The 144,179-nt window shown below is 37.2% G+C and overlaps 1 protein-coding gene across 3 annotated transcripts; it reads left to right on the forward strand.

Moving 5' to 3' along the window:
• Positions 1-5,103: 5,103 nt before the first annotated feature.
• LRRC4C (leucine rich repeat containing 4C) lies at positions 5,104-104,631 on the forward strand. 3 transcript variants are annotated; one of them, XM_062577039.1, is made up of 3 exons: positions 5,104-6,095; positions 47,828-47,959; positions 102,673-104,631. In XM_062577039.1, the coding sequence occupies exon 3, from the start codon at positions 102,715-102,717 to the stop codon at positions 104,629-104,631; it is 1,917 nt and encodes a 638-aa protein (XP_062433023.1). In that variant the 5' UTR covers positions 5,104-6,095; positions 47,828-47,959; positions 102,673-102,714. The 3 variants fall into 3 exon arrangements, with proteins under 3 accessions (XP_062433023.1, XP_062433024.1, XP_062433025.1); XM_062577040.1 differs by lacking the exon at positions 47,828-47,959 and having other exon boundaries at positions 6,076-6,095; XM_062577041.1 differs by lacking the exons at positions 5,104-6,095; positions 47,828-47,959 and adding an exon at positions 88,887-88,931.
• The last annotated feature ends 39,548 nt before the right edge of the window (positions 104,632-144,179 follow it).

Below are 144,179 nucleotides of genomic sequence, written 5' to 3' on the forward strand. Positions count from 1 at the left end.
ATACAAAAATGCTGAGCATATACTTTCTTCCAAATGGAATCAAATTAACAAAAGACAATGTTCAGTTCCATCTTTACCAGAAGAAATAGATTTCTCATATTATAGGTTGGATTATGATGGGTTCATTAAATAGTCACTTGAACTTCCTGAATGTCAAAAGCACATATGCTTTATATTATTCAGATCTTCCTGAAAGGAGGATAATCTCTGGGGAAGGTGGACTCTGAAAGTCCCTTCCAACTTCAATCATTCTGTAATTCTGTAATCTTTTCTTTTACTTCTTTCAAGCCTCTGTGACCAAACTGAAAGTACCTCAAAACAAAGCTTCACACTAGAATTGTAAACATCAGAAGAAAAATATGTAAAACGAATAAATGAAGGAGCATTATAGCTCCTAATTTCAAAGGTTGTGCGTCTGATTTTAGGTTTATTCATACTAAAAGAAATGTTCAATAATCAGCAAAATCAGACACACATAAAACTGCGTGTACCATGAGCTTTGATTACATTATGAAAATTGGTCTCCCTGTGAGAATATATATAATATAATATTTTATACACTCTGAGATTTTTAGCATCTCTCTTGAATCCCTAAATTAATTAGAGAGCTTGATCTTAGATCCATGTAGACAAAAGTAAGTTTGTCAGCATTTTTTGTTCCTTTTTGAAAGTAGCAAGCCGTAAGAGGATTCAAGTACTGTTTCCATATGCAAACAACTTCTTGTCAGCAATGTTTAATAAAATAGGAAGAATAATGTGTTCCACAGCTTCCTTCACAATTTCTTCATGTTTATTTTAAAAGGCAGGCAGGACTGTCATTGGTTCAGAATAAATAACTTTGAAACTACTTTTACTTTGTATTATCAAAATGATCTGCTTTCACTTTTTTCCTTAAACTTTGTTAGTGTTTATTCAATTTTAAGGTTTCTCTGTGCAGTGGACCTCTACTCTTTCTTTATCTGCAAGTCAGAATTTGCTTCTCTTACAGTTTAATCATATTTCTCTTCTACCAAATGACTGACAACTCCAACGCTCTAGCCTTTTACATTAGGCTTTCTCAGTGCTTATCACATGTACGAGTTCAGTTCTTTAGCTGGCATCATCTGTCAGTTAGGAAAAGGTGCATTAGGCCACTGTCTTGTCATCTGCGTTTGCCGCGTAAACGTTTGCCGGCGCGTACACTTGAGTTTTGTTATCGCCCCCGTCCTCGAGATGAGGCAAAGTTGTCCCATTAGGTGAAAAACAAAGTTAGTTCCCTCGAGAGACTGCAGTGTCGTCTCCATCGCTCACCCTTTGGACTGCAGGTGTTCCCAGTCCGTAAGCGGAAGGAGCCCCAGGGACCTGTGCCGCGTGGTCGGGCTCTTGTCCCGGGAACTCCCCAGGTCAGGACCCGGACGGGAGGCCCCAGGGTAGTTCCTGCCCCTCACCTTGTTGGTGCTTGTACAACGCTGCACGAAGATGGGCTCATGTTGTAAAGCATACGCTGCTTTTATGTTTAATATCCGCATGTCCCGGATTGGATTGGCTTTGCGAACGAATGTGCTAGGAGCTGTATTTCTTGCCCCTAAAACCTGCAGAAAAAATTCAAAGGCTGTTAAACAGCACACAGTGCACTGCAGGATAAAGTCACCCAAACAGTTCTGTCCAGTCATAATCACACTCTTTTAGCATTGGACAAGCGGATGATTTATTGTGATAATACTTGAATCTTTGTTTTAAATAGGCTTGACACATAGCTGAGACTCATGCTTGAAAATCAGATAATACAATTTTAGTTTGCATTTGGTTTAATAAAAGGACAATTGCCTTTTCATATAGCATGTAGTATCCTCTCATAAATATCACAAATTAGATGCCTTTAAAGTTATGCTCTGAGTAGCTGATCATTCTATTTTCTGTGCTTATTAGACATACACAAACCGTAATTGTTATATTAAAAATAACAAACATTAGAAGAAAAATTATGTTGTAGCCTACAGCACATCACAATCTTGATTATACTAATTTTGTGTTTAGTCATATTGATGTCAGCAAGTGCATTATCTTCATATATATATATATGTGTGTGTATATATATATATATGCACACACAAACACCATTTATTTAGCTATTGACATCCATTAGAAATTTGTATTTTGATGCCATTAGAAAGGCATTAAAAACCATAAAATAAGCAAATTTCTTGCAAAAGTGTAAATGAATATTAATTTGTATCCACAGTGTGTATTCTGTTAACTATTGCAGGTGCTTGTGTCTTAATCTGATTAGATCTGCAAAAGCTGAAAATCTTCTGTTTATAATGCCTTATAATGCCCATTTTTTTAATTCAGTTGTACAAACCTTCACATTTCCTCACAGGCTCCTTAATACTAGTGGGAAAATGTTCAGGCACATTTTTAAAGAAACAGTGGAGCAGACATTTATTAGGCTGTGATATTTTTAATACTTCTGGGAAAAGACTTTTTTTTTTTTTTTCTAATTTTAAGTAGTAGAAAGAAAAGACTCAAAATATGTGTAGCCCCAAAATATATCAGTGGCATCAATGAATCAGGTGCAAAATAAGCTTGCCAACTGAGAAAGCAATTGCTACTTGTCAGCAGCTTCATCCTTTTTTTCTTTTCTTTTTTTTTTTTTTTTTTTTTTTTCTTTTTTTTTCCAGCATTCTTGAAAGACCTTTCCATTTGGGTTCTTTGTTATTACTGCACGTTGGGTCTTTCATCCCCCCGAGGTAACCTGTGCTTGCCATTGTGTTCAGGGAAAGTACGATCAGATGCTGACTGATATAACCATGATTAAGGACCCTGTTCCAACTCTGTAACTTGTATCCGGTAGAACATTTCTCACCAGAAAGCCTGCTGAGTCAGTAGGATAAATCTGAAAGTCAATGTTCATGATTCAGTAACTGTTGTTTGACTGAATTCAGCTAGCTTATGTATGTTATAATTTTAGAAAACACTTATGTTATGACATGTAACTTAAGATTTCCTTTTCAAGTATGTCAGTTTCACACCAAAGATGCAGGCTGCGGATGGCAAACGTTTTGGCTATTTTGGAGAGGACAGAGCAAAGAACAAGCTATATAGCGTTGCATGCAAAGAATAGCTTGAAGTTACTGCTTAATATATGAAGTGTGCTACAATTACCATGAAAGCGCCTGACTAATTCTTTTTTGGGGTTTGTGTGGAGGAGTTAGCTCTATAAATAATCTTTCTGATTTTGAGAGAGACAAATGCCGGCGTACATCATCCATATTCTGTTTCCCTTGATCCTGCAGAGGGTAGCATATCTAACTTTATATGTGGCAAAGTTTTCTGTAAAAAATTCTATTGAAATTCCCCAAAAATGAAAAGACGCTCAGAATCAGGTTTGTGCTTAACTAACTTGCATCTAAGCAAGTACATCTAATGTGTTTAGGTAAGCAGCTAGCAAGCCTGTCAGTATCTCACTAGTGAAATCAGAGACTGAGTTTAGAAGCCGAAGATCACTGTACTTCACTGCATCCCCAATCCTGAAAAATCTTGGCTGGAGGGCATCCTAATCAAGGGGTGGCCATAACACGTGAGCCTGGACGTTATATTGTTGTGTGCACGTCGCTTAATGACTCACTGCAAGTGTCACTTAAACCCACTGAAACCTTGCGGCAGTTCATCGAGTTTTTGTCCTGGAACATCTGCAAAACTGGAGTTTTAGGTAACTTTTATTTTAATACAAATTTTAAACAAGTATTTCAATAATTGGAAAAGTGATTATCCCTCTGTACAAATCACTTGTGCTTTTTTTCCTTTTTTTTTTTTTCTTTTTTCTTTGTTTTTGGTTTTTTGGTTTTTTTTTGGTTTGTTTTTTGTTTGTTTTTTTAAGTCCGTTTCACTTCGCTGCCAGTCCCTCCAAGCAGGTACCCGTGCATACGAGCTCACGTGTACCTTTTTGTGCAAACATAACGCTGCACCGTACGTGATTTCACTGCCCTTCCCTCCGCTTCGGTGGCTGGCCGCTACCCGCGATGCTCCGCCGGCGCCAGGCGGGCTTTGCGGCGCGCGAGCTTGGCGGTGGCTGCGCGGGCGCTGAGCCCTGCGGCGGCCGCGGAGGGGCCCCGGGGCGGCGCGGCGCGGCGCGGCCGGCAGGGGGCAGCAGCGCCACGCCGAGCGGCCGCCGCGGCCCGGGCGCCGGGCGCGGACGCCGAGGGCCGGTCGGGGCCGGGAGGTAACGGGGTGATCGCGCTTTAGTGCTCGGCAGCGGGGGAGGGAGCGAGGTGGGGCGGAAGGGGAGCCGCGAGGCTGGCCCTGGGACGCCGGCAGTGCTCGGGTGCCGCTGGGGAGCGGGGGAAGGCAGAGCGGCGGGGGAGCGGGGCTGCTCCCGGCGGCGGCGGCAGCAGCTGGTTGTGTGTGTGTGTGTGTGTATACATATATATATATATGTGTGTGTATACACACACACACATACAGGCGTGTGAACACGCGCGCACGGGCGGGTTCGAGCTGGAGCTGATGGCGGGGAGAAGGGGTTTCGGCTGTGCGTTGCAGGGTGAAACTCAAAACTGAAAGAAGCGGCAGCGCTCCTGGGAATGTGTCATCTCGGAAGGGAGGGAGGCAGGAAGAAAGGGGGGGAGATAGCTGGCATGTGGAAGAAGATGGGAGCCTAACTCACTGCTGTGCAGAAGGGAAATCCAACTTGTAGATCTGAAATACACGAGGCTGAGCTTGGAAATGCGATCGGACCTGCTCTTGAAATAGAGCGAGAGAGGAAAAGGGAGGCAGAGACTGGAGAGCTCTCATCCTTCTCCCCCTCTCTCTTTCCTGCTCTCCCCAACGAAGAAACAGAAGTTTATGCGCCTCAGTGCTGCTGGATCTTTATAGCTGCTGGACAAAAGATGGAGAGGAAGCTGGAATGAAGAGCGAAGGGAGCCCGGTGCTTGTGCAATTCACAGCTGAGAGGACAAATCACGCCTCCCCAGGGCTCTTCTGTGCCCCATCGGGGGAGTTTTAACATCAGAAAGATTTTCAGAAGTGGGGAGGGGGAGCAAAGGGGAGAGTGGGCGTCGAAAACACGCATCCCAAGTGTTTAAAAAATAACGAGGGGATGGATTTATTCTTGACAGCTGGTGGGATCCTTGATTTTTTTTTCTCCTCTCCCTCCCTCCTTCATTCCATTTAATGTGAGATTATGAAAACGCAGAGGAGTTGAAGGAAGGCAAAAGGATATAACGTGGAGTTTGAAGCGAGGAGAGGGTGCTGATGCTGTGGATTGCTGGCTTCTTGCTGAAATCAAAAATCCAATTGCGCACTGGGTTGTGATTGGAAATCTAATCAGGTCTTTGGAGAGGGGGGAGAGAGACTAAAAGTTTATTGTTTTGATACACGCAAATAAAAATTTAAATGCAAAAGGAAGTTCTCTGCTAACGGAGCTTGGGGGATAGGGAAAATCGAAGAATGGGAACCTCCGTTCTAACGTGGAGACGCACGGATTGGATAATTGATAGTGCAGCAAAGAAGGGGGAAGAAGAAAACTGCCTGGCAAGACCTGGATCTTAACAGTCACAACAAAATTACATTAAAAGAATACAGATGGAAGGTTCCTTAGAAAGAAATTCAGCCCTTTCTGCTCTCCAGAGAAAAACTAAATAGTGAGCAATGGAGAGCAGAGGAGCCAGAGAGGCAGAAAACCTCAGAAAAAAGAAACTAGGCAAAGGATCCACAGTGGAATGAAAAGTTTTGGAAAGGAGAAGGACCATTCGTTCTCTGCAAGGGTTTTGTTTTTTTCCTGTTGTTTTAAACCCCTCTTCTCCAGCAAAGGCAAAGATCAATGCTACTGCTACAGAAATTTTAAACCAGAAAAGTTGAAAACAACAGAGGAAAAAAGGGACAGAGAAGAAGGAAAAATTGCCAAAGGGGGAGAATTCAGCAGTGCTGGGTTGGATTGGCACCTGTATGGACTGAAAGTGATTGGAAATTGCCATTGGATATATTATATTTTTATTTTCCTTTCTTATTTTTAATTTTGGTTTGGTTGCTGAAATGAAATAGTTTTCCTAGCCCCTCCCCCACCCGGGTTTTTCATAACCACTCGGATTTCCAGCTGGATAGTCTTTGAGGATACAGTAAGTGCACTTTCCATTTTATTATTTGTTAGAAAAGAAAATATGCCCCATTGCCTCTCCTCTTTCTTCCTTCTCCCTTGTCACTTGGTTTGATCCCCCTACCTGACCCCCACTTAAAAAAAAAAAAAAATCTGATGCATTCTTAAGAACTGAATTTTGCTAATGTCTCGGGGAGGGGGAGGGGGGTCAGGAAGGGAGAGGGGAAGGAATAAGGACAGAAACAAAATCTCACAGCAGCTGAAATGTTCCTGTTAGTGAAACTCCAACCTTGGTAGGATGTTGCAGATGCCTGCCTTGTCTGCCTGTGGCTCTGTAGGGTTTGTAAATGTTCACTAGCAAAGAAATGTTTCTGAGAAAGCCCCTGCAGTGAGTGGTAGCGTGCTGTCTGATTGCCCAGTCTGTAGAGACTACTGCAACTTGCATAGAATTAGATGCGTGGAAGAGATTTATTTATTTATTTTGTAAGTGTTTAAAACAGAAGGGCTCCAATTTAAATCCTGGCAGCTAGTCTGACATTGCAGATCAATATGTTGTATTACCAGGAAAATTTTATAATCAGGCAGAGAGACAAAGCCGCTTTTGGTGCAAGCCGGGGGTAGGACAAGAGGTGGTAATGGATTTTGAGGAGGCAGTGCTTGGAGAAATGGTGTATTTTACACTGCATTGCTAAAAGCAAGTAGTAGCAGGCAGAGAGAGGGCATTCTGCTGTTGAAGGGGAGTTTTGAAAACTGCTGTACAAGCCACCCGTGCCCTCCAGATCTCCTAGAAATTCTCTGTGATTTTGTGGTGAATCCTGGATCCCCTAGGACTTCCCTAGCAGTTGAAGGAGATTGACTTGATTGACAAGCAGTGAGGATACTATGGTATTGGGGGGGGTTGTTATTATGATATTAAAAATAATAAAAAACAGCTTGTAGCTCATGGGGTTTACAGATTAGCAATTAGTAACAAATCAGTAAATGTCTGTCTGTCTTTCTGGAGAAATGTGATGTGGGGGTGTGGAATGAAGGCAAGATAACATGGTGTTTAAAATAGAGGTCCTTGTGTTCCTGTGGAGAAGAGTGCCACTTCCGTCCCCTCTCCTGGCATGACTGCTTACCTTGTAGATAGGGATTTTCTTCCTCTTTTTCCCCCTTCTGTCCTCTCTCACCTCCACCCTTCTCAACCTTGGCCTTCACATGTAGAGGCTCCAATTGAATGTCTTTATTAGGCCAAATTTCGTGGAGGAGGAGGGAAGGAAACACATAATTAAATGAACTGTTGGACAAATATGGATATTTTTTGGCAGGCAGGGTGCAGAAGTTGCTTTGCCATTCATTTTTACTTTACTCTAGCAGCAGTATTCTGGAGGAGGGGAAGGAAGCAGAGATGGAAAAGGTGTTGGTAGAGCTGGATCTTGATTTTAACATATTTTTCTGGCAGCATTTCCCTCATCTCAAGCCTTCTGCGTGAAGCAACACAAACCAGAGCGCTAACTTCTATAATACATAAATATTAGCTTCTTCCTTTTTCGCATCTTTGAATTCTTTCACATCACCACTGTTATTTTGGGTAAGCCGCTTGTATTTCTTGGTGTAAAGCAAACGAGACCTTCTGTCTTTCAGCTATGTCCCATGTGCTTCTGTTTGGACGTCATGCCTCTTAGGTGTTGGTTGCTTGTAAAGGATTATGATTTAGGGTCCAATTCTGCTCCCAGGGAAATCCCTGGAAGTTTTTGTTTTGCCACACAAATGAATCAGACCCTTTGCGCTGTTGTGTTTAGATAAAGAAGGAAGGAGGCACAACAAAAATTGTTCCTTCCAACTCCAATTACTCTCATCCTTCTCAGTATTCCATAGCTAAATAAGTTTAGTATGAAATGGTTTTGCCTCATTTATTTCTCTGGGCACATGTTTCCTGGTGGGACACTAAGTGGGTAATAAGTCTGGCAGCATCTGGAAACATGCACAAAATTATACTCTCCATTCCTTCTTGTATTATTATAAGTCTGTGCCCTATTGTGGGCTACACTTACATCAGCAGTTGCAGTAATAGAGCAGCTAAATTTATGTTAAGCTGCTGCTCAGTAATTACTGAAGGAAAAAGAAGCTGGCTAAGGAAAAGGCATCTCTGAGCTTTTGCCTGGATTGCTGTCAAGTGAGCACATAAACAGAAAAATCTGATAGAGCAAGTCTACTTTTTGACAATAGAAAGCTGCCATAGGTGCCTCATTCATTTTGTACAGTAACTAGCAGGAGGATTTTTCTTGATGTGATAAGGAAGCACTGGGAAAATTTAGCCACCAGTTTGGGCTGAAATAGGCAAACCTTGTCAACATTAAAAATCTGGGAATGTATGTCTGTGTCTGAAGAGGCAACAGTTTCACACTTCAGTGAATCATTCACTTAATACAGTAGCCAAAGACACACGGAACAGCTCAGAGTTTAACTCGTTTGGTCTCGTACTAGGGCTGAGTTTAGAATTTCTCAGTACTTGCTCGGGGACTTATCCAAAGCCCAAAGAGCTGATCTTAAAAGAAATATCAAAAACATCAAACCAAACTTGTACCTAAATGAGGAGCAACAAATCTTCTTGAGCAGAGGCGAGAGCTAGCTGTTTCTGCTGCTTCCCTTGTGCTTATGCTTGAGCACAGGTGTATCATTCAGCAACATATGCTGATCCTGCAGGCTGTCTCCTCTTCCAAAATGTGGGCAATCCATTCAGTAATCACCTCGGGCAGCTAGGAATTTGGCTCTGTACAGTGACCCATTCTGTATGTATTTAGGTGCCAAGTGCTAGTACAGAGGGAAGGAGAAAGCTATGTTTGAAGAGTCCTGCTCTATTTGCTGTAGTGGTTTTCTAGAAGGTCAGAGATCATGTATCTCAAACTTCAAGTTTCATTGGCAAACTGTTGTTGAGTAATGCAAGGGGGTAGCTAGTGCATGTCTTTCACACATCAGGAATGATTTGCACTGGTCTAGAATAGGAGCAGGTTCAGGTTGCCGGAGAAGCAAATTCTGTGTCACAGTATCTCCCACTCTGATAGTATTAGCAAGTGAAAAACAAATTTTTGAAATGAGTGAGACCCAGGAAAGAATGTTTGAGATGTAAATGGATAGAAGCAATCATGTGAAACTAGAGAACGAGAGGGGTTCCCAAGATACTGTCATGGCTCCCATCCTCTAGGCTTTAAAACCTGTGACCTAAAAAGCTGCATCACATTCACATGAAAATGCTTATTGTTGCAGTATGAAACAGGAATATTTTCCACAGGGTTCGGGCCAGGTTTTTAGTGAGTGCTGAGAGAGATTGGTGCTGGTGAAAAGCATAAGCTCAAACGAGTGAAGTCCCAGTGTGTTTGCTGAAGGAAGGCACTGTGGCAGCGTGCCGAAGCTGCCGTTTCAGTCCTGATGCTGGCCTTTGCTTTGACCCTTTGCTCCTTACTTGCCAGTAAGGGAAGGAGAAGAGAAAAAAGGATGATGGAATTAGTGCTGTTTTCAGTGCGGGAGGGAAATGACTCCAAAGAAATGCAATTAGCATCCGCCAAGTTATTGGTGGCTTGACTAGAGTAGTCAAGCTGGCTAGACTTTGGGCTAGGAGAGAGCCTCATTCTGCATCCCCATCCATTCACCTGCCAACAGGTCCATGAAAACCATAACAAAAAACATACCTCCTTCAGTTTCAAAGGATGAGAAAGACTATAGTAATAGCAGTAGCCACGGTGGTCTTGAAGCCAGTTTTGTAACCTTCTCCAATTCTGGCAGCTTTGGCAAGGGGTTATCCTGGTGAGCGGCCGTTGGAAAGAGTTCTGCCTCAGCTCCCCTTAATCGCTGTTATGGCAAAAGACAGTAGGGCTTGACGTGTGGCATTTTTTGGAGAGATTTATTTAATCACAGTATATAGAAAAGAAGGGTCCCTGTTATTTACTATCGCATAGTAATTTCTTCCCCTGAAGGAAAAGCGAGATGAGCATGCTAGTGGTGCGTTTTAATTGCAAATACAGGAGCTATAATACCGGGAAATGAATTAACACAGAGTTCCTGGTAGGGAGCCTGGATATTTTGCTGTCGGTTGGAGGGAAAGGCAAAAATCAGACGCTTGTGCACGCACACAATAAAGGAGAATGAGGATTTACATTTGGTATCCAAGGAAGCGGGAGCAGAATCCAGCAGGGCTTTCTGTTCTTTGTTTAAATGTTGCCATAGCAATATCTCAGGGCACAAGTTACATGTTTTCCACTTCTTGAGTTGATCTTTTCTTCTCTCTCCCTCTCTGTTTCTCTGCTCACCAACCAAGGGATCTCACCACAGAACTTTGCACAACGATAGGCAGAGCAGCTCGATGGCTGCGTTATCTGTCCGCTTATGTCTGTTTGTCTCTTATTCCCTGTCATTTGCTAAAATGTTGGAAACCGAATTAGGAGAAAATTTTGGATGGAAATGGAGTGTGAGGCTCCTGTTAGGACATTGAGCGTATTAAAATATTTTGTATAGTGGCGATATGTTAATTGGATAGCTGCAGGCAAGTGAGATGTAGCAGTCGCTGATAATTAGAAACAACGATGAACTTGCCAGGACCGAATCTATTCCTTGGGCAGATTAAAATGCATTTCAGGTATATACCAAAGCTTTTCTAAACTTAAATACTCACCCCACTCCACTGTAAGATCTCTTGAAATTCGATTTTCATAAAGCAGAAACGATATTTGCTATTGCTGCCTGTGAAAGGCAGAGAGGCAGTATTGGATCACCGAATAAAGTCTCTCATAGTAGTTGCTGCAGAGCTTGTACTTGCTATGTCAGGACCGAGGAGATGTAGTGTAGCAGGAAAACCAGGAGAATTAGAAAGCAAACAACCCAACCCCAAAATAAAGCAAAAAACTCTAGCAACGATGCCCTCACATGCAACTAGGTAAACCTTGCTCAGGACCATCACAGCAAAATAAGTAAAATGAATGAGTTTTTGTCTGAAACCTAGTGGTAATTCAGAGCATTTAGAAATGCTGTTTGTATATGAAGGATCTTCTTTCAGTTATTTTACAGCTGAGGGGTCCCTGCAGTCCTGTGCATCAAAATAATCCTCAGAAATATGGATGTGGTTTCCTTTCATATTCATACGGACAATGTAACATGAACTGGCTTCCTGAAAGCCCCAGTAGATACTGCTTCTCTATCATTGTACATATAAGAATGATTACTTTGAGGGTCAGCCCGAATGCTGATAACCAGTGGGTAATATTTTTTTTTAAGTATTGAAGTAGTTCAGATCTCCAGCACATTTTATTTTTACTTACAAACCTCTTTGCTTTCATGTCAATAACCTGTGCACTCACATGCCATGTTACATGGCAAATAAAGTCAAGCATATTAAGGACTGTAGAACCTTTTGTTTGTCCATGAGTGAGTACAACATGGGTAACAGCAATTCAAATTGCCTCATGGTTTGTCAGTGTACCTGAAGGCATCACCGCCTCAGGCACACGACCACCTTAGAGCTCAGGCAGAAGTTCACGTACCTTGAACTTAAGGATTCTTTTGATTTTTATTCAGTAATACCCATTTTTCTATTCTAATGCAACACAATAATACATCAGAGCCAGTCTGTTGTACAGTAACTTTTCCATGCAACCAAACGACCAAATAATCTTTTTATTATTACTTAAAAAAAAAATAATTTCTTTCCTCTTCTATCACTGTGCATTGATGAAACGCAGTTTGTAGCTTTGTTGATGACTTCAGTTAGGGGTTGTTCCTCCTCTGTGGTTTTACTTTTTATTTTTTCTCCTGTAAGAAGCACCAAACCTGTTTCAGCTGTAGAAATTAACAGTAGGACAAATGCTTGTGTGTACAGACATAAAAAGGTGATCTGAATGTCATTTTGAATCAATACGCCACAAAGTCCACTTTTCTGTCTCTCTAAATTTCTAAATGCCCCACGTTTCTTTTGCAGCCTTTAATGACATTCCAGGTAGTAATTATTCTTTTTCATCGGTATATAATGTAATAACCCATGAGTTATTGAAATAATCTGGTCTTTTTTGCTCCTATAGCACAAACTCAGTTTACATTAAAAAAAATATTTTGTGAAATGTCATATGTTTCAGCTGAATTCTCAGTCATACCTAAGAGAGTTTGGTGCTGGTGTAAATTTGTGTGTTGCCTGTTCACATAAATAATAATTATTATGACATTTTGTAATTTTTGTAACAGAAAGTTTTAGAGTTCACCTTTTAAAGGCTACAGAAGAGAACTGCAAGAAGAAAAAAGGGCTAACCTAAGGAACCGCAGTTTTTCCTCCCTCAATGCATACAACTTTCAAATGAAGTGCGCAAAAATATATTAGATTCCATGAGCTTCATTGCCAAAGGGCATACATGTTGCGCTAAGGGTTTTTTACTTAGCTGTTTGGTTTTACAAGAATTTTCTCTGCCAGTACACTATTTGTGAGGCCTTGTCTGAGAGGCAAGATCTTTGACAAGTGGTTATATATTATTTTTCCAGAGGCAAACTTTTATATTTGTTGCATCATTTAAAGAACTGAGGTACATTTCTCTAAGGGCTGTTGATGGCACAGCTACTAAAGGGAAAGGATGGTGACCCCATTAGCATTTCAGGTTGCTCAGATGTAGTGCACAGTCTCCTACTTCAATAAGATTTTTATTGCATTTAACGCTCGTGTGAATCTTGACTGTATATGGTGCAGGAAATTAAAACCATAATGGATTTCTCTTTTGGACTGGAAAGAGGTCGAAAAACCTCACCTTCAGCAGTTGTTTGTGTTGATATTCCTCTTTTTGTAATGCACATTTCACTGAGTAGGCTAGCCCTGAAGATTGAGCTATAAACGGTAAGAGATGGACTGTGCAGGTATCTGTTGCAGATTACTGAATCAAACCAGAGTTCAGGATGAGTTACTCCTTAAGTACCTTTCTGTAATGTGTGGGAAAAAAATAATTGTCTTTTTATGGGAGATTTCAGTTTTGAAGATATATATGAAAATCTCATGCAGTGATAATAAAATATCATTAAGAGTTGCAGAGAACTCTGATAATAATTTCCTGTCACCAAAGGTATTGTATCAGATATCAAGTATCATCTATATCAGATTTTACTGTGGCAAAGAAAGATGAAGATGATGGTTGCCTATAGCAAATGAAAGATAAAATGCAGCCAATAATGCTGCTTCAAAAGGACCTATCTTCTAAAGCTGAGGAAAATCATGAGAAAAACTGATTGGAGAGAAAATATAGATGGAAGATTATGAAGAAAAATTGGGAAGTTTCTAAGGAGAATATATTATTTTGCCAGAGAAAAGCTAGAATCATAAAAGAATTCATGTTTGATTATGAGGCTATCTTTGATGCAAGGGAAGATGAAGTAAAAAAAATAAAAAATTAAATCAAAATCAAAACAAAGTAGCACATAGTAGGGGGAAAATGAGGAAGACAAATAACAATAAATATAAATCATAAGCTTTACAGTGAATACAATTGATAAGAGAAACATAATTTCCCAAAGACTTCCAAAAATATCTTGATAGGAGAGGATGGGTAGGATGAGGGGGTCAAAGTTAGAATGTGCCATAAATGAGGGTCTCTTATTGCTCTTGTAGATATCCCACAAATAGTTTTTAGCAGTAGTGATGCAGAAATGGCAGAAGTATTTGGTAAGTACTTCCATAGCTGGAAAAATCAGGATTTAGGATACCTACCGTGAAAAGATAAAGGAAGTAAAGGATATTGAACAACATCGGTTAGGGATAAATATTTTTAAATCAATAATTTGTTTTCTTTTCCCTAAGAGTACTACAAAGCACCTCTCTGGAAAATACTCAAGCAATGCAAGTGCAATGACCTTGTTAATCATTGACCAGTTTGTCTAACATAAGATTTAAACAAAATAACAATGGATGAAGCACACAATCCAGTTGATAGAGAATTAAGGCCAGGAAGATGGTTAACGGCAATCAGTATAGCTTTATGGAAAGTGTTTTTTATTAAACAAATGATTTACTATAATGATATTGCAAGCTTGGTAGATAAAAGTTGCCATGGATATACAGAGTGCTTGAACTTTGAACTGCATAGGGTACTTATTTAATAGCTTGGAAAAACTGACCAGATATTCATAAAAATAATTGAGTGGAAATATTTTTGAATGGGATTTTTCCAGTGGAATTATATAGGTACAAAGTACAATAACTCTTTTTGCCATGTTTCTGTATCAATGATCTAGCGATATCTAAATGATCGCTGACAAAAAACTGCACTTAACCTAAGTGTAAGGCCCACCCTTGGCCTAGTAGCCTGCATCTCAACAGCTGTTGGGATAGGAGTGTGAGTATAAACCGTGTATTTGTGAATGACTTACCCAAAATTGATAATGCTAAATAGGAGAGGAAAAATAGGAAATCTTTTGAGACGAAGAAGGAGTCAACTAGAAGAGAAGTTAAAAGAAGCATGAACATTTGTAATGAGAGAGAGATTGGGCAGGAGAGAGAATATCAGAGGAAGAAACTGCTTTGACGTTGCCAGGGGTTGGCCCATTTCATTGCAGCCATTGCCTTGGCCTGATCAGGCTGCTGTTGGATGTTTAGAGGACCCTGCATCTGGCTCGTGGAGTGACAGCAGGGGATGCAACAAGCAAGGTCCCACACTATGGATGTGCATAAGTAAACTGAGGGGTGCTTTCTCCCTGGCATGTCCATTTGCAGGTAGCAGGGAATGGCAAGAGATCACACACAGCTAGAGCACCCATGTCTCCAAGAGGAGAGGTAAGCAAGAAGGGGAGCCTGCACTCCTGGCCGAGGTGGAGGAGGATGCTTTTAGCCCATATGGCCTACGAAGATGTGTGTGTGATGTTACTTTTGAGGATTTATTGTGTAGGGGTGTTCAGAAATTTTTAGGTGTTTATTTTCACTTTGTAAGTGTCCACAGTTGTGCTTTCTCTCTTGTGTGGTTGATCCTGATCCTGCATGTATAGTTCACTGATTACTGGTTAATTACATGTTGTTGATAAATCAATACACTACTTTGATCTTGATTTGAATTAAATTATGTGAATTGAGCAGTTTTTCCTGCAACAGTAACTAGTGGCAGCATGATAAATAAGGCAGATATGCAGAGTGGTATTGAGTGTAAAATGGTCTGTTTAAGAATGACAAATATAGGTTATACGTTCAGAACGAGGGACAGCCTTCTGTAAACTTGAGATTTCTATCTAGTTGGTTGGAAAAAACATCTTTTGAAATTGATTTTTCAAATCTAAAATATTTTATAGAGGTTCATTTTGAAGATTGTGCTGAGGGTGAATAGATAGTTTCCATGTGTATTTACCTCTATTCAGTGGCCCATGCATTAGCTTGTTCTACCTCCTTCATAGTTCATGACAAATTGAATAAGACTGCAAGCTTTGGCTACTGTATCTCTGAAACACTGACTCCTCAGCAGCCTGGGCCTCTAGCCTGAAAGAGTTCTTTTGTTTGAGCTGACACAGGACTTGGACACCTGTGTGCAAGGGAGTCAAATGTATGGGCTCAAAGCTTCTTCCCAGTGCATTTTTCTGGATATCAATCAGCTTTTGATATAGTTGGTCTTGGTGCAAGCTCAGTTCCATTGCATGGAGTTCAACACTTCTTTCCAAGTCTGAGATAGATTAAATGTAGAGGTACCAAAGTTGGTATACCTTTCTCCCTATTTCTGTGTGCTTAATGGCAACTAAACAGTGCTCTGTTCATATTTTTCTCATGCTACCTTACCTGCCAATAACTGTTCAGCATTTTATTCAAGAAATATATATTTTTTTATCTTCATAAAATAACTTCATTTGTGAACTTGATTTTTATTTGTTTCCTTGGTTTTCTAATTTGGGTTGAAGAGGAAGGCATAGAAGAGCAAAGAGCAAAATAAACTTGGCCCTGCCCCTGTACACATTTATATCAGTTGATGTAAGCTGCAACTGTATGCAGTCTGGCTGGAGCATCTTCTAGTTTTTATAGTTATTCTCCTTCTAATATCTGGGACAGGATGTGTTTTAAACCCTTGTGGAGAAGTTACTGATGGAAATCTAAAACAAAGATATATATTTGATAGTTAGAGGTGAGATCCATGGTCACTCTCAGTTTAGTTTTGAGTTTCATAGTCCAAGCCAGATTTCTGTGTAGTGCTTCCTGCATTCAAGAGGCTTCCTAAAGTAGTTGGGAATTTCATTGTTACAACTGAATGTGGTTGTCTTGAGAGGTCATGGACTGCGAGAAAGAGTATTCTCTCGAATAGCAAAGGGCATTCCTTTATAGGTAACTCTATTCAGTCACTGTGAACTCTAAACAGCCAAGAGGTGCTGTGTCCTGAGCTATCTAGTCCTCATTTCTTTCTTCTTTTTCAAAAATAAGTGCCAAATTTGTTCATCTTACGAGGTTCTGACCTAATTAATGCTTCCAGGATACACTCTCTATGATGCTGCAGCAGTCCCTGTGTGCAAGGAGGCGTATTTTGTAGTGACAAGTTGAAACAATCGTACTTTCTTTTTCATCTTTGACCCTCCTTCCCTACTTATCATTATCTACCCGTGTAGTATATATCAACTGCAGCTAATGAAAATGTAAAACAAACTGTATTCTTTGATACTAAATTTAATTGTCTCCTCATTACTGTTTTTTAGGAAGTCACTGAATAAGATAATAGGACATATTCTAGTAACGTGCTTCATGAAGTTCAATGTTACTGTGTCTATGTATCCAACGGAAAACTAAGACTTCTTAAGCGTCATTTTCCTTGTGACTTGTATTGTCATTTATCACTGAGCAGTGCTGGGATTCATACAATATGAAATCAAAAGAGTAGTATTTTATGCTCTCCTGATGCAAGTAGAAATGACTGTATACAAGGCAGTGGGAACTTGAGTTCTTTGTAGAGGAATTAACTTCCCTCCCTTTTCAGTACAGCAGGGACAGTTGAAAGCCTGCCCACTTTTGAAATATTCTTGATTTTAGGAAGCTCAGGATGTGGTTAGAGACAAGGTTGTACTTCCAATAAAATCCTGCTCTATTGATTTTGCTACGCAAATTACTGAGACTTTTAGAAACTACACATCAATAGAATTTCTGTAGGTTCTTTATCTTTCTTTATCTTTATTTTCTTTTATTTTACTCCTTTCTGCACTCTCTACCATACTCTGAATTTTGATAAACAATCTTATTTTTGCAGGGGTTTGGAAATGTGTTAAATGATCTATTTGCTTGCTTATGGGAGAAAACTGTGGATGGTATGAATTTGTAACACACTAAGCTGCATTTAGCCTGTGCTAAGAGTGCTGGTATAGCTACTAGATGTTAGGTTACACTACACAAAGGCTTGTTACACCTGTTAGTGCTAAGAGTATCTGCCTAGGCTTTTAATGCGCGGTAATTATCACTTTAAAAATTTGTACCTGATCTAAATCTCCAGGCATTTTTCCATGTGTATGTTCCCTATATGTTGGATTTTCAAGGAAGCAGGTTACATGTCCAAATTCCTTACTGCTCCCATAATAGCAGGTAACCCCTATTATTGAAATACTATCAAATTAGCAGTCTGGGATAATTTCCTCATTATGTTTTTGTTTGTACTCCCAGCACTTCCAGGATTTTGTGATTTCATGAGGCACCCTTTCATATGTATCCCTCATACTCTTGCACACACTTTATGCAATGTTTAATTTATTAGAATTTAACTTGACAAAGTCATAATTTAAATATAGCTAAAAAGTTGCATCATAGTTCCAAAAAGTTGCATCATAGTTCCATTATCTTATTACCACTAATGACCATTTGGGAGTTAGGAAAACCAAAGCTTAAGTCTAGCAGATAGTCTTGCCTGAGATGTTCTCTTTCTCTCCCAGTCCCTCTCTAACTTCCTTTGTTAGAGATTCGTGTAACAATCTCTCAAAATAGTCATGTACCTGACAGGGGCCAACATGAATTAAGTTTGCTGACTAGTAAAGCTAACTTTGGCTGCAATGCTCCTCATGTCTTGACTAGAGTTCCTTATGGATGTTGTCTGTCTGGAGCTCATCTTCTCCCAGTGGCAGCAGAGTTCAGAGGCTCTTTCTCTCATGCAGATGTATCTTGCAGACTATTATGGTAATCTACAGATTCATATCTCAATATTCAACAGGATGATTGATAGCTATAGATATGAATCTGTATCTTTATTTTCTTTTCTCAATCTTGATTCACTTCCTTAGTTTCAGAAGTCGAATTTTACTGCTATATTTTCACTGTGAACTAATGCATGAAAATGACATTGCATTGCCTTTATTGCAGCTCCTTAGAAGAATGACTGGGGATTTGTTAGATTAGAATTTCATATTTGGGCAGTTTTGCATAAGAATATATAAAAAGCTCTTGCAAAACTCCTAAGTTGCATTGACTATTTTAAATATCTGTGAACTGGAATGAATCACTGTAATTGAATCAGTGGTAACTGATGTATGTGCTGTCTCAGTGCTAATGTGGTAATGTATATGCTGTGCAAAGTAAATTGATAAATGGTTTGAAGAAAAGTTGCTGAAAACAAATATGATACAACCTAGATGCCATGTTTCCATGTCTCTACTCTCTTACTCAAAATTATAACACAAACTGAAGTTAACTGCCAAAGCAAAAAAGATATTACAATGCTGTTTGTACAGAAGCATGTGTATATAAAATATTATAGATTAATATTATATATATGTGTTAGTATCAAATGTTGTAGATTAATAATCAAAGTGATGACAAGCAAAAGAATTTAAATGTCCCATTATACTGCTATCCTCCTCATTATATGATCCCCAGAGATCATCCTATGTCAGACACCATAAGCAGCAGATAACTAGTTCTTTTTCTAGATTGCCGCTGTCCAGAAGGAGATGTGGGAAGATTCAGACTTCTTAAAGTATATTGCTATCATTTATGAAACCATTACCAAGAAAAGCTTACTCAATGTCCAGTAATACAAAATGCATCAGCATTTGTCTAAAAAGACATAAAATATTTGGCCTCAGTTCCAGCTCATCTAAATATTGTATTTTTTTAATAGAAGAATATGGAAGTATTTCAAGTTTTGACTAATACAATTTATCTAATTAGCTTTCAGTGAAGTGTTTAGGCAGGTGATGTACACTAAGTAAAATGTTGTTGCCCCATTAAATTGAGGAAGGTGCCTACAGCATCTGCAAAGCTACTCTCATAATGTTCTATAATAAAGATAAATGAGAAAAAGTTCTTTGATTCAGGCAGTTTTCTCTAGTACATGAAAGAATAGTGTTACATCTAGGAAATTCTGTCTTTTAATATTAATTTGTCTGTATGACTTCTGATCATTCTTGTTCTGAAGACCCCAGGCTTCAATTTTCTGTATTCTGCAAAACTGAATGCTGTTTATCTGTTCTATAGAGCTCTTCTGCATGATTATATTATTAGTTTCTCTGAAAATAAAACCAAGCCAGGAATATATTTTATCAGTTAGAATAGGATTGCTTTGGGTAACAAATACTCTGCTTCTGCCAGAGATTGCCCTGTGATTAATTCGCAGCCATCACAAGTAACGGTTCAAGGTTTTGTTAGTATATAAACTGAGTTTATAAGTTAGTACTAACTGAAAACCTGTGTTTAAGTTGCACAGGTAATTATATAATTGTCTTTAAATATTTAGACTTCATATGAAAATTCAGGCCTTTATCTGCAAAACAGAGATGTGCTTGCTTCATTTTTTTTCATTCACATTCCTATATGTATATAGGATCCAACATAAACAGGATCTCAAGTAAGTAGCATAGGTAGGTTTTGATATGGTAAGAGAATATTTATTTGAATCTCAGAGGGATGAACTCAGTAACATGATGACATTGTGTTATAGGTCTATGATATAGTATCATATGTAAGAGAGCTTGAAGGCTATGTACAAGGTAACATCTAAATTCATCTAGGCTGTATGCTACTTAATTTCATGTGTTTGACATTGTGTTTGTGGATTCTCCCATGTCAGGCAGAAATCAGGATATTGTGGTGGTTTGGGCCTTGTTTTTCCCTCCATTTTTAATAGGTGTTCTCATTAAAGTTAAATGAGAATAGATTATACACAAGTGAAATGTATGAAATATTTAATATATTCATCATTATGGAATACTGTAAAGCTTCCCTTGTGTTTAAAACATCCTTTTGTCTCCTGCTATGTTTCTTCAGGAACCACCACTATATGCAGAATTGTGTATTCTTTCTTGTAGCCTGAATGACACTAGGCCTGAAAGGGGGGAAGCGAACAAAAGACAGCCTTGCTGGCTCTTTCTGCCAAGCGAGCTAAAAATACTCAGATTGCAAAGTACAGTGACCGAGACTCTAATAATAGCAAAAGGGGAACAATATTGGTAGCTCTTTAGAGGAAAAATGGTATAGTATTAAAGCATAAGAACTCCAAAGGGGGCAACTAGGTGATTTTTTGAAATAGTTACCTGTTTCTGAGCATTTCTCTAGCTCTGTTTAAAGAATGGTTAAAAATTTGTAAGATATGGTGCTGTTCTTGCCAGCTCTTCTGTGCAGATGTGCCTGTGGACTGGAACGAAGACCATGCACAGGTAGTTGCATTATCAAAAAATAGCAGGGCAATAGTCTTTGTTTGACATAGTTAGCAAAGCATCTACTTCCATAAATCTCTCTGTGTAGGAGGGGGTAAGACATCTCCACACATTAGTCATGTAGTTGTCAGAAGAATTATAACGTGGACTACATGGCAACTAGTTAAAGAAGAAACTTCTAAAAAAGGAAAATGAGTAAGATTTTTTCAAAAGAAGCAATGAAAAATCCTTCCCCCCCAAACAAAAGCAAGAACGAAAAGATCAAATCTTGTATCACAGATTTCCCCCTCTGCTGGGAAAATGAGATTTGAAGAAACACCCAGATGTAGCAGAACGGACACTCTTGTGCGTGGTAGTGGTTACCACTGGAGAGTCCTTGACTATGGTCTTTGTCTGGCCTCTGCTTCACTGTGTGAAACAAATCACACGGTCCGTGTACTCAATTTTGCCTCTCTGTAACTTAGGAGAAAGTACTTTCCCTATTGCATGACAGATCCTTCCACACTTCACAGGGCCAAAATTCTCCATATAAGAGATCTCGTTCAGACATCAAAAACAGTTTAATAAGATTTAAGTGAGAGTGTAGATTTAAGAGGAGGTTTTGAAAGCTTAGTTCAGAGTTGCCTGAAAGGTCCCTGAGTGAAAGGCATTTTATAAGTGCAATTTTTATTGCAATCAGTAGCATCATACATAATACATATCGTTTCAAGGCAGAGTAAGAAGGGAAAACAAAAGAACATATAAATCTTTTATCCTTAAGCATTCTATTAGTGAAACAATTCCGGAGACATAGGTCAAATTCTTCTTTTGTATGATTCTATCCTTAAGAAAGATTTTCCCCAATTTACCAGCAATTTTGTGATACCGCTAACTATTTTATATTCAGACTCTTAGTGATCTTTTTCTCCTGACTTATTTTGCCTCAGGCATAAGTTGAATTGAACAAACAAATAGAAAATAATCCCTTTCTGAAAGTTAAGCAGGATTGCAAGTCTGCCAGTTCTTACTCATGAGAGTAAATACTTGCAAACATGAGCTTATTCAAATATCGCTTTGACATTCTAGCTGTAAGTGAATAAGAAGTATTTGAGTAAAAGATATCCAGGACTTCTGTACATTTTACACAGAAATTATTATTCATTCATTTTTAATTTAAATGCAAGAATGATCAGAAAGCACAGTGCCCAAACTCTATTTTACTGAACACTGTGGAATTTTAACATATTTGTCAATGCTACAGCAGTTCACAAGCTTTAAATATCATAGAATCACAGAATCAGTAAGGTTGGAAGGGACCTCTGGAGATCATCTAGTCCAACCTCCCTGCTCTGCAGGGTCACCTAGAGCATATTAGACAGCATTGCACCCAAGCGGGCCTTGAAGATCTCCAGAGAAGGAGACTCCACAACCTCTCTGGCCAACCTGTTCCAGTGCTCTGCCACTCTCACAGGGAAGAAATTCCCCCTCACCTTCAGTCGGAACTTCCTGTGCTTCAATTTCTGCCCATTGCCTCTTGTCCTGTCACACGGGACAACTGAAAAGAGTTTGTCCCCATTCCCCTGACACCCTCCCTTCAGGTACTTGTACACATGGATAAGATCCCCCCTCAGTCTTCTCTTCCCCAGGCTGAAGAGGTCCAGCTCTCGCAGCCGTTCTTCATAGGGCAGATGCCTCCAGCCCTCTGATCATCTTTGTAGCCCTATGCTGGACTCTCTCCAGTAGCTCCATGTCTCTCTTGTACTGGGGAGCCCAGAACTGGACACAGGACTCGAGATGAGGCCTCCCCAGGGCTGAGGAGAGGGGCAGGATCACCTCCCTCGACCTGCTGGCAACAGTCTTCCTAATGCACCCCAGGAGACCATTGGCCTTCTTGGCCACAAGGGCACATTGCTGGCTCATGGTCGACTTGTCATCCACCAGCACTCCCAGGTCCTTCTCTGCAGAGCTGCTCTCCAGCAGGTCAGCCCCCAGCTTGTACTGGTGCATGGAGTTATTTTTGCCTAGGTGCAGGGCTCTGCACTTGCCCTTGTTGAACCTCAGGAGGTTCCTCTCCGCCCAACTCTCCAGCCTGTCCAGGTCTCTCTGAATGGCAGCAAAGTTCTCTTTACCATAATTCACAACTTTGGTTCCTCAGTTTCACTGCTTGGTATGTCAATTTGTTGTGTATTTACTAGGTGAACCACTGCCTGCTGCTGGATGAAAAGTTTCTGTGTGTGCGTGTGTGTGTGTGTATATATTAAAAAAATATATATTCTATATAGAATATACATAGATAGATTTCCTGATGCAGGAAATAGATTTCCTGACCTAATTCAGCTCGTGTTAACTTGGGGTGAGAGCCGCAACAGTACTTGCTTTGCTCCTCCTCTTTCTGATTTGCTTACCTTAGCAAGCGTGTGCAGAAAGGTATAAAGTCAGCAATTGGCATTATGTATCATTTTTGAACCAATAAAAAAAATGCTCTGAAATTGAATCAACGCCTCTCAACCTACGCTCTGTCCTCAGCCCGACGCTCTTATGGAAATGAGCAGCGAGGGAGCCTGGGAGAAGCCGCCGGGTTTGGGATGCGACTCGAAGGTCGAAGGTCGTTAGATTCAGACTCGCAGGCGAGAAGCGAAATTCACAGTTCGGGACAATTTACAGGGAACACCCTGCCCCTAGGAACCTTCTCGCAGAACCAAGGGGCTTGGTGATGTCTCGGTTTCCCAGCTTAGGTTGATTACCATGAATTTGTGTAGGAAGGCATGTCTGCTACTGAATTAGAAAATACTCTAGTGAGTAAAAACTGCTCATTTGAGCAAGGCTCTTCAGGAGGAAATGTTTGGTCGTATTTAAGGTTCTCATTACAATCTCTTGTGTTACTGTTTCTGTAGTTGAATCACTGCTAAAAAGCCACAAGTTCAGTGAAACAAAATTCAGTAAGAAATCTGGTAGGGCAAAAATGAAATGCTGAGTTCAAGGCTGTACAAATGCATCTATGTTGTGTTTGCCAGTTTCATCCTACCCTTTTTTCCTCCCCTCCCCCTTTTCTTTTCTTTTTTAGACCTGTCTGTGGAGGTAACAACACAATTAGGACATCTAGATCAATATCACCAACTTGCCTGCTTTTGCTTGGCACATTAAATATTTTTTAAGAACTGTGCTTAACATAGAGTTTTTGTCTTTTTGGTTCAAAAGGTCCTTTGAATAGCTTTAGCAAATTGTTTAATCGTTTATTGATCTCATAATTATTCAGTTTGTTATTCCTTTTTCCCCCCTTTGCATCACTTCATGCAGTTTTAAAAATCCTAGATAAAGTTTAGGTTAATTCAGAGGCCCTTATCCAAGTTTTCTTCATTGCTTAAATTCTATATATAGCCAGAATGTTAAGGAAATAAGTTTTGTAGAAGTTCCTCTGCAGTTAATGAATGAGATAAAGGAGAAATTGTCCACACATTCAGAGTTCATTTCTCACATTGTAAGCAGAGGATAGTTTTGGTGCATTTTGCAACAGGGTCATATTTTATTAAACTGATTAAATTGAATGAGTCAGAGCCATGGCTGTCTAGGAATTTAAACAAAGTTATTGACACTCTAGCTGCCAAACATACTGTATTTTTCTTTATTTTTGTGGTGGGTGTTAGGTTAAGAGAGGTCTGTACAAACTCCAGTTGTTGAAGAGAACAAGATGGTGCTTTTTTTTCATTTTGCTTTGCTTCGCCTTCCACAGAGCAGATCTTCCTCAGATGCTGCTCCCCTAAGCCCTTTCCTCCCTTCCCCTACTGTGCATCCAGAAATCCCTGACAGGGTTCAGTGATTTTTCAAATCCATCTGATTTACTTCTTCTGTGATAAGAGTTGTTCCACTTTTACAGTAAAAGTAGGTGCTCAACAGTGGACTGAAGGATAAACCTAAGTTTTATCACAGCAAGTTCTCCTCCACCCTCTGAATCTATAAATGAAAATAATTGTAATGCAATTTCAAAAATTAATATTGTACCATAGCTCCAGAACCTTTGAAAACACAGTTTTATATAGCTGTAATTCTACTGAATGGTATCATTATGACTAAAATTATCATAAATTAAATAGGAAATTATATTTGTTCATATCTGGCAGGAATCAGACTCACCACAGTATACAATAGATTTTCTAAATTTGGGTGAAAAGCTAGAACATTTTTCAGAACAAGCATCTCCTAAATACAACATAAGCTAATGGAAAATGCTGGTCCTAATTAGTAATACATTCTTACTTTGAAATGATCAGCAGATAAGTCTTCTGCAGATGCAAGTAAGCTTCTGTTTCCAGATGGAAAATAAATTAAATTGGACATATCTCATCCCTCAAAGAATTAGTGCCAAAGTAGAAATGTATGCATATTTTTAACATCCTAACCTGCAATGTTTTGGAGTAACTGAGATAAAAAGTTAAGTATTCCTTAAAATGGAACTTTCCTTTTAAAACTTCATTGTATGTTACTTCATACTAGCAACATAAGTTGCTCAAACAATTTAAGTTGCTATTCCTAGTTAGTTGCATTTTTATTGAATAAATATGAATGAGATGTAGGTAAATATATGACAGTTGTTATGCACTGTAACTAAAAGTAAAAAGTAGCTGTCTGAGTTCAGTTCTCTTCAAAGAACGAGGACAAAGTATTAATGCCTTGGGACCAGGAATTCCCAATACCAATTTTAGAGATTTTGTATTACCATCATTATCTGTGATAGCAGAGGATATAACCTGAAGGCTTCAGACTTCAGTTCTTTGAGTAAGGCAACTAAACCTACATCTCAGCATGTGTAAGTGCATAGCCTGCCTTTGTCAAAGAATCTCAGGAGTTGTGGTTTTCATTGACTTCAGCTCATGGAAGACTGTTTTAAAATGGTGGCTCCTAACATAATATAAATCAGGTATTTCATCAGACCTGTCAAAAAAAAAAAAAAAAAAAAAAAAAAAAGAATTAGTGTAGTTTGGTTTTACTGGTTTTATGTTTGCCTTTTCAAACATTGTGTTGCTAGATTATATGTCAGTATACTAGAATAGACTAGAAGATGAATGATCACTTTGCAGTCCTTTGGTGCAGGCTATGCTCAGACTTATTAAATAGAACTGATAAATGCAGTTAAGCTAAACTGTGCAATTGCATTTGTTGCTAGATCCAATCTATACATACACAACATATCTGTTCTGCTTAAGTCCAGTCCTGCTGCATAAGAATGTATTAGTGACATGCACTGTACTTGCATGGTGTCCTTTATTTCTTATCCGATTCTTTTAGGAAATCTATTCAGTTCTTTAGTGTATTATAAAAAACATATAGTAACTAACTTAGCTAGTATCTTTCTGCTTTGCACTGAGCAAAATATAACAAGGTTTAATATCAAATATGAAGTCAAGAAACAGCTGGGCAGCTTCTGCAGTGTCCCAGAGCTGGCCAAGAAATTTAAATCAAAAGTCATTCTGTAATTGTTCTCATTTATCATATGCATGCAGTAGATCCTATCTAAATACTAATAGAGAGCTTTGATACAATAAATGAACCTTTTTCCCCTTCCCCTCTCCTCCTCCAAAGGCATTCAATTTAGTGTTAATTCTCAAGAAGAGTTGGCTTTTTTTGAAAATTTTGTTTTTTCATAGCTTTTGCTGTTATTATAAGTGGTTATACAGATAAAAAATGGACTGCAGGAGTTCAGGAGTCATCGAGATGCAATAGCCTACAGAGCTAGCAGCGTTAAATGGTAATCTTTTTCTAAAAGACAAACATACTATGCTTACTTCTGTGTAGGACAGTAGAAGTGCAACAAAATTTAGTACTGCTATTACACGTATAGTCAGTATTGTATATAATTATTTGACTGTGACCCTATTTTTAATTAATTACAAACAGGATAACAAACAAATGGAAGAAACTACAATTAAAAATAATGGCACCTTAAATATATTTATCAAGGTGAAACAGTTGTATTAAAAAGTTTAGTTATTACATGACCATAAAACTCATACCCACATGAATAATCCAACTTGAAAATTCAAATTATTTTATTGCGCATGACTTAGCGATACAGATGGGGGTAAATTAAAAGCTAGACTGAACAGTTGTTCAGCTCCTTTAGTAAGGGAAGGAATACAGCTGCACTATCCAAGAAGAATCCTAGGAAGGGAATTGAGATTTAGTTACAGTTCCAAGTCAGACATTGCTTTGATCCACAAGGAAAATAATTTATTGAAGTCTGTTCATCTTACTGTCTTCTTTGTATCAGCCTCTCTCAGCTTGCTTTTAGGTTAGAAAGTAGTGTTAAGACTCTCTCTACTGCTCATTTCTTTTATCCTCCTTACTTAAAAGAAAATACCTAGGCTCCATGATCTGGACCGGTCCTGCAGCAGTCAGGATGCTTTACTGGATCGGGACTAGATCTCTCCACCATGCAGAGTTGAGCAATTGAAGAGAAATGCAAGTTACTATAATAAGCCAAGTGCAAAATTGGATTACAAAGTCATTAGAGGCTGTAGTTGTTCAGTACCTTTTATGCCCTTGGGAAAGATTATTAAACAAATGAAAATGGTTTTAGATCTAACCATTCTGTTCTTTTCAAGTAGGGAGTTATTTTTTAACTTATAAAATAATTATTTGTGAATAATACTGGATTATATCACATATAAAATTCAGACGATTACATCTAAAAAAGTAGATTAGTGTCTATGTAAAACTATTAAAGCATATAAAAATTTTCTTGTATTTTTGTACGTTTTGTTAGATAACAAAAAATTCCTTTTTCTGCCTCTTTTCTAATAGATTTCCAGTGCATTTTTTCAAAACAGAGTGCCTTAAAAAAAAAAAACCCTTAAAGTTACCTAATATTGTTATATTTTTACTGAATTCATTTTTATATATTTCTTATTATTCACTGTTTTTATTCTATATTTAAGAGAAATATGTGTGAAAATATGTCTACTGTTACAATTTCATAAAATCAGAGAAATATTGTTTGGAAGCGACCTCTGAAAGTTCTCAAATCCAATTGTCTAGCCAGAGTGGGACTGTCAGCAGTACTGGATCAGATTAGCCCTTGCTTTGTCTTGCTGAGTTATAAAATCTTACAAGAATGGATGTTTGATGACCCCTCTTACGGCTGTGTTGCACCACTGTTTTAATGGAGAAGTTTTCCCTGTGAAAGTTTTCCCTTCTTAAAGACTGTGAACTTTTTGGCTGTTGTCCCTTTATCTATCTGTCACTCCTGTAAAAGAATTTGCTGTGGTCGTCTTTGTAAATCCCCACAAATGGTTGTAGGCTGCCATAAGAGCACCATGTAACCTCCTCTCTGCCAGACAAAACAAGTCCTGCTCCCTCAACATCTTCTCCTAGGGAAGTGCTCTCGACCCTGACCATCTTCATAGCCTTCCTGTGAACCCTCTTCAGTTTCCCCACGTCCTTCTTGAACTGCAGACCCCAAAGCTGGTTGCAGTATTTCAGGTGTAGCCTCACTAGTGCAAGTACAGTAGCACAATAAATAACCCTTGGTCTCTTGGTTGGCCGTGCTCCTCTGGGACACATGGTACGTGGTTTGGCATACTTACGATGAAAGCGCGTTCTTGTGGCTCATGATCAACCTGGCATCCAGCGTAACCTCCAGGCTCTTTTCTGCAGGGCTGTTAGCCAGTCAGACCTCAGTCTGTATTGATCCATGGTGAACGCAGAGCTTTGCACCTTTTTCTTGTTGAAGTTCAAGATGTTTCTGTTGACTCAGTCCCCGAATTTCTCAAGATCTTATAGTAGTGGCACTTGAAGATGTTGCTCTGGGTTTAGATTGTCTTTTTTTTCTTCTTCTTCTTTTTTATTTAAAGATTCAATAGATTAGAGTTCAGTTCCCTCTTTCAATAAAGAAAAAAGACTCAGTGAATTTTTTAATATCTTATTTTTTTCTGTGTGTGGTAGTAGAATCAGATCATTTGCTCTATTTCATAAGTGTATGTTAAAGATAAATATATTTAATATTTTGATATGATCATTCTAATAGTATATCATTATCAGCAGTTATTATTGATTCCCTTCAGCTCTTGATATTAGGCTCCAAGTACAGAGTGCTCTGCTGTTGTGGAGCTCTGATATGACTCCTTATTAGACCAAGGCTACATTTGGGCAGTGACTCCAGTTCTGCCACCTATACATTTTGCTTCTGAGGACTGGCTGTTGGCTGTCTGAACATACTAAATATCATCTGATCAAGTAAAAGACTAGCAAGCTGTGTGTGTAAAGCAGCTTTTGAACTAGTCTCCATGTTCTGCAAAGGCTGCAACCTCCCTCCAAAAAACAACAACAAAGACCCCTTTTCCTACAGTAATATATGGCATTTTCAGAAAAAAATTCCTCCTAGAGCCATACATAACATATATAATGCAAGGTGTGCATTATGCTACCTACAGTTACCTTAACATGAGCCTGGGAGGATGGAATCATTTCTTATTTAACTGTCCCTGACAAATGTCTGAGCCTTTGAGATAAGTTAGGCTAAGTCACTTTTTACTCTGAGGCAATCAGTCACTCCTGTTACAGTACATCTCCATAGAGGTGGGAAGGGTCATGTAAATTATCAGGACAAGCAAACTGCCGTATACGACTTGGCTACAGCAGACTGCCTTACCTAATCCATTCTCTGCACCTTCAGGTAGGGTTTGGTTTCTGTCTTTTAATGTGATCTTCCAAATCGGTTGCTTCTCGGTCTCCTTTCCACAAAACTCCACCTTGTAGACACATCAGTTTTGTAGTTGTCTTAAGCATGGAAAGTTTAAGGAGCGATATCTGACATCTTTTACTGTACTTTTCTTCAAGCTTTTGGCTTGTAGTTTTCCAGAAGTTCTTGAGCCACATTGGGGTAAAAAAAAAAAAAAAAAAAAAGCAGCAAAGGTTGTCAGATAGGAGAATAGCTCATCCAGCCACCTATGTCAGAATGTATTTTTGAAATAGTATATGAATGTTTGGTTTGGTTGCAAATCTCATTAACAGGTAGATGCTACAGCTGGAGAATACTTTTGACTGTTTTCTCCCCTCACTTCCTCGCCAACAGAAAAATATAAAAAAAGTAGAGCTGAATAAAATATTTACTAATTTCATGTCAAAATTCTGTGAGTAACTTAATATTTTAAAGAAAAATTTCTTCACTTTTATAAGAAAGAACCACAAATCTTTGTTTTCTTCTCTTCTGGAAAAGACTCTTAAATTCAAATTTTTCTTCTATTTTATAACAAATAAACCAAAACTCTAAAATCTCCTTAGAATTCAAACAAGATTTTTGCTTAGTGGGGGCTACCAATACGTCGGTAGTATTCCATGTGATTTTTTTTTGTTTCCAAATTCACCACATACAGTTTTTCAGGGATACACAGAAAAGATTCACTTCCAAGTACTTTTTCTGAGCTCTCGCTCTAGAGTTCCTGCTCCATGTAGTTTCTTATGACACAAAGTGTCAACTGGTCAGGAGCTTATAGAACTATGAGTTATATATTTATTTACTTTCTTCTTATTATAAACCCTTTCTATCATATCTGCTCTTCAGCATGCACATTACACTGCTCAGTCTTAGATCTGCACAGCCCCTGCTATTGCATTCTCAAGTGTGTCTTGAGTGGAGTCTGCCAGTTTTCGATTTTCACCAGATTATGCTGCAATTAAGATCAATTTAGTAAGGAGAAAGAGGGAGTTAAATACATAAGTTAAAATCATACTTTCAGGCTATCAATCAAAAGCCATTATTTTCCTAGAACTGAAATGGGAGGGTTGATGAGAGCTCCTATGAATTCAAAAAGATGCCTGACAAATTATGCCTCATAAATTTTTGTATGTGCAGAAACAAATCCAGATGGATTTAATATGACCTTTAAAAGATCCTACTCTTAAGCACCATCTAAGTCAGTTGTTCTATATTTTTGTTGCATGTCCCCCACCGAAGGCAATAGATGCTTAGAACCCTCAAATAAGTGTTCTGTTACAGACCACAAATAAAATGCATAAGTTAAGCAAACTGAATAAAATATGAAAGTAGTTTTTTATATAATTTGATTTTTTTTCATTTCTTTCATTGGGACTTCACTCTTTGGTGTTTTGCTGAATAACAGTAAATTCCCATTTGGTAAGAGCTGAGTGTAATACTAAGAGTGCAGAGGGAACTAGGTTACAAAATTCTTGTATTTCAGATGCGTGTTGCAGGATATTCTGCAAGTAGATAATGATTTTTGTTTTGAAAAAAATGATAACGTAAGCATTTCATTTTAGTTCAAGAGAGACATCTATAGTGGAGAATTTAGGTATTAGTAGTTGTTGAAGGAAAATACAGTATTATCATGCCAGTGAATATCTTTGTATTTTTCCTTCATTTGCCTTTGACATTTGAAAGTATTTGAAAAGCTAGGTACTGAAATGTGTGTGATTTAAAATAAATAAATAAAAATAAAATTCACCATACTTCTTCTGTGGCAAATGTAAAGCATTTCAGCTAAGACAGATTCACCAATACCAGATATTTCTTCTAATGTATTTAAAAATTAGTTTCCTAATAAAGGTAAAACTTTTTTTCGTTTGTTTTTTGTTTTGTTTTGCTTTTGAAATGAGAAGAAATAAGTATCTATTTTGTTCTGGCATTGTTTGAGTCCTATTTTCCAGTCTTGTATTAGCATGAAATCTATTCTATCAGATGTTTGTAGGCTTTTTCCTCACTTCAGGAAAGCTATTGAGTGCTGCCTTACACTATGTGAATGAACGCTATGTCTAGATGTAGGGGTGTGTGAAACTGTCATGCTATTTAGCATTTTTTCCAGCCCAAACCCTTCTTCATCTATCTAGTTTTTTTATAAGGTCACTGGGATGTTGTGGTGATGGTGAGCTTATAAAAATCATATGGGTGCAGAAGGCTACACTAACAGTAAGAATGTTGAACACTGTGTCCAGATGTTACTTTAAATAGCTGTTCAGAGAAAAAGAAAGAATCAAACATGAAAATGTTAGAGTAAGTATACTGATTACACAAGCTGTTCCTTTAAAGCAGAAGGAAAAGGGAGGAAAATTACATTGCATCCATTTTGATAGCTCTTGTAAAATGAAGTGGAAGGGGAAAAGATTTAAGAAAGAGGGTTTAAAATGTAGTGGTGCCCCAGAATGATTGAATAGAAGAAGGAATTTCAAAGGTAGAAAAAGCAAATACAGATCATTTAGCCTGTCTTATGATCAATGCACAATGGTTTCTCGCAGCCTCATGCTTTGTCTACTTTATTTTCTGCATTTTCTCACTTTTCAGAATTATTTCTTTGTTGGATAGATTTTAATTTCAGGAAATATTTTCTTAATTTTCAGCTTATTACCTTCATTTTATACTATTCCACTTACTTCCAGTTTCATCGTCCCTCCTCTACCCTACTAATTATTTTCTTCTTCAACATCTGTAATCTTTAGACATTCATAAGTGATAAAATCTCTCTCTATTTTTTATTTAGCCATGTTGTAGTAGTCTGTCCTCATAAAATAAGTTATTCTAATCATTTGATCACTGTTCTGGCTCATGTCTTGATATCCTGTTTTTCATAATGGTTCTGGTTACAAGAGGGTAATTAGGGTAATTTTCTGTGTGTGGTTGTATCAAATTCATGTAGGGTACATGATCAGCTGATGCACTTGGCTAGTGTGATGTAGGCTGCTAAAATTTCTACGTCATTCTATATTACCTTGAATATCTTCAACATGCAAAAAATATACCTGATAAAGGCTGTGGTGACTGAGATGTTTCCTCTGAGATAATCATTTCTTGTCAGAGATAAAGAGCAAGAGTAAGGGACTGTTACATGGGTTCCCTCTGTCTTGAAAACAAAAAACAACAAAAAAAGCTGAACTTGAGAGAAAGTTCTGTTTTTGTCAATTAACTTTCAAACATTATTCCACATAGCTTCTTCTCAGTGCAATTACCATTAATGTAGCATAAATGAGATCAGCACATCTATATTAGGAATGTATATATATTTTAAAGTTTCATACTTGCTATGTTTAATTTTGATTAATTTAAACAGAAAATAATGTAGATAGCATAATATTTAGCACTTCTGTAGGATTCCATTTATGAAGTATTTGATAATGTCAGTAATTAAAGACCATATTACTGCTTAGAAGTTTGTTAAAAATATATACTGCTTTTTTAAATGAGGGGATTGCCCTACATTTTTTTAATGGTCTGTGTTGGATGTGTTGGTTTACAAGTAACCCAGTTTAAATTCCTGTAAGGATTCTTGCAGCATTTACAAAATGCTGATGATACATAACTCTGAACTCATTTGGAGTTCAGTAACCCTGAAATTCAGGCCATTAGATTTCCATTGTTGGATACCCAAAATCAGAAGCTTGGAAAAAAAATCTAAGTAGTTTAGAGATAGTTTCTTTGTTAAAAGCACTGTGGCTCTAATTCAGGTCTTTAAACAGCTAGGTTTTCTGGAAGGTGCAAAGATTACAATTATTGAACATCTCACATATAATATCATACTTTAGTATATAATGATGATTTTATATGTTCAGATGAAGAGACTGGTTGGCCTAAGCTGCAGTGGTTCTTGCTTGTAGCAGTGCCTGTGATGTGATTGTTACTTTTCAAACAGAAATAACAAATGCAGTGTCTACTACAAAAATCTCATAATCTACATACTCTCTACCCAGCAAGTTGCAAAAAGAGAAGAAAGTGTTAAGACTGCTCATATTTCACACAGTAATAAAAAAAAGAAACAAATTTTACAGTGTATTAAATGAGTGATCCCAGAATCTGTTATATTTGCATATTCTACTAGTCTCTTCTTAATGGTAAACATTTGCACTCAATGGTAAATCAAAATTGCACTTTGTCAATTACTCTGTATAATCACTATCTTCATAAAATGACTATGGCCCAAATTTCATTGTTTTCTTTATGGAATTCATGCAGTGACTATTATCATCAGGTCAGGCATTTCATGGCATCTGATGACCATCTGGAACAGTTGAGGCCCTAAGTGTATTTGGCCAGTTATGCTGAAGAGTAGCCAAACTAAAATTCATTATTGGTGTTACAAACTGTCATAATCGATTGAAATAAAAAAGTACTCTTTTTGTTTCCTTTTTCTTTCCTTTTAAAGCTTTTGTGACTCACACATCCAACCTGCTGTTGGTGTTATAATGTTTACTCTATATACCTATATAGCATGTGGAAAAATAAAGGAAAATGTAGAAAAACACCTTTTTGTGTTCCGTGTTGCAATAAGTTTGTGATGGGCTACATCCTATGAAGCATCATTACCGCATGAAGTAGTAAGTGATGGGTTACTAATACAATGCTACCCAAGGATGATAATTATTCCATTAGTGTTATAGTTAGCATTAATGAGTCTCCAGCAGACTGAAGACCAATAAACAAGAATGGTTGTCACAGATGCCATTCTGCACAGCACACTGTTTATTGTGAACAAGATTCTTATTATTGCATAAAAAAAAAAATAAAGGCTCAGTTCAGTGCTTGCTGGTTTTGGCTAGCAGACAAATATTTGTTCCTAACTTCAACAAATTGCTTTTTCAACAGGGATCAGGAAGCTTAGGCTATCACTGTATTACCCTGACTATTTTATACCCAAATTTATTCTTGTATTTTGGGGTATTTTATACCCAAATTTATTGTAATTTTTTGTGTGGTTAAGATGATGGATGAGATTGCTTACTGCATTTTTGAGTAGATTGTTGCTTTTCTTAGACCTTTGTCAGGCATAAAACAGATGCTTGTATATACTCAGCAGCTGCTTTTGAAGTGGGGAAAGGATCTTGACTTATCTGTTCTGCTACTGATCAAACGATTAGTTAACCTCAAACATCTCAGAGTTTTGTTCTCTTGGTAGTCTGTGGAGTTTGCTGTAATTTGAGGTTTGTTTCTTTTTTGCTTATTATGTTTTTGTCATGCAGACCTAATTTTACTTGGTACATAGCTCCCAAAATGATCTAGCGGGAGTCCCTAGGACTGCTTACATTTAATGTTTGCGTTCAACATCATGGGACTGGGTATTCCTATTAGGAGCAATATAGATGTCATTAACTTGCTCTACCTTGCTTTTTAATTTTTGGATTGTTTTAAACTCAATTGACTATTTTCAGCTGTTACACTAATAGTTGATTATATGATATGTATGGTGAAAAATGTGTCTGAATTGAAAGTACAGATATGGAATTTGTTTAGGTATTCATATATGAATATAAATTATACAATTAAAGCATCAGAAACAGCATGACAAAATTTAGAATTCAGATTTTCTGACTCCCAGTGTGGTGTCCAGTCTATTGGAATTTCCATAAAATTGACATTATTTTAATGCATTATTTTTAAATTATTTTAGTTTTGGCACAATGATTGCTGTAAGTAGCTAAGGACTTGCTTTTCTTTTGAGCTAAGTACCCTTTCATCCTTCTGAATTTAAGGAGCATTGAGGGCTGCTAGGATTGATCCTAAATGAATACTTTCATTAGGGATCTAATTCCACAAAATGTTGGAAGTCTTCTGTTCCCGCTGAAAGCTACTGAGGTTGCTAGGCACCTCAAAGGGTTAGTGGATATCACAGCTTGCTTAGCACATGGTAGTACATATGTCACTTGCAATCTTTGAGTAGAACAGACTTTCAGCGCTGTCACTGTAGATTATTCTGGGTGGGTTTTGGGGTTGTTTTGCCGTGCTTACAATGTTAGCCCATCCTTTATGAAATGGTAGCATTCTGTGGGTTGTGATAGCTGGATCCAGAACAAACAGATCACTAAAGCTTCAGAAAGAGGAAAGACTTGAGATTTTTTGATAATAGCAATAAAAACATCAGTTCCCTGAACATTTTGTAGAAAACCTCCCCAGAGGATCAAGCCATGTTGGTTGAGGCAATGTAATAGTAATAATAAATCTTAGATTTCTTAGCAGCTTTGTTAGGGCCTTGTTCTTTTAATATTGCTTGTTATGAGATGTACATTCCCACATACTCTGTGTAATGCTGATAGTGTATACAGGATGCACTTACCATAGACGAAGCCTATCCCCAAAGCCTCGGGGCATTGAACTGCCCTTTTGTTCCATGTAACCTATTGCAGAACTACTCACAGAGTGACATGCTCTACTCTGTGTCACCTTATTGCTTTATTATTAGCCTTCCTAAAGGTCAGATGGGCCTGACTCAGATTCATGAGAAAGCAATGCTGTACAAAGTTGCTTTTCTTCATTTTCTCTCTGCATTTTTTTTCTGAGCTCTGCAAGAGTATTTTTGATATCATGTGGAAAGCAGAGAACTGTTTTCAATTCCCATTGTGGTAATCAATGAGATGTAAAATTGCAGCAGTTCCATGCTGCCTAGAGCCTCTCCTGACAAACCTCGTTTGGTTTGTCAGAATGCATAAAGCACTCATAAGACCGTAGCATTAGCTCTATTTCTCTCTGATGTGCCTGAACACGGGAAGAAACCAGCTCTTAAGGAGACATTTTCGTTTGTTTAAATAACTCTGCCATGGCTGCAGTATAACAAAATCTTTCTGTGCTATATGTGTTTGTTAGGATAGCGGCTGTTACCTAAACATATGCAACAAAAAATTCACTAAACCTGTAGACTAGTTCAGTGATTACTTTGTTTTTTGACAATTACAATTTCAATTGCATACAGAAAAAGAAGTCAGTAGAGGTGACCTTCTGTAGCATTCTGCATGTTTTTATGTATCATGATTATTCAGGGAAGTCATGCTTGTCACCATGCTGCTGTCTGTGATAGTCTGGAATTTCCCAAAGATACAATGCTAAACTTGCATCCTCCCTTTGCAAAAACAGAGAACTCTTTCATTTAAAGTAAAGTAAATCCTCTGGATAGTAGCAGCTACTGATAGTAGCTGAGCCTTTGAAAGAGGTAAGCACTCAGGATTCAACTGCATTGGGAACAAAGATAAGTATATACATTAGCTAGTTCTTTAGAAAATTATTATACAGTGTGTATTTATGAGCAAGAAACTCTAAGTGCGATATGCTTTGAAAATATGTGGAGAATGGCATTTGTCAAGGAAGGAAAATATGGCTTAGCCTCAAAATACTATGGGTGTCATTGTAGATGGTATGACTGGGCTACTCATAGCATTAGTAATGGGACGTAAGCTTCTTGTCTCTATGCCTCTTACGCAGATCACTAAAGTTATCGCTTATCAGTTTTATGGATGCATTTATAAAATTTTTATTTCATTCTTGTTACTATTAGGGAAGACATCAGTTTTGTATTGTGGCATTTCTCTTGGCTACCTTAGCTGATAAGCAAAGAATAATAAAATGAATGTTTGCAAATGAACTACTCTTTCTCTGCACTGGCTACTGGTTATTCTTCTAGCATATAAACCATGGGCATTGCCAGTTTTTGTCTCATTTTAGGGCTGTTTTTCACAATTATAAGTCCATTTTCTTTAATTGACTTAATGTCCATTTTCTAATGAATAAATATTTATCAAAAGACTACAGGATTGCTGTATCCAGACTTTCATAAATCAAGTTAAACTTTTCTGGAAGCAGCAAAATTAATAATCCTGTGGTTCATTTAGAATTGGGGCTATTTCTTAGTTTAGTGTTTCAAGTGTTCCAGCTATTTTCTTCAACTAACAAATCAGCAGAAAATGAGCTTTCACCTAGTGACCTGCTTGCATGATCTAGGTTTAGGAAGGTGCAAATGTTGGAAGTGTCATAATAACGGATGAGATGTGTCAGCAGAAGAGATGGAGAGCTGGATACGTTGAAATCACTCTTCTATGTGGTTCAGAGCTCAGCTACTGTTCCTCACCAGTTGCGGGTCCTGGGCCACAATCAAGGGTTTTTATCAGGTAAAATGTTCCAAATGCTCTAAGGAGGAGAAGAGGTCTGAAATTCTTCCAGAGAGAAAACTTTAATATTCTTCTTAAGCGTTAAAACTGCTTTTCAGACAAAGATGTGCTAATGTGTCACAGTCGTAGGTTTACCTGAACTTCCACTTCTGAACTCTGGTTGCAGCATAATTTGTTGTTTTTGTGTTTGTGAGAGGTTTTTAATTGCTTGGGTACAAAAATCTCTTTCCCAAGTTGAAACTTGGCCTTATTATACAGGATCTCAGCCAAGGAATACATTTTATTTCTGGAGAGCATTTGAAGAAAGGGGAAAAGTCATGTTTTTATTTAAGTTTCACATTTTTAGAGATATTTTTATAACAAAAATTCTGAAGCTATTTCAAATTCCTGCTTTATACCTTGCTGAAATGTTGCTGCATATAGTCTGTAATGTGAATCTGTGTTTTGAATGGTTTGGAAAGCTCCCTATTTTTTTGTTCCTGGAAGTATTTGCTTTATTGGTAGATCTTGTGCATCATCAGTTAAGGATTCTTCCAAGATTAACCAGGATAATCTTGGAAGGATTTTACTAGCAAGAGTATAACACTAGATCGCATTCTGTGTTCAGTGTGGCCACTGTGATTTTTGAGCTTCTCTGAACTTTAGTGCAACTATTAAATATAGGAATAAAATATAGTCCAGAATTTGTTTTATATTGTGTTCTCAGCTCTGTCACCTTGTCTTGTATTCATTCCTTTTGAATTGAAAGTGATGAATTTTGCATGAAAATTGAAAAGGTTATAAAGTTTATAGCCTATAATCATTTAGATAATATTTATAAAATGAGCCTTCTTAGGAGATTAAAAACATTGAGGATGATACAGTATAGATTCAATGTGGTCTTTTCTGCACTCGTCTACAAGTATGGCTACGCAACCAAGTAAGAATAAAAAACAACATTTTCTTGCACTTTAGGTTTAGTCTGAGCTTGCAAGACGTCTTGAACTCTGTTGAAAAGGTATTTATGCTTTGAGCCTGTTGTTAAACAGAACATAGCTGGTGCTTTCTTGAGGGTATAATAGAATACTAATCAATATATTGTGTCTTGTGTCTGTAGATATTTGGAGGTTTCTGAAATACTCTTGGTCACAAAGTTTAACACAGACTATAAAAACAAGAACTCCTTTCCAGACCAGCTCCAGGTTACCGATCTTGAAGGGGTTTAACCATCTATACTGTGCGGTTGCTTGAGAAATAATCCCGAATAGAGGGATTGGAACCCAGTACTCCCTTGCCAACGGCTGATGACCAGCTTCTGTGCTCCTCGTTTTCCTTCCAGCCCCAGGAGTTTTGCACAGCTAGCTGCACAGTGGCTCAGCTTCAGGCCCCTCAATCTAGGAGGTAGATTCTTCTGAAGAGATGAAGCGCAGCCCCTCAAGCTGAAGAGACCATTGAACTAAGCTTCCTTATTTCTTTTCAAATACTCTAAACAGCAGGTTATTTGCAAAAGAAGAATATTTGTACTCTTCGTCCTTTAAATTATTAATGTCTTTCCCTCAAATGTGTGGCTATCACAGACATTTAAGTGTATTAAGCAGAATCTTCATGGCTCGTTGCACATTACTCTGGATCTAACAGAGTAGACTAAATATGTGTGTAGAGCAAAATAGGAAGAAAAAAAAATCAGGACAGTCCTGCAAGCATCACAGTTCTTCATCTGAGGTTTAAGGAAAGTGAGGCTTTAATGTATAGCTAATTCAGGTAGAGCAGTCATTCACAAACCTGTAATATAACTTACTACTTCAGATGGTAAAAACCTGCTTGCAAAAGTTTCTGAAGGACTGAACCAGATATTCAGCTTGCAAAATCTGAGTCTGCTGAAAGACTTTATAAGGCATACCAGTTGCTAACTTTACTTGATTCCAAACTTAAAATCTGCCCACGTTTTAGGTCACTGCATTTTCTGGAGAGAAAAACTTTACAAATTGAGCCTATATATCCTAATGATGGCTCACAGCGCTGGGCAGATACCAAAGACAGTATTTTCAAAAATACTGTCTCTGCCTTTGGCTATGTTTGTGCCATTTTCTATCAGTTTGTCGCATTATGCTTGTGTGAGTACCTCTTCTGCGTGATTCTGGTTTTGTCAATTTTTGCACAGTTAAGGTGTTGATCTGGAACTGATAACATTATTCACATCAAAATAGTCAGTGTAGCGGGAAGAAAGCAAACCTCTGTCATGGAGAAGCAGCATTTTTTTTACCATTCTGAGGGACTAGAACTAATTTTAAATTGGAGGTCGTTTCCAAATAATGTACTTTTTAGAGGAAAAGAAAAGATTTTGAACTCCTTTGCAGGTCTGAAACCTCACTTTCTTTTTCCAAAGACCTTCAAAGACTAATATTTCATTCTGCCTATTTCCATTTGATAAAGCTAGGTCATCCATTCTGAACCACCAAAATTGTACTGTGTAACCTAGATGACTAATTGTATATAATCAATCTGCAAATATATAGATTTTCATTATTTTTGTTTTATTTATTTGGGAAAAATATTGAAAAATTATTATTAGGCAAACAGAGAGGAGAATAATAAATAATTTTTAACTACTTTGCCATATCCTAGTGAACTACACTGTTACAGCAGAAACAGAATGAAAATCTATTGATCTTTACTCTCTCTACTCTGATTGCTTTGTATCCTTTTTCAGCTGAATTGTTATCTGTTCTTTTGCAGGTAACAGTGCATTGCACATCCCTGTAACACAAGCCTCACTGATTGCTATTCAGTATGTTGCAGGGAATATCAGTTATGCATCAGTCCGTGCGCTACAGTCTCCATCTTATATTCACCACTTTTCACATAAACTTATAAATTAGTTTATATGTAATATGTGCAAATAGTTAGTGACACATTGTTGATGTTCTTCTTATCAGTGCTTTTCCTTAGCACCCTCCGGTATTTTCTGACTTGCAACTGTTTATTAGAAAAAGTCAACAAACTATATCTGTTTTAACAGATAGTTTATAGTATAAAAATCCCTTTGAAGCGTGCCTTAGTTATACCTTTTTATGATCTCTGAACAGAACATTGTGCACATCATGTAAAGAGAGTATTTTGCGTATTGCATATGATGGTGTATTGATAGTATGGTAAATTGCCATAAAGATTGAAAATGAGATTTTAGTTCTATTAGACCTAATAGAGATTTTATTCAAAACCAACACCTGATCAGTTTAATACCTGAGGTTGATATTATTAAGTAGAACTTAACACTTCATTAACATTCTTATTAAAATTTCTATTTTGCCACAAATTTGTGTAGTGCTTTACAAATGCAGAATAAAATATACTGCCTGCATGACTGCTGGAAAATGATTGTAGTGTCTTTAAAGAAAAATACGGATTTTTGTGCTTTATGATAAGCATTTGATCAATTTAGCAAGAATTCATATCATCATTTGAGTAGGTGTGTTTTATAATGAGATATAGTTTTGTGTATGAGCATCTCTCCCTCTGTTGGGTGGAACTGGAATTACTCAAAAAACTGTAATTTCTCCAGATCAGATAAACCATATTTACTTTTACAGCTTAGCAGCCTGGGTTCCAGCTTGCCACTCCTGTTTATTTCTGAATGAGTTTTTTATTCAGAATGATGATTATCGTAAAATTCCTAGATGACCAAATGATTCATTAAATGTATCTTAATTAAACAGTAAGCCATCAACTGACATTGCATTGTTCTTAATAAATAGTACTCCACTATTTATTTTGACTTGTCAAAAGCACAAATATTTAGTTATTTCTCTTCAGTACCTCCTGAAGGCAGTTCATTACTATCCTCTTGTTTTAGAACTGTATGAGCTTATGAACTTCTGAGAAGACTCCCTTTCGGATTTTTCTCATAGGTATAACATTGATGTGTAGCTGTGCACATATAATATAAGACAAATCATGTTCTTCATATCCTTATGAAGGAAATCTGCCAGCTAAAACCTAGGCATTTTTGAAAGTCTTCCTTTCTGATACCTCAGGGAAGAATATTTTCCTGAGCACAACACAAGAAAGTGAAGGTACCTTCTTTTGCAATACCTTGAAGATATGAAGGGCAGAAAATAGATTAAATAGTGGGGTAGGTCTTTTCCATCTTTAATATATTTGAAACTGTGAGTACTATTGCCTTTGGAAATGTCTTATGACTAGGATCTGTCCACATGAACGAGTGAATGCAGGCGTCCCGTAGCCTCCATTAAGCTTTTGGCTTCCGTGTATTGTTTTTGAAGCTGTTTTTCATAAATCCACTTCAAAATAATGATCGAAATCTTTGACTACTGGGCATTGAGTAGGTAAAAGATTCCAAAAATGATGAGATAAGCAGGATATAAAATATTAAAGGAATTTCAAAGAAAGTGAGATCAATTTATTTGCTTTATTTCTTCTTAATAATTTTACTTTTGAAAAACAATATTTTTGTTTCTGAAAAGAATAAACTTGTGACTTCACATGATTAAAGTAGGGCTCTGGAACTCAGTAAATTTGTTTTCTGAATTTTTCTGTAATTTTTGATCTTTTCAAGACTGCCATCTTTCCTTCTCTTAAAGGTAATGATTCTTGGCTACTCCCTCAGTGGTACAGCAAAATTCCTCAGGAGTTTCACTAAGCTGAAAGTATATCAGATCCTTAGCACGGAGAGGAAACTTAAATATAAAATTAACAATATATCTAAAAAACAACAAAAATAGAGTTCGGTAGTATTCATCCTATTGCTTTGCAGACAACATGAGCAAATGTGTTTTCACCTGAAATTCACTTTTTTCTGTCTGTCTTGCTCTCTTTCTTTCATTTCAGCCACACTGAATTTAGCAGTTGATGAAGTTGGCACTAATTTATTTCATTCACTGCATTTAAAATGCTAGACAACGGTATCGAATGTTCTTCAATCTCTTTTCTTTCTGTCTGTGAATGTCACTCTGTGTTGTACAAACACAGCAGGGATAAAAGCTAACACAAATGCATATTTGTGTCTATAGCACAAAAATGTGTATTTATAGAAGAACAAACCAGGTCAAATCCTTCATAGTAAAACCTAAATTAAACAACCACTTGTCAGAAGAGTATCTGGAGACTACTGCTAGTAGTTAATAGAACTGATCAGAAAATAGGAGGATATTGGCAAGGGGAAATATTTTTAATGCTATTTCTGTGTTTACAAAACACACACACAGATACAGTTATTAAAAAGATACCAGCCCTGTTTTTCACGCTGTACTGTTGCTCTAAAATGAATCACTCTCTCAGCTTGGTGTTAGTTAAGTTGAATACAACAAATAGTCTGGAAGACTAGTTCAACACAGATTAACTCATTTATTGATTACGTGTACAAAAACATTTCCAATCAATAACATGAAGTGTATGAGTGAATTGCTTTGCTGTAGCAGATTACATAGGAAAAGCTTGACATATGATTTTGGAAATTTAGATTTATACCTTAACTCAACTTGTTTTGGAGAGAGAGCTATGTATAATTACCTAATCTCCATCTGCCTAACTCAAATGCAGAAGTATAAAAATATCAGCATACCAGACTTGCAACTATTCTTTGTTTTGTTTCCATCTGCCGTTCTTGAGAGAGGAAGAATCAGCAGTGCAGAATACTTGGAAATTATAGGTCTGATGCAGGAGAAGAGTCCCTACTCAGGATTTGACTAGGCTAAAGATCAGGAAAAAATGTATTTAGGATATAAGGGTTAAGGAGTTTGGTCAATTCCTTAGTGTAAAAAGGTTCTATTTTGCTGAGCATATAAAATTAAATAGAATTCTGCAATAGCAGAATATATCAACAACTGAGAGGAATAAAGACTGTCAAGAGTGCCTTTTCAAATCATCAAGAAAACACTGGCAGCTAGTTTTACTGCACAGTGAATCAGCAGTTATTCAGAGGTGAGATTTGACTTGACTCCATATGTGCTGGTAATACAGAATGGGTATAAAGATGAATTTCTTTGTTTCAGAAAATATATGGAGCAGCATTTTCTCTCTATACCCTCTGAGACTATTGAAAGTCTTATGTGGACATAGCACATTGTTATTTTTCATGTTTTTTAACTTTGCCCTCACTGTTATCTAACATAAAAAAAAAAAAAAAAAGCACATATTTTGCTAACAGGATGTGAGTGATTCAGATTCATAAATGAAAGCAACCAATGCTAGTTAAGATGTCCCAGGATGTCCAGGGCTTCTACAGTGGCAGGCAGATACGACATGGGACCTATGACAAACCTATACTCCTTGGCATGACAACTCAGTGCCAGACAGGGTATCTTGGCACATCAAAAAAGAGCCTCCTTTCTTTTGGCAGTTGAGTCCCACTCTTTTTAGGAGTGATATATATGAATGGCCAAATGCTGAACATCTATTACAAATAGGAATTGTGTTGCTATTGGTTCTCTTCTGCTTATTTATTTTAGTTATTATGTCATCATGATAAAACATATGGAAGGTTTTTTTCTTCAATAAATCTTCCTTTGACTGCAGCTTTTTTCTGATTCCATCTCCGTGCATTTTTTTAAACTTAACCATTTTGAGAACAATTCCTAAAGCCTGATTATAACTTCTGTGAGTTCATGTTGCTATTACCATAATAATTAGTTTTTAGAAAATTTAGAAAAAGAAGATGAACCAAATTTTGATCTTAATTACTGTCACTAATCTGAAGTAAAATCAGTGCACTTGACATGAGGAACTAAACAGTGGAATGAATAGCACTATTGTTTGTTTTCAAAAAGTATCTTGCAGTTCTCCTTGATGAGTAGTATACCTTGATTCAAGGATAGATCATGCTTGTATATTAATAATAGTTTTCCTTTCACCTTTTTTCCTAATAAAATTTCATTTTCCTCATAATGTCTTTTGTCAGAACCTTCTTAAAACTGCATTTTGTTCCTGTTTGTGTACTGAAAACAAACCCAGTTGCATCTCTCTCTTTTCTTTTGAGGTGCAGAGGAAGGGAGAAAGCGAAAATCAATCTTTTTGATATGCCTCTTCTTTTTTGACCTTAAGTGCATGGCAGGTGAGATTTTTACAATATGCATATACTAGATTATGAGACTTATTATAGTCTTCAGAAATTAGGATGAGACTGCCTCCAACTGACTTTATGTATCTCAAGAGACTTCTCTTTCCCTAGTTTTTGGTTGTTTCCAAATGATTTCCTCAGATAGCTGCTTTGGCACAATTCTCAAATTCTTCATTCTATAGAAAAGCTCATTATAATAATATTTTGTAATACTGCATGAAGAACCTCTTTTCTATCACTAGTTTACATGTTAAACTCATTTAAAGTTGACGGCACATTAAAGTAAATGAGCAAATGGACAAGTAAGTTCTGTATGTGCTTCTGTTACTCTTCATTTGGAGGTTTATTTCCAGGAAGGTTGGCTTAAAATTGAACAGCGTATGAAAACGTGCTCATACTTCTCAAGGGTGGGAAATATCAGCTACTCAGTTTTTGCCTTAATAATGTTTTTCTGTGAAAAATGAACGTAAATATCATCAAAATGATCATCAATAAGCAATTACTTAACTATCGATTAGAATTAGAATTTATGTGTATTACAGTAACTCCCAGGAGTACAGATTGTTGCAACTACAAACTTATGTCATCCCATAGAACAATGGAGGTAAAGCAACTTAGAAAATTGTTTATAGTGAATCCATGAATAGAAAAAAGAAATTCTAGATCTCTGTTTATTGCCTGTAACTCTTTCTGTTGTTTAATGAATCCTTTTGCACAACTATTTCAATTCTCATGGATGTTTTTGCTGTTCGTAAGTGCCTGTAAACAAAAGAAACTCTTTTAACCAGGAGGTTGGTTTTGAGCCATTTTCTATCATCCATTTAATTGTTTTTATTGTATTTCAGTGGGCAGTGATATCATACAATATAATTTCTGTTTTCTGTTACAACATTGAGGAAGTTTTAAAAAAATGCTATTTTCTTTCTATTAAACTGCGGGTAAATGAACATTGATGCCTAAATACATGTAAACACCAAGATTTACAAATAGTTGCACAATTGGCATGGTCTTAGCAGACTGTGAATCAAAGCAAATGGATGCAGGTACTTTTTTTCTTTGAAGTAAACCTGATGGATTATTTTCTGTGGTTATTCATACTGTTTACATAACCCTATGTTTTTGTATACAACTATGCTAGTAAGCAACAGAACCTGGAAGTTTGCAGCTCTGGCTTCAGATTCTTGTTCTCTCACTGATTGCCTATGTGCAAAATACAGGTACAGGTTGACTTAATTAGGAAGAAATGTAATAGAGGGATCAAGGCATATTGCCATGTCTCAAGAGGCATCAGTTTGTCAGGTTTCTGGTTGCTTTAGTTTGATCCAGAAGTAGGTGAATACTTTGCCATATGAGTTCAGAATTCAAAAAAGTGAGACACAAAAAGCACATCATTGCCACATAAGCCACAAGCTATGAATATTTGTCATGCCTTAACCAGGCCTTCATTACCTTGAAGAGCCAGTTAGGCATAGGACAGATCTTTGGCCATCTCTCTCTCTTTCTTTTTTTATTTTTTTTCCCTGATTAGAGAGAGAAGGAATGTGTTGATCGGGCAGTAAATTGATACAATGGCATTTGGAAAGTGGTGTTTGAATAGAATTGGCAAGAAAAGAAGCGAATATTTTCTTCTGTGTTGTTAAAGAAAAGATTTTCTGTGCAATCCTATTTTGAAATAATAATAATAAAAAAAACCTGAGGAAGTAAGCTCTTTGAAGAGAAACTGGTGACATCTCCTTTTCCTGTTTCTCCTTTTAGGAAACAATAACTCTTTTCTTCTTCTGAACTGGTTCAGGGAAAGACATTCTCATCCAATTTTAGACTACTTATTATAATAAATAGTCCCCTCTCCTTCCAAACCATCCTGCTCTGAGTCATAGACACAGCAGGAGATCAGAGTTTTAATCTCCATTTCCCTCCAGTGCTCGGATGATGTAGGAACTGCTAGTGACTCAGTACAGCACCAGAAACTCTGCCTCATGTTACATCAAAGCTCCAAGCTGCATGAAAACAGGAGCCTTACATAAACACCTGGTATTTTAGAATGAAAAAGTATATCAAAGAATCAGTCAACAAGGAGGGCAGAAAATATTGGTGCCCATTACAGCAGGAGCTTCCTGCAGAGACTCGGCTTTTGTCTCATGGAAATCAGGATTTGTTTAGCTCCTTAGAAATTTCAAAGAGGTAGGTGCATTCCACTTGCAAGACTAAGGACTGTGCTCTTCACTGAGGTGAGGTATTTGGAGTCTGTTGTTAAAAGGAAGGAACAAACAGCTTTTTGTTTCTCTACCTTTCTTATACGCATGCTCATAAATAAATATATAAATGCAAACTCTCCAGAATTAGTATAGACTAAGAGCTCTGTGGAGGTTGCTAGGCAGCCGAGGCCAAAGGAATAGAAAGCAGGCATGTCTTTGAAAAACAGAACCAGTGACTTATGGGTTATCTGGAATCACCATTTACTCAATTGTCTTTTGTCATAAACAAGAGAGTGTAGAATTTATTCTTTTACAGTAAATGAGCAATGATTTTAAAAGTTTTGAAATAAAAGACCAATTTTCTATCCCATTCTTACTAGGGTTTTCAAGTAATTGAATTATATATACGAATATTATTTCTAAGACTTATTTATTAGTTGATTTAAATAGGAATTTGATGGAATATGTTCTGGACTGTAACTTTAAAACAACTTAGCAGAGTAATTAATTTTAAAACTTTTCTCTAATTTTTATTTATTAACTCCATGTGCATTTCAGACTATAAATGAGGGAAGATCCCAATGCTAGAAGACATGCATTGTCTTCAAGAAGTGTCTGTGCTACCTCAGCATTTTGTACCACCGTACCCTGCATGTATAATGAAGTCAGTCATTGTAGAAATAGCGTAGTAACACAGAGACCCTTCTTTTAACTGCTAAGCCTGAAAAAATTCAGCAGCACTTCCAATAGACAAGGATCTCATATGCAAGATTAGGTGTTCACATTACTGACTAATTGTTGCCATTGAAATCTCTGCTTATATTTTATATCTTCAAGTCTTCCTGAAGTTAATTGTGCCTTCAGCAGTTGTATTATACACATGAGTATGTTGAAGGAATAGAACAATCCTACAATTCTCCTCCCTACTTAGCAAGTGTAATGAGAGCGCTTCTAGATCCTGTTTTAATCTACATTAATTACTCTCTCCGACTGTCTTCAAATTATCAAGGATTCAGAAGGTTTTAGTGATGCACCACAGATTTTCAATATTTGTTTCTTCCACAGGGTGGATGCTGTAGGGGGGTCCAGGCAACTCTGTGGAACAGTCTCCAGTGGGCTTGTAGGATGAGAAGGTCCAGGGGTAGTTTGGGAAACAAGGAGAAACATCACCTCCCCAGACGGTAAATCTACAGAAAGGTAATTCGTCCTGGGGTGTTGCTACATAGTTTGCTCTGAGCAATGGGGATATTTATCATGGAGGAAATATGTGACACAAAACTGTTAGGGAATGGGAGCACATGTCTTTGATACTATATAGGCTCTGCATGTTCATTCTGAGTCTCCTGAAAATCTTAAGAGTTTCTTAAAGCAATAGGTTTCAACTACCTTCCCTCTGTTAGGGAGAATTCGGAGAATATATCTTACAGGGCTTTTTTGCCCTCCTGGGGTCTTCTTAGAGAATACAGATCAGAAGACTGCAGTGTTATTCCAAGAAATTCCCTGTAGGACTTGAAATTCATGAAAATATCAGCATATCAGCCATATAACAATTTAGCATAATGAATTGTATCACAGGGAGACTTAATGGTTTTAATTTTAACTGTAAATAATTTTACTTGATGGGCCTATTTCAATCTTGTCTTCTAGGCTTAACTATTATGTTTGTGGAAACTCTTTTTCTCCCTTGAAACTGTGACTATGGATGTTTTTGTTGCTAACATTTCAGAAATTCAAGGGAATGCACAAACTAAAGATCCATAGTCTCTCAGCATTACTCTAATGCTTTTTTACTTCTTGTTAAGTCCTGATCAGTGAGCATTAAGTTTCTCTCCTGTCCCAAAAGCTCAGCGATATGGTATGCTTCTGAGCCTAGTTAACTTTCAGTATGTCCATGGCATGTACATACTTATTGGTCCTCAGCTAAAATTAGGTTTAGTGAACAGATTTTGTGCAGTCATCCTAAACCAATCATTTCCCATGATACTTCAGGAAATAGCTGAAAAGCTGACTTGCTCCTTTCATTTATTAATGTGCATTAATACATGCAGAGAGTAAAAATATTAACAATAGAAAGTCATGCTAGTGGAAAATGGAATTTTTAATGCAAAAGTTATCATAAGGGTCTATTCCCACAAATCATGAGACACCCAAAAAGCACAAAGCATCATTAAATTAGGAAGCTTTTTCCTTTGTTCGGGAGCGTAGATGGTTTGGCTGGTTGAGTAATAGGTTAGGCTTTCAAAAGACTCTGGGAAATACCTTCCTTCTTGCTGCTGGTGAACTCCCTCCATGTCCCTGGCATCTATTAATTAAAACCATTCAGAGATTACACTGCTGCAGTTCAGAAATTGTTTCTGTGCTTCACCAGGCTTGGCAGCTGCAAGAAAACAGGCCGATCTGCAGTCACTGAGAGTTGTATCTCTATATAACCTTTAGCTGTAAAAGAGAGTGAGAGCCCCCACTCTCTGGAAGGATCAGAGACTATTGTATTACCTGGGAAAAATTATAAAATATTTGTAACAGAGGCTAATATAGGAAGGTGGGGGTAGGCATAGATCGTGCCTCTTGCATTTATAAGGCAGTCATAATTTCTGGTTTATAATCTGCCTTTCAAGACCCTTCCATTCAAAGCTGTTGCTAATCAATTTAGTATACACTCTCAAGAACTAATTGGTTTTCTACTATGTAGAAGAAATGAATTACCAGGGCCTTTTGTTTGTTTATGGGGGTCCAATAGTCTTTATAAAAATTGCATGAATTACTTTTGTTTAATTTAATGTGAGCAAAAGAAAATAGTAGCATGCTTATGGTTGGAACTGGTCTGAGATCCAGTGATCTGGCTTCAGTCTCTAGCTCTGTTTCAGGTGGGCCTTTTTCTACCTACAAATGGATAGATGCTCATGGGAATTTTGTAGTCTTACTTTGTTGATGCTTTTGTGATAATCTAATCTCAATGTCATAGAGAACAGTTTGGATGCTCGACTTTACATTGCACAAAGAAGTTATAAAATAAAATTGAAATTAGGTGTGATGACATTGTGATCACTTTAGCTGCAACATACTATATAGAGTTAGAACTTCTCAACCACTGCACAGGATATGCTTCACCATTTAAACTGTTTCATATGGTGTGTTGTTGGAAATGCTATTTTGACTGAGGGAAGAGGAAGGAAATAATGTTTTAATATAACTTGAAATCTTCATAGTAAAATGTAATTTATCTTTTCATCAAGAGATTTTTTTCCTAGGGGGATTCTAGCAGTATTGATCTGACATCATTACGAAATATATATTCCTGAATTCCTACCAGATTCTCCTCTTTGTCAGAACCACTTAAACTTTTGTTGGAACCACTTAAACTTCATGTTAGTTCAGCATGTGGACCTTCCGCAGACTATTTCTGTGTATTTCTTTGGCTACTCAGTTTACTCTGGAAGTAGCTGCATTTCAGTGTTCTGTTGTGTGATAAATATTTATTTTTGATCTATTTTAAAATGAATAGTCATAAGTTTTATATTTGTGGCAATCACTGTACTCCTATGAAGGTATCTGTAGTTTACTACAGATAGTAGTCACTGCTGGTTTTTTTTGTTTTGTTTTGTTTTGTTACAGCTAAGGAAGCTGTGTTCCATGCTTTATGGAAAAAGTCAAGTCTTTATGAAAGTTTGTTTCCCATCTTAAAAAGTGGCGATTAGATGCATGCAACATCAGAATGAATTGAGTTTTTAACATAATGAAAAACTCAATTTGAGGATTAGACATGTGCCAGAGTTTAGAAAGGAACAGCAGAAATGAGATATTCAAATCAAACCAAAAGCTCTTTTTACCTAATATAAATTCACATAACCATGTTTAGAATAAAGCTGGTATTTTGAATGGCCATAGATACTGACCTGCATGTGCACAGCCAGTTATACGCAGCTGGCAATTGGTAAGAATACAGTCACAGAACAAGGATATTTTCCATGCAAAACTGTGTAGGCAGTGCCCATTGCTACCAGACAAAGGGAATGCTCAACTAAGTAATTTTTTATATTCTGTATGCCTATAAATGAAGACTGAGAAGCTTCTGTTCAGTCTTTTTCTTCTTCTTCTTTTTTTTTTTTTTTTTTTTTTTTTTCCTTTCCACCAAGAGGCCTCTAGGGATTTATCTTAGAAGAAAGAACCTTTAGATAGAACCAAAGTCAATAACCCTCAAGAGACAAATGGAGGCAGGAGAGCTTAGTAGCAATTCCTTTTAATACTTCACAAAAGACTAAAGATAGTGACACGACAAGAATAGACCACTGGATCTCTGGAATGATCTGAGAAGTCAAATATAAAGGAGACAAGTTACCATGCAGCCCTAACTTTCATAACTCAATGCCATATCCATTGCGCTCTCCACATCTGAGATACTGTATATCATAAATTCTGTATGTTATGTGGAGAAAGTGCTGTCATCGTCTTTTTATTTAAACTTACTGTGTTCTATTCCTCCTTCATTAAAGACTAGTAGAAACTTGCCCCATTAGTGTGTCAGTATGCCAAAGATGCAGTGTCTCCGTCTTTCTTTTCTTCCTCTCTGTAAGATTGTTTTTATTCAACTCCTCCCTCCACACACTTTTTTAAAACCCATACTCTTTCCTCTCTGCTTCTCTTTGAATTTATTTCTCCATTTTTATTTAATTTCTTACCAATTGTGTTCCTCTTTCTGATTTTCCATCTCTTCCCTCAAGTTCTGTTGTGATAGATGGCATAAAACTGGTCATCTTAACTTTCAAAATACTAGAGTAGAATAGTTGGGGGTATTTAGTCTTTGTAAGACTGAATATGCACATACCTTCCTCTGAATGTTTTAGTTCCTGTCCTGTTCCAGACTCCTGTCCTGCAGTTCTTCACACTTACTTATTTTAGTGGAAATTTTGCTTTGGCTAAAATAGAGTAAAACTGGTGGTAAAGAAGTTGATCTGAATAAAAAAAACTCAGTAAAATTTCTTTCCTTGCTTCTATTGACATTCCTGAGAATAGGGAAGAATTAGCTGTTGATTTGGCACCACATGGTTGATAGATTAAAAAAAAAAAAAAAAAAAAAAAAAAAAAAAAGATCAGCCCCAAACCACTTTAAATGTCTTGTGACTAAAAGAACCTAGGTAAAAGGGAGGGAAAAAATTTATTCTCAGACATATGAGAGACATGGAGCTACTGGAGAGAGTCCAGCATAGGGTTATGAGGATGCTCAGAGGGCTGGAGCACCTGCCCTATGAGGAACGGCTGCGAGAGCTGGGCCTCTTCAGCCTGGGGAAGAGAAGACTGAGGGGGGATCTTAGCAATGTGTACAAGTACCTGAAGGGAGGGTGTCAAGGGGATGGGGACAAACTCTTTTCAGTTGTCCCGTGTGACAGGACAAGAGGCAATGGGCAGAAATTGAAGCACAGGAAGTTCCGCCTGAAGGTGAGGGGGAATTTCTTCCCTGTGAGAGTGGCAGAGCACTGGACCAGGTTGCCCAGAGAGGCTGTGGAGTCTCCTTCTGTGGAGATCTTCAAGGCCCACCTGGGTGCAACCCTGTCTACCATGCTCTAGGTGACCCTGCAGAGCAGGGAGGTTGGACTAGATGATCTCCAGAGGTCCCTTCCAACCTTACTGATTCTGTGATCAGGCAGGTCGCTTCTAGGTGTGTCAACTGTACATGTGTGGGAAGTGAGGTTTCTGTTTTCATTTACCAGAGATCAGAAGCATAGCAGCATGTGTTTATATCCAGTGTCTGGTATAATGTTTATTATGAAGATATTGATATCTCTAACAGGAGCTTAAAATTACCAAATGAGCAGCCTAGATTAGGCAGTATTAAAAGAGTAAAGTGAAAACAACTTAAATACACAAACTGTCTGATTGCAGATAGAACTCTCCAGGGCATTGAAAATATATCAAAATAGATGGAGATAGCAGATACTCTTGTGGAGCCACATGGAGGGGGTTTGATTTCATGAAACATAGCTGTGTGGCCTTTGTGCAAGAACACACTGACAGAAATTTGCATGAGCAATGTGAATGAAATCCTAGTTGTAAGCATGGACTACAGCAATGTTTATATATATGTATGTATGTATGTGTATATGTATGTGTGTATATATATGTATTTGCTCATAATGCTGTATTTGCATGCAATATGTAAAACCTTTATCTCAAATGTTTATAAGTTTATCGTTCCTTTTTATTCTTAAATCTATCTTGTGTTGCGGAGCAAGATGAATCACAGTGATACAGTAGGGCCGTCTGCTTCACTAGAGGTAACCAATCGGAAGATGTGTGCAGGTGCTTGTAGAGGAACTGCACTTTGACACACAGGTGCTGAGGAATGCTTCCTACTGCTTTGTAAGGCATCAGTACGGGGACTGTGGCTGCCAAATATTAACCTCTGGGAAGGAATTTCCTCTGGCAGAACAGTCCCCTGTTCTTTCTGCTTAGCAGCAGATGGCAAAGAGGCAGCTCACATCACCAGGGAATCCTGGATACGCTGTGCCTCCTTAAGGCAGAGGAGTACTTTAATATCCAGTAAGCTGTTGCTTGTTTCAGCCATATAGATAGTTGAATTGACTTAAAATAAAGCAAAAATTGTATTGGATGTGATCCCTGCTTCTTTCTTTCTTTCTTTCTTTCTTTCTTTTTTTCTTTTTTTGGGGGGGATTTTTTCACTGCAAGTGAGTAGTATGAACACAACTGATTTTATACAACAGAAAATAGAAACTACCATAGGTGAACTAAAACTAAGTTATGAAGATATTTTAAATATCTTAAAGCATTGCTTTAGATTGTTTTAGATTGGCCAAATATATCTATATATTGTCATAGAATTATTTTCAATAGTTTTCTTGTTATATGATGTCCGTCCCTGTGATGGCTTACGTAAGAGCTACATGAGCACAGACCAAAAGGGTGCTCTGCATCATTCAGGTATATGCTGCAATGAGGGAAGCAATGTCTATATTTAAGCCTCTTGGCTTACAGCTATGTTGGTTTTTGTTTTACTGTGCTGATTACAAGAGTATTTGACTGCTTCACAGTCATTAATTCCTTTAGATGCATAAAGTAACAAGAGATGTCTCTCTGAACACAGTAAGCCTCTGATCAATACTTAAAGTACAGTACATCGTAATGAAAAGGGCAGCATACTAGCTGATGTATTAAATAACCAGGCAGCACAAAATGCTCAACTTCCCTGAATACTGCGCTAGGAAGTGAGCTTCTTTAGCAAGACATCATGTTTCAAAGCAGTGTATTTTAAAAGTGAGTAGATCATTTGCTTATCTTTGCAACTCCCTTTGATCCTTGTTCCTCTTTTACAAACCAGAAATCTGAAGCACTGAGATTTTTAACTCAAAACCCATAAACATCCTAAGTGAATTGCTTAAGAGTACGTTATGAAAAAACTGTGGCAATGCATTGGAATGGACACAAAGCTACCATTTAATAAATATGTCATTTTCCAAAAAACCTAGGTGTTAAGGCCCCTTTCTTACCACCTTTGCTTTAGAAATCTGAGGCTTTTTCCTACAGAAAGCATCATTTAGACTCTTGATGTTCATTATCATTTTCTTTCTAGCTTTGTGAGAATCCACAGTACTTTAGTCACAGGAGTGGAATAAAGAGAGGTCGTGATGGTCCTCTCTTCACTCTTCTACACTCTTAAAAATAAACTAGCACTTGCTGCAGCAAGGGGTTAATAGCTAAACTAGGCAGATTATTGGCCACTTGCACAAATATCCGCATTAAGTGTTACTAGGAACAGTAAAGTTTCAGCACTGCTCAGTCTATATGTTTTGAGTTCTAAGTAATAGATCTTCCTATTTTGTCTGTCCTGGGCTCTTCTAAAAATAAGCTAAGCGTCACAACTAGTTGCTGAGTTCCACAGTAATGGGTAATGTTGACAAATATCTATTAGTGGCATACTCCAGCCAAAAATTGAAATTAAAATTCCCAGCATGAAAAAGAAGTTTTTTTTTTTTTTTTTTTTTTTTTTTAAGTAAAATAAGTGATTTGAGACTGTGTGGTTATTTAAAAATGAAGTTTCTGATATGTCTAAACAGAAAAACTGAAAAATGAGTCCTGTCTGCCACATTGGGTTGAAATGTGTTAGCAGTAAAAAATTCAAACTACATAAAAACTTTTTTGCATCCTGCATGGTCACAGAATGAAAGAAATGATTATTCACTTGTTTAAACCAAAATTCTTATTAACATGATTAACAGTAAAAAAGTAGAAAGTGCACACTGTGTTTAGGATTTTGCCTCAAAGTGACGGTAGTTTTCACTGTTACTGTACCTGCTATGCTCAACTATATCTATGCCAGCTAGAGAACCTCTCAGTTCTTCAAAGAGCAAATAACAGCTTACAACTTTTCTGAACTCCATGTTTGGGATTTTTTTTTTTTTTTTTTTTTTTTTTTTTTTTTTTTGATGATGATGGTGGTGGAGGCATTCCCAGAGCTCTTTTCTTCTAATGATAGATAGAATGCTACCAAAAATGTGTTTCTAAATACCCTTCCACTGTCCCAATTAATAGGCTGAGGAGATTCAAACAGCAGCTGAAGATCACCAAGAAAATCTGAGCAAACTAGAAGTATAGTTATTTGCAATAGTTGTATTTTTCTGTTTTATTTCCTATTTTAGTTTGATTAAAGTCACAATATGACTAATGTTTTAGAAGGTGAGAAGTGAAATCAGATTCTCTTGTTATTTAATCTGATGTGAGGGAATTGCTTAGGAATGTTATCATCTGCTTAGGAATGTTTTACTTGAAATAGCTGACATGCATTTTTAATTCTGTTTTACCAAATGTATTCTTTAGCTTCCATTGTGAAAGGAATATGGTGAGGGAGGAATATTAGACATTATTTATCTCGCTTGCCAACATTTCAAATTTTCCTCAGCAAGGGGTGAAGAATGACTTTCCTGTAGTAGAATCTAATGTGGAATTCAGTGAGAACTTCAGATTTAACACTGAAAGCTGTTCTGTCTGCAGAATGAAATAACAGGAACTCTTTTTTTCCATCATTCTTGGAAATGACTTCCTGAAAAGAAGTACAGTATTATACTTCTTACAAAGGTATCTTTTTAATTCATTCCTTTACTTTCAAGATAGAAAGAAAATGTGTTGCTACCTGTAGCTATATCAAGGAAAATGTGAAAAATAAATGATGGATCATCCAGATCCAGTTTTAGTCTCAAAAGCACTCATCAGTGTGCTCATTCATTCATTACTCCTTATCTCTGAAGTCATCAAAGAATGAAAAAAGGAATAAAAATGAGCATTTTCAAGAAACAAGGCTGTTCTGTAAATAGGTCCTGATCTGAAACCTATTAATTCTGATGGAAAGACTCTATCTTTTGTGGCATTTGGATTCTTGCCAATGGGATGTATTTCCGTTAAGCTGCATGATGGTATTTGTACTTGAATTTATTTTATTCCCTGTATTTTCATAACAGCTTGGGCTTCTGCATTTTCTTATTGGTAATTCAATTATATATATGTATTTCAATATTTTATACATTATTACAGCTTAAACACAAACTTCAGAACTGTTAGGAACAATCTAAATTAAAGGCAGAGGAGGACTGAATTAGAACATGGAAGAGAAACTATTTGTTATTTTCATAAGAGTGAAGGCTTATACAAAAAATATATAGATATGCAGAATCCATGAACACCTCCACTTTTCACTTTTTCCTCATTTTCTTAGACAAACTTTACTGAGGCAGAAGTTTGCCATCCTCCTTCCCCTTTTTCTCCCTCCCTCTTCAAAATTAATTTATTTCATATGTTATTTCCGGTAAAAAATGGAAAGGATAATTGTACTATCAGTGCTATTAAGGAGTGTGATTCATACCTTAGATATTCCTTCCATCCAGCATCCATTGAGATCTTGCCTTATTCTTGCTCAAGGATGACTTAAAATGGAACTGCAGAGAAAGTTGTCTTTGCAATTGAAAGAACTTACATTTTTATGAGAGTAAAATGTTTTAGAGCTAGTGCATGTACACTTTTTTTCCTGCTGTTATTAGGAACTTTTAACTCTGGTATTCCACTGTCAGTCAGTGTCCAGAACTCCCAGTAAAAACAGCTGGAGATCTGTATGTAGAGAGAAAGTAGAACATCAAGTTAAGCTCAGTAGTGTGTCTTAGAAAGTAAGGTGCCTTCCTAGACATTTGTTTCCTCTGTCAGTAGATAGAAGGTAGTATAAGGAGGAGGGATGTTAAGGGCTAATACTGCAGGTGCCGTGAGTTGTACTGTCATTTGCTTATTTTAAACTCTTTCAGTTTCTCTCCAAAATAAGCAGACATGTACTTCTCTTATAGTATGGCTTACTTTTTCTATTTTAACTTGGTATTATTTCTTTAAGTTAAAAGGAGAATTATTAATCTTCCAAATTTTTCTTCCCTTAATGCTGAAGAGATGCTTTTGGTCTCCCTTGATGTACAGTACTCTCCTCCTTCTGCATTTAATCAATGCTTCTGTATTCACTTGGTCTTGTAGCTCTGCCCTTGCAAGCTTCGATAGCCTTGTCATTTTGGTTCTGCTAAAGATCTCATGGAAAAGATTGAAAAACATTCTACTTGCAAGCAATTCTGCCAACATCTCATTGATTTCATTTGCATCAAATCATGCTTTTTTTTGTTTTTCTTGTTACTGACTCACCTTCTCTGCCCCAGATATGTACTGTGGTTTCCTGACACACACTGTCATTCTGCATTCCAGATCTGTGTTTTAGTTAGTAATTAGTCCTTGTCCTTCTGTCCCCTAACTCTATTCTCCCTCTGTTCTGAGGTAGCAATTAGGTAGATGCTTATTATGTTTAAGTTGATTCTGTCCCCATTGCTTGCCCCCAGCCCCCCGTCGTGGAGTTGCATAGTGAAACAGGTGTGTAACTGATAGATTTTTAAAATATTCTGTCTTTATGGGGAGGCTTGTTATTAACCTGGGAGTTAATAGAATATCTTGGTTCCTTGGAGGTCTGTGCAAAAAATAAATCAAGAAATTATATCAGCACAACCAAACAGATATTCAGGAGATGGAAACAAGTGGTTGGGGAGACAAGAAGCAGTAATTTCCTGAAAAAAGGCACTGCTGCCAAGAGAAATGGCTGCAGAACCATGGTCTATTTGCCTTGTCATCTCTCCCCAGATCTTTTACTTTAATGATTATGTTTAGCCAACTTTCTGAAAGTTAAAAACCCTTTAGGCTCATCTGTTTTTGAGTGATCTCCATCAGTCAGTAGTAACTAGTCCCTATGGGATAGGAGAGTGAAAAACAACTGTGATTATTGACTTCTTCATTTTGAAGGAGTTGAACTGTTTCCAGCAATTAAAGGTAATTTGAAGTTTTCTGGGAAGTGTAAAAATTAGAGTAAGTAATAATAGTCCTTTCTATTTCCCAGCCTTGCAGAGACTGAGCCGTTGTCCACTGACAGCTCTTTTTTGTTTCTTTCAGCCTGTTTATGACCTGCAAGAGATTTATGACCCATAGTTAGATAAAACAGTACTAATCCAGTGGCCTTCCCGGTCTCACAGGCTAGCTTTCTTTAAAGAAAATGTCTCTCATGCTGTTCTCTTATAACTCTTCTATTCTCTCTTGTAACCCCGTCATTTCTAGGAATACAACAAGCAGTATTTATTTTACTAGGAGATATATGGCAGCAAAATGAAATTTTTCCTAAGCTTTTTAAGCCAAGACAGCTAGGCACAGGAACCAGGAGATGGAAATCTGGAATGTACGATCCATGGCCTCCCTACATGTTGGTCAAGCAAGGACATAAAGGTGTTGCTTCTTACCTAGTATAATTTGCTCCCAGTTGATCTTTGCACTGTTTTACTGACAAAGGCATGTGCTTTATAGGTCAAGGCCACGCCAGTGTCACCATAGGAGAAGGAGCTGGCTTCTCTTTGACTGCAAGCGTTATGACTTATGAGAGATTTTATTATTGGGGAGTAACGATGTAAGATGCAGAAAGCTGGTCTGACTTTCCAGTGTAGAATTTCCTCCCCATCACTTCTGGACAAATAAGGCTGCAGTTTCTCCCCATATCAATCTTTTTGACTTTTATTACTTACACTGATCAGGAACAGGAGAAAAAAAATTCTTCCCTTCTATTCCGTTGCCCTAATGTATGGACAGACAGATTTTCTATTTTTAGGTATCTACCTTTCATCAACAGACATCCCTTACCCTTTTTCCTTTTTTTTTTTTTTTTTTTTTTGGTCACCGCTCTCTTTTAATGCTTTACTAATCTATCCCCCTATTTTTCTCCTAAGTGTGCAGTGGCAACATACCAGCAATGACCATTACATTCAGTGCTGTAGGTTTTGTTGCTACCACAGGACTTTGCTGCTGTAGCTGCTTTTTGCCTTTTGTCTTTCGCCTCTGCTGGTGCCATGCTTTTGGCTGTTTAATGGTTACTTTGCTATTGAACTCCAAAGGGGAACGTATCCCCAAACGTTTCTCTAGCCTCATGCCGAGAAATCTGAGAGCTGTTCTCCCTAGGTCCCCAGCAGGAGCTTCCTGCATGCTTTTTATGTTTCAGCTACTACACACACATACTTGGGTTTGGCTCCTTTGGTAAAAGCTAACCTAATGAGCTATCACAGAGAGCAGCTAATGGCAATGCAGCTCCATCCCCTTTCCCTATATAATGTTTCTTATCTACTTGTGAAGTCTTTCTCTACTATGTGATTAATTTTGCCAACCTCAGACTTTTAAATTAATCATTAATTATTACATTTGGCTATTTCTCTGGGTAGTTAAGTTTTCCCTGGCTTTGTTCCTTTACTGTCTCTTCACATGAATGTACTACTATAAGTTATTTTGGTAAATAATCACTGACAATTTCCTTCACTCACAGGTTAGAATCTTACTCTGTAGAATCCCATTGTCCTCGAGAATAATTGTTCCATCTCATTAAACATTGTCTTGTTTCTGAGGCATCGCATATTTGGGGAACAGTTGTCAAACCCACTGAGATATATAGACCTAAAATACATGCTTAAATTCTTTCTCAGCCTCTCTCTGGAGTTGATCCCAAACTGGCTCCATCTCAAATGTTCTTGCTGTTACTGCTTATCGCAGTAAATGCTTCCCATCAGAAATTCGAAGCTGTTTCCTATGCTGCAGGACATCCCTCAATATCAGTGTTGTCTTGGCACGATGAAATACAATGAGATGTATTCATCTCAATTTTATTTTCAAGTTTGTAGTAAGGTAAAATTTTATACTTGCATGATATGACTATGATTTGATATGAGCTGTTAAATTGCTGGTTCACTCATGCAGAATTTGCCTTCACATTTCAGGAGACTATGAGAGATTTTTATTTTATTTTATTTCCTGATTTCTTTCATGTTAGTTTGTTCAGTCAAATAACATGTTCAGGCAACATACAAATTTGCCTGAATAGCTATTCAGGCATTGCTTTCCATATGATATGGAAGGTGTTTAGATACCATGTTGAGGGGGGACAGGAGAAAGATTAAACCCTAAGCCAAAGTCAATTCCTGCAAGGCAGTGTAAAACTACAATACATTCCAGGTCTATGGAGGGCAGTTCTTGTGCCATTCCATTAAACAGCTAATTTTTATGAGCCTCAGAGCACTCTCAGAAATTTCACTGGCCCGATTCGAGTAATATGAACATGTGGTACAATGAGGGTCTGAGTATTCTGACATTCAGTTGTAACAAGGCTTTTGATGATCAGTGCTTTCTAAAATCCAGACCTGTATCTTAGTGCTTCATTCTATCACTTTTTATGTCTAGTGGCTCAAATATATAGTATAGTTTCATATATATATACATATATATACATATATATATATAGTGTGTGTGTGTGTGTATATATATATATATATATGTAAAAAATATAAAAGACATCACATTTTGAAACTAAGACTGTGGAAAATGATTTGGAAATAATATTACCTTGATCATTTTATTCTCTCTTGCCATACTGTCTATTACAGTCTGTGCTCATAATGCACCTGGACCTTCATTTAACTGATATGTTAATCAGTAATATTGCTTTATTCATGACATATGCAAAGAGCTGTCCCTGAGGGAACTGCAGCCTCAATGACAAATGATGAGGAAGTAAGAGATAATATCAAAAATACTGTTGTTTACTTTTTTTTCTTAAAAGTGAAAGAAAAAACCTGAGATGTTTACCCTGCTAGATTTGATATCAGTGGCTTAAAGGTAGCCTGTGTAAGTGTATATCTTTAGAGAGCATATAGTTCTGAACAGGAGCTATAAAGATGGTGACCAGAGTTACATGGACAGTACTTAAGAGCAGCAAGTGATCAAAGGTGAATATCCAGAATGGAACAGAATGGGAAAGACTTCAAGCATAAGAAAACAAGATAAGCATCTGTACTGCTTAAAGACTTGTGTGATAATCCAGGTTTAGATTTTGGGAATTTTAAAATTCTCACTGCTTGCTAAGTGATACATGCAGTGTGAGAGATGCAATTACACTGATGCAAGCACAGCAAAAACACATGCTGTGGATAAGTATCTAAAACCACAGTGGTGCGTACAAGTAACCTGACAAGTTGTGAAAATTGGAACCATATCACTTCTTGCTTGATATTCATGGAACAATGTTAGAAGGAAGCAGGGCTAATCCTAATGAAACATGACCTCTCCATTGTGCCAAACTACTGTAAAGTGGATCTCACTGGCTGCTGCACTAGTGACATTTTCTAATCCAATTTAATGGATTCCAGCATTTGCCCAGGCAGCCGTTGAAATATTCCATTGATTGCTAGCTATATCATCTTTTCATCTGCCCATTTTTCATTTCAATTATCATCTCCTACTCATTTTGCCTCTTCTGATCAGGTGGACATCTAGCAAATGTCTGCTATCAAAGTAATCCCAATATTGCCTATAATTTCCCATAACGATTCTATGCCGCCTCCAGTTCACATTAGGTTCTTGCCTCAGTTAAGTAAATCTCACTGCACAGAAAAAAATAGTTATTTCATCTATTTTCTAGGCTCTATCAGCTCATTGCCTGTCACTGAGTTTTGATGCTTTCCGGCACTTATATCTGTGATGGTCAAAATCCCTTTCCATGCACAACCTGAACATTTCCCCCCCTCTATTCTTCACAATAGAAAGCTGAAGTCTCTCCCCCTAGCTGTCAAGAGAACTAAGATGCTTGAGCTTTTCTTCTGCCCCTGTGACTTAAACTGTCCGTGTCCGTTTAACAGTCTTTAAAATGAATACCATAATACTTAATTCACTGGAGTGCTGAGATTTAATTAATGAATTCTATGACAAGTCCTTTGAAGTGCTTATTTGGAAGGTGCATTGTAAATACATAATAGTCATAATAATAAATTCCTTTAATTTCCTGGATATCAGCCTAATATCCTGAGGGGTTGAAGGGGTTTTTTGTTTGTTTAATCTCCCCACACAGAGTGCTTCATTTTGTTAGTTATACCTATGTTGTTTCACATTTTAGTTCTACTTCTAAATAATGATTGTTTATTGTACATACATGTATCAAAGAGGATTTTAAAGATTCATTATTCCTGTTTCATGTGAGCCACTGGAGTCTTCAATTATAAAATAAACCTCTTGAAAAATGCAGATTATTTTCCTATCAACCTTGTCTGCAATTTAGAATTATGGATGTTTAATAGAGATTGAAGCATGCATTTGGAGAGCACCTTATAATTTTGCTTTCATTATTGTTTGATTGCTTAATTTTAGGAATTCAAAAGTCATTTCTTCCTACCTTGCAGCCTATATCTCATTTTTGGCTCCTCATCACTGTGAATTCCCTAATGAGTTCATGGGGCAGAGAATGCCTCAAGTATGGCGTGTTTCCTGGCATGACAGTCTTAAATGGGCCAAAACCTGTGAAGGATTACTTATTAATACCTTCTGGTACCATGAGGTATTTCAAAGATGGTAGCAAAGTCACAGCTTGCTCTTTGACCATAGGTTCATGCTTTTTGTTGGGGGAAAAAATGGAAAACCTCACAAGTGCTGTGCATTTGCCATAGTTTGAAACATAACTATATCTGTGAGAACCATTTAACAGTGCAGAGCAATACGATACAAAATTGAGATAGGAAATATGGAAGAACACTTGAATCTAATTATGAGTGGAGTTTTAGACTGGTGGAATCTGAATTTCAAAAGGCTTTGGAATTTGAAGGCATCATTTCCCTTGTGATAACATTATAGTTTGCTTAAATGTCGTAAGTGAAGCATAATCAGTTCATCAATTTCCTGCCTATACCAAAATCTACTCCAGTTTTGTACACAAGAACCTAACCTCTCAAAGAAAGTAAACCTCATATGTAAGTAAAAGCATGGCTGTATTAAGTGCTTATAAGACCAGGACCCAAGACTGGCATCCTCCTCACATCTAATAGCAGATAACTCCATTTTATTTATAGCTTATTTATACTTTTAATTTGCCTTAATTTCAAATTATTCCATTAGCGCGATCATGAGAATGAAGAAGTAAGACAATTTAACAGCTAAAGCAGCTTTTCAGAAAATTACACAAGTTATTGGCATCATTCACAATTTGCCTGGCACCATTATATTTAATGCAAGATGACTAACTTCATTAAGGCTGAAATATTAGCCGGTAGGAGGAGCAGCCAACTAGGGCTGTAGCTCTCTACATAACTGTTGCTTAATCAATTCTGTTTTTCAGGCAAGAAAGGATTGCTCCAGAATTAAGGAAGAACATTTGTTTGTCTATACAAATAATACCAATTGCTATGAGTTCATGAAACTAAAAGAATAGAAGAAGCAGAAGGTTTATAATATGTCTGAGAACAACATTCAAATTATTTGAGTATAGGGAATAAAATGGGGAAAATATTAATAGACTGTCAGGGAATACCACTTGTAATACTGTAATAAGAATTGCTCTGCACATCTTTCATATTCCTTTACAAATATTGGAAACGCAGCATTTGTAAACTTTAATTAAATCGTCACTGCTCCATTGAGCGTTAACATTTTTAACCCTATTGTAATGAAAAGCAGTATAGTAGGACATACATACAAAGAACTCTAGATCTTTTATAGAATTAGAAACTGTTTCATAATCTACAAAAAATAATCTTGAAAATGGAAAAAATTGAAAATGCAGCCTTTTTTTCTTTAATATTTATATTTGAATTTATAGCACACAAGAGATGTAAATATTTATTCATGTAATTGTATTAAACACTAAGATATATTTATATCCTCATCACAATAATTAGACAATAAAGACACTAGATCTAAAATTTAAGAACGTTTTATGAAATATAAGAATAAATTTTCAAATCTGATTTCTTTTTCTTTGGCTATATAGTTTGCACTCACAAATGGCTGCTTACAGGTATAATGCAGATTTATAGTAGGAATATGATTATCTGTCATTGACATGGTTCACAGGAGTTTCATGTGCTATTGTCATCTTTGTTGTTGAACGAATAAGTGATATTACAGTTTCATTGGAAAACATAATTTTGAATGTTTTTCTCAAAATTTACTGTAATATGGAAAGCAAACAATGAAATAGTAGATAAGAATTTTATTTTATTTTATTTTATTTTATTCATATCTGTTCAGGGTCTGATTTTCTGTAGAGGCTGATGTATCAACAGCTGTAATGAAGCCAGTGACTGGGCCTATTTACAGGCATCTGTTTTTGAAAATACTGATCCTAGTTAATTCTGTAGAGTCAATAGGGGTCTAAAGATATTAGATTTATTGTAGTCTGAACCTTGATCTTTTATATTTCTTTTTTCTAATATCTCTACATTAAGAACAATTACTAAACAGAGATTTTTATTTTTTAAGTGGACAAGTACTGTTTGGGAGGTAATAGATATTTTAAAAATAGAGAGCATGAGGAAATGCCAGGCAAGTGATAGTTTAATTCCTAAGCCTTTTTACTCTGTTTTTATTACTCTCTGTAGTTAAATATTAATAGAGTCAGTGCCACTTACTTAAGCAAAGTCATTGGTATCATCTCACTAGCCTGCACAGAATTAAGGAAGAATGAACTTCAGCTCTTTAAGTGAGCAGCAGATAACAATGCAGCATGACACAGAAATGATTGAATTTGCCAGCAGTGTTTGTGCAACGCTTGCTAATTTACAAGGGCATTTTCCAGCGATTCAGTGGCTGGGATTCCTTGAGGGCAGTTCACTTGGGCACTGAAACTGAATCAACGTTTAAATGATTTTACTTTTACAGTGGTTTACAAAAATCCTAAGTAAATAGGTGTTTTCATAATTAATACAGTAACTGCAAATTATGCGAGGATCATTTGCTTTTTGAAAGGAGAGAAAACAGCATTCTCATTTGTCTGGGTGTCTTGCACTGTGTTTGTTCGAACTGTGAAGAAATGTAAAATGCAGATTGCAGGATAAAGACACGAGCAATTCGTTAGTGATCTGGGTGAAACTGCTCCTTCTTCTTGTGCAGGTAATGCATCTGTTGTGGAGGAAGTAAAGTGAGCTGGAAGTCAGAGATCTGAATTCTCCGCCCTGCTGTGCCGCTGATGTGCGGTGCAGTCTGTGCCAAGGCATCCCACCTCCGTCTCCCTTTGCCTAGAAACGGAGAGGCGATGGCCCCTTTCGAAAGAGTGTCCACGTACACAATTTTCAAGATGCAATGTGTTACTTCCAATATTTCCAACCTATAGGGAACACCTATTAATTGATTTTTCCTTCATAATGTGCTAATTATGTGGTAAAATATACTGTTAATTTGCTAACATTTCAGTAGAAGAGCATAAACAAGGCCTTGCTCCTGTATCTGTGCTTTCTGTGCAGTTACGGAGGGGTAGGCTGCCAGATATTTGTCATGTTGATACAATAAATACCTGCGCTCACTTATTTGCCATAAAATCTAAAAAGCATGAATTCTGGGACCGGAAGTTAAGTTTATTTCCATGATAAGAAGGTGACACTCTGGCAAAAACATGGAGTTAGGAGCAGGAAACAAGTCTTCTCTTTTTTCTTCCTTGCATGTTTCCTGCATGTTTTTGAAAGGTTAGCCAAAGTCAAATCAAAAACCCTTTTAAATTTTTATGCGTAGTGACTTTTTTAGCAAACTGTTGGCTTCAGTAGAACTGGTAGGGCTTCACTATTGCTAGTTGTTCACCATTTTGTCTATAACTCTCGATATACCTAATTTATAATGAGCACGTTTACAGAAGATTCAATGATGTAAATGACTTTACCCTTGCAAAGCTTCTTCAGGGCAGGATACACAGTGGAATTCTAAAAACCTCTAGGCAAGTGGAAACCCCAAGCTGGGAATCCTTTGTCATCAAAACAAGAGAAAAGATATATTGCTCTTTTAGGCTTCTTTTTAGTGAGTTCTTGAGATTTTAAACCCTTCGAAAGAGGTCTAGGAATGAACCAAACAGGCAGTTGCCTAAAGCAGCAGACTACTGAGGAGAGAAAAATAGTAATGGTTCCTCAGTCTTATTTGAATTTGGCAAAACATTAGACAGTGAAGCCATTACTCCTGTCAAGAAAGAAGTCTGGGTTCTATGGGTTGAAGATTACAACTCGACTCTTGAGTTGCTTTCAGTTATTTTATCCACTGTTATCTATTTATCCATTTATACTAGTTTATCTTATAATTCCTGGAATTTGCCTGACTTCTCCCCAGTAGTGCATGAAAATTAAATTTTACTTATTCCTGTGGGGGGTTTTGGCTGGATCTGGGTAAAGCCCTCCACTTCTCTCAGTCTTAATACTTTAGAGCTTTATAGATTTAACAGATGAAGATCCTTCCTCAAATCTGTGTCCTCAACCCCCTTCAGGCAGTAAATTCTGAAACTGTCAGCCATGTTTGGAACAACAATTTCTGTCTATGAACTAATGTTTTTTGTTTTTTTTTTTTTTTTTAATTTTCCCAAGCTTATATTAAGAAAGAGTAAAGAAAAGATAGATTTTTTTTTCACATATATGTGCTAGTATAGGTTTTCATTTTTATTTTTAAATTCAGATAAAGTTATTCAGTTCATGTTCATGTAAAAATAATCAATAGTAAGAATGAAGAACTGAAAGGACTGATGGTAATTGATTAGCACTGATGATGAATTGCCTGTTACCTCTGAAAACTGTAAGTCAGATATGAAATTTCTATGACAACATAACTGGAACTTCATATGTCAGTTTATATAAATATACATATGTATATTCCTATGCACACATACTTTCTTCCTGATATACTCATGAAATCTCCATGGAAATTGTTAAATACTGAAATATTTTGATTTAAAAGAGTTATAGTGTAATTGGTATTGCTATAGCAGTATCTAGAGCATATGAAATGACATTGAATTTAATAGGAAACTCAAATTCAGTAGCTAGATATTCCCACAATAGCTGAGATTCAAATCAGAGTACGTTCGTCATCTGTGGGGAGCTGGTAGTAGATATATTAAACTAATCTCAGTAGGAAGTGGCTTTAAAATGAGCCGATATTTCCCGTAAGGAACAATGGCTATGTTTGAGATCATTAGAGGTAAAGGCTCTGGGATCTGGCTTAACTGCAAAGTCTGTGTAATACACAGGCTTAGTTCGTCTTCCTTCCTATTCTCATAATATAGCATTAAAGTGAATTTCATTAGATTCTTGCTTTGGAACCCACTAACTTTTGTTTAGTTCAGATTTATAAAACCATATTATCTATTTCAGTTTTCTGTTCAAAAGCCACAGTGTGAGATCCATCCTACTTAGACTTCTGGAAATACTTTTGTATGAATTATTACCAGAGATCTCTGCTGTACCCAGAAAAACGTCTCTAAATACATCTCAATGACAATATTTAATTCCCTCTGTTGGGTGCTATTGCTACATATCTTTCATAGTTCAAAACCACTCAACCACTTAGTTAGTATGTGATAAACTGTGTATGAACAGGATTACTGACTAATTTCTTCAATTCTGGAGGTGCCACTCTGTAAGATAAAGGGAAAGGTGTGCTAGGTTCCAGAGCAATCTAAACACTGAGGCAGTGTTTTCTAACCAGGAATGACACCAGGCAGAGCCATGCCTTAGAGTTTCTATCCACATCATTAAACAACTGGAGTTTTGCCCACCAGTTAGAGTGGAAGAGTGATGCCAGTGATTTCTGATCATGGTTCTGCTCCTGATCTATTACATAGCATCCAACAAATCATCTTGCATCTGTCCTCACTTTTAAGGTGAATTTAAAGTCTTTCAGCATGATTTTCAGGCATGATTTGGACCTCCAGATGTTACTGCAATACATTTAATAATACTAATGAAAAATAACTTGGATCACCTTTGCATGAGAAACATTTGAGTGCAAAGTATATATTATCACTTGTTTGAATATATTGGTCTTGAATCAGCAAGACAAACCTGTTATTGTTCAGATGGACCTAAGCCTGTATTATCTCTGGCTCCAACCCATGCTATCAATCATAGACTGTTATATCTATTCTCAAATAACACAGTCCTTCACAAGTCACTGTCCTTGTCTTGCTGTGTGAGAATGGGAAAGGTTCTATTAATGTGGTGAATACGGTAGTAGCTTCACCCAATTTCCTTTTCTTTTCAGATGAGTCATAGATGTTAATAGATGCTTTCAAGTCAGCTACTTGTTTGTATTTTCAGAATGGGGGTTGCCATTATTGAAAAATAAAATACCACCGGCTGAAGAGCTAAGAGTGAGATGGCATAAGGCACTTTTGTGTATACCACACTGTGAGTCAGTGCTTTAAAATAATAGAAACAAGGTTTTTATTGAACACTACAGACATGCCAGATCTGTATGTCTGACTTTGATTATGGAACCAAGAAAACCATTCATTTAGATAATTTAGCTCGAATTTTACGCTAGCCTCATAGATGCTGAGTCAAGGCTACAGGATCTGAGTAAGCTTGGCAAGAGCTGGAACAGACGTTGTTGCTAAGATGTACAGACTGTAAGACCCCTTATATGTCTTATAAGACCCGTTATGTATAGACCTCTAAAGCACGGTCTTAGATAACCAGGGAAACAAAAGAAATACAGCCATTTCCCTCTGCTAGATTCCTTTGAAAATCCTAGTGTTAATGTAAATAAAAAACACACACTGAGCTTCAGTGGCCTTGATGGTCTGATTCTCATGCACCTAGCTGACAGTTTCACTGAGTTTCTCCATTGTATCTATACTTTGATTAGGCACAGATGCATTTAATTAGCAGGTTGTTTGATCAATTAGAAAATGAACCCTAAAGTCACCTTCTTGCTTAGATGTTCTTTGAACCAGAATTTTAATCCTAGTGGCAGCTCTTCAAGGGAAAAAAAAAAAAAAAAAAAAAAAAAAGGTGGGAAACCAACATAATTAAGCTGATAGTGCACAAAAATGCCTACCTGACTGTACAGCATAAAACTAAAAATGATTTGAACTCTAAAACATAGAAGACAAAATGTTCAGTGGATGTGTACCTTGCATTTTTCAATTCAGTCATCATTTGGTTATGTCTAGGTCTTTGTTGAATAGGAGTGAGATTTTTGAAAGCATTTCATGTTGAACCACTTTTGCTCTCACTTCATTGATTTCTCTGGCATCAGAATTAGGCCAATGCTGTGCAAATCTGAGTGTTGTTTGGTGCTTACGTGATGCTGTCACAAAATGCTTCTGTAAGCCTCTAATGAATAGCAGTAAGTATTAAAAAAAAAAAAAAGAAAAAAAAAAAAAGAAAAAGAAGGATTTCTACTTACTAGAAAAATTCAGAAATTTTGTGAGGGAAAGAAGTGGAAGCTCCCTTCAGACTATCAGTGAAAATGTTATTCTTTTCCCCATTTTATATCTATTATCAGCAGCTTTCATGGTTCACAGCTCAGTGACAGACCTCCCAGGCACATAGGCAGGGTTTCCTTGCTCTGCAAGCTGTTATGTCCCATGAGCTTCTTGAGTTTCTTTGAGTAAAAGAAAATATTCTCTTGTGTTCTGTGTGTCTGCACTGCTAGACCTAGTTATTCCCATATGTAAAGTATATATTTTAAACTTACGTAATTTTTTCTTTCCTGAGTGTGAAAACAGCAAGCTTCAGAATTTCCTACTTGCAAATTATGATCAAATGTTGCTCTTTACTGCCATTGAAGGCATCTCTGGAATCACAGCCTCTTCAGACACCCGTGGACACGCTTTCAAACTGCACTGTGGAATAAAACTACGCATGGAATGTGGTAGTTTCAGAAAGCCGAACAGAGACCTAAAGTTCCAAAAAAAGCTTTTAATTGGAGTCTTTGAACTGCAGGGGGAAAAATGGGGATGCAGTTGGTAATCCAGCTTCAGCTAATTTGGGAGAGAGACATAGTACTTCCTCAAGTAAGAAATACTTTGCCTGCTTTGAAAACTATATGTGGCTAGTATTTCCAGCAGTCTAATTCCATTTAACATTGCCTAAGGATATTACCTCAGTTTTATTTAGAGGGAAGGCAGAATACATGTGTAATTTTGGCTTTGCTTCACATGGAATATTGATGAAGGCCAAAACTTGAAAATTGTTCTAAATGAGTAGATTCCTACTAAAATCACTACAGCTCTGTATGAGCATGAAATCTCTCTAACTGCAGGTTATTTCAAATAGGAGTTTAGCCCCCACCTTGTCAAATTAGTGGAAATGCAAACATAGATGGGTCAAGGTTGAACTTGGCTTGTGAGAAGGCCACAGTATGCTGTGCAATAAAAATAAATACTAGAAAAAGAAAGTGTAAGCTATTTTGAGGGTCTGACTTATCTGCCTATCTTTAGGTTTTGTTCTGCTTCTGTAAGTCTGGTCTGCAATTAATTGCTGTTAGACAATTTAGAGGATGTTTCTCTATACTACATCTTAGGGTATATGTGAAGGATTAATATTTAATGCAAAAGGTGGAGCAGTGGCAATCAACATGTCCATTAAGTTTTTAATAGCAGCAATTGCTGTACTATGTATTTAAACTTTGAGAGGTATTTCCCCTGTGGACATCTAACTTTGGACAAACAAGTACATAAACAAGGATCAAAGGAAAATTTTTTTCAGCTGTTTAAAGTAATTAAGAGATGGAAACTTAATCCAGAAGGGTAGTGAATAAAAAAACATGGATTTGCATGTGTGTTTCTTGTTGTGAGGGTTAACTTAGAAACATATTTTGCAGAGAAAGAAATCTATTGCTTTTTATTTATCTTATTCTACTATGTAGCATTGATATGGTGTAAGCTGTTTAGCAATAGAAAAATAGAGTTGTTTCTGTCTGCTCTAGTAGTGAGTGGTGTGGAATCCTGTTATTACTTGGACATTTTGTTTGTATTACAGTAGTGAATGGTGTGTTGTTTGTGGAGTTCCACCGGAGATACTTTATGGAGTCTTTCTTTAAAGATCCTAACCATTTAAGACCACTTGTAGAACTGATTATTATTTTTCTCTGCTCCTGTAAAATAATTCCATTGATTCACCAAAGCTTTCTACACTTCTCATGCTTGAATTAAAAGAGAGGTTTCTTGAGGTGTGAGTATATATTTAAAAATATACAGGACTTTTTAGAAGGAAATTATTTACAAATAGCTGCTACTACTAGCATTAAAATGTCCCACTCAGTTTGCAGATACCAGTCCAGTAAGAAAAGGGTTAAGTATGTTCTCTTGACTCTACTGCCATTAGCATTAAGTATTTAAGAGTTCTGTCTTGAATATTATTCACACTTTGTGGGATGTGCTATCCATTTTCTTTTCATGCTTTAGCCACCCACTTGCTTTCAGATTTAAGGTCCAAAATTCATGTTGAAATGCAAAATCAGAAAGGTATACCTCCTCGTATCTAATATTATCAGGTATGTTTTAGCTCTTTCTAGTTTCTTCTCTTCTCTAGATTCTAGTTTCTTTCTAGTTTCTTCTAAAAAGATTAGTCCTTTGGAAGATCTAGTCATCCTGTCCCCTTCAACATATGATATTGCCAATAATTCTGGTCCCTTACCTCTGGCATCCTTTCTTAAGAACATGAACATAAGAATGGCCTTTCCAAATCAGAATATAGATCCATGTAGTTCAGGATCCTTTTCCTGTACTAGTTCCAGTGGTTACCTAGGGAAATACATAGGAAAAGAACAGGAGTATAATGATGATCTATTGATTTATTCTGCAGTATTTTCAGCTTGGGACTTCTGTGGGATGTGGGATTTCAGTGGTACCCTTAACAGCTTTTCATTCCGCTAGTTTGTCTTCTCAGTTTTGATGCAAAACTTCCGTTGTTTGTCCCTCTCTGTTTCTTTTCTAGAATCCTAATCTGTTTGGTCATCCCCCATACAGAATCTGTTCCCTGTCTTTCAGCATCTCTGCTATTAGTCTGTGAATCTTTCTCCATTCTACTACATCCTTTCTAAAATGGGAGTATCAGTCATTTAAAACGGCACAATGATGTCTTTATTTTGTTTTCTATTCTTTCTCTAATAACTCCTAATATCAACGTGCTTTTTATTTCTCTAAAGTTGTTTTCATAGTTATCCATTATAACTTCACAATCTCTCTCTTGCACTGTTTTCTCCTATTTTGCAGAATATTACATTCATCTCCATTACCCTCAACCTCCTATTGCTACCCTTCATGTACTATCATGTTCTTCCTGGATGTCCTCATCCCTTTATCCAGTAAAACTGACTGGGAGCTGAAATTCATCACTCAAAAATCAGAAAGTCACAAATAAATAATAGAAGAGTGAAGTTTATGAATCTAATGTGACATGGAAATTCTGAGATTTTGTTTCAGTCAAACTGAAGTGACAAAATATTAAGATTCTTGGCCTGCTGAGGAAACCATTATTTCTTCATACAGAAGCCTTGGTGCAAAGGCTGGCAACAAAAAACTTGGAAAATAAGCCTAAGTAAGGCTTATAAAGCTTCCACGTAACTTTGCCCTATGCCACCAAGCCACTCGCTCTATAGTGCATACAAGGGTGGTCATAGGTGTAGTTTGTACATAGGGCTCGCACATCTTCTGGGCTTCCTGCTCCACTGGAAGCCTTAACAAATTTGTCTTATTGTAGAGGATTTTGTGGAAAAGAAAAAAAAAAAAAAAAAAAGAGTCCTGTAAAATTCCTGACTAGTCTTATTATTCAGCCCACTAAGCATAAAATCAAATCTAGGAGGTAGCCATTAACTCTCAGGGACAGGGAAGCTTGGCTTTATTTTATTAAAAACAGGAAAAAGCAGTGGATATTTATGCATGGACTATTCTTGCTTCTGTAGCAAATGCCAATACAGGAATGTGGCCAGTAGTGATCTGAAAGAACAGAAAGCATCATGACTGACTGTGGAAGGTAATATAATCTGATACTTACTTAAAAATAATAACTCATTATAAAACCATAAGGATTGTCAATAGCAGCACAATGACTCATTGAGGCAGGTAACTCATTATCATGACCTAAATATAAAGGAAGTAGGAATGGCTCTTTTGAAGGAAAAAGATGAAGGTATCCTAAGGGAGGAAACCTACCAGCAGTGAAGTGTGAGGATGTCTACATAGAAATATATATATATTTTTTAATGTTAAGGTATTTTGTTAATTTCCATGCAATAATAAAGCCTAACCACAGGGAAGGCATGAATTTTGGACTCTGCTTTGTGTATAGAGAATCCTGGGAAACATGCCTGCTCACACAGTGTTACTAATAATAATATAAATTATTAAAGCTGACAGAATCTTTATAGCTAATGCACGTGCTCTTTGCACTCTGCACTTTCCTCAGCTTGGACACTGCATAAACACAGATCAGTTTTGGTTTCTGCTATTCATGCACTGGCACAATATTGTGATTTGAGATCACAGCATTGCAGGAAAATGTTAAAATGTAAAGAAGAAAAGTAATAAACAAACAAAAAAAACCAGTCATCCCTTGGGTTTAAATTAAATTTTATGTTGATTATACATTCTTGTAAAATCCCCTTTAACGGAAAATGTAAATATCTAAATAATGCAAAATTTAAATGTATTCAATGGCTTTGATAATGTCATTACTTAGGATAGTCATTGAGTCATTGCTCTTCATGATGTTTCTGATAAATAAAAATTCATTTCTGTTTCCTTGCAGGAAAGAGAGATATATTTTTAAACTGAGGTCTTAAGCTCCAGACAGATTTATGAAAACAGGTGATTAAAAAAAGGTCTGCTTGTTTTTGAGCTCAAAAACAGGAGAATTAGCAGATACAAAATTAATTTTGTGAATCATTTCTGTATCTTACTAGGATTTTGAATGTTTAAGTCATATTTTTATGCACCATAACTAAAATACAACTTTAGAAATAAATACTGAGCATGCTGTGTTCAGAAACTTGAGCTTTCATTCTAGAAGTTAACCTTCTCTAGAACAATTAATAGAATATTATTTAGGAGCTGGACATTGTTTTTAATGAATGCAACTGACTGTGGTAAATGTAAATCTATTGGAATACTAGGTAACTTAGAAAACGTAGAGCTGAACTTTTACAGCTGTATTCCAAGGAATGTTATTGCAGATTCTTCGGATTCCTGTGTATTGCATGTTGCTGAATATTTTGAGTTTTTTTTAAGGGTTGTTGTCAGTGCAAATAAGGTTGAAACGTCTTAATACAGAGTTTGTTTATGCATATACATACTTGTGTGTTTGGTGCAGAAGGAAATGCCATAGATTTGTTTTTGGATGCTGGTCACAGGAGCTGGAATTGCTTCTCTATGTCAGAAGATTTTCCTTAGTAATTTCAAACCATGCATTATCCTCTGATTACTCTTTTTGCAAAAGTTGGCCAGACTAAAGAGTTTCTCAGATGGCTGTATTCGTCTCTACTCTCTGCCCTTCTTGGGGTCTGAATAGCAATCACTGCAATAAGTGATTTTTTTCTCATATCCTGCCAAAGGAGGTCTCTACTGTGCTCAGCAATGCGTAGTATTTAAACGAATCCTTCCCTGCAGGAAGCAATAACACTAGAAATGATTAAAACAAAACCTAAAATGTCACCTTAGACTAATGAAATTCCATCATCAAGCAATAGCTGACACTTCTGTGAGACCCTTTAAAACTCGGATTAAGAAGAGAAAATTAAACTTGAAATGGAGAGGGAGAAAAAAAGCAGCTCCTTTTTCTCCTGCAAGAGTTGAATACAGTATGCTGGTTATTCTCAGAAAAGTTGATCTCACGTATAGTAACCCCTGCTCAGGATAAAGAGCAACTAACAACGTTGCTTTTAAAGGCTAGCAATGTTATCTACAATTGCAGTGAAAAAATGCAGATTTTTACGTGAAAGTGAAAACAATTGTAGATTATATCCTAATATCTTAAAAAGTGAAATATCTGTTCTTTTAGGAACTGATCTGGACCCTCATTCATATGTCCTCCCTACAGGACGAGTTGAAGGACTGCCTTACTAGCTCAACCTAATGATTATGCTCCTCCAGTTTCTCATCTCTGCGAGTGGGCAGTACAAAACGCTTTGGTGGAAAGTGCAAAAACCCTGCACAGATGGCAGTTATGAAATAACGTGTGCATAGGGGAGTTTTCTTTCTAAATTCATCTAATTATATACCAATGCTTGCTCGGAAACACAAGGGTTTGTAGCTTTTAAATTCAGTTCACTCTACAGCTCTGGGTTTGAGCCGTGTTGAATGGTCGCGGTATCAATAACCCCCTGGGCCCTGTGTTAAAGGCCGAGCTCCTGTCCTCGGTGGTGCGATGGAGCGGTGAACCTCAGAGCCCGGCTGCTTTCTGGGAGGCTGCCAGTGCTGCAAGAGGTCCCCTGGCTTCGGGGAAGCGCAGATGTGAGAGCTCGGCTTTGCAGAACTGTTACCGTGGGCTGCAGCTTTCTTGAATAAGGAGTTTGAAGTCTCCTATGGGGCACTCCTGCTTCGCTGAACCACGCTACGTTTGGCTGTGCAAGACTACAAAAAAATATGTTTATAATGTTTAGGTGGGATCCTTAGGTTGGGATCTTCTGCTTTTAGGATCAGATAGAGACGGGAACTTCAGCTCCATCAGTCCCTGCACGCCGCAGCATTTCTCTCTCTTCTGCTCAGCTGCACGTGAGAGTTCAGATGCAATTTTGCGCTGGGCACCGAGCCAGTCTCTGGGACACTGAGAGAAGCGATAGCCCAGGGCTGCCCCTTTACGTCTTTTCATCGCTGCCGAGTGTTGTTTCACTTTCTTCGGTGCAGAACGAACCGGGCCGTCCAGCGTGGAGGCCGTCAGCAGCCCCGGCTGCTCGGGCCCCGCGCGCCCGCCGCGGCGCGTAGCCGCGAGCTCCCCGAGGCGAGCGCGCCCGTGCCCGCGCCGCCCTGCCCGCTGCGGCAGACCCGCAGTGCCGTGGCAGCTCTAGCAGCCCGCCGCGTAGAAGCAGAGGTTGCACCGCACTGGGTCAGGCCGTGCAACCGGGACGTCCCGTATCTTGCCTTAAGCAGTGGCCAATACCTGACGCTTCAAATGAAGCCCAAAGTGTCTAACAAAGCGTCTAGAGAATTGGGTACGGGAGAGGGCAAGGGATTATTTTGCTGGCTCTGCTGGACTTCTGAAATAAAAGCATAGTTACTTCTTTTATAGACTACAGGGCTGTGAGTCCCTTCTGCGTCTGAAGCTGGACTCAGGAGCACTTCAGCAGTAACGATAGGCTGTCTTTAATTGGGCTGGGGAAAGAAAAAACATGCTGAGAGCCAGAGGATGTATGTGCAATTCAGTCTTGGTTTTCTATCTACAGTCAGTTCATCTATCACAGGTGTGAGTCTGGACGATGATTCATGAGTTCATGAATTTAGCCAGCTTTTTTTATACCATTCAGATACTAATGTTTGTTGCACTAGTGTCTTCAATCTGTGAGCTAACACATGATGGAGAACAGAGTTTCCTCATACCAATGACCATGAGAATTGTCGCCCCCCTCTCTTTCCAACCTACATTAAAATACTTGTATCTAGCTTCAGATAGAGATTTACTTCTTGTGTTTTAACGTTTTTGGTGTGCTTTATACTAGTGTGAAGCAAAAAGAATGAGAAAAGCTCTGAGATGATAACCTGGCTAATACCACAATTCTGTCCTGTCAGTTCAGCAGCTTCCCACACACAAATAAAACTAATTTCCTGAGGGTCTTAAACATATTAACCCTGAAGAGCTTTACATAGCCTCTGCTAAACTGTAAATCACTGCATCCTCTCAAAGTGCAGATACTATTTAAATTCTTTCCTGATTCAAGGTTTTGATGAGAGGAGAATCTGTTCCAGTGAGGTTTTTTTGTTTGGCTGCTTTTTGTTTGTTTGTTTGTTTTTTTTTTAATCTAGTCTATGTAATAACTATTCGGGAAGGAGAAAAAGGATAGTGTTTTTACCTGAGGGTCATATGACTATATCGTGATTGATCATTGCAATGGAGAAAAGCACTCAAATGTAATCATACATAATGTATAGTTTGTGCACCAAAGGCAAATTTGATGGTAGTCACAATCCACTGTAATGGCTAGTGTAAGCAGATCTGCCTGTGCCAAAATCCTTTATTTCTGTAAAATGAATCAATTACTCAAATGACCGTGTCCACCAGCAGACAAGACCATGCAGCAGGGCACCGGGCCATAGAAAAAATGAACCTAACATAAAAGTAAGCTTTGCTGAGTGCAGTGTGGGAGACACCTGAGCAAAGGATAGATGTTTTAAGTGTCAGCTGTGCTACTGATTTGCTGTGAGATTTTGGGCAAGTTTCTTAATTCCTATCCCTACCTTACTGTCTTGTGTTTCTGAAGCAAAAAAATAGTTTATACATCTTAAAAATTTTAATAACCTAAATTTAATGTTGATTTAGATTTACTAGAAAAAGTCTATAAATTTGGTTAAATCTGTGGTATTTGTTTAAGAGAACAATTAAGGCATTTATTTGAATTTTTGGAGTAGCAGCCTTACTGATGGTAGGGCTATAAAATACTTGGCTCTTGTGCAGAAAAGGCACATTTCAAGGGCATACTTGCTTTCTCTTATAGTCAAAAGTTTGCAATTGGTCAAGATTATACAACACTAGGCAACTACCTAAAGAAATACCAATAATATAAAACAGGAGGGCTGCAGCTGAATGTAAGTATGGTTTTTCCCCTTAGAGCATTACATAGAGGTAGCTCCACATCAGGCCTGATATACATACAGTTTTCTTTAATATTTCAGGTAGACAATCTGTAGACCAGTAATTTCTGTGAAAAACTGCAGGATGGCAACACCAGAGAGGCTTTAATGTGGAGGACACTTAGACAACTAAAATGTGCATCTTTTTGGATAAGGGAGCTCTCTTCAAACATTTACTATAGTTACATTGCTTTTGATCTATCTTGATCATCCTTTCTGGACTCTTGACTCTTGTGTTAATTTAAGAAATAATTGTGGTTTGATCTGTTTGCTTGTGCTCTTGCATTGAAGGCTTCTGAAGGGACCGATGCTGATACTGCTAATTTTCTTATATGTTTATACATATATATATATATATATAATTATCTGCATAAATGTCTTCTGTAATTAATGTCTCAGATAATTGCATGTTTGACTTGGCAAAACTGATAACAATAACATTTAAATATTTTGTAGTAGACATTAGTTTTAAGAGATTAGTTATTTGATTTCATTAAATGAATAAATAAACCTTGGTATCAGTAGTGTGGATTCGGATACCTAAGGTACAAGAAGATGTATAGTTTATTCTTTTTCTGTCAAGCACAGAAAGGCTGTATATATGTTATATAGTATATCTATATAGCTGTCCAAGCTAGACAACCAAGAGAGAGGGCTCCCCATGCTATCTTAGAATACTACTACAACTCTGTGAGATATATGGTATAACTGATCTATTTTTCTCTCTCTCTTTTCATCTTTACTGCTAGCAGCTGCCTGAATCAGCATTTGGGATGGACTCTGAAAAGCTGTCTTCTTAAAACACAACTAATTTTAAGTATTATATCAGCCTAACAAAAATTTGCTTTAGTAGTCAGGTCAAGTGATACAGAGAGAAAAGAAAAAGGTGTAGCAGTCCCTGCTGTCCATCTCCAGTTAGACTCTCTTGCTTATCACAAACAATCCTAGACATGACTGACCTTTTTGTAGTATTTCTGCATGCAAATTGAAGATATATTGGTCTTTAGATAACTTTCTATATGCCCGTTCCCTATTATAATCCTGACAGGCCAGATTTGAAGATGGTGTACATTCAAGTGAGCATATGCTTTAACATCATCCTGGCTGCAGATTTGCTCTGAATAAGCCATGACAAGCTTGCGTTAAAATCATGAGATCTAAAAACAGTACAAATACAAAATTTGAGCATGGGTAGTTTAGAAACCTGCTAGATACCCCCTGTTTTAAAGCTGGTAGGTTGGTTAAATGATTTTGAGCCAAATCATTTTGCTTTTCTTAATGTTTCATATTCTACTTTTTGTTTTGATGTAAATGTAGTAAAATCAGAATGTATGCTTAGCATTTAAAAAGATTAAACTCAACAGAAGGTAACATACAGATAGGAATTGCCTTGGCCAAACTAACAAAACTTATTGAATTACGTGCTGCTCAAGCTAGCACACTGTGCTGTTAACGTTGCTTCATTATGTTTTATTGCTGATTGCAGGGCCACTGGTATGGAACACTGTGTGTTCAGATAAAGCTCCTCTGAAGCAGCAATTTGTTGAAATAGTGGAGCCTTGATAAGGACGTACAAGTTAAGATAGCCTTAATGAGTTATAAAAGCACTGTCCATCTTACAGCTGTTCTTAGAAATTCAGAGTGATTTCCATGTTCTAGTGATCATATAATTTTAAAAATAGTGATCTCTCTTGATTTCTTTTTAGCTGTGGCAGTTTTGATTGAATTGCATATGTTAATGATAATAAGAATAAAATGTTCTCTGTGGATAGTGTCAATGTTTATATTTTCAAGGTATCAGAAGGAGCAAACCATGAGTGACAGAATTTAGTATGAAATCTTTGATGATGCAGGACCTGAAAGCAATGTTTCAGATCTTCTAAGTGCATGCTGAATCTCTGCCCCAGTAAGCTCTTCATCTTTGTTGTGCTCTGGATAACTTCTCAAATGAAACAAAAAATCCAGAACCTGCAGTATTTTTGGACATAAGGATATTAATGATGTCACAGGAACTGTGTTTTGAAGAGGAACATAAGGAAAGATCTTCTAAGGGATTTAACCTGGGAGAGTGACGATGAAGTTTAGATAGGGCATGCAGATCTGTGTTCTTTTATTGGTGAACTTGTTTTCCAAGACTGTGTAGTCCAAAGGATGAACTAGGATTCAAAGATCTCTTTAACCAGTGCAACTAAAACATTGAGCAAGCAAATTCTTTTCTTAAAATGTGAGTTTTTCAGTCACGTACGAGCGTATCTTTGTCAATTCTACCAGACACGTTTGATGGAGACTTTGATGGGGGGGACCAGAGTGGAGTTGTCTCGTGTTTGTGTCTGCCCTAATACAGCACACTGCTCATTAGGAGAATGCTCTTTTGGTTCACTGTGCAGAGATTAGCTTCATTTCAGTGAAGGCGTAATCTTGGGTCCTTAATTTAAAAATAGGTATTGCAGACATTCCACAGAGGAAAGCCCTTCGAAATGTCTCCTTGGATGTGTAAGGTTCTGTGCATTAGTGCTTAGCAGCAGAGCATAATTAGATTGCAGATGAATGGATTACACGTGACTGTTCTCAAACAGAGCCAGACTGGGGTGACTCTCTAGGCAGCTGAGGGACTTTCCTCTGTTGAGGCCTTACTTCCAGTCCCTGCATCTTTTCTAAGTATGTGAGTCTGTGATACATGTATGCTGTGTACGTTCATATAAATATGTTCATCTCCCAGCTAACAACAGATTTAGATAGTCAGCTGGCCTGAAGTCCTTGGCAAGATGAAACAGCATTTGTAAGATGGCGTTATTTGTCTGGAACCCCACATTGTATCTTGCAAACAAAGTATCTGAGGAACTGGTCTCAGCAGCTTTAAGGTGTGATTGTTCTATGAAATAGGAAATGATAACTAAGACACTCGTCTTCCCGTTTCACTTCCTCTCCCAGAAACAATTCTGTTTCATTTGGATAGCACTATACTCAAGTTGCTAAATCCTAGTCTCTTAGGACTCTCTCAGAGGACTAGTAGTGGTTTCAGACCCTCTGTATAAACATTCATTGTACAGGATAATTCCATTCTTTCTCAGATGCATCATTTTTCTTATTTCTACCTAGAGTACCACACTTGTAGGAACTTGAAAGGGATGAGACTAAATTAGGGATAGAGGGCAACACAATATGCTTTGCTTTCTGACTTAGAACTATGCAACTGAATCCAAGATAGTAAGTTTTAAAAGTCCAGGAAAATAGCAGTAACCAAAACAGTAACAAGACACAAAGAGTAACTCAGACTCAGATCCTCAAAATATGTAGATACCTTACTCTTATTTTAGTAACTAAAGATTTGATTACCATGACGTATGTTGTCCTCAGCCCATCCCTCCTCTAAGTATATGTGCTTATCTGTAGCTGACCTACCAGAAAAACGTATGAGAGAGATGATCTGGATGTAGCTTTTAATAGGGATGAAGAAAATAAGAGATCTTGTGAAAATTAAACAAGATTACGCTTCTTTTCTTCTAAAAACATATGGAGTATAATGAACCTCTTGTGGAAAGAAGGCATTTTCCTAATGATTTTACTGGGACCAAAATTTCTTCCTTAGAACATAATTAAAAAATGAGTTATTTTAGATAGCGGTTTTTGCTTATCTTGTAGCTTGGATAAAACTCTCTTGTAAGGTCTATAGAAATTAAATTCTTTAGATTTTTATCCCCAGGCTCTGTGAAAAGTATTTCCAGGCCTCTGAATTTTGTTATTGTCAAAAATACTGTGTACATTTTGGTGTATTGCATAACAGGCTATTGTTTGGTAAATTCTGTTGGCAGTTTTTGGAATAGGGGAGGAGACAGGAAAAAAAGTGGAAAAGAGAATACAAAATAATATGAAGAAAGTAACTTAAAAAAAGACATGACTTCTAATAAAATTAAATATCTCTGGCAAGCCCTGTTTCTTGCATTGTCTACCCATTTAGCTTTAAAATATATATAAATCAGATAGTCAAAGCAATAATTAACCATAAATCAAAGATCCTATTTCATTCATAATTATAAAAGAGTATTCTTCTTGTTTCGTTTGCTGGGGTGAAACCGTTTCAGTTATGTTTACATAGCACATGAATCAATGGCACTAATGAGCCTGATATGGCTGTAGTAATTAACTCAGATGATCTTCCCCTTTTTTTTTCTTTTTTTTTTTTTCTCCTCTGACTCTTTATAGAGAAAGACTATATAAGCATATGATCTTGAGTCAGGAAGCTGCTCTGCTGAGTTTCAAAATCAAATCAGCTTCAGCTCATGCTAAGTAATGACCCTCCCAGCATCTTTCAGCAGCAGGGTGCAAATTTATAATCTTCAGCATTGCAGCACAAAAGTTTTGCTACATGTATTATGGGAATATCTCCATTAGCTGTGGTATATGGCTATTTTCTTCACCTAAGAGTTGCAGCTAACAGCAAATTTGACACACACCACTCAGCTTTGCTCGGAGTGAGCAACTGGTAGGGAAAATAATCCCCAATCTGTTTACAAAATCAACATTTTAATTCTGCTTCACCATATTCATTCGTTACTGTGCTGTCTTGCAGCAAAAATATGGGGCCATGTTTTAATTGTATGAGGAAGCACCTTTTACCATTGCAAACTCAGACTTCTGCTATAATTTATTTACCCTGAAATTGCTCATCCTCCAGTCACCCAGATGCGAAGCAGAGACCACACAAAGTGACTTGGTTGACCAGTCATCCAGTTCATACTGTGAATTTTGAAGCTCAAGATCATGCTTGTTCTGAGCAGTTTAAGAAGAATTTGTATATCCGACTAAAGCTAGCCCAATCCACCTTTTCTGTTCCTTATTATAGTCATGTATGTTGCTACATCTGCATCATGACAGCAATAATTCGTATAGGAACATTAGGTACTGCTTGAGGAACCACGGGCAGAGAATTAGTGTAGAAGTGAACCTGAAGCCAGTTCAATTTGTGAAGTATCTATTTCTTCCATCCAGTCTCTTGTTCCCTTCCACAACATCACTGCCCTTAATTCTTTCCCGAGATCTAAATATTTAAGTTACCTAGACTATATTTTTAGTACTGATGAATCTGTAGCTTGACCCATGAAGTCTATGCATTGCTACAGATTTTTATTTTAATTATTATCATACAATTGCCCAAGGCGATCTGTGTGTTGACTCTAGGTAACAAAGGCAGAAAGAATTAGGCTATGACATTAGCAGAAGTTTTGTACAGTACTGCCAGAATTTCAAAAGGCCTCACGCTACTCTCAAGGCACACTCTTAAAAAAAACCCCAACAAAATAGATTAAATAATAAAAGATTTTATTCATTAGAGGTATATTCAATATTTATTGAGTAAAATGTTTGTCACAAACCTTTGATCTAATATTATTCAGTGTCTATAGAGTTGCTCAAGTAATGAAAGCATATATTCATGCTTCTCCCTCACATCTCTGCATGCTATGCTTATATGCTGTACTATGCTACAGACAGTGCTCGTTTTTCTCCATAGCGTGTTTAAACTTAACTCTTGAAGACTGATTATCACCGTTGCTCAGATGCTGCAGGTATCAGATCCCTGACAGAATGGTATGTTTGGACAAGTGGCATTCTCATGTCCCGGAAACCTGGAGTCCTGCCCTTTTAAACGAATATGAGTCATTTTCTTCTCGGTCAAAGGTTGTGATTTACACTAAGCTGTAGTAAGTCAGACTTTTAAATACAATTTTCACAATGATCATCAGGTCTTCAATCAGCTAAAGATTAATTTTGAAGTACAATCTCTTGGCAAAGCCTTTTTATAGTTTCCAGATTTTGCAAACAGCTGCTCTAAGTAACAAGAAAAATTCTATTAGCTCACACTTGCTTTTGAATGAATAAGAAAGGAATCAAAACATCAAAGATTATGGTTACCATTTTTGAATGTGGTCCTGATAGTTTTGCACACTTTGTTCTAACTCGATTGAAATGCAGTCAGGCCTTATTAAGATCAAACATTCAAGATAATGGAAGACTGTGATCTTCTCCAGTATATGTTGTTAACTCATGTTTAAGATGAATCTGTAACTTTAAATAGAAAGGAGAGATTTCTGCATATTGCATATGAAAATGTAATATTGGTAAGGTATATGGCACTTCTCTGAAGGTAAAAATGGCTTAGAAACATGTAAAATGTATCATGGCTCATTTTTAAAACATGAAAAATGTAATAGAAATATGTGGAAGGAATCATTCTTTTTTGCTTTTGAAGTGATTGAGGGAGGAGTCTGGGCAAATAGGGGAGGTGGGAGGGGTTCATTTGATTTCTACAGTTCAAAACAACTGAATATATAATACTCGATCAGCAAAGTAAACTTATGGTTGATTTAATATTATTTAGGGGACAATATGGGTTAGATGAAAAGAGAAACCTTGAGCCTAGGACCTTTGGGTGCTGATCCTGAATTTGTTATTTACCAAACGTGTAACTTCGGTGAGTCATAATGCATTGGCAGCACTCATATTCTCCACCCTTTAATGCCCTAATTCTAGAGAGAAGACTCTCAGCAGTATTAAACTCTGAATTCCTCATATTTGCCGTTATTTAATCCATAGCTTTTAGAAACCCCCTTTGTGACAGAAATCCAACAGTCATCCTAAAAGACAGAGACGTGAAAGGTTGTAGGGCAATTTTTTGACCCTTGTGTTGATAAAGGTCAAATATTTTTGAGAAGTATGGCATTAAACATATTTTTTCCATGAATATAATGAACTAAATACCAGACATATTTAAAAAGCTAATCTTCATCCTTTTATCTAACAACTGTTATTTCATTAAAAGTGGGTACCCTTTTTGCTGATTTTTTTTTCAGTCTAAGTCTGTTCATCTTCAATTGTCTATCATCAGCACATGGATAAAAATGTAGGATTAGGGGACTGAGAAACTCTCTAAATGGATGCAGTGAGCCAGATCCTGTGCCAGTGAAGCTACACTGATTTATATATGCTGTGGATCTAGCCTGTGAATTTTACTTTTGACAGTAAACAGCATTACAGCACAGTCAGGACTTTGTACAGGCACACTTCATGCTATAAAGCACTGGTTCAGCAGCCATAACTGCAATTATTTTTGTGTTGAATGACCTAATCCTCAGGCATTGAATTGAACTGGAGACTTCCTATTAAAAGAATACCCCCAAATAGCACAATTCAGCATGTGTTCAGAAAAGAGAACTATCTTTTTTTCAAGGCGGATGAAGAATCAGATTACTGTAGTTTAAGTATAAAATCTGGATCTCTGCAATTTTTCATGTGACTGATGATTAATGCACCAAATAGTGAGCACAGTGGCATGGCCTGTAACCTTCATGTGCCATAAGGTCTTCATAAGGCCTCTTCCTGGAATAGTTCTGCTAGTCCATACTACTGTATGGAAGAAAGGAAAAAATTAATGCCAAACTAATCAGAAGTGGTCTCTTTAGAATTTGCACCCAGCTATAAATCTTGCTTTGGCGATATAGGGAAATAAATTAAGTGAAGGTGTTGTAACTGGAGTCTGTAGCTGGAGAGGACAGCAGCAGCCCTGCACCAGCTTTGGGGTGTGTAATGTCTACTGTGGCTACATTCCCTCTTTGGAAATCACTAATGAAATTATTCTTTCACTCCCTGGTAGGTTCTTACTTTGCCTTTCAGTAAAAATTGGAAGATAAAGAATAGTAGTGAAGAGCAATTGAATTTAGTCTAGTAAGTGCCTTTTTCACTCTTAAGTATTGCTTTTTAAATTTCATTTTGAGAAATAAAGCTGTATTTAGTGTAAACGTGAGGGATACTGGTGAGAAAAAAAAAGCACTCTGAACCATTAAAAGAAAAAAATGTGTGCTTTTTGCTGCTATATAATTTTTAAATGACTTAGTGACTTGTGCTATATTTAAGGAAGAAAAAAATCTGACAGCTTTGACACCATACTACAGGTAAATGAAATTTTAAAAGGAGGATTTAGTACTCTTTAAGAAGGAAAAATGAAGTTTTAGCTTATAAGTTCCTGACAGACACTCAATTAAACTGAAAAGTGTCTTGCTATGCTTCTCCAGTATGTTAAGGAGAGACTATTAAATGTGTTTTGCTGACTGCAGTATACTGCAGTCCTGCAGTCTACATTGATGGGCTGCTTTGTTGAGCAGCAGAAAACTCTACCTCCTTAAACAGTTGTAAAGAATTATGGCAAAATTTAATGTACTTTTGCTCTCTTATACTTGTGGTTACCTGTAGAGAAGACCTTAAATCCTCATATTTGCCACTTGAACTTTCACTTGTTCCCATTTTAAGTAGAAAGGAAGCAGCAGTTGCTGAAGGTAGCCTAAGGCACAGATACTGAATTTTCATAGATTCTGCCACATGATGGCTACTCCCTTGCAGTATTTGTCTTCATCTTAAAGAACAAATAAGATAAGGCATAGCTATCTGTCCCCCAAGTAATCTCTCATTTCCTGGCTCACTGAAGATGGCTGTCAGGATTGGAGAGACTTTCCAGCACATCTTTCTATAAATACTGATAGATAGATTGAGTTCCAGCACACATATGTTACTGTTGAGTAGAGATTATAGAATTGTAGTCTCCTCACATTGGATACCAAGCTTATTGTCTGTCCTGAAAAAAGAGCCATTATGTCTGCTGGACAAGACAGGCAACTACAAAAAGCTATTTTAGCAATTCCATAGTAAGAAGTTGTTCTTCCAGGCTAATCCTACAGCAGCACTCTAGTGCTACACTAACAGAAATACTGTTCTCTAGTATAATACAGGTAAATGAGAAATGCCCTTCGTTTGGCATTAAGCTTGCTTTCTAAATTCACCTTCCAAAACAGTAGGGAAATTTACCCTACTGTTGTAAGTCAAATTTCAATGCAGATAAATATCTCATATTTCCAAAAATATGCCTTCAATTTGAATTGAAGGGAGCAGTGTTCAGTATTTCTTGACATAACACAATATACTATAAAATAGCTACTATGTTTCTCTCCAGAAATAGCTGTATTTTTCTAGTGAAAAAGGTGACTCTGATACACTGTATGTTGTATGTCAACACAGGATTTAAAGCTCACAGAAAGACTTCTACATGAAAGTCAGTATATAACTGTAAGCTATTATCATCTATTAGTGTAAAATCTCCTAAATCCCGTGTGCACCAGACATAACACATCGTAAAGGTTAGAGATAAGGACCTGTCTTGATTCGTCACAGGGCATGTCTAATGTCTATTGTTTTGTTCCCATTGCAAACCTGTATTTCATAGTAGCAAGGAATAAGAAAGAAAGAAAGAAAAGACTTATCATTTAGAAAAAAAATCAAAAGTCATTGTTTAAGATCTAAAACTAAATCCAATCTTCCAATAAACTATTAGCTTCCTTCAGCATTTCAGCAATCAGAACACAGATCTCCTTTACTGTTAAAACCAAAGGATTCATCTCTACCAGATGAAGCCTATTTTATAGTATACCAGATGAAGCCTATTGTATAGAAGCTGTATTTTCTTAACAATTAGTTAGCTGAACCTCCTGATACACCTCAAGAATAGATCAGTCTAGTTTAGAGGGTAACAAGTGTCCCAAACTTCAGCTGGACTGGAATAAAATTCAGTCTGGTTTCACTGGCTGGAATGGAGCAATACCAGTTTACCCATCTAAGAACTAGATCAAATTCTGCCAGCTTCTGCAGACTAATAGGTAAGAAGATTGCCTTCACACTTCTGGAATGGAAAGTATTAAAATGAAGAGAAGCCACAGGAATGTGCTATGTGTATCACATTGCTTTTCTCCTCAGAGCCATAGATGAGCTTACATATAAAAATTTTCATTTTTCCATCATCCTCTCCCTGATAGTGTCAGCTTTAGAGCTATGACTGCAGTAGCATAGGATGTTCTTAAAACTGTGCTTACTCCTTATCTCTGATACCCAGCAGCCCTCCTGTCTTCACTGAAATCCTTCTAAGATTTAGATCCCAGTCCAGAAATCAGGTCTAGTAAAAGAGATTTCTGTGCTTCTGTGAAGTTCCACTGTGATACTAAAGCCTTTGCTGTCCTGCCGGTCTTCACTGGTTCTGGCTGCTGCTATTTTATCTTGTCAGCTCCTGAGCTTTCCTAAGTGTTGAGCATATGGACAGAAATGGGAATAAACAAATGAAGGTGTTTTTCCCAAGATACTGAAGCACAGGTTTTGAAATCATTCTTGCAGATCAATTGACAGCCAATTAGTTGGTAATAGCCACCAATAGGCATGTTTGCACAAGTGGATGTAGCTAGAAATGTCAGCCAAATAGCAAAAAATAGTCTATATTTAATTTTGTAAACTTCCAAACTAAATGGTCCACTATGAAGGTCTCCAAGGTAGAGCAGTGCTGGGGATATATACACTGTACAATACCTGTATTTCAGTGCAACATTAGTACTTCCATTGGTAAGTACTTATCATTGCTAATAGCAGCCCTAAACCACATGAAACTGATGTGAAACAATCTGGTAAGAGAAGAAGGCCTGATGGTGCCAAAATACTTGTAACAGCAAACACTAGCATACTTTTGGGAAGGCTACCTTATCAGTGTATTTGTCTACTTGAAGTACTTAAATAATCCCCTTACTAATAAGTATCTGCAAATTGTTAATGTATTTATCATCATGCAATATACTGGAATAGATGGAATAGAAAAGAATCCAAGAAAAAGCTGCCAAGCTGGCAGCCAGAGAGATCTGGTTACATTAGTTTTTTTTCATTCAACTGTATTTTTGATGCTCTATGGCTTGAGCACTAGGTAGAAGTTAAAAATTCAGAAAATATATTTGTTTGCTTTTATTCTGATAGGAAACATAGTTTTTTAGAAAGCATTGAACTATAATTTAAAAAGGGTATTATATATACATGTGCATATATAAATATGTATATTTGTGTGCAAATCTTTTTGGCTGCCGTGTATGTATTTTAATACTGTCTTTAACTACATAATGAGATCATATTTTTCTCATAGGAACCCTGTGTCATTCAGTGCACAGAATGAAAAAACAACCTGAAGTTAGTACCTGGGTATGTACAGCAATGAGCTCTCTGTTTTTGCGACTGTTTGTTACTGTAAGGTACGCCAGCTGCCTTAAAGCTACCTCAAGTATTTCTGTATAATCTTCAGTGAACATAGTATGGATATATCCCTAGCACAGAACATTTTGTTTGTAAATGGTTAAAATTTTACCAAGTTGTAAGAAACTGAAAATAGTGTTGCATAATGGTAAACGTTGGACATCCTTAATAATAGGTGGAACCACTATTGTCTATAATAAATATATTTCTACTGCTATACAAGTCAGCAGGGTAATGGAAGGCTTTACGGCAAACAGGCATATTTATATCCTTGAATAACATCAGCTATCAAATTTATTCTGCTTTGGAGAGAGAATTTTCAAATTTATTTTGAACCTTGGATTTATTCTGTTAATATACACATTTTAAAGGATTTGAACTAGCAGTGTAATGGCTTGGAATATTTTAAGAATCCAAGATATTAATATCTTAATATTTTAAAATATAAAATTATTTTTCTTTCGTAGCATACTTTCATACACATGAACTCTGTCTTTTTAGCTAGCTCATTTATTACTTTTCCTTTTATGTTATATGACAGTTTTAATTAAATGAAAATTAAATTTCCATCTCCCTGGAAACTATCCTGAAAGAATGGCATCAAAGCCCTCCTACTTGCATCAACAATAATCTGCAGTAGGCTCTGTGTAGCAAATTCTTATTGACATATGAGATGGAGTCCTGGCTCTACTGAAATCAAAGACAAAACTCCCATTGATTTCTGTAGGAGCTGTTTTTTCCCATGATTTTCTCTCATGGTCTAGTTAAAAATGGAAGTCTGTGGTCAGCTCCTGAATATAAAATACTGTATCAGCACTTCAGAGTCTGAATAGATGAACAAGCAGGCAGCATTTCTGATACTGGACATTTTATCATGTTGTTTAACTTGAAGCAGATAAATAGGACATCAGTGAACCTGCTCAATTGCTTAAAATATATATGTTAACTACATCAGTATGAATCTTATTCTGATATAATACTTTGAATTTGGCTAGTGGTTTCAATAAATGGTCTGTAAGCTGTCTACATAAAGAAAATATTCCATCATATAAAAGTGTATTTGTCAGTTTACAAAACACGTCGATATGAAGTAATCTATAAGCTTTTTCTGTAAGACTTATCACAACAGACCTCTTCTCTCTTTATCATTTATGATTCTTGGAGTTATAGATTATGTGGCTAGGAAGAGAATAACTCATGTAATTTACCACTGCTTGTCACAAACTCCTTTGGAGCCTTTGCGTTTCATCCTGCTGCCTTCAAAGGAGCTTTCTTTTGTAACACTAACTGTTCCATGCAGATCTGCATTATTGGTTCTTGAATCAGTCCATATATTCTGTGGAGATTTGCACTGCTATGTTTTGGATACCCTGGAAAACACATTGAAATCCGTGAGGTAGAAGTGTGCTAGGGCCTCGGTTCAAAGTGTGTAGGAACAGAGTGCTTCAGTGTTAGCAAGTCACTTTGAAATTAACTTAATATTTAATAAAATTAAAACACTTCAAAGTAAAAATACCTTATTATTTTTATTTACAATGATCAAAGTAGACAACACAGTTAAAAAAATTCAAATTACTCGTGTCTTTTTGGTGGGCCAAGTTCAGCTTCCAGTGCTTGACTAAGCTGTTAGTAAATTGTGGAGAAATGGTCTTTTTCATCTGATAAGGGCAGTGTAAAATTGCAATATGAACCATTTCTGTATTTCAAATGTAGTCTTTTACATATATGTGTGACCCTAAACTATGCTGTATGCAAATAAATGCAAAGGGCCAGTGTAGCTTTTAGTAACTAAAATATGAGCAATTAGCCACTTTAGAGTGAAACCAGTTAAGGAAAATGCTGTCTTTCAAAAGTACTGTGAAACGTCATCATTTCTTTACTAGATAAGAAACAGATGTTGGCGCAGTAGGATCGGCATTTGAGGGGATATGATTATGGCAGATGGAAAAGGTTAAGTTCACATTCTCATGGACTAGTGTGGATGGGACTAGAAGACAGTTTGCCTATTTTACTGTGAAACAGTTTTGAACCTCTTAATGCTTCCTTTCTTCCCTTTGCACCTCGGCTAGTGCAGACAGAGCCCAGAGTGTGAGCTCCTGTTCTTTCTCGAGTGATTTAGATCTCTCCTGGATAGCTGTCCCCAAAGGATATGACTTGAAACATCATGTTTTGCCACTTGTTCAATTCTATGAGAGCAATTTTCTTTCTGGTTCTTTTAAACATTTATGTTGAATAGCTTATTCAAAGCTTGCCAAAACTCTGCCAAATGTGAGGTTTATATGAAAATCTTTCTGAGGCCAAGAATCAGAAGATCATAGCACATATATTGGAGAGCCTTGAGGAGAGAAAGCTTTGGGGAATAGTCCACAGGGAAAAGGTGACAGTAGCTCTCCAGGAGTCCCTGTCAATCCCCGTTGTAGGAAGAACTGGATTGGGTTCCGGGTGATTCAGTGTTACCAGCCTCTGTGGTCTATTCTCTTGGTAAAAGTGAGAAATGTTTCTTATGAGATGTCCAGCAAGATTCAGGAAGGAGTAAAAAGCCTAACAAACATTGTAGATGGTCGTTCTAAGCCCACAGTGTATTTCTTTCCCTGTGTATAGTATTAACAACTAGGAGCAAATACCTAATACCAACAAAACACCATCTGAATACAGTGCTTCTTTAGGAGAAGAGATGGGAGAAAGAATGCACAGATGAAAAGACAAATTCAGGTATCTAATGCATTTCTGGAAGGTATTCAAGTACTATCATCAGAGTAATACAGCAATCTGTGGAATAAGACAGAACATTTTCTAATATTTTATCAAATTTAGTTTTAAATGTCAGAGTATGCTGGTCTTTTAAAACATCATCACACCCTTTAATAGGCACACAAAGCGTATATTCCTGTGGAAATGAGATTTCTAGAGTTCTGAGTCTTAGTCCTGCCTGTGTCGCTGACAACTTTCATTACAGCGTATCCGCGTGGTCTCTTGTGGGCTGCTGTGGGCAAGCTTCGCGCTACACTTTGATGCAGACTCCTCTTGCACTTGGGGCCAGGTTGGAGCAGTGCTGCAAGGCACATTAGCTTAAGGTCAGCGACAATCTTATCAGTTGCTACATGGCTGTAATTTGGAGGAATCTGCACCTAGTCAGCATGGATCGTGGGGCTCATGCTTGCAAAATATCATGTAGACCTATATAATGTTTTGCTAGCTGAATGAATGTGCTGATGCCTCAGTTTCTGCAGTCATAAACTAAAAATAATATCACCTATGTCCCTTTCAGAGGCCTTGTGAGAATGCATTTCGTTTGATGTCTTATTAAGGCAATCCAGTCAAGGATGGATTATTGTCAAAACTCCGTTGTGTGTAAATGGCACTGCAGCCCCTACGTTTATGCAGCTCCCAATGACAGAAGTATCAGGTCAGAGTTTGTTGCTCAGATCCAGGAAGGTATTTGTAGGTAGTTGTTATAGGCCCCATGAGTCACCACATAGTTTCATTCTTAATTTTATTTCACTTGCTGTCTCCTAAATTGAATTGAAACATTTTCCCACTTGTAATATTCAAAGGTGTACAAATACTGTATGCAAGAGCACCTGTGACCTATTCATTGCTCAGCAGTGATAGATCTGGTAATAATGTGCTTGCTATTCTGGCTGTGCTGCACTTTGGTAACACCTAGGGTTTAATTGAAATACACTCTGACCTTGGTTTTGTTCGCTGGGCATAGAATGGACATAATGACTATGAATCTATGGAGGGATATTATTTCAAAATGTCGTATTACTAATTTTGGCTCCCAACACCCTTTTGGAAAAAAAAAATCAAATCTCAGTAAAAAACAATGTGCTACAGTTTCATAAAGTCCTAAAACAAGCAATTTTCCAAAAAATTAACTTCTTATTTCTCTGTTCCTATTTTTTTTAACCAAAATGCTATCACAGGATGATAATTGCATTGCCCCTAACAGTTTCATATTCCTTCATAATTAAATAAACAGCTTGTAAACTGCAGACCACAAAATGCCTGTGTTCCGCTCTTACCTTAAGGGGTTTCCATAGTTACGAAGGACAAGAAGTTTAACCACCATTTGCCAGACTCGAGGCTATTTGAAGCCTTAACTTTTTATCTTTTGTCTTTTTCTCTTTGTCTCTTTGTTTATTAACAGAATAAAGGAGTAATTTGGACTCAGTTAGTCACTACAAATGCAATGATGCAAAATGGACTCTTGTGCTTTCGTGTGTTATTAGCTGGATATGTTTCTCACCGAAGGTCTTCTAGAATAACACATGCTAGCAATACAGCCTGTAGTTACCAAGGGTATGAAATACATACCTAGCACTTCTCCAGCTCAACATCAAATAACTCAGACCTTAAAAACAGGAGAGCACCTCTCTTAAAACAGTGTTACTGCATAGAAATATTTAGGCAGATTTTAAGTCACAGTTCAAAAAGCACTGCTGCAGATTTTGCATTGCTGCTCTAATATAATTCCCCTTCACCCTTCAATCTGTTCTGTTTTCCAAATTTACAAAATGAATTTGGAAAAAATGCACTTTGTAAATCACAAACATGATTTTTCATGCCACTGGCATGGACTATCCTCTGACTTGTTAATCTCAAAATAATCTCAAGATCTTTCTAGATAACTTCAAAGTTTACTGGAGCATCTCTGTTGCCAAAGCACAGAAAGTACTGTTGATTCACAACTGTATTATATGTTCATTAACCTTACATAATTGGCACAAATATTTCTATCTCCTGCTTTATATTATCTGCTGAAGTCAAGGGCTCAACAAGGCTCGAGGAAACTTTGTACAAGTAACAAGAATATTCAGCACTGGCACATTCAGTAGGCAAATATGCAAATTGTAATTTAAGAAAGGATGTTAAACCCTCAGGCTTTGGGCTTTAAAAAAGATAAACACTAATTTTATGAGATTTGGAAGAAGCTTTCTTGAGGGCAAATATATATTCTAATTGCCAATTTTTGTCCTTGATCTTCATTGTACCGGTTGCTTTTGTATATATGTTGTTAGTCTATGTGGTGTTCTGATCTGACATTTCTTACATCTCTTTCTATAGACTGTGAACAGGGAGAAAACCTTGGAAGGTGCAGGGGCTGAAGTCTTGGATCCTGCCAACGTTACGCTTTTTTGCCTTTGCATCCTTTAAAATGCTGTATTGTAGCATTCCATAGTCTTAACCTGCAGAATTTTGCCTGCTAGTTAAAAATCTTGCAGTCTTTTGTTGAAAATGATGTTGATTTACATAATTTAATCTTTCTAGATGAAAAAATGATAATACTCTATGTGACCAGAACTAGCTTTTTTAAAATGAAGTATTGCTGTAATACCTTTAAATAGATGTAATCTTAAATCATTGTTAGTCTGCTTAAAACAAAGCAGAACTGCTGCAGCGTTCCAAGATAATGACCCCCATATGACAGGAGTGAAAACTGCAGTGTTTTGGAACCCTGCTTTGGACTGTCATTTATTTTTTTTACTAAAGATTGTTTTTTTTACTAATTTTGTTATGATTCACAGATGCCTTCCAAAAGGGAGTCTGTGAGTTTACTTTGATAATAAAGCAAAAAATGGATTAAGAAGGCATTCTTTCAGTAATTATAGAGCTATTGTAACTTAACCGTTACCAACTGAGGTATTTCTAGCATGATGATTTCCTGGAGGTGCTTACCTGACGTTGGTTTTTATCATGGTTTTCACATGAGAGGTAGCAGCATGCTGCTCTAAGTAACTTAAAGAATTTTGTTTTCAGGGCTATTGCAGAATTTCTTCTGTGAAGTTGCCTTGTTTCTTCCACATAAATATCTGTCCAAAAGAATATAGAAGATGAAAGTGGGAAGAAAAAAACCCTCAGTTTTATCAACTGAATTAGTGAGGTGAGAAGAGTGAAGTAGGGCTTGAATAACCCAAGAGATCAGTGATAAGGTAAAAAACCTTTCTGCCTGTATGCAGTTGGTTTGAATTGAGCCCAAGTCAATACAAAATGAAAATTCCTAATGTCTACATGGGGTCTCAAGAAAATGAATCCAAATTAACTTTGAAAATGGACTCGCTAAACTGAATTACATTCTTTTATGGACACTGTTAATTAAAATTACAGTGGCCTTGATTCAATTGAGCTTAAATTAGATTCTAAATAAGATTGACCACACAAAGATTTAATGCAATATAATTAACCCATTTTCAAAGTTAATTCCAATTAAATTTCTAGAATGTTTCTGGGTGTACCTAGACTAGTACCTGTCTGTACTTTAATTTAATAAATGAATTTAGGTCAGTTCATGGTGGACAGCTCGTAGGTTGCTCCTGTTCACACCACTGTGAGCAGTCTCAACAGAGAGATTGGGACTATTTTGGCTTTTTCACCCTTCGGGTGACATCGTGGGAAAGTACAAGGACCTACAAAGAAATCAACAAATTACTCTTAATAAAAATCAGTATTTCATACAGAAATATCCATTACATTTTATCTGATGTTTTCTGCATTTGTCCTACAAAAGTAACAAATGTTACCAGTTGTATTGAGGATACAATGTGAAATGAAGCTTGGGAGTAAAAGAAAATTAAGGGACTTGCCAGACTGATGTAGTCTGAAAGTCTGTGAAACCTCTTGATTTCTGTCTAAAATGCAAATAATCTTGCCTGGACCAACGTGCACTAAATATCTCAATTTTTAAAAAGGTCTATTTCAGGTTATTTATGTTAGCTGAATTTCTGGAGAAAACTGCAAACCTCAGGAAGATGTAGTAGAGAAAAAATGAAATTGTACTGGAAAATAAGGGGTTAAAATCATGCTGAAAAAGAAAGATGTTTTCTGTAAAACAAAATGAAAGAACAGACGAAAAAGGCAGACTGGATCAAACTCATCCTTGATTGAACTCCCCTGAAATCAGTGGTGATTCAGTAGGATTAAATATGTCCAACCACATTTAGGTCTTACAGGTCAGTGTCTTACTAGCTCAGCTGAGTCTTAGATGGTTTGCAGAAGGGAAAGGCGGAAGCATCTATGGTATAGCAATATCAGCTCAACCTCCTACACTTCTAGCTCCAAGGGGCCGTAGGGAATCCTGGCTGTGTCCCATAGCCAACCAGTGAAACACATAAAGAGGAGAGCAATTTGCATGGTGAGTGTCTCAATTTACCTAATCTCCTGAGTAATCAATTTGCATTGCAGGGCTGCCTATCTAGCACTCTGTGCCCTCCACTGCATTTAACTAAAAATAAAATAAAAACCAAATAGATAAAAGCTGCTGGGCTTTTAAACCTCCCAGGTTGTTAGGCATTATTGCAATGGCTCCCCAAACTGCTGTTGAGACTTTTAAAGTCCTACAGCAATGAAAAAGGAAAACTGATTTTTAAGAATGGAGGAAAGGATACACAGCTGTATAGTTGCAATGATGAGTTTTCACTGTAAAATAGTCCATTCAAAAAAAAAAAAAAAATCAGATGGGAACCAATCTATGAGAAAAATGAAACAAGAGATTAAGAAGAGAAAGACTTGCAATCATACTTTAGCCAATCTATTTACAGATTTTGCATGAAGTTTATTTTAACACTCTATTAAGAACATAGCATATTATTCCTTTGTTGGTGGCACAGAAATTCTAAAACAAAGTGGCGTTGTTGTACCATATATAGACAGTGAACAGCATGCAAAGTGTTTGCAATTCTCTTGAGCTGAAGAGTGCTGTTCTTTGGGGGCTGAGCCAGGTGGAAAGGAATTTCATGACCAAAAGGCAGAAGGTATGGTGAGCAAACCCATAGCGACGTGCTTCCCCCAGCCCGCCCCTTCACAGCCATATGGGGACACGCATCTGAGGTTGCAGGAGCATCTGCAGAGCAGATGTCGATCGAGAATTTTTGACCCCAGTGGAGCTCCTTGCCCACAGTTCAGTCTCTGTTCAGGGACAAGGGTTTGCTCTAACATATTTCGGTATTTTGTGCAGCTAAAATGGATTGTGTGGCTATTTCCTGATATCTAGACTAAAACTCTCCTGTCTTCCCCTGCCAGCAGTGCTGCCGAAAGGGGATCCGTCTGAAATCCTGGGGCGTTCAGGGTTCCTTAGAGTCAAAAGAGTCACCTCTGCATAAGGTTGTCCTGGGATTTAGGCCTTTTCTTTTATTATTATGCTTCTTGCTCTGCTCTATACAGAAACTATTTTCAATGCTCCACTGCTGATACTACCGGAAGAGACTTTCCAGCATAATCAGCTGCTTGACGTACCTCGCTCCTCTTCATATATTTGGAAATCTGCCATTCAATTTGTAGTTGTAGAGTGGCTTGTTTACTAAAAAATGCAGATATCTTTGCAAAGGGTTTTCCTCAATAAGCTTTTTAGAAAGGTATGGTGTACAGCATACATAACTGTGCTATATAAAGTGAAGGAAAGGTGACTTTTTTGAGTGCATCCACATGTTGTCAATTTAGTTGTAAAAAGTGATTTTAATGCTCCTTATCCTGGAACTTTCTGGCACAAGCCTGGAGGAGAATTACGATGATTTAATTGAATTTTTGTTGAGATTTAATCTGTGATGTAGTTATGATGGTTTAATTGTATACGGATAATTTAATCACCTGATGCGTCCTTTGTATACTTTCAGTATAGCAACATGCAGCATTACATCCTGCTTTTATATGGCAGATGCACAGCCATCAACCAAAGTGTGTTAGATGAAACTATATCATAAACCATGTATTGTATAATGGATTATGGCCTGTACATTTATCTATGATTGAAAAGAATCTGTGCGTTTGACATAGTGGCATAAAACCATGGTCTTTGCATTGCTCCACTGCTGAGATAATTCTTCGTAGAACACCAGAAAGCTAAGTATGAGTTGCCAGCAGCAGCTAAACTGCCAGTATGGCAAGTAAGGATCACTGGAGCTTAGAAAAATGTCTTTGCTACCTGCCATATCTCATTAGGCTGATGTTTGGGATTGGTATGGGACTTCTTTTCTGCAATCAAAGTCCACTCTTAAAGGAAAATCTGCCAGTGATCGGAATGGTTATAGCAACTTTACTCTGGTAAAATAACAAAAAATGAGCAAAGCACATCAGGTCTAAGGCCTAATTACGAAAAACAGAAAAATGAATTGTCTGTTCCCTTTCAATACACCTTAGGAAGGCTTCTCTGCACACACATGTTCAACAAAGTTAACTTGTAGTAGCCTAACTGCTAATTTCTGCAAGCTGTCCCTGAAGAAAGCTGCACTGCACCTCTCTGCAGAGGCCGATTAGCTTTGTCATTAATTCCTTTGGCTTCTATATTGGCTCTTAAGAAGTCAAAACATTTTGCTCAAAGGCAAATACAAATTACATTGGGACTAACTGAAGAAGTATCAGATAAGCTAGGAGCTAGGAGAGGAGAACGTGCGTATCAAGTGCCTGTTTGAGTAAAGGTTTGCTGAATTCTGTGGAAATAGAGAACAAACATTCCTATGCATGTATGTGTGTGTATGTATGTCTCCATGACCATAAAATATACATTACTGTACTAGAATGACAGATAATATATACTTTGATAATTAGAGCAATTCCAGGACCAGATTTAAGGTCATATTTGGAAACATAATTTAATAATTGCATGGTATATGGGGAAGTCACTGTGCAGTAAGGATTATCTTCAGCATTTTAAACCCCTTCTTAGATAAATACACCAGAGGGCACTAGTGTTATTGAATTGACCATAGAAAGTTGATGCTTTGGTACCAGAAAAATGCAAAAATATCCCTCAGAAGACGAAGAGTGTCAACAGAAACTAAAGAAGCTGGTTGATGGTCTGTGTTCTATGGCTTTATAAAGCTAAACCTTCCTGTGTGTCTCTAGCATAATAGAAAGATATTGAATAGCAAATTACTCTAGTACAGAGTTCCAGATGGGTCTTTATGTAACGCCCATTAAAATATTTCCATAATTTTCTTCAGAGCTTTAAATGATTTTTCCACTGTGTTTTTGCACTGGCTACATTTTTTCCCCAGTGTATTACTATAATTTAAAATAACTCTGATGTAAAATAACTGCATAAAGACTTCCAGAATGCTTAAGCTCTGAACTGTAGAGAGCTACCAATATAATAGAGAAAACCTTCTTAATACATTCATATCACCACAAAGAATCTCATTGCAATGTATTACGTGGCTCATGCAAAGTTCACAGGATGGAGGTGAGAGCTTGCAAGCAGTCGCCTGTCCTAGTTTCTGTTGGCATGGTGGCTTTTTTGCATCATCAGATCCCCTGTACTTCAGCAGTACCAAGGCCAGTTAATGTGGTCATGCATTTTGCTTCCCAAAGCGGAGGGAAAAAAAGTTTAGTAATGTAATAAATCCCAAGTTAAATCAAACAGTGGCCACAAAAGATGAGATTCACTCTAACTGCCTCTCACAATGAGAAAAAAAAATCAGAGAGGAATAGCAATATCTCTTATATATTAAACAGGATGTAGCCAGAGGCAGAAAAAACAAACATATCCAAACATAGGGAAACATATCTAGAACTTTCTGTCCACATATCAGTATATGGCAGTCCTGACTTTAAACTTATACACTCAAGGCAACAAATCCGAAATCAGTGAGCAAGTTTATATTTGACGTATACATACATTTAAATAATGTAGAAACGTTCCCTAAGGGGCTTTGAGAGAGCACAGTGTTGAGATGTATGGCTGATTGAGACATACTTAGCACAGGACCCAGGGGAGAAAAGTAAACGTAAATGCCAAAGGCTAGTTTGGCCTTCAGCACAAGAAAGGAGCTGTTCTGTGTGACTAATTCATTTTTTGATCCAGGAATCAAATATAGGGAATTTAATTCAAGATAAAACCAAAGCATTTCTTTTCAAAAACTTTTTGCAATTGAAACGTGGAAACATTTTGCTTTGGGTGGAACAGATTATGCTAATCAGGCTCGTAACTCATAAGGTTTTTATGTTCTTTTCCCTCGCCTGAAGCACATGGGTAGTGATGGAAGGTGAAAGTTCGGGTGGAGGTGAAGGGCATGGTGGGATTTCTAGCTGCCTTTGAGAGCTAAAAGTAGGAACAGGAGGGAAGTGCCTTGAAGTATTTGCAGCATGGTTTGACGTGCCTGACTTTATGGAGACTGGCAAAAAGGCAACTGAAGGAAGTTTGTGTATACACTGGCTGATGTTAAAGGTGCTTGCTCTCTCATATCCTTTCTTACTGTTGCTACACTTTCTTGTTCCAATAATCCCAGTTTTCCTACTTCTGCAAGGGGTATGTAGGAATGAGACTAGAAAGTAGCAAAAAGAAAGATAGAGAAGCTATGGTATCTTACAAAGTTAGCATTTAATAACAAATGGCATGAGATAAAACATGAAAGAATCCTGTATTTTTGCAAGCCAGCCCCATGCCATGCCAGCTATACAGCGATAGTTGGTGGCCCTGAAACTTAAGATAGCAGGCTGCATTCTCCTCTCAGTTACAGTTACAATGAAGATAATAAAATTGCAGCAGTGCAATGGTAAAAAGATTGGTTCAGTGTGTTTCTGTATCTGTTTTATTACTTGTTAATGGGATTCATTATTCAGTCCAAGTCCTTAGGGGATAAGATTTAAAAGAATTAAGAAAAAATGAGAGAGAGAGAGAAAAGACAAATCTACCGAATAAAACAAAACTAGAGACAAACAAAAAGTTTAATACAATCATATTAACGATCACGGAAGGTGGTTAATAACTATTCAACAGCAAAATTCACGGATCACAGATCTTAACTGAAGAGCCTGAAATTGGTATTATTCTCATCGATGTGATTTTGTCGACTTCAACAGGCAGATTCTTCGTCATGACGGTGTGAGATAGGAACTTGGTCCTTTTCACCCTCATTCTGCAGTTCTTTTTATTACAGTTTTTCTATGGAAGGGAAGTTGTCTTTCAGTGAATTTTAGTTGAGAGTGTTTCTCCCTCTGTTGTGGTCAGCACCGCTGAAGAGATTAATGACCCTGTAGACCTGTAGTAGAAAGGAAGGCAGGTACCAGAGCCAGCCCTCGTCAGGGTCTCGTACATTATCCTAAACCTGTGAAGCTGATGTTCTGGAGTACAGTGGTTAGCTCTTGGCAGAGGGAGAGGATAGAGAGCTGGGAGCAGTAACATCTGACACCACAGCCACAGGGTTCTCCAGAGACATCTGACAAAAGTGTAAGCCATGGAGAGAGAAGTTCAGTGACTTGCCCAAGGCTGCAAAACACATTAGTTTCATGAATCTTTCATAACAAGACTGATGTTTTATAAATAGCACTTATAGAGCAGATCAAACAAACAGATACAGCCCCGATCTTCCAATTACCATTCGCACGTTTTTTTACCATTATATTGGCTTTCTCTTCAGTAAATTATTAAACATGAGAGGAAAACACTTGCTAGGTCTGAAACACTGTAACAAGTTCAAAAAAAATGAAAAAGTAAATTCTCAAAAATATATTGTCTGAATATATAATTAGAAAAAAGTCTTTGCATTAAATGAAATGCAAGGTAATATATTTTCTTTTTGTTTGGGTTTTTCAAGAAAGATGGATTTTTACACAAAATAAAACAATTTAGAGCTTGGAGTAGATAACCTTAGTCTGACAATGTTTTGTTCTACTGAATACATGTATTATGCATTTGGGTGCTCTGGGTTATAAATATGCTTTAAGCTAGCTGTAATTTATAAGACTTCACTTTTGGCTGATTTATAGGAAATTTCATTAATCTCTACAGCGGAGGGACCTTGCAGTGAGCAGCAGATTGAAAATGAACTGAGGGCTGGGGGTTTTAAAAGCTACCACAAATGAATCAGGACTGAAAGACTTTGAATGGTAATGATCATTTGTAGTGGAAAGGTCTTTTTTCCCCATTGCACTAAGATCTGTAGGATGGTTTTTAGAGGTACCAATGAAATTGTCAACCCTGCAGCTACAGAGATATTTTTCAGCACTTAAATGGCTATTCTTATTTCTGTTCAGCACACATTTACTAACGAGTGTTTCTCTGCTGCTGCTTCCAAACAAAGAAATGGAGGAGGAAATATCATGAAACTGGATTATGCTGTTTAACAGTAGGGGAGGAGTGATGCTCAGCATTTCACACAACCTGTGTTTCATTTGCATTGTTGCTTTTTAAATCTGAACAAAGCAAGATCTGACCCTAACTTTTGCATCAGCAGCTATAATTAGTACTAAAGGCTTTGTCGTGCAGCAGTCACATTTGGAACAAGAGTTTCACCATACTCAACAGGAGTCTCCACTTGCTCTTCATAGTGTCTGTTAAGTCCTGTCTTAGAATGTACAGAAAAGGTTAAAGCCTTACCTTTGGATACTTTTATGATTCTTGTCTTACTCATTTTTGCCTATTTTGTCTTGTCACTACTTACAACTCTCTTCTTGAGTTAGAACATTTCTTTTAGGTATCCAACATAGTTGAACTTGTTATTTGCTAACCAGCTGCATATATTATAATTTGGAATGAGCAGGAAAAAAAATGTCTGGATATGTCATATCTCATTGCAAATTACAGCTGACACAGCTCTATGGAAAATAAAGTATGAGAATTTGTAAAAATTGTAGCTATAGAATTTGATGAAACTGGTAGAGTTGACTGAAAAGACTTGAAAAGCCTTTGTTTAGAGAGTGCATTTAAATATTCACAATTAATTTAATGTTCTCCTTTTGCCTTTTTTTCTTTCAGGCTATTCAAACTCCAGAAGGACCAATACCAAATAAATTATGAATGTTGAACAAGATGACCTTACATCCACAGCAGATAATGATAGGTCCTAGGTTTAACAGGGCCCTATTTGACCCCCTGCTTGTGGTGCTGCTGGCTCTTCAGCTTCTTGTGGTGGCTGGTCTAGTGAGGGCTCAAACTTGTCCTTCAGTCTGCTCCTGCAGCAACCAGTTCAGTAAAGTGATTTGTGTTCGGAAAAATCTGAGAGACGTGCCAGACGGCATCTCCACCAACACCCGGTTACTCAATCTCCATGAGAACCAGATCCAAATCATTAAAGTGAATAGCTTCAAACATCTGAGGCACCTAGAAATCCTGCAGCTCAGTAGGAATCACATCAGAACAATTGAAATAGGGGCTTTCAATGGTCTGGCCAATCTCAATACTTTAGAACTCTTTGACAATCGTCTGACCACTATCCCAAATGGGGCTTTTGTATACCTGTCAAAACTGAAGGAACTGTGGTTGAGAAACAACCCCATTGAAAGTATCCCTTCCTATGCTTTTAACAGAATCCCTTCTCTCCGGAGATTGGATTTGGGGGAATTGAAAAGGCTTTCGTATATCTCAGAAGGTGCCTTTGAAGGTCTGTCCAATTTGAGGTATTTGAACCTTGCCATGTGCAACCTTCGAGAGATTCCTAACCTCACGCCACTTGTGAAACTAGATGAGTTAGATCTTTCTGGGAATCACCTGACTGCCATCCGGCCAGGTTCCTTCCAAGGGTTAATGCATCTTCAAAAATTGTGGATGATACAGTCTCAGATTCAAGTGATAGAAAGGAATGCTTTCGATAACCTTCAGTCACTTGTGGAGATCAATTTGGCACACAACAATCTAACGCTACTGCCTCATGACCTGTTCACACCACTCCGTCTAGAAAGGATACACTTGCACCACAATCCTTGGAACTGCAACTGTGATATCCTTTGGCTCAGCTGGTGGATTAAAGACAAGGCACCCTCCAATACTGCATGCTGTGCCCGTTGCCACACACCTCCCAGTTTGAAAGGAAGGTACATTGGTGAGCTGGACCTGAATTACTTCACATGTTATGCTCCAGTCATAGTGGAGCCACCAGCGGACCTCAACGTCACAGAAGGCATGGCTGCAGAGATGAAATGCCGAGCATCAACCTCGCTGACCTCTGTATCTTGGATTACTCCAAATGGATCTGTAATGACGCATGGGGCATACAGAGTTCGGATTGCTGTGCTCAGTGATGGCACATTAAATTTTACAAAGGTAACGGTGCAAGACACGGGTTTGTATACATGCATGGTGAGTAACTCTGTTGGGAATACCACAGCTTCTGCCACACTGAATGTGACTGCCCTGGATAACCCTGGTTACACGTACTTTTCAACCGTCACAGTAGAGACTGTGGAACCTTCTCAGGATGAGGCACAGACCACAGAGCAGGTTGGGCCCACACCAGTTACCAACTGGGAGACCACTAACATGACAACCTCACTCACTCCACAGAGCACAAGATCAACAGAAAAAACATTCACCATCCCTGTGACGGACGCAAACAACGGGATCCCAGGAATAGATGAGGTGATGAAGACTACCAAAATCATAATTGGTTGTTTTGTGGCTATCACGCTCATGGCTGCTGTGATGCTGGTAATTTTCTACAAAATGAGGAAACAGCATCACCGGCAGAACCATCATGCTCCAACACGGACTGTAGAGATCATTAACGTGGATGACGAGCTTACAGGTGACACACCCATAGAGAGTCACTTGCCCATGCCAGCAATAGAGCATGAGCACCTAAATCACTATAACTCTTATAAGTCTCCTTTCAACCACACAACAACAGTTAACACAATAAATTCAATACACAGTTCAGTGCATGAACCGTTATTGATCCGAATGAACTCAAAAGACAATGTACAAGAGACTCAAATCTAAAACATTTATGACATTATGGGGTGGGAGGGGGGGACAACAAAAGACGGTTTATAAAAGAAATGACACAAATGACTGGGCTAAATCTACTGTTTCAAAAAAGTGTCTTTACAAAGAAAAAGAAATTTATTTATTAAAAATTCTATTGTGATCTAAAGCAGACAAAATTATGTGTATTCCTCAGAACCTGTTTTTGCTGCACTTATTTACCCTCCTCCTTCCCTTTTCCCTCCTTAACCTACCCTGATTCCCATTTGCCATATTTTTCATAGGAGATCTTGATTCCCTAAAAGAACTGGTCTAGGAAATTTTGTAAGAATTCTGTTACACTTTGGGAACTTTTATGGTGAATTCTAGTTGTGAGATTCGGTCTATTTTGTCAAAAATTTTTTTTCTTTTCCTTTCACATGCCCTTTTGAAATTATTCGACAGGGAATGATACATTAGCAGCAACTTTACAAAAGAGAAAAAAAAAATAAACAAGTAATTTTTTTTTCATGTAGTGACCTTCTCTGTATTTACCAAAAGGACCATTCTGTGAAGAAGTGGGAAAAAGTTTTTTTAAAAAAAGGAAAAATAAACAGGAAATTAATATACTTGTGCAAACCTGTGAAACCCATGATCTTTTAAACAACTCTAGAACCAGAATTTGTAGTTCAAACACTAAACTAAGATTATAAATAAAATATTGTTTTTCTGTACTTGGATATAGCTCATTTTTAGCGTGACTTTAAACATATTTGTTAAAATTTTTACAATCTTCTTCTGTGATGGTCCGATACATAATCACTTTAAAGAGAATAATTCAAATATTTTGAATTATTACCGAAGAATAACATAGTTTTCATTTTAGTATATGTAAACAACATACTGACAAACAAGGATGCTTGACTCTTAATGCAAAATTATGATGATTCATTCTAACAGTATTTTCATTTATCTCCTTTGTGTTGAGAGATATATTCCACAACATCCAGAAAAGTTCTACAAAAGTTCTACAAAGAACTTACTAAACAATGCTGTTTTTCTGTTACCTGTAACTGTCAGTAAAAAAAATTCATCTTTGTTTCAAAGCTAGTGTTTTCCAGGTCAGTTGTTTTGGTAGCCCCTCTAGACATAAATATAACATTTGTTATACATATATAATATGTATATATAATACATATATGTAGATGCATATATGTATATATAATACATATCAGATCCGCATCCCTGTGTTCAAAATGATACCAGAATACTATTAAAGGAGTAATTCACAGGAAGAAGTCTGAGGATTTTGGTTTAACAAAGAAGAAAATTTGAAAAAACAGACTCAGCCAACTCAGACTCATTTACTAATAGGAAATGTACACCCTTTTCCTTTCTTTTTATATGTCTTCTGGATTTACCTTACTGGTGAATACCCTACTTGTATGCTGAAAGCTAAAAGGACAGCTCTGTGTAAGAAACCCAGCTGTCAGGAGACTAGTCTTCCAGGTGTAGAATTTCTGCTAGATTAAGCTACTTCATGTGTTTGCAAGTGAGTAAAAGAATTTTAAGAAGATTTAGAGTAGGTAAAATAATCTTATGTATCAGGTCTGAAAGTCTTTTCACTGCTTTCCTTACTTAACTGACTATGAGTCTTGGCGTGTTCTGCAAGGTAAATAATGTTCTTGGTTTTTATCAAAATCTCTTTGGAGCATTCTAGTATACAGGAGCATGCAGGGTGAAGACCCTACTGAACAGTATAATTCTCTTCTATAAACTTAAGAAGGAATTTCTGCCAAATAGTTTGAGAGGGTAAATATCTCTTATAGGATGCACAGTTCTCAAGGTTGCAAGTGAATGTTAGAGGAAGAAGACCTGATTTAAAGACACCGCTGGAGATAGGTGACAATGAATCACACCCTGCAAGGACTCTGATAAGTATTATGCACGATGAAACCCCAAGTCGTATAATAATCGCAAAGAAACATTTGGCAAGACATTATTCTTTGATGTAGTATATGAAAAATAATATTTACACTACGGGAATTTTAATAGAGGGCAAAGATAGACCTGAATGTGAAATGCTGAAGTAGTCATTCCTAGCTTGGCCTCCTGTTTCTTCAAAGTACATTAGAGCATTTCATTAGTAATCTCTTTCAAGCGTTGTGATAAAGTCTGTGCAGAGACATTGCAAATACATTGCTGTTGCCCATCTGGTAGTAACATCATGTCCAATATATTCTTATGACCAATGCTTATCTGACTGTATACAAAAAATTATTTCTAGAAAACCTATATCTGGGCCATCTGTAAACAACAAGTTTATGTTAGAAAATAATGGCTACTCTCTAACTAGTATTTGTTAAAGTGACTTGTGGTCACCGTGGTTTTATAAACATACTGCTTTTACAAACTCCTGAAGATTAAGTGGAAGAGGCCTTAAAAAAGAATGAATAACTATTGCAAAGTGGGACACAGGAGTCTTGATTCCTCTATTAATTGATACAAAATAATGTCAGTGACTGCTTTAAATAATATATACATTCTTACTGAGTGTTAATCATTTATATTGGCTAATCAAATAAAAACTCCGTATCTTTTAGATATTTCTATTTACTCCATATAAGGTTACGTAAAAGGCCTTTTGGTGTGTTTAGTTGCAAGAGGATATATATTCTGTAGAAACTATACTAGCTATGACTTTCTCAGGGAAGACATAACTTTTCCGCCTTGCAGCCCTAAAGATTATTTATGATTCCTTCCTACTTCTGTAAGACGCTTGTTACATTTGCAGATTAACAAAGTGATAGAGAACATCACAACTCAAGTTACGAGCAGAGCTCGGCACTAATGTGAACGGAGCGCTCTGCAGTCTGGTTTTGCTGCTCAGATCACATGCCACTGCAGCTTGCTACTGCTCCCGAGGCTGCGATGTTAAGAATGAAGGAATGAGTCCCTGTATGGCAGAGCACAACAGCCAGAAAGCTCTCATGAAATTTTCCTTGCAAGTAGATGGGGTATGATGTAAAATAAATTGTGCAACAAAATTGTGATCTTGATTGTGAGCTATCATTTTGTAGTGTGCTCCTGAGAAAGGGTGAGGTATTCTTTGGTTCTTCTTACAGTGTTTGAAGCTATTTGCCTGTTATCCTGTAGAAATACAAAGTGCAAACCATTTTCTCTCTGGAATAGTCACCAAGTCTTATAAATCTTGCCATACGCAGAAATAACATGTGAAATGAAAATTTCATTCGATTCACAATGCAAGATAGTCATTTTATTTTTCTTTAAAAAAGGAGAAAAAGTTTTTAAAAAAAATTATATTTGAAAATTATCATAGTGTTGATGTTTGGGTTTTTTTTTTCATTTTTTTACTAAAATATTTTACTGCATTAAAAATTATGTAGTGGTTTTTAAGATTCCCATTGATGGCATTATGGGTTAATAACAGCATCAGAAAAGGGATATCTGAATTAATATGATATTTAGATTTAGCTTCAAAGTCTTATGAAAATATTTCACAACCACTGTCACAAACTTTTCTATATCAAGTATAAATAGTCCTGCGGTCTTTTAAATGATGAGGGTGGAAAATCTTTCCAACCTATTATCCCTTTTCTAAAATTTATATTCTGGTATTTATGTGTCGTGGGAAGTTTGTGAAGTTTAAATTTGTAAAGTAAGTAGATGATACTTTCATGTAAAAGCTGCTCGCATCATGACAATAATGCTGCACTAAAAAGTTACCAGCAAAAATCCCCCAGACAAACAAAAATCTTTATTTGGCTGGAGCAAGATTCTTGCTGCCCTCTCCATAGTTACCTTGTTCCTTCTAATGTTTTGCTGTATATACATTATGTAATCTGTTTTTTTTTTTTTTTTTTTTTTTGGGGGGGGGGGTGGTTTTGTTTTTTTTCTGTTCTAGAATACTCTTCCAGACAGAGCATGCCAGGGAAACCTCAGTTAAGTCATCCTAACTCCAACCATTGCAGGTTCCTGTTTAGCATTCTCTAGGACTTCAGTCCACACTGGCATGCAGAGTGGAGGATTCCTTAATTTCTTTGATCCTCTGGTGCAATAGCAATACATGAGTCATCTCCTGGATTAGAGAGAGAGTTTTCATGGATTATATTTTCATCATATTTAAAGTACAAATTGCAATATTGCGATTGGTTTATTTCAGAAACAGATTTTGAATTCTGTTGACTTAAGTACTTCTGTTTCTTTCGTAGGAGGTTGGTTAAATGCAGCTAAGTTATAAAAAATAAAAGAAGAAAAATTCACCTTGGAAAGCTATGCATGCAGGGGTGTGTGTGTGAATTATTAAAAAAGGTGACTGTGCAGATGAGATTAAAGAAATAAAAAAGAGAAAGAATGAGTTGAGAGAGTCTGTAGTGAAACTGAACTGGAATTAGTGGACCACAGAATGAATCCAACCCCTATGACTAATTTAATTCTGTAACATGTAATTCAATTTGATTTAATTCACTCATTTAATTCCTCAAAAGGACAGTTAGTTGTCTCAGCAAGGAAATGGAAATCTGAGTTCTGTTTCTGAGACTACTCACACGATATCAAGCAAGTCTGGTTTTCTGTTTCCTTCTTCTTGGCTTGCTCTTTCTGTCTAGCTGCTCAACTATTATTTTCCAAAACCCTCTTCCTGAGTCACCCATATCTCCAGCCTGTCTTGGTACTGAATTCCAGTGGTAAGCTTGACAGCTAACAGTTCCCTGCTGTGATGCTAAGCAGAGCCTTCGAAGACCTGGGCACTAGGAATTTAAGTCTATTTGGTCTTTAATACTTGATACTAAAAAGCAATTTCATAAATCATTTATATGTTTTTGAATATTGTGTATAAGATTATACTTGTTGATAACCTGCCATGAGTAAGTTTAACAATCTTCCAGATTGAAATATTTTTTTTTCTGTTGGAATATACCCTTCCTGTGATCAAATATTTGATCAAATTCTGAAGATTTTGAGAACAAATACCCATTTCTTTGGATATTTGGACTATAAAAGATTTTCAGATTATATAAAAGTCCACTTAAAAAGAAAAAAGACAAATAGCAATGTCCTCAGATTCCTAAAAAGTAAATGTCGAAACAAAAAATGTTTTCCCATATTTTTCCTCTCCTCACCTTTTTCTTTTTTTGGTCAAGAACAGTTTCTCTATTTGACTCTGCAAAGTCATAGAGGCCTTGTAAAAATGAATAATAAAGCTGATATGCTGACATGTGGCATGCCTTATGCACAGGACTTCCACCAAAAAATGATTATTTTGTTCTATTGCCTATGTCAGCAGTGTTTTGATCAGGATGGATATGAGTAATTATTGTTGGAAATACTGTCACCTCTTGTTTCTACCTGAAGAAAGATCAGCTGTGGGTGTTTCTCTTTTCATCTCCCTGCTGATTTCTAACTCTGCTATGGGGAAGCAATCAATTCTGTACTGAAAAGGAAGCCTTAGCCCACCTACCACAACACTGAAGTAGTAAAGGGCTGCTGAACCAGGCAAGGTAGAGGGAGAACGGAAGGAAATGCAGTGGTAATGGGGAAGAGGAGCTCTGTGAAGATAACAGCACTATGGGGAGAGAAAAAGTTAAATAAAGAGGAAAGAAGATAAAAAGGAGTGAGAAGCTCTTCTATCTTTTCTTCCCCTTCTTTTCTTCTCATTCCGTGCTTTTTGTTTCTTGGCATAACTGGATAACAGTTAGACACACTGCTGAATGCACTCTAAAAAAAATCACACTGAAAACTATCTGAAGGATTATATGTAAAGATAATAAAAACAACAGTGTATAGATTTAAATTAAGTATGGGTCAAACTAGTCTCAGAGGACTATTTAAGATGTTATGATATTGTACTAAGACACTGTGAGATTACTGTAGCAACACACAAAATTAACTTGAAAGTCTGAAAAAAACTATTCGTACTTTATCAGTAGAAAATAGTTTACCTAGAAAAGATGTGGAAGTGTGCATATTGGGAGCACCTAATGGGCATTTTCTATATATAAATACAATTTTAATATTGGCCTCTGCTATTTTTAAAATTGATTCCCTAAAATTAATCTGGAAGAAGCACAGAAATGGACAAAGATGATAGCAGTGAAACATTTAACCTAGTAGAGATTTCCTTTTCTAACTTTTGTGGCTATTTTCAGTAATGCTGTATTTTAATTAGGAAATGAGAGACTAGTTGTTACATGCTTTTTCCTCCTTTGTCCAGTTAGGTGAGGATAACATTTTTGGCTAGCTAATACCACTGGTCTTAGAATTTGAGAGGGAAAAATAGATACCTTGTGAAACTCCTGGATTTTTTTTTAACTTTTTCCTCTTCCCTTTACAATCACATGTAAATTAAAAAAATAAAACAGTAAGATACAAAACTTGCCTCTGCAGCAAGTCTTGTGAAGATGCAAGATATATATGTACTTGCCAATTTTTTGATTTCACTCTACTTTGGTGTAAGGGAGGGTAGGAAGCCCAGCTAAATCCTTCTTATAATTTATTTCATGATTCTTTAGTTTTCTGATATGCTTTCTCCCCCCAATTGATCAAAAAATTTCTGTAGATTTTATTGTATTCATTCTAGAAGTTTTATTCTTTCTTTAATAGTTTCGACCTTTTTTCTACCTTCAGTTGTCCCTCTATCTATTTTTGCAAGAGCTGAGTCTTTTCTTATTGCACAGTTCCTGTGATGCACTGTCTCAAGGTCTGAGTTGCCCCTGCTGTTTATCCTCCCTGACTTCGTGAGAGCGCTGATGTTTAGTGTCTGCCCACAGTCAGTCTATCCCTTTGTAGCATTGCTTGGTTGTATAACTCTTTTTTCCCATAACTGAGGGCAATCAGTCCCTATAGTTATTAAGATATTTCATCTACACAAACACAAAGTTCTACAATTCTACAAAGAATTGTAGAAGTGTATGATAATCCAGCATTAATTTCAAGGTTTAACAGCAAAAAACTGTTAAGCTGCTGTGGTGGATCATGTATGGCTACAGAGTATCAGCAGGACAACCTGGCTGGTGTAAAGCAATTCTGCCGTGGCACAGAAAATCACAGGAAAGATCTTATCTCTGGATGGGAGGAGGAAACAGTCTCCTGTGAAAATTGTTCAGCATACCTGGTAACAAATAAGATAGGCTTTTTATTATTATCGTTAAGATATTCTCTTATTTACAATTCTTCTACTCTATTGATTTCTGAAATCATATTTCATATGTGGCTGATTGAGGTGCTTCAAGACTGGCTTTCAGTTAACATTGCTGGAAGGATTGGGTCAACCTGTTTTTAGAAAGGTTTCTTTCTGCTGACCACAGTTAATTATGGTCCTTTTTGGAGTGATAATTAAATATCACTACAGATAGAGTGGTTGTGGAAGCATGTTTCTAGAAGTGATGCCAGAATTTTACAAGTGTACTAATCTGTGGCATCTAATCCACTGGCAGTGATCTGTTGCTCTAATTTAATTTTGAAGTCAGGCTGCTGTTGGTGTGGTTCTTTAAAGGTATGCCTGAAGTGTGTTAGAAACATTCAGTTTCCATATCTGCTTTCTTGCAACCAGTCTTCTGCGACAAACTTTTTCTCTATACAAGCTTTTTTTTAGGGCACAAACCTAATCACACACATTTCAAATAGACCATAGTATATACATTATAGGATAATAAATGTAATATCGCTTTCCCCTGAGTTTAGCTTTGTGGTTAAATTTCTATATCCTCATTCAAGTTTCTATCAATACATCATCTCCACATTAGTGAAGCTACAGAGTGTCTGGTAGCTAAAACGCTCTCTTTGGAGGTAACATTAAGCAAAGGCAAATGAGTCATCACTATATGTCTGTCAATTAGATAAAAGCTGCTCTCTGTCCATCCTTTATAGTAGCTTCCAATAGTCATGGTTCTCCGCAATCCTACTTGATAAGATTAATTCTCTTAATTCCTATTTTAATTTCTCAGGGTGCTTCAGAGAAGCGACACAGATAATGGCAGAAGAAGTTGGTAATTTTGCTTCCAGGACATACCCTGAATCCAGATACTGTTTGCATAAGGAGCCCATGAAAATAACTGTTAGAAGAAATAGATCAGTCAAGACACAAAAGATTCAACCCAAATATAAATACATGCTTTCCTTCATTGTGTACACATACACATAAATATATATATAAACTGTTGTTGCTTTGATTTTAACTGGAATTCTCTATAAGATGCAGTATACGTCCTTTATAGGTGTGTTGTGATGCCAGACGTGATGCTAGCATGCCAGCTGGCATGCTTAGCAGAGGAGGGAAGTCAGATGCAAAAAGCTTTCACCAAAGGTGAAAAAGTATCTGGTGGGGATGCTCCCCTGCCATTCCCGAGGTAAGGATCAACCCCATATACAGAGTGCAAGCAACTTGGTTGAAGTTTAAAGGATCTGCAAACTGACTGGTTCTGCTTTCTCATGGAGCAGCTTAGATGAAGACATAGAGCACTGGACTGATTGATTGTCAAGGTTATTCACTCCAGCTACTTAGCTATCAAATTAATGAAACTAACTAATGAAAATTGAAGAACCTAAGCATAGATAACTATATTTTCTCATATATGACAAGAGATAAGCGTAATATTCTTCACCCGTAAATTCAGAGTACTGTAGTTTAGGTATCTGAAAATGGGAGAAGGTAAATGTCTCTCTCTGTAATATCTTCATTTTTTCCACTGATCTACATAATCACCATATTAAAAAAAAACTTCCACACTCCCTTAGGTGGAAAAAATTATATATAAAGAGGCATGATTTTGTTGTTACTATCTATCTGGGGTAAGACAGAAATGACAAAGACTGTTCTGTGGATAAGAATAGGACAATGGGGGGTTTTTTAGGTACAAACATAAAAATATTCAGTGTATTTTTATGAAATATTACAGGGAACCTTAATTTCATTACGTTTGTGCAGACTGGGGATTTGGGGAGGATATTGATTTAGAATATTCTTATATAATTACCTTTTTAATGAACAAAGCTTTTTAATGAAAAGAGCCCTGGTCTCTGAGGGACAGCAAGCAGTTGTCTGTCAGTGGCCTGTGATTACTGGACTGTGGGAAAAGAGGCCTTCATTACAGCTGTAAGAGGTGAGGACAGAGACCTAGTTTGGAGCCAACTGCAGAAAATAAGTTAAAGAAGGGTTCTGGAGCAAGTCTAGTGTTGTTGGTATCATGCAAAGGAAAGACCATGACACTGCACTGCAGCCAGTGGGCATGCAGGAACACATGATTTTATTAAACGCTACATGAGTGTAATCATGTTGTTCATAGTGATTTATTGTTTGGTGCTGGGCAATATAGTTGTACTTCAACAGTATCACAGTTTTAAAGTATATAGCATCTAACAACAAAAACGTTATTTAGTGCCTGTTTGATATCTTAGGGTTTTTGTTTTTTTTTTTCACTTAGTTGTTGTCCTGTCATGTTTTTGCCTTCCACCCCATTTCCCTTGTTGGGGTTGGAGTCTCCTAAATTTCATAACTAAGTCTCCTAAGTGCAGCAGTGATGACTGAGTAGATATGAAGACAGACAAACTGGACTCTTAATTCCTCTTCCTAACCATCTCTTCCCACTTAAGAGCTCCAGGGGATGTCTGTGAGGTCAAATGAGGCTCTGCATGTCCTCAGATGGAAATCGGACCAGGTGAGATATACCGAGAAGGCAGATTCTGTGGCAAAGAAAGAGGTAGGTGGGTGGTCCTGGGAGTAAGTACAGTATGTTGGAGGTGGTACATATCTTAGGATGCTGAAAAGTATGGTTCTCAACAAAGTGAAGGCTTGCAGAAAATCAGATTTGATAATCAGAAGGTAATTAGTGAAGAAGAAGGAAGAGATCCCCAATCTCATCCTTTCTCCTACAGATGCTATGTTCTAAAAAGCATAATAATAATGCTGTGTTACTTGATACGATAGTGACACTTTATTCATTTATTTATGTATAGAGTCCAGATTCAAATGCTGTTGCCCATCACTGCTGCGGCTGGCTCTGGATTGTTTAAATACCTTTGAAAAAATGATGTCAAGTCTGAATCAAAGCCTTGATTCAAAAGACCCCTAAATACTGGGTAGACTGAGAGGCATATTCTAACTTGATGGCTGGTTATTTGGTGTCAGTCAAATTGATCCAAGTTCAGTGTCTCAGGCCTGTGAAGGCTATATGAATAAGTTTTATCCCATTAGCATGTTCTTGGTATAACCATCATCTGTCCTTCAACCTTCTCCAGCTCCTTCCTTGTCTAAGGGATTTATTAACAACTTTCTGTATTTCTCAAAGTATCATAGTAAATGAACATGAAAGTCCACAGTTTTGAGGCCTTAGTTGCAAAGAAGAGACAGAAAAAGGTGTATTTATGCAAAAGCGAGAAAATAAAAGGAGGAAAAAAAAGAGTTCTGAAGTTTCTTAACATGGATGAGCTATTCTTAGACTTTCCTTTAGGAATTTCTCATGCTATTATATCCAGAGTGCATACAAGATCTTCACCAAAAAAAATATTACTGAACACTTTTCTTCCTCCTAAAGAAGGAAGAAGGAATTGCAAGATGATTTTTCCCTTGAAGAACAATATTTATGTGTAAGATTATATAACAGGTCCCTTAAAAAAGGTGGATGTTCAGGCAATCATGACCAAATTCTAAAGTACTTGATTATCTTCCTGTGGTGGTTGACCTTATTATTGTCTGATATAAAGCAGTTGTGTTGCATTCTTTTCTCTAGCAATGGTTATCACAAAAAGTAGATAAAAGAATAGATTAAAGTTACAGGTTAAAGTACATTTTGGCTGATAATTATTTGAGGGAGCGTATAGGAATTGTGAGCTAGTATTCAAGAGACTTAAGTCTCACCTCTACATAAATAATCAGACTTGGAATGCATTCAACTCTCTGGGATTATTAACCCTATTCCATGCTGTACCCATGTAGTATGGAAGTGATTAAATTGCACACATTTACTAATAAATTAACCTTGTTGTAATGTAGAGGAAAGGGTGTAGTTGACCCATCAGGGAATGCTTGTAACGAAGAAGAGTTGCATTATGCTGTAACTGAATTACCCTGTGAAGTGACACATTCACCTCTGACTGAAATCCAGTAAATTCTATCCATACATTTACTTGAACACATAAGCATATTTTATCTTCTCCTTTGCAACAGGCACATGATGCCTTCCAGCAATAAAGCCAGGGTGACTTTGCAATCTGGAGAGCAAATTATAAGATTTAGTTATGCATGCCTTGTAGAAGTAAAAGAATATAATTTATTTCTCCTCTCAGCATCTCCCTATTCCACAAGGAGTTTGCCATTGCAGTTTGGAGGAGTATAATGCCATATCAGGCCTGTGATGAGGGCTGCTATGCAATTCCAGAGATGTTGCACAGTCTCCAGGAGAGTTACAAATCTACAGCTCAGCATTGAGGATACTTCATCTGAAGAATGGAAATAATTGATCTTAAGGCCATATAATTAAGTTTATTTGGGAGGGGAAAGATTTTCAAAGCTAAAAATTAAAATTCCCAATCTTTTGGAGAAAATAGATTACAGTTGAGTCCTAATGTTTTGATTTGTTTATTTGAAAATATTCCCTACTGCTTAGGAATTATGTGAGTTTTATGGTAAAAGAAAAAGAAGCAGAGTGTGGTTCCACATGGCAATGAAGACTTCTGGTTTCCTTAAAGTTCTCAACTTTTTTCTTCTATTTTTTTCTTCCTTCCCCCCCCCATCCCACTATCAAACTCCTCTATGGTTGTTTGTATAGATACATATTTCTACATATTTATTTTTGCCTAGGTGCATCTTTAGTTTTCTAAAGCTAATATACCTTAGAGTTTGTGATTAGACCTGCCCAGACAGCTCACTGAAGAACGCAGTTTCTGTTAAGTACAAGAGAACAAAGAAAGAGATGGTATATTAAATAGGAAAGCAGCCTGCCATGGGGAACTAATAGCAAAATGGAACGAAAGCCATGCCAGGACTGCCGCATTCAGATGCTTCGTAGGAGCAGATTGTTAACATAGATTTGCAAAGTAGCGTGTGTGAAAGGGTATTTAAGCCAAAATAGAGTACCTAGATGGAATGCAATTTGTTAACTTTATTCCGTCAAGTAAGTCATCAGGATATTGGAGAGGATCGTGGAATTGCAGAGAGGGTGATAAGGTCCAGCAGCATTAGATCAAGTCAGTGTTCCCCCTTCTTCCAAAATGACAACAGCTCAAACACTGGCAGGTGTAAAGAATGTCTTTTCTCACCCGTTACTGCCCAGCCAACACAGAAATCCTCATAGGTTTGAAGCAAGGTATGTGGCAGTCAGAGGTTTCCAATGGAGCGAGCTCATTAAAACTGGAACAGCAGGTCTGAAACCATTCATTTTTGTTTAATACAGTATATTAAACAATTTATCAGGAAGACTGTCTGGATAATGAAGAGAAATTATGGGATGATTTTCATTGCCAATGTTTGTCAGAATAATGGACTTCTAAAATTCCTCTCAAGCTTGTTCTCCATTGCTTGGTTGGGAGTGAACTTATGAGAGACTTGTAGAAAAGAACACCACCATGAAGGGCACCTGCCCAAAATTAGGTTTATTGTCACGCATGCTTACTTGATCTGAGAGTGGTAATTGAGCCTCTTTGGGCAGAGACTGATTGTGAGTATGTAGAAGTGAGTGTGTGTATAAAATTGCAGTCATAAGTGTTTCCAGTGAAACCAAATACAAATCTACATCCTTCTTTCTCATGTGAGTGCACTAGAGAACAGTTTCCACTTAATAAGCTTTTAAAGCTCTTGAGGCAAATCTACAGGCCTTTACAGCTGTGTGAGCGCAAACTTTTCACAGTAAATGAAAAATGGCAGCTTGAGCTTATTTATTTATTTGTCTTTTTAAAAACATACTCTCCGGAGATGGCAAATACCTTCAAATATCGTTACAGATGCAATGAAATGGATACAATATTTATATATTTTAATGGCTTGAAGAGAGAGCTGAATCACACTGAGGGATGTGACAACACTTTCATATATCATAAAGTAAGACGTTAAGCCCTCATGAAAAATTCATCCCTTGTTGACTCTTTCAAAGATTATCAGGAATTCGTAATGCTATGAGTGTTTCACTTTTTATTTGTTTCGAAGTAACTTTTTTGTTGCCAATGGAATTTAATTTTTGTTGCAGTATTTTGGTGGGGTCAACATCAGATGTCAAAATGGCATAAGAAATTGTCTTCCCAGAGATTTACTTCCAATGGCAAAATCTGCTTCTTTTTAAAGTTATTTCCACTGAGCTCCAAATAAGTGTCCAGCTTAACCAACCCACTGAACCATTTTGAGGCTTTTCCTATCAGAAGTCATTAAATCAAACTCTATTTTCTTCAGCACAATTCTGCCAGGAAACGACTTCATTTTATAGGAACATATTGTTCAGACTTAATCCTTCATACGAAAAGTTTTGCAAAATACAGTCTTTCACATGCACCCATTTTCAGAAAATGCAATTGAATACGCAACATTTGCAGTCTTGAATCTGCCATGGAAGGTGTTCTGTGTGTGTGGATTCAGTGGGATTCGCCTGAAGTATTTTCCTGGACTGTGGTAGAATTTGATTGATCATTTTGTATGTTTTATTTATTTATTTATATTCCCAAGCAAATAATCATAGAATCACAGATTCAGTAAGGTTGGAAGATCATCTTCTGTAATCTCTGGAGATCACCTAGTCCAACACCCCCCGCTCAGCAGGGTCACCTAGAGCATGGTAGACAGGGTTGTGCCCAGGTGGGCCTTCCATATCTCCAGAGAAGGAGACTCCACAACCTCTCTGGGCAACCTGTGCCAGGGCTCCGTCACTCTCACAGGGAAAAAATTCCCCCTCACGGTCAGTCGGAACTTCCTGTGCTTCAATTTCTGCCCATTGCTTCTTGTCCTGTCACACGGACAACTGAAAAGAGTTTGTCCCCATTCCCCTGACACCCTCCCTTCAGGTACTTGTACACATGGAGAAGATCCCCCCTCAGCCTTCTCTTCCCCAGGCTGAAGAGGCCCAGCTCTCGCAGCCGTTCCTCAGAGGGCGGAAGCCTCCAGCCCTCTGATCATCTTTGTAGCCCTACGCTGGACTCTCTCCAGTAGCTCCATGTGCCTCTTGTCCTGGGGAGCCCAGAAGTGGACACAGGACTCGAGATGAGGCCTCCCCAGGGCTGAGGAGAGGGGCAGGATCACCTCCCTTGACTGGCTGGCAACAGTCTTCCTAATGCACCCCAGGATACCATTGGCCTTCTTGGCCACAAGGGCACAGTGCTGGCTCATGGTCAGCTTGTCATCCACCAGCACTCCCAGGTCCTTCTCTGTAGAGCTGCTCTCCAGCAGGTCAGCCCCCAGCTTGTACTGGTGCATGGAGTTATTTTTGCCTAGGTGCAGGGCTCTGCACTTGTCCTTGTTGAACCTCAGGAGGTTCCTCTCTGCCCAACTCTCCAGCCTGTCCAGGTCTGTCTGAATGGCAGCACAGCCCTCTGGTGTGTCAGCCACTCCTCCCAGCTTGGTATCATCAGCAAACTTGCTGAGGAGGAACTCCATCCCCTCATCCAGGTCATTGATGAATAAGTTGAACAGAACGGGATAATACACTGCTCTTCTTGGATTTAATACCTTCTCTCTTGAAAGATTTTTTCCATTTTGTTAGAATTTTATTATAATAGTGCTTTTCATCTGTACTTTATGTGAACTTTACCAGTAGGCTATCTTACTTTATATAACAATGAATTTCACATCCAGAAAATATCCGTTTAAGTAACTGACATATGATATATGGTTTGGTGATTAGTACCTTCATTTCACATGTCTGATATGAGGAATAAATTCCCCCCTTGCTCCTAGGGACATGAAGGCTTTCTTTCAGTTGACCAAAAGTAGGATCTCTGTAATATTAGGTATCTATCTTATGCCAGCTGTGTTTTGGGAGAACTTGGTGTGGGATTTACATTAACTTGCATAACTTTATGGATTTTCTAGAAATAGAAATTAGTGGTGTATTGTTTGGATGAGTTTTGATTTGAGTTAAAGTTGAAATAGAAACTCACAGCAAATGATGGTGAAGCAAAATCACCATGCTGACACAGCTGCTTCTTATAACCTCTTGACAAGTCTCTGAAGTTCACAGCACATACTGGCCTGAGCCCAGTCACCAGGGCACTTCGTTATATAAATAAATGGTACTTTCCATATTTACAATGCTGTTCACATTCCATTCGGGCAAAGCTTTCCCCTGGAGTTCCCTGGAGTTTTGCTCAGCAGTGTATGAGGAAGTGAGCAGGCAGGACAGACAAGGACCAATGTTGCACACAGTGAAGGACTCATCTTTTGGACAAGAACTTCTTAAATGTTATGCTGTTGCTCTCCGTGTGATATTTCGATGGTGATGCATTTTTCCGTGTCTGGATTCTTGGAATGTCTAAACTGAACATTTCTACTGTCCTCGCAGGAGCTGCACTACTCGAGGAGCTAATCCGAGCATCTCATATGACCCTAGATAAATTACCATCCACTCTCCCTCTGCTGTACCTTTACATTTTTAATTTTGCTCTGCTCCTCCTTATCTATTAAATAACAGGGCAGATCATGGAGCATCATCAGAAGCAGGATGGGTGTTCGTATCTATTCTGAGTACCTGCAATTACACACCTCCAGGATAAGAGAGCTCTGCATCACAATCCCCTTGGCAACCGCAATTATCCAGATAGTGCATACTTTATATCATTCCTAAAGCAGAACTTGCTAGTCAGGGTCATATCTGAAGCACAGAAACTATTCAATAATATATTATTGAATATTATATATATTTATAATTTTTGAAGTAAATGAAGAGATATGTCTCTGATTTTGAATTAAAGAAAATGGTGATTGCAGGAGCTGGATTTGGACAGTAGAGTCAATAAAATCATCCATGTCATGACATTTTTAAAACACAATATGTTGAATATTAGCTCCTTCTGCTAAATCCTGTGTGATCAGATTTCTGGGGTTTGAAGATATGTTTTGCTAGTATCAGTAGCGTGGAGGAGTTGTTTTATCTTGCTGTAGTGTCTCTCCTTAACAGCTAGAAGGCAATCATGTAATCCCAAGCCCAGGATTTATGTAGTAATGATGCTAAACACAGTATAATGCTATCTGGGTGGTGCCCAGAAGGGTAGGAGACTCAAGAGTAATATCAGAGACATGGTAGGTTTTTTGCCTGGTTCCTTATTGTATCATGTATTGAGCACATAGCAAAGGGTTTTCAGACTGGAAAGACTCTGGTGCTGCTGGTCTTCCAACTGAACAAACAGAAAATAAAGTTTAGTGGAGTCAAAGGGGATTTCCTCTAAAGATACACAAGGAGTAGAAGCATGAAGAGAAACACTCTCTGGTCCTCAAATACTACAGTCTAAATAGATTTAGTACAGGTGATGAAGTGATGGGACATAAAAAAAAGTTGTGTGACTAAGTGAGCAGTGTTACATTAGCATAATTCTTAGAAATCCTGTGATTTTTGAGGGGGGGGGCGGGGGGAGGCTGTCTAACTTGAACTGTTGTATCATTCCTTAGCATTTCTTTGGGAGAGATTAAGGGAGAAACCATGAGCTTAATCCTTTTGGAAAATGCATCTTTTAAAGAGCTGCCTGATTTAGAGCACAGCAGACTGGGACAGATACAAGGGTCTCCAGGCATTTGCATGCTGTAGGTTAGTAAGTTCAGTGCTAAGAGCAGGACAGTCAAGTAAAAGGCTAGATTTGAAGAAAGTAGTTCTGAGGAAAAGGAAAAAGGAAAAAGATGATCATGATTTATGTACATCTTCTTCTATTGGGTAGTTTAATGGGTGTAAATATCCCTTTCTATAACCATAGAAAGTGTGGTCAGGAGATTAATAAACTTTGACATTGCCATTATAACTCTATGCAGCTCTATCATGAAAGGAAAGATACTCTGTGATGAAATTTGCGGCAGGAGGCTGGTGTCCTTAAACATGTATGCATACACTCTCTCTTTCTCTTTTTTTTCTTTCCAAGGTGCTGCTGATGCCTACTAGGAATATAAACTTTCCTAGCATACAAAACTTCTGTATTTTCTTAATACTTTCTGGGATCTTCTTGGATGAAGGATGCTGAACATATAACATACACAAGCATATATATATATATCTATCTGTGCTTGTTCTATTACTTGGTCTGAAGTTTTAAAGCACGTCTGACATCATCCAGTGGATAGGAAATTGCTCATAATGGTGTTTTGAAATTCTGAGAAGGTACATAACCTTGTGATAACACGATTTGTTTTGTGAACTGCTGCATTCGATATCCCTGTGGAATTTGCTGTAAACTCACTATGCTTCTAACAGAGAGGCTGTACTGCTGCAGACAGCAACACACGTGCATACTCACACGTCCTTGAGGCGTAAGTTTGCCATCAGCTAATGAATTCTGAGTTTAAGGGGCATAGATATTTGCTTGTGTTAACAAAAAACAAAAGTTCATGCCTAAACCAGATAGCTAACTCTGGGCTGACTTACAAAATCCTTTCTGTTCCCTAGCAACTGGCAGGAGGCATCTCAGAGAGCGAAAGGGATCTGAGTCAATATGCATGTGTCAGCAGCAGTGATATTAGTTTAGCAAAGTAGACTGGAGAAGGAAGATGAAGGAAGATTCTTTCTATATATCTTATTTTTTTTTTAGAACTCTTATTTCTATGATTGTTTCAGCATATCTCTTAAAAAAGGAGAACAGAAATAAGAGTGTGGGTCTGTTGAGAAATATGAATTCGTCTATAAATTCAATTTATAGCGTTGTAAAAAAAAAGTTTATATGAACTTCTCCTGTTCATGCATTAATTCTGTAAATGGAGGACAATAACGTTTCTTTTTTACATCGTCTGTCTTTCTGATGTCCCTTGTAAATGCCTCAGCACAGGGGCTTTTGCTTTAATATAATTCTTTTCATTTGAAAGTATGATACTAAATTTATTTTTAAAATATACGTTTGTTAGTTTAAATGAAAAATTTAATAATTAATTTCTGAATTTCTAATTTAGAAATTTTTTTCTTCACTTTTCTATTACTTCACTTACCTTGGACAGATTTTCTTTGGGAGAATTAGAGTTAAAAAAAGTAAAGGGGGAACTGAGACAGTGTAATCATTACCTTTAATCAGAAAAAAGAGTTTCTTTCTTTACTGAACTCAGAACACTTTTAATTTTAAATGCAGACAGTAGTAATTTTGTTTGCAGATGGCTTTGAGATCTGTTGATAAAAAACACTATAGAAGATGACAAATTTCCTGAAAGGTTATTTTTTTCTGTAAATGAGGAAACAAAGGCTGATTGTAGTGCTAATCCCTTTGATTGGAAGTGTGGCTCTCTGGGGAAATACTTATATCTGGTGTCTACAAAATCATACCAGTCTGATCTATTCTGCTATTCATAACAAGAGTTATAGTATAAGTAACTTTATCCTAGTACAGCTGGTCCCAGGATGGAGTTTGTATGGCTGGAATATGACAATTTTATTATTGGAAGACAGTGTTGGTGTATGTAAAACCCTTGAAAAAACAGACAAGTTCGGTGGCTGTCCAAAATCACACAGCAGATGCCTGAACGTGGTCCTGACTATAGCCCTTCGCTATAAACACGTGACATAACTTGCTACTCTTACCCTTCACGTCAGCAGGAGAGTGGCTGGCCCCTCCACATGCCGGAGGTTTTATCTCTGAGTCTTTCCTTTCCTTAGGACCTAACTGTTTTTTCCCATTTTCTTGCATATATCATAGCAACATTTCTCTTCTCCACTGCAGCCGATCGATCCTCCGGCTTAAACGTTTACAACCTCCTCATCATAAAATGTTTGGCAGTTATTATGTATTATTTAATGGGATGTCATAAACTGAGGATACAGGTGATCCCCCCCAATCCTCCTTTGTCCCGTCCTCCTTAGTCTGCTGCTGTGAAACGTTAAAAGCTGCCTTGTTATGCATTAATTGGTATTAATGGGGTTAATCTTTGCAAAGTGATTATCTTGCTTTAGACAGACATTTAAGGAAAAACTTAATTAGCCAAAGGCAAAAAAATATGGAAAGATACTGGAAAGATATGGAAAGATTCCGTACTGATGGGACCTGTCTTCTGTTCCACAGTCAGAGGAACAGTGCAGAGGTCTTTGGCTGCCTTGCGCTTTTTAGAAACATGTCCCAGGTCCAGCGCTGCTCTGTGCCCACTAGGAGGCAGCTGCATGTTGAGGAGAACTCTGATGCTTTTATTTAATTCATTTTGCTTTCTCTATCATTTTTTAAAATCTTTGAGGTGAAATTTTGTCTTCATGAGTCTTATGGAGGATGTTTTTGTGGTCAAAAGTGAACTCCAGGTGAAGGAGAGAATCAGATGGAAATTTTTACCAGAACTAAGGATGAATTGGTACGAATAGATTTGAGATGAGGCAGCTGGCTAAAACATTTAAGGAATGAACATAATCTTGGAGACTCAGAATGTAATAATATACTAGGTCTAAGAAACAGTTATTGGAAAGGAAGAGGAAAAAAAGGTACCTTATTTATGTGAATTATTCAGACATGTTTTTGTTAATCTGATATAAAAATATAATCATAATAGAAGGCCCAGGAAACACTGTCATCCTGTCAGAGTGAAAATATGATTTGCTTGAATGCAAGTAATTATGGAATGGGATTTATGTCCACAAAAAGAAAATTATGCTGGAGATGGATAGCATGTCCACAACAGGGGAATTATTGATTGTGGAATAGCCTCCAAAGGCGGGGGGGGGGGGGGGGGGGGAAGAAAAAAGAAAAAGACACGTCCTAGAAACTGAACTGACATATCTTGATGTCTTGGAAAAGACCACCCCCCTTTCCTTAAATGAAAAGCAGGAAATGGATACCAGGAAACTAGGGCTAGGTTTAGACTGAGCAGCTGTATGCAAATTAAGGTATACCAAGCCACGCGCTTTCCACGTGGGCTTGTGCCTTTTGTGGCTCTTTTTGTGCCCAGTCTGCATAGTCTCAATGCTCGCTGTCTCTTGGCTTGGTTTATCTATCATCTTCACATCATTAATATCTGCATTCTCTGTTCTAAGATCTGCAGCCTCTGGTGACTGGAATCTAAAACAGCAGTTCTGTAAAAGTTAAGAGTTTCACACTGCAGTCAAGCTGATTGTGTCTTTTTGCTTGATGATTACCCCAAATTTCCAAGTATAGCTTATCATTTTCTAAAATAATTCTAAGTCAGTAGCTGTTTGGGAAGCTAATTAAAGCTATGTGCATGACTCAGAAGGAAGAGTACTCTTAAACTACTCTCTAAATATACTGGAATTTGCTCAGTGAAATATTCAGGGACTGCATAAGGTTTCTATCAGCTTTTCTTGAGCTAGAATCTTCCACACTTTGATGCAGAAGAGGTCTTCGGCCACAACCTAATGCTCGTCTTTTGTCGGCCATCATTGGCCTTCCAGAGTTACAGGAAGATCCTCCAGTTTGGTATTGATCCCCTACTTTTCCTAGGTTTTCAGAATCATAGTTCACTTTCCTTGTCACTTGACAGGTAGGAAATGTTGACCTTAGAATTTAACCATGAAGGTATTAGGAAATTATTTTAATGGCCTTGATGAATCTCAGTCTGAAGAAAACTTCATATCCATCTCTAAATTACAGTAAGCTGAGCTTTACATGAGCTTTGACATTACATGGGACTCTATCAAATACCAGCTAATTATGAAGCAGGTAATTTTTTGTGTAAAGTATCAAGATGTAATACTTTTTTTTCCTTAGGTGTTAAACAGATTTCTCCCCTAATTCAGTGTGATCGCTCCAGTAAGTTCACAAAATATTTCTCAATGTGCATCATGAAGACAATTATCATGGTGCTTTTGAATTAATGACAAAAAAGAAGCTACATTAAGAGAGAAAAAAAAAAAGGAGCTATGAAATATTTTGTCCTTGGAGAATAATTTGCTTCCTGTTGTTCCTCATTCTGACGAGATGCTGGGTACTATTAAGTACATTTGCCATGATAAACAATTTCTTGTTTGCTTTGGATATATTCACAAAAACAATAGGAAAGTAAGACTTTTGAGATACTTACAGAAATTGCCATACCACTTGACTTCACACCCTCTCTTGGCGGAGCTAATAGTACACATCTGGAAGAAAAAATGTTATTGAAAAATTATGACAGCATAGACAATTGCTTTCCCTAGACTTGTATTCTAAGCTCCTTGTAATCAGCAGCTTGGGCATCCCCATGCTAGGTGTCGTAACTGCATTGAATTTGTAATCCTTGATGAGCTTTTTTTCCATGAACCTGTCTAACCACTTTCTATAAACATATTTGGTTTCTGTAACATCCTGCAGCAATGCGTCCCATAATTTCATTATGTGTAGCATGAAAAAATGTATCTGTTTGTTCATTTTATACCTCCTGCCTGGTAATTTCACTTAATGCCCCTTAGTTTTATGCTTATGTGAAAGAATGAATACACTTTCCAATTCTCCCTTTTCATGCCATTGAGGATTTCACTAATTTTTCATGTTTCTCCAGTGACGTTCCTGCAAACTGAAGAATTGAGTCTAATTAAACTTTTCGCATTTTCAATCTGTCCCATATTTCAGATCGTGTTGCTCCCTTTATCCGTAACTTTTCTAGATCTTCTGTATTTTCAAGATAGGGTGATTAGAAAAAGAAATAATGTTCAAGGCGTGAATTTAATATGGTTCGTACAGTGGAGCAGCGCTGCTTCCTGTTTTTTGCTGTATGCTTCCTAGTAACTTTGAATGCCCGTTTGCCTTTCGGATTGCTACTGAGCTGCATGCTCTGTGCTGGTGATTTCAAAGCACTGCCACCACAGAGGTCAAGATTTTTCTCCGGAAAGATAGCAGATCCTTTGGTTTATGTTACTGTATACGTTTAGTTAGGGTAGTTTCTTCCCTGTGTGAATTACTTTGTATACTACTACTAGTTTGGCTGTGCATATTCATAGTTCAGGCTGACAGCGGAATAATGTGGGTTTCTACAAGGGTAGCTGTGTGACCCCCAAGGAGCTGCATTAAACCCAGGAACTCATTTTGTGCAGGCTGCTGCACAGACATTAGATGAAAATGACTCCTGCTCTCTGTTCACCTGGACTAATTTCAAACCAATGTCATAGGAGTGAAATGCTCTGTATCCTGTTACAAGTCCCTGGAGCTTACCCAGTCAAATCCATTTGTGGTTCAAAACTTATTTACCTTGAAAAAAAAAGTGCTTTGCTTTTTATAGGACTGAAAACAAATAAGAGATTCACATATTTTTACTATCAGAAATCTAGAGGAATATAAATTTAAAAAAAATGCCATCAATCCTGCTTTCAAGAAACAAGCCCATTTTTTATTTACAGATACCAAAGTGTCAAGTAAAACTATATACTCGTTTCTCACCGTGAACCTCAGGAACACACGTAAAATAGCATTAAAATAAAGCTTAATTTGATGTTCCATTGATGAACCCCTGTTGGTAACTCTCTGAGTGCCCTGAGTGTAATTCAAGCCTCTGAGAATGCCAAAGGAGATGCAAGCTTTTAAAATGATTTCTAGTTTCAGAATAATGCTGGGAAGCCCTACCTGACCTGAATTTGAGATGAGCATTGCTTATCAATGTTAGCAATACTTTTCTGGGACTAAACAAAACAGCAAAAGTAGCACAGAATTGTGTTCCCAAAGGTGTGTTGGCATGTTCTGCCACTTTCTATTGCGTACACTTAGACTACATTGCTTTAATTACAAAAATAGTATCAAAAGACTTTAAGAATGCATAAATCCAAAGAATTTATAAATGCAAAATTCAGCCTCAGAATAACATCCTGCACTGTCTAACAAGTAAGTATCTCTAAAAAAGCATTATGCATGCCTCATTCTTTATTTGCTTTTAAAGAGCTCATTTCAGAATTTTTTATGTCCCTCCGCAGTAGACACCAATCTTCATAACACTGAGTTCACCTGGCAACACATAAGTCTACAGCTGCTCCCTGTTATCAAATTGTCTACCTTCCTGATGCTAATCATTGTAGTAGCCACACACATCACAGCCTTTAAGTAGGTTGGTATCACAGTATCTGGCTGTGGTTCCATAGGGAAGTGTTATCTTTCTTCACTTCACCAATATTAACCTGAAGCAACGTAAAATATGAAGAAATATAGCTGTGGCCATCAAATGCCATTGTGATGAAGCTGAAAGCTTTTGAAATCGTGGTAGGAGCTGCTGCCCTGGAAGGCGTTTCCTCTGGCTGGTCCTTAAGGGTGGGAGAGACTGATCATGGGTCTTAGTAAAGCACAAATTGGATGGGCTAACCTACCCTTGCTGGCCAGTTGTACTGCTGTCAGCTGGGATGAAGCTGATATTAGAGCTGATAAGATGTATTAACTAGCAGACAAGCCATAGGTATCGGCTCAAGCAAGCAGTTCAGTCTTGCAGGCCCTTGCATACCTGCTTAGTGCTCCTTCTGTCATGAATGATTTTGGTGAAGTATAGGGGTCCTTTTGGATGAATGAAGAGGTTGGGCTATACGGTGACTGGACAGGCATTTTCACTTTCAGAGGGCAGTGTTTTTGACTGACGGAACTTCTTTCTTCTCTCTTCCTACTTATCTCTTTTGATAGTTTTATTTCTTATCTATATTTGAAAATTGTTTAGGACATATGGATTCAAGGAGGGAGGAAGTTGTTATTAAGCAGGTATCTAGAAATATGAAAGGAAAGTCAAAATATGCCTTCAGATTAAAGACCCAGGTTTTTATTCTATAGCTTCAGGTTTATCTGTTTGCTAGCAACTGTTCCCATGCGAATGTCCCTCACAGTGAGCTGAACAGGGAGTAGGCTGAGTTGGTTTACTCCAAGCCTTTTGTATAATGACTGCTACATAACTGGTGGAGGGAAAAGTAGAATAGAATGGGTGCAGTTGAATAGTTTTAAAAGAACTATTTTAAATACGGATCAGAACTGTTTCTCTTGTTAGTAGTTTCATCAGGTCTGGGACTAAGGAACAGACCTCTTTCTAAATCTTCAGGCTTCACTGAAGCTTTGGTGTTAAAAGCAGTGGCACAATATGGTAGAGAAGAAATAGCAACCACCAGAGATGCACAGCAGAATATGGCTCACATATTCTGCTTCCAACAGTCCAGGTAAGATTTTGGTAATTTAATTGAGCTGTAAGATCTTGTCATTGTTTCCCTGCTTGTCTGGAAGGGAAAGAAGCCTCAGACAAAAGTTGGATTTTTTTTTTCTTTGGTAGCTGGTCTCTTCCAGTTGGTCTTGAGAGTAATCACAGGGATGCCAAGAGTGATAATTTGCAGGATAATTGGAAGTCCAGGAAGTCATTCTGTATTAACACGGTAGCATTAAGTACTTTGTTCTTGCCGACACTATCAAAAACATATGTTTGTTTTTAGCTGCTTGAATCCACTGGTGACCAGTGGCTCTTTCAAAGAGGTTTGTGCAACAGAAGGCTTCTTAAAATTTTACACTTTTTTCTGCCATCTATTGGGGCGGAGGGGTTAAGAACTATTAAAACTAGGAGGCTGCAATAATTGCTGTTTCACTACTCAGTTACAGTCTTTTATTACAGTAGACAAAACAATCTATAACTTTCCCAAACTTAAGTTGTTATAGACATAAAAACCATCTATAATACAGTTTTACAGATAGACAAACTGAAGTTTGGGAGGTGAAGTAAACTGGAGAGTAAGTCAGTGACTGGATGATGCGAATTCTTACTTCAAGCTGAAACAAGGTAGAAAAAGTTTATGGTTAGTTCCTCGACATAATAGTGAATATGTAGGAATATACGTGTGTGTGTTATATAGATCTCTATATATACACTATATATGTATACAGATCTACACATGTGCACACATATATGAACAATCTTTGAAAGAAGAACTATGCTCTAAAAAAGTTTGAAAACTCCTGTGTTCCTCTACTTTTTACTCTTTAAATAAGTTAGGTAGAGTGGAATTAAACATCACAATCTGTTTGTACAGTTACACATAGACAAAATGCTGGCATGGTGATAATTAACCTTACTTTCACCCCAGATTTAAATTAAGTAAATGCTGTTTAAGGGGGGAGCCTGTCTCCTGGTTTGCCTGCTTTATGACTCCCTAGGAAGGTCTGTTTTCCTCTGCGAATATAAGTCAAAAGGGATATAGATCCTGAGCTGAGTCAATGGTATCTTTAATCAACTCAAAGAAGGTCACGCCAGTGTTCCTGTGGTAGATATGGCAGATGCTGAAATTACTAGTAATCGGATCCAATTGCTACTCATCATCAAATTTTCATTGGGGCTTGCACTGTGGAGGGAAGCAGCAGTTTTGACTGAAGTTCATCAAAGTCTTGTTTGTCCATTAACCCTTACAACAGCACAATATTAAAGCTGTCCCGGGGTAGCGTGTATTTTTTTTGGCATGTCATGCTCTTTTTGGAGTATGCACTTGTCTTTCTGAGGTATCCTAATAGATTATGCTCTGAAACTACAGATAAAGTGGCAACAATTCTTCCAAGATGCTGAAGGATTTGTATCACTAAAAACCCAATAGCATACTTGGCATTGTAAAGGACAAGTACAATTCCTGCTCAAAAAGGATTTCAGCTCTGTTGTATAAGGCCTGAGCCACTGCAGCTCTGATTGACTTGCATGTTAGGCCAACTCCTTAGCTGTCATAATTTCACTCACATGACGAAGGTAGGCAAAATTACAGTTGAGATTCTGGTCTCAAACATATTGTGAATAAACTGTGTGTGTCCTCTGCTGACTTTCAATAAATACTTTATTGTTATGTTCAGTAGATAATTGATGACAATACATGATATTTTGCACAACAGTGTCCTCTTAGAGTGGAAAAATGTCATGGCTGCATGATGTCAAACCACAGAAAGGAGTCAAGCTCTGTTTTACATTTTGTCTATAACAGCATATTCAGCACCTTATGTTTTGCAGTAAAACTTGGAGATTGCTTTATTTCCAACTCTATCACCAAAAGTAGAAAACTTTCTTTTTCACTTGGACATCTCCCATACCGACTTAGACTAAGAGTATGCCTGCTTTGTCATTTCAATGTGGATCATGAACGTACTGTTGGAGCCAGTCTCTGTAAGCCCTACTTTCAAAGTAAATTAAAACAAAAGATATGCTCCAGGAGAAAGCTAGCAAGTTCAGCTGCTAACGGGCTCAATCCATGGGACAAAACTAGAGCTCATCCAAAGCAAACACCTTCTGGACAATCACGATGAAGGCTGAGTTGCAGCACCAATGGTTTTGCGCTACCCACTCTGCTCCTCTTGCCCTACCTGTTAATGTAGGCGTAGCCAGAGGGCCCTAAGGAGGCCAACCCAACGGGACATTAACACAAGCTACTAAATGCATTTTTGATTAATTAAAAATCTTGATAGGAATAGTATTTGGGACAGTGAGAATCTGTGAGAATGTCCCCAGTTTTCTTCAAATATACTAGACTGTTTTTAATAGGTATTGCAGTGCTTTGAATTTGTATAAAATACAGCTAAATACAGCAAAACATAGCTAACAAAAGTTGATAGACGCAATACTGTACTGATAAAGCAATATCATAAAATATTTTTAGCAAATCATAAAGGAAGCCTACTGCAAGTGATGTTTGAATATGTACATCACATGTCGTGCCAAATTTGCCAAGTATGCATTGCTTGTCCCCTGTAATAATAATTAAACAACTTTATATAGGTATATTATTAATCTATTGAGAAGAAATGGTTAAAGCAATTCACATAAGCTGTTTTAATACATGACACCACTGTTTCAGACCCAGTACTTCTTAATTATAGTCAGCACAGTTTGTTTCACAAAGTATATTCCAAAATCTTGGAATGCAGGTGAAGAGACTGTAACCCGTCAGCGTGAAGTGGCTGGGCAAAAGTCATATTTGACTTCAGATGGTTTCAGGCAAAGTAGTTTGTAAACCAATGAAGTATTAATTATCACTGTACAGATCATTAATAAGAACCTATCTGGAGCAAGTGTCCAAGACTCCTAAACTCAAAGCTGGTAAAGACAAGAGCAACTAATATGATCAAGAGAGGAGAGAATCTATTTTATGGACTAAAATAGCATGGTGTTTAACCTCATAAAATAAAGGCTGAGAGGGGAGATGATTGCTCACTGTGAATGTCTCAGAGGGTAAACATCAGAAGTGGAAAAAAAGCTTAAGGTCAATTTTAGCACAAGAATAAATGGAGATAAACTGACTATGAGTGAATTTCGCCCAAAAGGAGGTTGGAATGAGGCTGTCCCACATTTAGAAAGGAGAAGCAGAGAAAACAAAAGAGCTGATTTGAAGACAGAGCTTAAATAGTTTGAGTGAGCAGCTACAAGGAAGTCAGCTGTTAAAGGAGAAGACCAAATTAAATGACCCTATATGTACTTTTAGATCTTCATTTTTGTATTTTAGAAGATAAGGTGGTCTTGAGCTTTGCAAAACTTTACAGAGCTTTTCCTGTGCATATAATTTTTCACATTTTCAGACAGATTATTTGCAACCTGATAGAGTACTAAAGGGTTTCTTTAGAATTCTCTCAAAATTTTGAAAGCCATATATAAGCTGTAAAATAATATGATTTAACTTAATGCCATCTGATAATATGCATGATATATTTAAACTTTTTATGGGCTTAAACACTTCCATCTTACTGTAAAACATTTTAATTCAACCATGCACTGTCCTTAATGCTTACATGGAACTTTCAGCAAAGGTAATGTAATAATCAAAATAATCAAAAAATAACTCTCTAGAATACATTCCTAACATCCTATAACTGCACGTAAAGGACATCAAAAGATGAAAGGAGGAATGATGGCAGCAGATATAAGGGAGTCTATCCTTGATAATAGTTTCATAAATTTGAAGCGACTTTGCTGATTTGTCCAAAGTAATCTTGATTTACACCAGTACAGTCAAAGCAGAATTTGTTTCAGAGTCATTTATTCCATTTTGATACCCCTTAGATCAGTGAAAAATTCATTATGTGTAAGTTACATAAGACTCAAACTGCATTAGATAACCAGGACAGTACCAGCATATATCTATTCAGACGCAGTTCAGAGTTCTGCTCAACTGAATTTTATACACTAATTTCAATGAGTTCTAGTTTTCATAAGTTTTCATTATCATTGCTATTCACAAGCATTCTTTTGGCACAAGGAAAATATGCTATAACGCCAATAATAATGTCAATATCCATTATTATTCATAAGCACTCTTTCAGCATACTCATTCCCTTTTTTGGCTTCTGAAAATCTCCACTATAATACGATAAAACTTCTGCAAAAAGCAAGCTGTGTAATAACACTGACAGTTAGGATTCCTTCTCATCTGTGCGAGGTAAATTACATTTCCTAATTCTTCCTCCTGTCATTTTGCCAAGGAATTAAGATTACTTTTGAAAATTTCATTATTTTGCCTCTTGTGGGGTAGAACACACGTTAGATTGACAACTTCTGTCATCTAAAAACTGGAAGAATATCATGTAGCCAAAGGTTTGATTTACCTATAAATGTTAATGGAGTCTTGTTCAATAACTGAATTATTTCCCATTAGAAAGTTTTTTATTTTTTTAAGTAATTACAAAAATTCTATAATTGCCTTTGACATTCAGTGAATATTGACATTAATTTAGTCTTACAAACTTGCATTTGTCTTAAAGGAGTTGAGCAATCTCCAATAATTTCTTATTGATTGCTGAGGTCTCTGTGCCCACGAAGTAAAGAATAGACTGCGTCCTCACGTTTGGTGATTAACTACAATAACAAACCCAGCTTTATAGCTGATTGATTTTATACTAGTTATGCTCTTCTGAAGACAATTCTTTTTTCACACGCACAAAGCAGGGGTGGAATAAGAGTTATTTTTTGCACGGAATTATGGCACTGTTTGTTGCAAGTATCAATTTTTGCCTTGTGGGAAAGAGATCTGATTTGAAGATATCATGGACAAGGAAGAACCAAGGAAATTTGTTTCTATATTTCAAGTGTAACTACTGGAATATGGTCATAATTTCCATTTGTATTAATCCTTGTAGTTCCAAGCACTTTCTAAGGCTGAACATCGAATTCACTGAATTTCTGTGACAAGCAAGATGAACAATTTCCACAGCTGAATGAGAGGAAATACATTTTTTGAAGCATATAAAGGAAACAATAACAATGACGAAGCAGCAGTACTCTTTAGCCTAGCTCTTGTTTCTGAGTAAGTGTCTACTGAATGTGTTTTATTAATGTCTGATTACTTTGCTTATAAGTAGTGCTACAGAGGTAGGAAAATCAAAATGTATCCTTTCTTCTTGCTGCTTTGAGGACCAAAAACTTTTTTTTTTTTTTTTTTTTTTTTGCTATTTTCTAGAGCAATGACCTTATGAGAGAAAAAATGCACAGTAGATAGTTTCAAGCATGATTTTTTTTATTCATCACTAAGAATATGACTTGTTTGCTATTGCAGGTGTTACAATTGCCAGGTACTATCTACATTTAGTTATTTCAGATGTTTGTTCACTACCTCTGGTCCCCTTCGGTGTCTCCTGTGTGGTGCAGGGTTTACTCCATTTTAGATGGATACAGGGGGCCCAACGACAAGGAACCTGCTGAGATGTTTCCTACTCAAAAGAAGTCTTACGTTTGCAATAGAAGTTTCAAATGGAGACGACTACAGTCTGCTCCTTTAGTCTTCTAAAACTGTTGAAATTACATCTTGGCATATATATGTGTGTGTGCGCGCGTGCATATCTTTTCTATCTCACAGGAAATACTCGTAATGTGCAGGGACATTCCTTGATGGTGAATGTGGCTAAAGTTACTCATAGAGGGAAATCTGAAGTGAATGCTACTTTCTGCTACGGTTAAAATCAGTGTGAATGTTAATTGTAATGACTCTCTCAGATTCAGGGATGAGTGTTATAAATAGATCTGTAAGCTGACACGTGACAAGGTAGCCCAGCGCTGTTTGTCTTACGCTAGAAGGGGAAAATATCTCTCTCATACAAAATGAAATGGGGGGGGGTGGGAGGGAAAAAGGCTTCACCTTTTCAGAAACAAAACTATAAAGAATATCACGCATGTAGTAAATTCTTTAATACCTTTCCGGTAAGCAGTCTGACATTATTTTGCTTTAGAACTACTAATTATACTTGATTTTTTTTCTTTTTTCAAAAATGTTGTGGCAGAGTAAAATTAATGGTTTCAAGTGCTCTAATCTAGTTAATCATCTGTTTTTAATACTTACAAAATTATTGACAACAGGCTAGAAGTTCGGAGGATAATGTGCTTTTGAGGTTACCTCTCATAAAATAGTAGATCATGTATTTAATTGAGAAATTTCGGCATTTATCCCATGGTATGGGCTCAGCTAGCCAGCAGGGAATGGCTCTGTGTGTCCTCTGCCTGCTTCTGGCAGTTGCTTCGAGCCCCTCTGTCTCCTCAGCAACTCTACAGCGAAGGAGGAAACATCTACACGTAGGGAGATTCGTGGGGCATGCCAAGACCGAACAATCCCTTTGCTTTCATTATCACCTTCTCTTTCAGGATTCCCAGATGTTTCCAAAAAAACACAGTTTATTTTAACAGCCCTCTTCTCTTCTCATGTTTTATTGAAAAAGTAAAATAAAATAAAAAATAACCCAAGTAACAAAGTATTAGGCATTTGAGTGTCTAAAATTTAACCCTCAGTATTGCACGCGCATTTTGCATCTATAAATCATTTATGCTACATTTTTTACATAAACTAAGGATTATGAAATTATCTTATTATGCCCTGATATTAAAGAACTTATTTCATGTGAAGAATTAGACACCTTTGTGCTCTACAATAGAGTAGTGATGGAGAAGTCATTCTTCAGAGCAGAAAATTTCCTAAAGTGAAGAGTATTTTTAAATTTCCAACTTCAGAAAGTTTATGGAAGACAGACATTTCAAAACTCTGAATTCGAGGTGCTTTCATGATAATCATCTTCTGGTGTCCAGAAATTAACCTATCCACTATCATTCCTTATTACAGACATTTATACCAATAATTGAATATTAAAAGATACTTCTCTGCCAGAAGACAGTATAGGTGCTTATTTGTAAGCAAGTATGTAGAAAGGTACATCTCTTTTTGCAACTGTGAAAAGTATCCAAGAAGACTGCACTGAATTAAAAAGAAATTAAGGAAGAGTCAAGCCTGAATACAGCTATCTTGCCTTAATAATCTGGCATCTTTCTTTTTTAATTTTTTTTTCTTTCCAAATGTTATTTTAAATGCCTATTATTTTAAATAAGCCTCATTCCAGTTTCCATGTTTACAGCAAGCGTAAGTATCTCAACCTTCAATCTCAAGAATAGAATTGTAGGAAAGAAATAAAAACATTTTATAGGATAGTCCTGTTCATTTTAGGACTAACTTTTTTTTACATAGTCCCAATTTCTCTTCCACTATCACTTAAAGTAAATCTAAATAAATTTTAATTTTATATAAAAAGGAACAAAGCTACCTACTTTTCTTGTCATGCTGAACCAGACACAGGGTCTATTTTTCTATGTGGATCTAATGTCCAGTAATGTCCAATTTCTAATGTTTCATATGAAGCTGTAAGACATTAACACCCATTCTTTTTTTTTCTTTTTTCTTTCTTTCTTTTTTTCTTTTTTTTTTTTTTTAGTAGCTGGAGATAATCTCTTATTTAGGTACTCTCGAATCTTAATATTCATTCCAAATTTTCAGAGTTGTTTCTTCTAATTCTAGATAATTTTGACATCCTTAACCTTTCTTAAATTCTTGACTTCAGAGCTTCCCAAAGGCAATGAGCATGACACACAATTGTATTGAAATAAGTAAAAATTTTTATTTAAATTTTGAAATTACTATATTTTCTTCAATCTTATTTGAAGACTTCAAGTCAGTTACATGACATTAATGTCCCATTTTCTGCAGAGATAAGGATATATGATCCTTTGCTAAACTTTCCTACTTTCAGAGCTGATGATGGAGAGAACAAATTTTCAAATTACTCAGATAAATATGCGTATATGCAGCAAATGTTATTCTATTTAGTTCTGTAGTAAAGTAAAAAATTAAGTATGGTCTTTAGCTGTTTAAGTACTCTTTCATCATGCTAACTTCACCAATGCATACTGATTTTAATGGGAGTTAAAAGGATTCTTCACATTACTGGAATTACAGTACATTGCAGGATTGAGTCCTGTGTTTTCTTCTCCATTTAGGGGTATTAGCATCATTTTTAACACCTCCTAATACTCATGTGGTTTTATCTATCTATATTTTTGGAAAGAAAACAAATTCACAATATTAACAGCTAAACTAGTATGCAGATAGAAATGTAAACCATAGCAGAAACAAGCAAGTAGAATCTTTTCACTTTTTTTATTTTTTTAATGCGCTTTTCAGTCTGTGATCACTTTTGTTATATGAGTTTATGGCTTTGGGGCAATGGAGTGTAATAAACCTATAAAACACCTCAAATTCATTTCAACTTTTTAATGGCCGAAAAAATGAAAATTGGAATATTTTTAAGGTTATCCAAGTCATATTTTATTTTCTGTACTGGTTAAAATTGCAGTTCTGCAGTGTTATTACTATTTGCTATAGAAGAAAGATGTTTTTACTGCTGAATAAGGCATGGAGCCAACACTGGCAGTCTACTTTTAAGAAAAAGATCTGCTGGGGAAAGAGACCAACTGGACAGTATTAGACACTCAGCTGAAGAAAAGCAGTATAAGGCAAAAGGCAAAATCCTGCTAGATCTTAACAACATGAAGGAGTTGCTCTTCATATCCTTTGTTTGCTTTACGGTCTCCTAGTAGAGACTTGTGGACACACTTGTGAATCTCTGCTTTGGTATATGTATAATTGGCTATATTCCCTTGCTTTTCTCACTTTTTTTCTTTGTACTCTTATGTCCTTGAATTGCTCAAGCAGTGCAAGAGTACTCACCCAGGCTGCCACCCATATGCCGTGTATTCTACAGCTGCTGTTGGTTTCAGCAGTGTCTGCTGCTCATTTCTGAATTTTGATCATAAGTCACATCACTCGCTTGCAATTTTGGTAATAAAAATGTCAAGAATGAGGAAAGTGTAATTAAAGTACCTTTGCTAAAGTGCTCAGTAAAAAATACCAAAATATATCAAATAAATACCAGTAGAGTGAATAAGGATGTTCCACACACAACCTAGAGGCTGGCTTTTTGCGCTGCCACTACAGGATTTTGGTGATTAGTTGAAACCTTTCTGTTGAGCATAATAGTACAGTATGCTATGGCTACATATCCAGGAAATAAAGTTTCCATTTGGGGAAAATATTCTCCAGAAATGATGGAACAACTGCTGGACAATATGTGCTTTTTCACTTGGCTCTCATTTTCAGAGAAGATGACAGACTGATATTTTCTAACTATTTAAGAATTTTCCAGTAAAAAATTTCCGTGGGTAAAAACGTTTTACGTGAGAAGTAACCTTTGTATCTGGACATCCAGCTGAATATTAAATTGTTCCAGCTTCTGCTTGCTTCAGCAATCTATGTGTTTTCTCATCAAAGGTGTTATGACCTAAGTCCTACTTCCGTTTACTGCATTCTGAAAGTCCAGCAAACAAAATGAGTGACACCTGGGAGTTTTTATTTCTGTACCTGTTTGTTTTGTAATAGACTAGCATGCCGTGTGCCAGGGGAGGCCGTCACCTGCTTATCAGATGACGCACGGCAATGGAAAGGTTTCAGAGCCACTCCAAAGAGTTCACCCTCTTGGAAAGGGAGAGGAGTCACTGAGGGATATAAATAAGGCTGACAGAAGTAAAGATTGTGGTGCTGGGAGAATTAATAACCAAAAGCTAGTGATACTGAAGTACCGCCCAGAGTAAAAATCTCTCCCATCTCACAACAGCAATGAGGCTGTATGACATTTTATTGTCTTGAGTGCGCAGATCTCTGAACAGTTCAGGGAATTAGGGAGACTGCTGTTTATAAATTTTCTTTTGTCTTCATATAAGCAATTTAACCAAGCCCCTGGTAAGCTATGAGTAAGTACTTGAGCAATAGTAAGCCTAAAAGGGATTTTTAAAATCCTCAGTAAAGACAATACAATCTGCATAAAAACAAATTATTATTAATTCTGTAGGCACCATTAAACCATTACAAATCTCTGCGTCTGGCCTGCATTAATGTGCTGCTGGCTACTGCAGCAAGTTCCCATTGCATGTATGCTAACATGCTGCAGTTTTTAGGAACCTGGGAACCTGGAATAGAAAATGCCCCCCCCCCCCCGCCCCCCCTTTTTTTTTTTTCCTTTTTAATGGTTCATCTACCTGACTTCTGCTTACATGAAGCAAGCTACTTAGCATGAATCCTATAGTAAGCTTCTCTTTTTCAGATCCATTAACTTCAATTTTTGTGCATCTCATAGGAAGTTTTGGAAACCTAGAAAGATCTAGTATGCTATTAATCATTGGAAAGTTTGTATGAATTGTTTAGTTACTCTTGCTTCCTCCTCTTGATCCTGCAGTGTAAGGTTTCTGTGCAAGATCTTCAAAACTCTGTGGCTTTCTTTTTCTTTTCTTTTTTTCCCCCTAGATTCAGATTAGAGCAATCTTTAGTTTCATCTGTTTGTAATGTTTCCAGCAGCAGCTCATCTTAGCTTTGGAGTTCCCATACCAGTGTTAATTTGCTGTGTTGACAAATGTATAGCCCCCTTAAATCCATTTTAACAACTCATTTATTTGAAAAATTCATACATAATTGAGTTTCTAATTTGCTTTTGGTAAAGCACCCCTGGATGCACAGCATTAGAGGTTCTATTGAAGTGTGGTCTGATTAACTGATTAATAGATTTGGCTTTGTATAGGAGCCGTTTACATATGTGAGCATAATAATATTTTACCACTTTGGGGGGAAAAATGAAATAACTCAGGCAGAGAAATGCTTTGGACTTGTTATTTAATTAATTTAATGTTGTGTGAAAAGGCCAGACTGACAATTCTACAGAAGCTCCTTTATTCATAGCACTATTTGCCACTGAAGTGACCCCTCCAGATTCCCACTATTCCCTTCTGTCTACCAGTGTGCTCCAACCTCATACAAATCTAATTTAGAGGGACAAAATCATTGTAGAATGTTGCTTTCTTTGGACTTTGACTATCCAATTCATACAACTAATCATTTTGTCATTCTTTAGCTCTTTTTCTTCCTTCTAAAGTCCTTTGGTAGAAATCCTGGGTACAATCTTGGCTATCCCTTTATGAATAATATGGAATAATCTGTTTCCTTATCTCACTTCTTTTTTATCCAGAGCAGGTCTTTCCTGTGGTCTTTTGAGAGGATTTCCTTTTCCACAGTATCTTTGAAGGCTTCAAATCTCAACTATTTTGTAAGAATAATAGTCGTCTTGAAGCAGGGAAAGATATTATTCATCCCTTACACCACAGTAAGACTTAAGAAAAAAAAGAACATGCTAGCTCTACTGGCCTTGTAGCAGAGATTTTAACCTCCCTTCCTAATGTGCGTTTGTGTGCTCACCAAGTGCCTCAAAGTGCATTCCCTTGCATATCTGGGGTAGGATTCCTTGGAGTCTTCCAGCATCTTTACAGATCTAATCTGGGGATTGATATTGGTATTTTTTACATTACTAGTGAAAACTATTTGTAGGAGTGGAAGGTATTTGTGTCCACATAAGAATGCTATATATTAGAATATAAGAATACAAGAATACAATACCTTTTACCTGTAAATAGGTTTCTATCTGTAGATCACCTGCAAAAAAAGGAAAGGATTCATTACATTATATGCACATGTTTTTTTAAATGTATTTTAGATGAACAAGAAAAATATTTCAAGCTGTGTTGAAAATTAGAATTGTTTTACAGAACGAAGCATAGCAGTTTTTATACAGAGGTATCTGAAATGGAGAAGAAAAGAATGAGCTGTCACTTGTTACTATGAGTAGTGAATGCTGACTAGGCTTGATAGAGAAATACTTGGTGATAGTACAGCAACAAGTGATTGCTAGTGCTGCAAAGCCTGCACGAAAAAGGTGGTGAGGCTCTTACTAATGAAAATTGCTTACCTGTACCTGTATCTTCTTTCTTGACATGAGCTCTAGAGTTGTGCAGATTGCTGTATTCCTGATTTCTGAACGTGTTTAAAGCTAGACATTTCTACATCTTGTAATATTCCTTAGCTTTTTATCTGTATCCAGCTTCTCTTCTAACGTTGGATTTTGTTCCTGGCTTGGAACACTTTCTGAAATTTTATTTCTGTACCTTTGAGACACACTGTTGATGCACCTCAGTCCTTCAGCTTTGTTTCTGTTGCCAGGAATTTCTTGAATGGAAATGTACATACAAAAATCTTGTATTGGTTTTAAGTTCTCATAAACAGTTTCAGTTTTACTGGAGATCTATTTAGAGTCCCATCATAGTTTACAAGGACTCTTCTGTTCTTCAGCAGTTGCTTTTACTCTGGTTAGTCTCAAAGCCTGAAGGTTGCATTTTTTATGCTGGCTGGAGTTTGAAGGGGCTACTGATAGAGTCAAGTGTCAGAATAGTAAAAGTTCCCTGTTCTGTGCTCCTTGCCGCTCCCTGGGACCTCCCTGAAAGGCTTTAGACAGTTAAGAAGTTTTTCATGACAAAGTACAGGACAACTGATGAGCCAGAGGGTATTCACGTCCTGAAACTTTCACTTTGGGAAATAACCTTTGGGACTTCTTGCTTCTCTGACTGAAGTTCTTGCTGACCAACTGCTTTGCAAAATAGCTTGCCAAGTGACTACAAAATTAACCCCAACTTGACTTTAAAAGCACACTTGAAAAAATAAGATAAATCTAACTTACTATATGCAACAGTGAAAAATCAATATATTCACCAGCTTTAAAGCCTTTTACTGGCCAGTTGCATTGTAGAGCTGAAAATGCACCCAGAATTTGCAGTCAGAATGAATAAATCTCTGATATATGGTGCAAAACAACTCTAATGAAGAGAGGCAGCCTATTGCCTCCATTTCTGCAAATGAAAAATTTGGAGATAATTGAACAAACAACTAAACTTTAACCCTGAGTGGTGTCTACTTCTTGAACAACATATTTCAACTGTGACAGTTCAGTACTGGAAATGCCTCCTTAGCAGAAGTTTGTGAGAGAATCCTTCAGCTGTTTCAGTGATTCACTGCAGTCCTAACCTTTGATGTATTTGCAATGTCAGGACTCACACTCCTTCGCCTCTCCTGTATATCACAAGCAGTAGTAATTCTTATCTGTAGTTCTCTGCTATTTCAACACAGCATTTTGATCTTAGCTTGGAGTAGTTTCTGAAATAACATTCCTGTACTCCTGAGGCATTTTGGCAGAGCACCTCAGTCCTTGTTCTTCAGTATCCCCTCTACTTGGGTCTCTCCTGCACAAAAAGTAGATAGAGGTGTTGGAAAATTTCTATGATGCTTTTGAAATGTGCAGAATGGGGCAATAAAATATGACCATTCTCCAGAATTTTAACAAAGTCTTGAGCTGAGGTGTAAAAGGCTACTGCCTTTACATTGATTTTATCTTTTTTTTTTTTTTTTTTTTTTTTTTTTTTTTTTGGTTCATTACTGGTACATCAAATCAACTCTTTCCCTTTCTAATATATATCCTACCTTTATGCAGTTCCAGAGGGAGAGTTAACATTTTTTGAAGTTAGAATGGAGGGCAGTCAAACTGGTGTGTCAGTCCCATCATTTTAAGCAGCTTTGAAATAAAATGGGAGATGACAAGTAATGCTGTAAAAAGAAAGGAAAAAAAAAAGAAAAAACACATACCCTTAAATCTAAAATGTTCTCTCTCTCTCACTCTTTTTTTTTTTTTTTTTTTTTTTTTTTTTTCCCACAAGAAGATTAAATTAGTTCAGTACAGCTCTGGTTATAATGATCTGATTCCTGGTGCTACTGTGATTAAACTGGGTGCATTAAAGTAAGCAATGATAAATTAAAAGCACAGTAGAAATCTTGGTGGGTGTGAACAGATGAGTAATCTTAATTGGAAATAAAATATGCCCATTATTCTGTGCTATAAATGGACTTTTATATTATGAATTGCAGAGATAAAAACTTGATGTGTGGTGCAGTGCCACATTAGAGAGAAATTCAGTACAAGTGTACTGAATAAAGCCTCTTCTTAGATTATTAAGGACAAACACAAGGATGTTTCAGATGCCTCAGTAGCATTTCTTTGTACATGCAATAAAAGAAACAAGCAGTAAACTTTTTTTTGAACATTCAATTTTCACAGTTCTTTTAGAAAATACTCTGTAAGTACTTTCCTTTAAAGTAGTGATACAGTATATTTCCATATCTCTTAGCAGTACTTAGTAAAATGGGTGAATGAAGAATGAGAACTAGGTCAAATTTGCAAGTTATAACATGGATTTGATCTACAGTGGGGTTCCAGATTTAATCCGTGGTGTAAAATATGATGATAACACATATTTTACTCCTTATTCCTGGTATCTTTCACAGATTAAAAGACACAGAGACTCAAGGATGTAAAGAGAACGCTTCCTTGGTGATACGGCACAGTGACAGTGGCTCTCTCATGAACTGTGCTTCCCAGGCTGGCTAACATAATCTGTGCTGCTTGGAAATGTGTACAAAATGGCAGGAATCTCAAGCTGCCAAGTACTTAGAGCCCGAAGAATCTAACAAAATCTGTTTCTTTCATTTTAATGGTGATCAACATGTATGACAGGACCCTTCATAAGAAGTGCATGGATACAATCGGCTTCTGTGAGAACTTTTTTTTTTGTTCAGAAGTAGCATTTGCTATTATCTTGCTTCATTAATAGTCTCTCAAGACGTTTCCATTACTTCTCAGCAGGAACAAAAGAACGGACTGTGCAGGCTGGGGTGCTGACTGACAAAAACAAAAACACTTTTGGGCCTACTGAGTCGAGACTTTCCACTTTTTATCAAATTCCAGAAGCCCGTCCTAAAGAGCTCCAGTTGTGAACAAGCTCTTTGAAGATCGTTTTGAGGCTCTCCCTTTTGTGATTGCTCTGTGCACAGCTACACAGATCCTTTACTCCAAAGAAAGAGCAAAATCTCTCTCTCCTCAGAAGACAGGTGTTTCAGAGCATTCAGAGCTCTAGGAGGTTGACCGAGGTACTTCCATCACACACCGCATTCTTTACCTGAAACCAAACGATAGCCTTAAGAGTAAAAATAACTGCTGCCTTTAAAATTATGAAAGAAAATGAGTAGTTCCAATGCTCATCTCTGTATTGACATAAATTGAAATAAATCAGAGAATTTTGTGTTTGAAAGCAAGACCTCCATAGAGCCAAATGATCAATGAAAGGAGGGAGCATCTAACTTCTATGGTAATCAGGCTGCAATATAGCAATGAACCAACCTAGATAATTAACTAAGCAAAGAGTAACCGTGTCAGCTCTGAGTGCTGACAGCTGGTGCTGTGTGTTTGCCAGTATCCCCTGTAGTGTTAAATTTAGTTATGCTGAAATAACCTGCATGTATTGT

The sequence above is a fragment of the Rhea pennata genome, chromosome 5 (assembly GCF_028389875.1).
Source record: "Rhea pennata isolate bPtePen1 chromosome 5, bPtePen1.pri, whole genome shotgun sequence".
Classification (NCBI taxonomy): domain Eukaryota; kingdom Metazoa; phylum Chordata; class Aves; order Rheiformes; family Rheidae; genus Rhea; species Rhea pennata.

Excerpts from the sequence above, each read along its gene's own strand:
- LRRC4C (XM_062577039.1), top strand. The coding sequence starts at position 102,715 with ATGTTGAACAAGATGACCTTACATCCACAGCAGATAATGATAGGTCCT.